This window comes from Coregonus clupeaformis, chromosome 29, assembly GCF_020615455.1.
Source record: "Coregonus clupeaformis isolate EN_2021a chromosome 29, ASM2061545v1, whole genome shotgun sequence".
NCBI classification, from domain to species: domain Eukaryota; kingdom Metazoa; phylum Chordata; class Actinopteri; order Salmoniformes; family Salmonidae; genus Coregonus; species Coregonus clupeaformis.
In genome coordinates this window covers 32,662,838-32,778,587 of record NC_059220.1, presented here as the reverse complement: position 1 = coordinate 32,778,587, position 115,750 = coordinate 32,662,838, and the positions used below count along the sequence as shown (strand labels likewise).

General features: G+C 43.0%; 3 protein-coding genes across 4 annotated transcripts; 1 reads left to right on the top strand and 2 right to left on the bottom strand.

Moving 5' to 3' along the window:
- The first annotated feature begins 36,137 nt into the window (after positions 1-36,137).
- Positions 36,138-37,735, top strand: LOC121544482 (gap junction alpha-8 protein-like). Its single transcript, XM_041854408.2, has one exon. It carries the CDS (start codon positions 36,179-36,181, stop codon positions 37,733-37,735), a length of 1,557 nt encoding a protein of 518 aa, XP_041710342.2. The 5' UTR covers positions 36,138-36,178.
- Positions 37,736-45,421: 7,686 nt separating this feature from the next.
- LOC121545054 (transcription regulator protein BACH2) lies at positions 45,422-84,324 on the bottom strand. 2 transcript variants are annotated; one of them, XM_041855412.1, is made up of 5 exons: positions 84,062-84,324; positions 58,954-59,235; positions 50,466-52,001; positions 46,769-46,975; positions 45,422-46,525 (listed from the first exon to the last, which is right to left on the bottom strand). In XM_041855412.1, the coding sequence occupies exons 2-5, from the start codon at positions 59,221-59,223 to the stop codon at positions 46,022-46,024; spliced, it is 2,517 nt and encodes an 838-aa protein (XP_041711346.1). In that variant the 5' UTR covers positions 59,224-59,235; positions 84,062-84,324; the 3' UTR covers positions 45,422-46,021. The 2 variants fall into 2 exon arrangements, with proteins under 2 accessions (XP_041711346.1, XP_041711348.1); XM_041855414.1 differs by lacking the exon at positions 84,062-84,324 and adding an exon at positions 64,754-64,973.
- A 14,191-nt stretch (positions 84,325-98,515) lies between these two features.
- LOC121545052 (mitogen-activated protein kinase kinase kinase 7) lies at positions 98,516-112,290 on the bottom strand. Its single transcript, XM_041855411.2, has 15 exons — positions 111,961-112,290; positions 111,724-111,818; positions 111,212-111,322; positions 110,891-110,956; positions 110,614-110,659; positions 107,357-107,495; positions 106,959-107,083; positions 106,664-106,792; positions 106,334-106,464; positions 100,736-100,823; positions 100,456-100,589; positions 100,219-100,375; positions 99,993-100,054; positions 99,641-99,756; positions 98,516-99,321 (listed from the first exon to the last, which is right to left on the bottom strand). Exons 2-15 carry the CDS (start codon positions 111,787-111,789, stop codon positions 99,150-99,152), a joined length of 1,542 nt encoding a protein of 513 aa, XP_041711345.1. The 5' UTR covers positions 111,790-111,818; positions 111,961-112,290; the 3' UTR covers positions 98,516-99,149.
- Between the last annotated feature and the right edge of the window lie 3,460 nt (positions 112,291-115,750).

The following is a 115,750-nucleotide window of genomic DNA, read 5'->3' as shown; positions in this document are numbered from 1 at the left end:
AAATATCCTAAGGTCAACATCCCCATAGTGTTCACATTACTCTCATGTAAATGTTGTAGCTGCATAAAAATATTAAATAATTTACATTCACATTTACATTTACGTCATTTAGCAGACGCTCTTATCCAGAGCAACTTACAAATTGGTGCATTCACCTTATAGCCAGTGGAATAACCACTTTACAATTATTATTATTATTATTTTATTTTTTGGGGGGGTGGGGTGGGGTAAGGGGGGGGTTAGAAGGATTACTTTATCCTATCCCAGGTGTTCCTTAAAGAGGTGGGGTTTCAAATGTCTCCGGAAGGTGGTGAGTGACTCCGCTGTCCTGGCGTCGTGAGGGAGCTTGTTCCTCCATTGGGGTGCCAGAGCAGCGAACAGTTTTGACTGGGCTGAGCGGGAACTGTGCTTCAGCAGAGGTAGGGGAGCCAGCAGGCCAAGGGGGATGAACGCAATGCCCTCGTTTGGGTGTAGGGACTGATCAGAGCCTGAAGGTACGGAGGTGCCGTTCCCCTCACAGCTCCGTAGGCAAGCACCATGGTCTTGTAGCAGATGCGAGCTTCAACTGGAAGCCAGTGTAGTGTGCGGAGGAGCGGGGTGACGTGAGAGAACTTGGGAAGGTTGAACACCAGACGGGCTGCGGCATTCTGGATGAGTTGTAGGGGTTTAATGGCACAGGCAGGGAGCCCAGCCAACAGCGAGTTGCAGTAATCCAGACGGGAGATGACAAGTGCCTGGATTAGGACCTGTGCCGCTTCCTGTGTAAGGCAGGGTCGTACTCTCAGAATGTTGTAGAGCATGAACCTACAGGATCGGGTCACCGCCTTGATGTTAGCGGAGAACGACAGGGTGTTGTCCAGGGTCACGCCAAGGCTCTTCGCACTCTGGGAGGAGGACACAACGGAGTTGTCAACTGTGATGGCGAGATCATGGAACGGGCAGTCCTTCCCCGGGAGGAAGAGCAGCTCCGTCTTGCCAAGGTTCAGCTTGAGGTGGTGATCCGTCATCCATACTGATATATCTGCCAGACATGCAGAGATGCGATTCGCCACCTGGTTATCAGAAGGGGGAAAGGAGAAGATTAGTTGTGTGTCGTCTGCGTAGCAATGATAGGAGAGGCCATGTGAGGATATGACAGAGCCAAGTGACTTGGTGTATAGCGAGAATAGGAGAGGGCCTAGAACTGAGCCCTGGGGGACACCAGTGGTGAGAGCACGTGGTGCGGAGACAGCTTCTCGCCACGTCACTTGGTTGGAGCGACCGGTCAGGTAGGACGCAATCCAAGAGTGAACCGCGCCGGAGATGCCCAGCTCGGAGAGGGTGGAGAGGAGGATCTGATGGTTCACAGTGTCAAAGGCAGCAGACAGGTCTAGAAGGACAAGAGCAGAGGAGAGAGAGTTAGCTTTAGCAGTGCGGAGAGCCTCCGTGACACAGAGAAGAGCAGTCTCAGTTGAATGACCAGTCTTGGAACCTGACTGGTTTGGATCAAGAAGGTCATTCTGAGAGAGATAGCAAGAGAGTTGGCCAAAGACGGCACGCTCAATAGTTTTGGAGAGAAAAGAAAGAAGGGATACTGGTCTGTAGTTGTTGACATCAGAGGGATCGAGTGTTGGTTTTTTGAGAAGGGGTGCAACTCTCGCTCTCTTGAAGACGGAAGGGACATAGCCAGCGGTCAAGGATGAGTTGATCAGCGAGGTGAGGTAAGGGAGAAGGTCACCGGAGATGGTCTGGAGAAGAGAGGAGGGGATAGGGTCAAGCGGGCAGGTTGTTGGGCGGCCGGCCGTCACAAGTCGCAAGATTTTATCTGGAGAGAGAGGGAGAAAGAAGTCAAAGCATAGGGTAGGGCAGTGTGAGCAGGACCCAGCAGTGTCATTTGACTTAACAAACGAGGATCGGATGTCGTCAACCTTCTTTTCAAAATGGTTGCGAAGTCATCCACAGAGAGGGAGGGGGGATTCAGCAGGGTAGAGAAGGTGGCAAAGAGCTTCCTAGGGTTAGAGGCAGATGCTTGGAATTTAGAGTGGTAGAAAGTGGCCTTAGCAGCAGAAACAGATGAAGAAAATGTAGAGAGGAGGGAGTGAAAAGATGCCAGGTCCGCAGGGAGTCTAGTTTTCCTCCATTTCCGCTCGGCTGCCCGGAGCCCTGTTCTGTGAGCTCGCAATGAGTCATCAAGCCACGGAGCTGGAGGGGAGGACCGAGCCGGCCGGGAGGATAGGGGACATAGAGAGTCAAAGGATGCAGAAAGGGAGGAGAGGAGGGTTGAGGAGGCAGAATCAGGAGATTGGAGGCAGAAGGTTTGAGCAGAGGGAAGAGATGATAGGATGGAAGAGGAGAGAGTAGCGGGAGAGAGAGAGCGAAGGTTGCGACGGCGCATTACCATCTGAGTAGGGGCAGAGTGAGTAGTGTTGGAGGAGAGCAAGAGAGAAAAGGATACAAAGTAGTGGTCGGAGACATGGAGGGGAGTTTCAGTGAGATTAGTAGAAGAACAACATCTAGTAAAGATGAGGTCAAGCGTATTGCCTGCCTTGTGAGTGGGGGGGATGGTGAGAGGGTGAGGTCAAAAGAGGAGAGGAGTGGAAAGAAGGAGGCAGAGAGAAATGAGTAAAAGGTAGACGTAGGGAGGTTGAAGTCCCCCAGAACTGTGAGGGGTGAGCCATCCTCAGGAAAGGAACTTATCAAGGCGTCAAGCTCATTGATGAACTCTCCAAGGGAACCTGGAGGGCGATAGATGACAAGGATATTAAGCCTCGTCTGACCATGTGTTCTCGCATACCCCGAGAGCATCTGGTCAGCGCGGCGGTGGCACAGGAATCCTCATCTCTCCCAAGTGGACATTCTCTCTTTTTCCCCTGACCCATCTGTCTATCTCCTCATTTGAATTCCATGCTGTCACAGTCACTAGCCCATTCAAGCTTAACATCCTTATCATTTATCACCCTCCAAGTTCCCTTGGAGAGTTCATCAATGAGCTTGACGCCTTGATAAGTTCCTTTCCTAAGGATGGTTCACCCCTCACAGTTCTGGGTGACTTTAACCTCCTTACGTCTGCCTTTGACTCATTTCTCTCTGCCTCCTTCTTTCCACTCCTTTCCTCTTTTACATTTACATTTTACATTTACATCATTTAGCAGACACTCTTATCCAGAGCGACTTACAAATTGGTGCATTCAACTTATGATAGCCAGTGGGACAACCACCTTTTTAAAATTTATTTTTTATGGGGGGTGCGGGAAGAAGGATTACTTTATACTATTCCAGGTATTCCTTAAAGAGGTAGGGTTTCAAGTGTCTCCGGAAGGTGGTCAGTGACTCCGCTGTCCTGGCGTCGTGGGGGAGCTTGTTCCACCATTGGGGTGCCAGAGCAGCGAATAGCTTTGACTGGGCTGAGCGGGAACTGGGCTTCCGTAGAGGTAGGGGAGCTAGCAGGCCAGAGGTGTATGAACGTAGTGCCCTCGTTTGGGTGTAGGGTCTGATCAGAGCCTGATGGTAAGGAGGTGCCGTTCCCCTCACAGCTCTGTAGGCAAGCACCATGGTCTTGTAGTAGATGCGAGCCTCAACTGGAAGCCAGTGGAGTGTGTGGAGGAGCGGGGTGACATGAGAGAACTTGGGAAGGTTGAACACCAGACGGGCTGCAGCGTTCTGGATGAGTTGTAGGGGTTTAATGGCACAGGCAGGGAGCCCAGCCTTTTGACCTCACCCTCTCACCGTCCCCCTCTACTCACAAGGCAGGCAATACGCTTGACCTCATCTTTACTAGATGCTGTTCTTCTACTAATCTCACTGCAACTCCCCTCCAAGTCTCCAACCACTACTTTGTATCCTTTTCTCTCTCGCTCTCCTCCAACACTACTCACTCTGCCCCTACTCAGATGGTAATGTGCCTTCGCAACCTTCGCTCTCTCTCTCTCTCTCCCGCTACTCTCTCCTCTTCCATCCTATCATCGCTTCCCTCTGCTAAATCCTTCTCCCTCCAATCTCCTGATTCTGCCTCCTGAACCCTTCTCTCCTCCCTCTCTGCATCTTTTGACACTCTATGTCCCCTATCCTCCCGGCCGGCTCGGTCCTCCCCTCCTGCTCCGTGGCTTGACGACTCATTGCGAGCTCACAGAAGAGGGCTCCGGGCAGCCGAGCGGAAATGGAGGAAAACTAGACTCCCTGCGGACCTGTAATCTTTTCACTCCCTCCTCTCTACATTCTCTTCCTCTGTTTCTGCTGCTAAAGCCACTTTCTACCACTCTAAATTTCAAGCCTCTGCCTCTAACCCTAGGAAGCTCTTTGCCACCTACTCTTCCCTGCTGAATCCTCCTCCTCCTCCCCCTCCCTCCTCCCTCTCTGTGGATGACTTTGTCAACCATTTTGAAAAGAAGGCTGACGACATCCGATAATCATTTATTAAGTCAAATGACACCGCTGGTCCTGCTCACACTGCCCTACCCTATGCTTTGACTTCTTTCTCCCCTCTCTCTCCAGATGAAATCTTGCGACTTATGACGGCCGGCCGCCCAACAACCTGCCCGCTTGACCCTATCCCCTCCTCTCTTCTCCAGGCCATCTCCGGAGACCTTCTCCCTTACCTCACCTCGCTCATCAACTCATCCTTGACCGCTGGCCAAGTCCCTTCCGTCTTCAAGAGAGCGAGAGTTGCAGCCCTCCTCAAAAAACCTACACTCGATCCCTCCGATGTCAACAACTACAGACCAGTATCCCTTCTTTCTTTTCTCTCCAAAACTCTTGAGCGTGCCGTCTCTAGCCAACTCTCCTGCTATCTCTTGCAGAATTACCTTCTTGATCCAAACCAGTCAGGTTTCAAGACTGGTCATTCAACTGAGACTGCTCTTCTCTGTGTCACGGAGGCTCTCCGCACTGCTAAAGCAAACTCTCTCTCCTATGCTCTTATCCTTCTAGACCTATCCGCTGCCTTTGATACTGTGAACCATCAGATCCTCCTCTGCACCCTCTCCGAGTTGGGCATTTCCAGCGCGGCTCACTCTTGGATTGCATCCTACCTGAAAGGTTGCTCCTACCAGGTGGCGTGGCGAGAATCTGTCTCCGCATCACGTGCTCTCACCACTGGTGTCCCCCAGGGCTCAGTTCTAGGCCCTCTCCTATTATCTCTATACACCAAGTCACTTGGCTCTGTCATATCCTCACATGGTCTCTCCTATCATCGCTACGCAGACGACACACAATTAATCTTCTCCTTTCCCCCTTCTGATAACCAGGTGGTGAATCGCATCTCTGCATGTCTGGCAGACATATCAGTGTGGATGTCGGATCACCACCTCAAGCTGAACCTCGGGCAAGACAGAGCTGCTCTTCCTCCCGGGGAAGGACTGTCCGCTCCATGATCTCGCCATCACGGTTGACAACTCTGTTGTGTCCTCCTCCCAGAGTGCAAAGAACCTTGGCGTGACCCTGGACAACACCCTGTCGTTCTCCGCTAACATCAAAGCGGTGACCCGATCCTGTAGGTCCATGCTCTACAACATTCGCAGAGTACGACCCTACCTTACACAGAAAGCGGCACAGGTCCTAATCCAGGCACTTGTCATCTCCCGTCTTGATATATATATATATAACAAATGCTAATTAAAAATATACTCTAGAAATAAAACATTTAAATTATTTAAAAAAATACAAAATTGAAAAGTGGTTGTCCCACTGGCTATCATAAGGAGAATGCACTTGTCATCTCCCGTCTTGATTACTGCAACTCGCTGTTGGCTGGGCTCCCTGCCTGTGCCATTAAACCCCTACAACTTATCCAGAACACTGCAGCCCGTCTGGTGTTCAACCTTTACAAGTTCTCTCACGTCACCCCGCTCCTCCGCACACTCCACTGGCTTCCAGTTGAAGCTCACATCTACTACAAGACCATGGTGCTTGCCTACGGAGCTGTGAGGGGAACGGCACCTCCTTACCTTCAGGCTCTGATCAGTCCCTACACCCAAACGAGGGCATTGCGTTCTTCCACCTCTGGTCTGCTGGTACCCTTACCTCTGCGGAAGCACAGTTCCCGCTCAGCCCAGTCAAAACTGTTCGCTGCTCTGGCACCCCAATGGTGGAACAAGCTCCCTCACGACGCCAGGACAGCGGAGTCACTGACCACCTTCCGGAGACACTTGAAACCCTACCTCTTTAAGGAATACCTGGGAAAGTATAAAAGTAATCCTTCTACCCCCCCACCCTACCCCCCCACCCCCCCAAAAAAATTATATATATATATATATATATATATAATGATAATTAAAAATATACTCTGGAAATAAAAAAAATGTTTTATAAAAAAATATACTAAATTGTAAAGTGGTTGTCCCACTGGCTATCATAATGAATACACCAATTTGTAAGTCGCTCTGGATAAGAGCGTCTGCTAAATGACGTAAATGTAATGTAAATGTGTTCTCGGGGTGATGAGAGGTGTTGGGTTTGCGCCAGACATAGCATTTCCTTGATGGCCAAAAAGCTCAATTTTAGTCTCATCTGACCAGAGTACCTTCTTCCATATGTTTGGGGAGTCTCCCACATGGCTTTTGGCGAACACCAAACGTGTTTGCTTATTTATTTTTTTAAGCAATGGCTTTTTTCTGGCCACTCCAATCTCTGCTGTGGAGCTTTGCAGCTCCTTCAGGGTTATCTTTGGTCTCTTTGTTGCCTCTCTGATTAATGCCCTCTTTGCATGGTCTGTGAGTTTTGGTGGGCGGCCCTCTCTTGGCAGGTTTGTTGTGGTGCCATATTCTTTCAATTTTTTAAATAATGGATTTAATAGTGCTCCGTGGGATGTTCAAAGTTTTAGATATTTTTTTATAACCCAACCCTGATCTGTACTTCTCCACAACTCTGTCCCTGACCTGTTTGGAGATCTCCTTGGTCTTCATGGTGCCGCTTGCTTGGTGGTGCCCCTTGCTTAGTGGTGTTACAGACTCTGGGGCTTTTCAGAACAGGTGTATATACATACTGAGATCATGTGACAGATCATATGACACTTAGATTGCACACAGGTGGACTTTATTTAACTAATTATGTGACTTCTGAAGGTAATTGGTTGCACCAGATCTTATTTAGGGGCTTCATAGCAAAGGGGGTGAATACATATGCACGCACCACTTTTCCGTTATTAATCTTTTTCAGAATCACTTTCATTTTCATTATTTTGTGTATGTCCATTACATGAAATCCAAATAAAAATCCATTTAAATTACAGGTTGTAATGCAACAAAATAGGAACAATGCCAAGGGGGATGAATTATTTTGCAAGGCACTAATATTAGAAGAGAGTCCTGAAGGCCCTCATCATCTACCTGGGAGAAGATGAGAAGGATCTGATCAAGGAATACTTGGTACTTAGTTTCTGTCAGCATGTCCTGTACTGATTATATATTTTAGACTACAGAAAAGTGAATGGTGTCCTTTTAACATTTTATTTTGTCTTTGCGTTCAGGCTGATGAGGCTCCGAGGGAGTTGGAGCAGCTCACCATAGCAGTGTTTGTCATTCCTAAGGAAGGTGAAGGACTACTGAATCCACCAGAAGACATCGGCATAGTCATCGAAGGAGTGGAGGTGGTGAATGAACTGAGTTCAGTCGCATCTGCTTGTGCCTTACTTTTGGGTTTGATGTATGTACTCAACTTGGTTTATCCAAAGCCACTCCGTTTCACTTTTGAAGTGTTACAGAGAGTCCTAATGCAGCTTGATCGACAGAAGATGTCTCCAAAAGTGCAGAATCTATGTTGCAAACTGCAAGGCTCACAGTAACCAACACCAAGGTGTTGATAGTGTTTCTCTTATGGTTTATGTTCTTTACAGATTTGATACTCAACTTGATTTTGGTTACAGATGTGAGTTCATTTGAGTGTGTGCAAGGAAGTTCCAGGTATCTCCTAACATAAACAAACCATTCAAAGTTCAAATATACCTTTAAATAGTTTGGTTTATTCATACAGGTTGCCAGAAAAAACACTTAGATTTTATACTATGGGGGAAAAGTTGTTTACATAAGGAGTTGTCTTTCTTGAGCTTTCACTTATAGGCCAAGTTCATCAAAACATTTTCGAAGTGTTAATTTAAATTCTAATGCAGTTTGATCAACACAATGTCTGCCAAAGTGCAGAATCTTTGTTGCAAACTGCAAAGCTCACAATAACCAAGACTGATGTTATTGCTTTGGTTACAGATTTGAGCTCATTTGAGTGTGTGTACAAGGAAGCTCCAGGTAGCTCTTAACAAAAAGCAACCATCATGACCCTAAGCTGAACATGAAATGGAATGGAGCATTTTCTTGCTGTGCTGTTGGTTAGAGAAGACTTCATATCGTCGCTGTCGGGTGAAGGTATTGTATCTTCAAATATCAGGAAATTGAATGTAGCATTTTTTTTCAATGTTAATGAATGGTCAAATTTTAATTAGGTTATATTTTAGATAAGTGTCTTTACTCCTAGCACTGTGACATTTTACGAGGTTAAAAAAGGGTTGTCCTGCCTTTCAATTTATATGTAAAAAAATAAATCTTCACATTTGGAGTTACAAGGGTTTCACCCGACAGCAACGATATGCTCTGTCTTGGAAAATATTGTTAAATGTACAACAGCACTCTACTTACCATGTGTATGGTAGCTTCTACAGTTTTATTGAAGTTCAGATACCGTGCCTGGAAACAATTCTGTTTATTAATGCAGGTTGCAAATGCACTTATTTTAAAAGGAATTCTGTGGCAAATATTGAACATTTAATAAGAGGAAGTGTTACATTTGTTTATGTACTGTATATGTATTTTTGCTGTGTTCAAACACACTTTATTGGTCTAATAATTGTGAGACTTGAAGAAATTCTATGTTTTGAGTCATACTTAGGTGTTTGTAAACCAACATAATATCTTGTTTAGCAGGAAATTGGTTCTATTACACGTTACCAATTGAAGTAACACAGTTGGGTTCCTCCATCCAGGGATTTGCTTTCATCCAAGTTGATTGTTTTGGTTGGAATTGAATAGTATTTTAGTTTTTGGTAAAGTAAATAATCAAGTTTTTTTAATTTGTTGAGTTACAGAATAATTAGGTTGCACTGAGGTAAATTATTGACTTCATTGTAATTAAATTATACTTTTTTTATTTATTTTATTTTATTTAACCTTTATTTAACCAGGTAAGCCAGTTGAGAACAAGTTCTCATTTACAACTGCGACCTGGCCAAGATAAAGCAAAGTAGTGCGATAAAAACAACAATACAGAGTTACTTGTGGGGTAAAAAAAACATAGTCCAAAAAAATACAACAGAAAATATATATACAGTGTGTGCAAATGTAGCAAGTTATGGAGGTAAGGCAATAAATAGACTATAGTGCAAAAATAATTACAATTAGTATTAACACTGGAATGCTAGATGTGCAAGAGATGATGTGCAAATAGAGATACTGGGGTGCAAAATAAATAACAATATAGGGATGAGGTAGTTGGGTAGGCTAATTTCAGATGGGCTGTGTACAGGTGCAGTGATCGGTAAGGTGCTCTGACAACTGATACAAGTACCATTGACCTAATAATTTACTTCATTCCAAAGAAACATATAAAACCGTTTTACAGCTGACTTATTACTATGCCATACTCTCCAACTAGTGTCCAGAGTTTTACCTGGTTAGCTTAGTCCAGTGGTTCTCAAACCTCTCCTCAGGGTCCCCCAGACATTTCACAATTTTGTTTTAGTCCTGAAGTAGTTCACCTGATACATCTAATCAAGGGTTAGGTGACAAGTTGAATCAGGTGTGCTAGTTCTGGAATAGATCAAATACATGAACCGGCTGGGGGTCCCCGAGGAGAGGTTTGAGAACCACTGGGTTAGCTTACCAGATCAGGAACAATTCTGGCCCCTGTTGACTCCAATGCTTCCCACAGTTGTGTCAAGTTGGCTGCATGTCCTTTGGATGGTGGACCACGGGAAACTGTTGAGTGTGAAAAACCCAGCAGCGTTGCAGTTCTTGACACTCAAACCGGTGCGCCTGGCACATACTACCATACCCCTTTCAAAGGCACTTAAAATATTTTGTCTTGCCCATTCACCCTCAGTGTATATGTCCCATTATGGCGTCTGTAAGTGCATAGGCAGCGCCATTGAGGTCATCTCCATTTTGAAGTAGTCAATTGTCTTATTCTACTACTTCTATGAGTTAGCAAACACACTGAAATGGTGGATACTGCCATCTAGAGTGTGTTGTTTGAACGGGTATAAAGCCAAGGATGGCGATTTACTGCCACCTACAGTTATGGAATGTTTGTTCAGAAGTATAATTCATTAGCTGATCCCTCATGTGATCTTTCCTTCACCCATAAGAAGTCCAACCCAGTTGACTGCTTTTATATGGTGAAGCCCTCAATGGTAATGTCCATTCCAAAGGTGAAATAGGGGGTGCTACTTAGATTGTAACTCTAAATATTATATTGCTGATAGTTGTGTCATTGATTAATCTAACAGTACATTTAATGATCTGATTGTTCAGTGGGCCAGGTGTAAATGTTCCGCCCTACCTATTCATCCAGCCAGTTTGAATACAAAAAAAGCCATCCACCCTTCATGGGTGAAGTCTTGAGGGTGCCGACAGCATTGCTGACAACATTTTCCTAATGATATTAGATTAAGTAATCCAAAATGTAATCAGCTGTTTTTAAGGATGTAACTGTAATCCGATTGCATTTTTAAAAAAAGTAATCAGGGTTGATTCAAGGCTACTTAATCAGATTACGTCATCCCTGTTACATGTAATCTATTACTACCCAGACTTGACTGTGCATGAGCGGTAGAGAGCCAGAACCAGTTCCAGCTGTTGTAGTTGTAAACTGAACAAGCTCATCATTTCTGTTATGATGAACAAAATCAAGAGTGGTTCAAACCTCTCACTTAATGGCCCAATGCAGCTGTTTTGATCTCAATATCAAATCATTTCTGGGTAACAATTAATTACCTAACTGTGATTGTTTTCAATTTAACTGATTTAAAAAAATATATATCTTAGCGAAGAGCAATTTCTCAAGCAATAATTTTGCTAGGACTGTCTGGGAGTGGTCTGAGTAGGAAGGGGAAAACGGAAATCTAGCTGTTATTGGCAGAGAGGTTTGGAACTCTCTTTCTTATTGGTCTATTAACTCATTTACCGCCTGGTGATGTCTTCAGCAGTGGCGATTTTAGCATTTAAATCTTGGTGGGGCAAACTCTTTTTTATGCATGCCAGCAAAGCCACTACACAACATAACACTAAACAATACATTAATTGCACTAGAACGGTGACAAACGGTGCCCACAAACTGTTAGGGCCTACATAAAGCTGTGCCAACAGCAGAGCTTTCCTTTCAGCACCATGGAGTGAATCCTTACCACCGCTACACCTGGCTATCATCGGAGCCTTGTCTGGCAGGGAAACAGTTAATCCAGCCTCATTTACTGCCTTTTTAAAAACCATAGCTGATATGGCTGACTTGCTTAAACAAATGTGGTTACTACTGACTCCTTGTGGATTTGTGTAAGTCGATAAGAACCGCATTCTCCTTCAATAATAACGATTGTCAAAATGAGTTTTGACTTTTGAACCATACACAAACATTATTACATTTATGTTCAGTAAATTCATAATGTTTATTCTTAAATCATTAACACTTACAGTGGGGAAAAAAAGTATTTAGTCAGCCACCAATTGTGCAAGTTCTCCCACTTAAAAAGATGAGAGAGGCCTGTAATTTTTATCATAGGTACACGTCAACTATGACAGACAAAATGAGGAAAAAAAATCCAGAAAATCACATTGTAGGATTTTTAATGAATTTATTTGCAAATTATGGTGGAAAATAAGTATTTGGTCAATAACAAAAGTTTCTCAATACTTTGTTATATACCCTTTATTAGCAATGACACAGGTCAAACGTTTTCTGTAAGTCTTCACAAGGTTTCCACACACTGTTGCTGGTATTTTGGCCCATTCCTCCATGCAGATCTCCTCTAGAGCAGTGATGTTTTGGGGCTGTCGCTGGACAACACGGACTTTCAACTCCCTCCAAAGATTTTTTATGGGGTTGAGATCTGGAGACTGGCTAGGCCACTCCAGGACCTTGAAATGCTTCTTACGAAGCCACTCCTTAGTTGCCCGGACGGTGTGTTTGGGATCATTGTCATGCTGAAAGACCCAGCCACGTTTCATCTTCAATGCCCTTGCTGATGGAAGGAGGTTTTCACTCAAAATCTCACGATACATGGCCCCATTCATTCTTTCCTTTACACGGATCAGTCATCCTGGTCCCTTTGCAGAAAAACAGCCCCAAAGCATGATGTTTCCACCCCCATGCTTCACAGTAGGTATGGTGTTCTTTGGATGCAACTCAGCATTCTTTGTCCTCCAAACACAACGAGTTGAGTTTACACCAAAAAGTTATATTTTGGTTTCATCTGACCATATGGCATTCTCCCAATCCTCTTCTGGATCATCCAAATGCACTCTAGCAAACTTCAGACGGGCCTGGACATGTACTGGCTTAAGCAGGGGGACACGTCTTGCACTGCAGGATTTGAGTCCCTGGCGGCGTAGTGTGTTACTGATGGTAGGCTTTGTTACTTTGGTCCCAGCTCTCTGCAGGTCATTCACTAGGTCCCCCCGTGTGGTTCTGGGATTTTTGCTCACCGTTCTTGTGATCATTTTGACCCCACGGGGTGAGATCTTGCGTGGAGCCCCAGATCGAGGGGAGATTATCAGTGGTCTTGTATGTCTTCCATTTCCTAATAATTGCTCCCACAGTTGATTTCTTCAAACCAAGCTGCTTACCTATTGCAGATTCAGTCTTCCCAGCCTGGTGCAGGTCTACAATTTTGTTTCTGGTGTCCTTTGACAGCTCTTTGGTCTTGGCCATAGTGGAGTTTGGAGTGTGACTGTTTGAGGTTGTGGACAGGTGTCTTTTATACTGATAACAAGTTCAAACAGGTGCCATTAATACAGGTAACAAGTGGAGGACAGAGGAGCCTCTTAAAGAAGAAGTTACAGGTCTGTGAGAGCCAGAAATCTTGCTTGTTTGTAGGTGACCAAATACTTATTTTCCACCATAATTTGCTAATAAATTCATGTGATTTTCTGGATTTTTTTTTCTCAATTTGTCTTTCATAGTTGACGTGTACCTATGATGAAAAATACAGGCCTCTCTCATCTTTTTAAGTGGGAGAACTTGCACAATTGGTGGCTGACTAAATACTTTTTTTCCCCACTGTAGCTCTAAGTATAAGCAAGTGCAAGCAAACGAGATGTGACAAGTTCTCATTTACAACTGCGACCTGGCCAAGATAAAGCAAAGCAGTGCGATAAAAACAACAACACAGAGTTACATATGGGGTAAAACAAAACATAAAGTCAAAAATACAACAGAAAATATATATACAGTGTGTGCAAATGTAGCAAGTTATGGAGGTAAGGCAATAAATAGGCCATAGTGCAAAATAATTACAATTAGTATTAACACTGGAATGATAGATGTGCAAGAGATGATGTGCAAATAGAGATACTGGGGTGCAAATTAGCAAAATAAATAACAATATGGGGATGAGGTAGTTGGGTGGGCTAATTTCAGATGGGCTGTGAACAGGTACAGTGATCGGTAAGTGTCACGATCGTCGGTAAGAGATGAGGACCAAGGCGCAGCGTTGCAGACGAACATACTCTTTATTAGTGATAAACGACAAAAACAACAAAAACGATAACGTGACAGTCAACGGTCTAACACAAACCAACTAGAACAAGATCCCACAACCACTGTGGGCAAACAGCCTGTTTAAATGTGGTTCCCAATCAGAGACAACCAGCCACAGCTGACACTCGTTGCCTCTGATTGAGAACCACACTGGCCAACATAGAAATTGAATACATAGATCTACAAACCCTGGCTCAACATAACAGTGTCCCCAGAGCCAGGGCGTGACAGTAAGGTGCTCTGACAACTGATGCTTAAAGTTAGTGAGGGAGATAAGAGTCTCCAGCTTCAGAGATTTTTGCAGTTCGTTCCAGTCATTGGCAGCAGAGAACTGGAAGGAATGGCGGCCAAAGGAGGTGTTGGCTTTGGGGATGACCAGTGAGATATACCTGCTGGTGCACATTCTATGGGTGGGTGTCGCTATGGTGACCAATGAGCTAAGATAAGGCGGGGATTTGCCTAGCAGTGATTTATAGATGGCCTGGAGCCAGTGGGTTTGGCGACAAATATGTAGTTAGGACCAACCAACAAGAGTGTACAGGTAACAGTGGAGGGTAGTATATGGGGCTTTGGTGACAAAACGGATGGCACTGTTATAGACTACATCCAATTTGCTGAGTAGAGTGTTGGAGGCTATTTTGTAAATGACATCGCCAAAGTCAAGGATCGGTAGGATAGTCAGTTTTACGAGGGCATGTTTGGCAGCATGAGTGAAGGAGGCTTTGTTGCGAAATAGGAAGCCGATTCTAGATTTAACTTTGGATTGGAGATGCTTAATGTGAGTCTGGAAGGAGAGTTCACAGTCTAACCAGACACCTATGTATTTGAAGTTGTCCACATACTCTAGGTCAGACCCGTCGAGAGTACTGATTCTAGTCGGGTGGGCAGGTGCCAGCAGCGTTCAATTGAAGAGCATGCATTTAGTTTGACTAGTGTTTAAGAGCAGTTGGAGGCTACGGAAGGAGTGTTGTATGGCATTGAAGCTCGTTTGGAGGTTTGTTAACACAGTGTCCAATGAAGGGCCAGATGTATACAAAATGGTGTCGTCTGCGTAGAGGTGGATCTGAGAGTCACCAGCAGCAAGAGCGACATCATTGATATACACAGAGAAAAGAGTCGGCCCAAGAATTGAACCCTGTGGCACCCCGATAGAGACTGCCATAGGTCCAGACAACAGGCCCTCCGATTTGACACATTGAACTCTATCTGAGAAGTAGTTGGTGAACCAGGTGAGGCAGTCATTTGAGAAACCAAGGCTATTTAGTCTGCCAATAAGAATGCAGTGGTTGACAGAGTCGAAAGCCTTGGCCAGGTCGATGAAGATGGCTGCACAGTACTGTCTATTATCGATCGCGGTTATAATATCGTTTAGGACCTTGAGCGTGGCTGAGGTGCACCCATGACCAGCTCGGAAACCGGATTGCATAGCAGAGAATGTACTGTGTGATTCGAAATGGTCGTGATCTGTTTGTTAACTTGGCTTTCAAACATTTTCGAAAGGCAGGGCAGGATGGATATAGGTCTGTAACAGTTTGGATCTAGAGTGTCACCCCCTTTGAAGAGGGGGATGACCGTGGCAGCTTTCCAATCTCTGGGGATCTCAGACGTTAACGAAAGAGAGATTGAACAGGCTAGTAATAGGGATTGCGACAATTTCTGCGACTATTTTTAGAAAGAAAGGGTCCAGATTGTCTAGCCCAGATGATTTGTAGGGGTCCAGATTTTGCAGCTCTTTCAGAACATCAGCTGTCTGAATTTGTGTGAAGGAGAAGCGGGGGGGGGGCATGGGCAAGTTGCAGCGGAGGGTGCAGAGCTGGTGGCCGGGGTAGTGGTAGCCAGGTGGAAAGCATGGCCAGCCGTAGCAAAATGCTTGTTGAAATTCTTGATTATTGTAGATTTATCGGAGGGGATTGTGTTTCCTAGCCTCAGTGCAGTGGGCAGCTGGGAGGAGGTGCTCTTATTCTCCATGGACTTTACAGTGTCCCAAACCTTCTAGAGTTAGTGCTACAGGATGCACATTTCTGTTTGAAAAAGCTAGCCTTTGCTTTCCTAACTGCTTGTGTATATTGGTTCCTAACTTCCCTGAAAAGTTGCATATCTCGGGGGCTATTCAATGCTAATGCAGTACGCCACAGGATGTTTTTGTGCTGGTCAAGGGCAGTCAAGTCTGAGGAGAACCAGGGGCTATATCTGTTTTTTGAATGGGGCATGCTTATTTAAGATTGAGAGGAAAGCACTTTTAAAGAAGAACCAGGCATCCTCTACTGACGGAATGAGATCGATATCCATCCAGGATACCTGGGCCAGGTTAATTAGGAAGGCCTGCTCGCTAAAGTGTTTTAGGGAGCGTTTGACAGTGATGAGGGGTGGTCGTTTGACTGCGGACCCGTTACGGACGCAGGCTATAAGGCAGTGATCACTGAGATCCTGGTTGAAGACAGCGGAGGTGTATTTAGAGGGTAAGTTAGTCAGGATGATATCTATGAGGGTGCCCATGTTTACAGATTTAGGGTTGTACCTGGTAGGTTCCTTGATAATTTGTGTGAGATTGAGGGCATCTAGTTTGGATTGTAGGATGGCCGGGGTGTTAAGCATATCCCATTTTAGGTCACCAAGCAGTACGAACTCTGAGGATAGATGGGGGGCAATCAATTCACATATGGTGTCCAGAGCACAGCTGGGGGCCTTTGGCAGTTCTATCTAGACAGAAAATGTTGTAGTTGGGGTTTTTGGTGGCCTTCCTAAGCCAGGACTCAGACACTGCTAGAACATCAGGGTTGGCGGCGTGTGCTAATGCAGTGAATAACTCAAACTTAGGAAGGAGGCTTCTGACGTTAACGTGCAGAAAACCAAGGCTTTTACGGTTACAGAAGTCAACAAATGATAGCTCCTGGAGAGTAGGAGTGGCACTGGGAGCTGCAGGGCCTGGGTTAGCCTCTACATCACCAGAGGAACAGAGGAGGACTAGAATAAGGATACAGCTAAAGGATTTAAGAACTGGTCTTCTAGTGCGTTGGGTACAGAGAATAAAGGGGGCAGATTTCCGGGCGTTGTAGAATAGATTCAGGGCATTATGTACAGACAAGGATATGGAAGGATATGAGTACAGTGGAGGTAAACCTAAGCGTTGGGTAACAATGAAAGAGATAGCATCACTGGAGGCACCGATTGAGCCGGTCTCGGCGTGTATGGGGGGGTGGAACAAAGGAGCTATTTGAGACAGTTTGAGAGGGACTTGGGGTTCTACAGTGAAATTGTATAATAAGAACTAACTGGAACAGCAATAGGCAAGGCGTATTGACATGGGAGAGAGGCATAAAGCAATCACAGGTGTTATTAGAGAGAGCTAAGACAACAACTGGTAATGGCGATGAATGTTTGGGCTGAGGCTAAACAGATAAACAGGACAGGGTACCGTGTAAAGGAACAGTCCAGCAGGCATCAGCTGTGCAGCTGAGTGATCATAAGGTCCAGTGAACAGCAATATGTGAGTCCGAGAGCAGTTCGAATTGGTGCTACATCACAGCGAGCAGGAAGCACGGCTGTTGTTTGTGTGTGCTAGCGGGCCGGGGCTAGCAGATGGATCTTCATGGTCGTAGCAACGGGAAGCCTGTTGAAACCACAGACGATTACGTCGGCAGACCAGTCGTGATGGATCGGCGGGGCTCCGTGTAGACTCTAGGAGGTCCCGTCCGGTTGACAGAGAGGTAAATAGCCGGGAGATGTGCCTGACTCGAGGCTAGCTCAAGGCTGATTAGCCAACAACAACATCCATTTGGTTTCAGCTAGCTAGTTGCGATGATCCTGTGTTAAAGGTCCAGTGATTCAGTGATTCCGGCAGAAAAACCCGATATGTTCTGGGTTGATAACGCTCTGTGCAGACAGTGCAGACTGGCCGATAATAGTCCAGTCTAGAGCTGGCTGGTAGGTAGTGCAGGCCACGGACAATGGTGAAAAACCGCTAATGGTGGCTAATAGCAAGTAGCTAGTTAGCTGGCTACTCCTGTCCGGTAGACAAAGAGGTAGATAGACGGGATATGGGCCTGGCTCGAGGCTAGCTCAAGGCTAACTGGTGCTTGCTTCGGGGGCAGTGGTGATTAGCCTACAGCAACATCCATTCAGTTGCGGCTAGCTAGTTGTGATCCGGTGTTAAGGTCCAGTGTTTCAGTTATTCCGGCAGAAAATCCGATGTTCTGGGTGAAAACCGCTAACGGTGGCTAATAGCAAGTAGCTAGTTAGCTAGTTAGCTGGCTAGCTAGTTTCAACTGGAGATTCTAGATAAAGGTGAGTAAATAATAGAATCCGTTCCACATTGAGTGAGGCGGGTTGCAGGAAAGTATATTTAGTAGAAGGATGAAAAGTGTGATAGGGAAAAATATACGTAAAATACAAAAAAAATACAAAAAACAGGCTATTTACACGGACACACAACAGAGAACACGACCGCACTGCTACGCCATCTTGGATAACCAGATGGCCTTGGTGGTCTAAAAAGGAAGGAAAATACAATCATGAAGATCCACTTTTATATACAATCATGAAGATCCACTTTTATATACAATATACCAATGCACAGACAGCGAATTGTGCAAACAAAACAACCCTTGCAATATCAACGGGAATTACATGGGACCATTACTGAACTTTTTGTTGAAAACAAATATTTGAATGGGAAGAGACTGTCACTGGCATACATGGTTACAGACCCAACAACATTATATAGAGTGAGGGAAAAAAGTATTTGATCCCCTGCTGATTTTGTACGTTTGCCCACTGACAAAGACATGATCAGTCTATAATTTTAATGGTAGGTTTATTTGAACAGTGAGTGACAGAATAACAACAACAAAATCCAGAAAAACGCATGTCAAAAATGTTATAAATTGATTTGCATTTTAATGAGGGAAATAAGTATTTGACCCCCTCTCAATCAGAAAGATTTCTGGCTCCCAGGTGTCTTTTATACAGGTAACGAGCTGAGATTAGGAGCACACTCTTAAAGGGAGTGCTCCTAATCTCAGTTTGTTACCTGTATAAAAGACACCTGTCCGCAGAAGCAATCAATCAATCAGATTCCAAACTCTCCACCATGGCCAAGACCAAAGAGCTCTCCAAGGATGTCAGGGACAAGATTGTAGACCTACACAAGGCTGGAATGGGCTACAAGACCATCGCCAAGCAGCTTGGTGAGAAGGTGACAACAGTGGGTGCGATTATTCGCAAATGGAAGAAACACAAAAGACCTGTCAATCTCCCTCGGCCTGGGGCTCCATGCAAGATCTCACCTCGTGGAGTTGCAATGATCATGAGAACGGTGAGGAATCAGCCCAGAACTACACGGTAGGATCTTGTCAATGATCTCAAGGCATCTGGGACCATAGTCACCAAGAAAACAATTGGTAAAACACTACGCCGTGAAGGACTGAAATCCTGCAGCGCCCGCAAGGTCCCCCTGATCAAGAAAGCACATATACAGGCCCGTCTGAAGTTGGCCAATGAACATCTGAAGGATTCAGAGGAGAACTGGGTGAAAGTGTTGTGGTCAGATGAGACCAAAATCGAGCTCTTTGCCATCAACTCAACTCGCCGTGTTTGGAGGAGGAGGAATGCTGCCTATGACCTCAAGAACACCATCCCCACCGTCAAACTCTGAGGTGGAAACATTATGCTTTGGGGGTGTTTTTCTGCTAAGGGGACAGGACAACTTCACTGCATCAAAGGGACGATGGACAGGGCCATGTACCATCAAATTTTGGGTGAGAACCTCCTTCCCTCAGCCAGGGTGTTGAAAATGGGTTGTGGATGTGTATTCCAGCATGACAATGATCCAAAACACACGGCCAAGGCAACAAAGGAGTGTCTCAAGAAGAAGCACATTAAGGTCCTGGAGTGGCCTAGCCAGTCTCCAGACCTTAATCCCATAGAAAATCTGTGGAGGGAGCTGAAGGGTCGAGTTGCCAAATGTCAGCCTCGAAACCTTAATGACTTGGAGAAGATCTGCAAAGAGGAGTTGGACAAAATCCCTCCTGAGATGTGTGCAAACCTGGTGGCCAACTACAAGAAACATCTGATCTCTGTGATTGCCAACAAGGGTTTTGCCACCAAGTAGTAAGTCATGTTTTGCAGAGGGGTCAAATACTTATTTCCCTCATTAAAATGCAAATCAATTTATAACATTTTTGAAATGCGTTTTTCTGTTTGTTTTTTTGTTGTTATTCTGTCTCTCACTGTTCAAATAAACCTACCATTAAAATTATAGACTGATCATGTCTTTGTCAGTGGGCAAACGTACAAAATCAACAGGGGATCAAATACTTTTTTCCCTCACTGTAGTATCCCCCCCTTGTGAAGAAAAGCACATGAGCTAATTATATAATACACAAAGTAAGCAAAACAATGAAATCATTCTAACATTGCCTAAAATGATGAATAAGATACTAATGAGATAGACCTATATCAGAAATAGGTCTATAACAATTGACATGTGCAAACTATGGCATAAGGGAACGATGAGCGGATAAGAGGCATCCGTAATTTAGATTGTTGTGCTCACTTGAACAGTAAGGTGGCGCGGCGTTCTTGTGGGCAAACTTTGTCATCAAACTTTGTCATCAAAGTCTGGCATTCTCTGAGTTTATGGTGCTTTCAAGGTAACTGGGACTCTGAAAAACACATGGTTGATTCATGAAGTCAGTGATCTTCAGGTCGGAGCTCTAGAAGGAGACCCGTGGTGTTGCGTGTAAATGTTTATCCTTTTAAGCTTGGAGAAGAGACCCTTTCAGACAGATGTTTTAAATCCTTAAACCCAATCATCAATCAATCAATTTTATTTTATATAGCCCTTCTTACATCAGCTAATATCTCGAAGTGCTGTACAGAAACCCAGCCTAAAACCCCAAACAGCTAGTAATGCAGGTGTAGAAGCACGGTGGCTAGGAAAAACTCCCTAGAAAGGTGAAAACCTAGGAAGAAACCTAGAGAGGAACCAGGCTATGAGGGGTGGCCAGTCCTCTTCTGGCTGTGCCGGGTGAAGATTATAACAGAACCATGCCAAGATGTTCAAAAATGTTCATAAGTGACAAGCATGGTCAAATAATAATCAGGAATAAATCTCAGTTGGCTTTTCATAGCCGATCATTAAGAGTTGAAAACAGCAGGTCTGGGACAGGTAGGGGTTCCATAACCGCAGGCAGAACAGTTGAAACTGGAATAGCAGCAAGGCCAGGCGGACTGGGGACAGCAAGGAGTCACCACGGCCGGTAGTCCCGACGTATGGTCCTAGGTGCTCAGGTCTCTCAGTTGGCTTTTCTAGCCGATCATTAAGAGTTGAAAACAGCAGGTCTGGGACAGGTAGGGGTTTCGTAACCGCAGGCAGAACAGTTGAAACTGGAATAGCAGCAAGGCCAGGCGGACTGGGGACAGCAAGGTGTCATCATGCCCGGTAGTCCTGACGTATGGTCCTAGGGCTCAGGTTCTCAGAGAGAAAGAGAGAACGAGAGAATTAGAGAGAGCATACTTAAATTCACACAGGACACTGGATAAGACAGGAGAAGTACTCCAGGTATAACCAACTAACCCCAGCCCCCGACACATAAACTACTTCAGCATAAATACTGGAGGCTGAGACAGGAGCGGTCCCGGAGACACTGTGGCCCCATCCGAAGAAACCCCCGGACAGGGCCAAACAGGAAGGATATAACCCCACCCACTCTGCCAAAGCACAGCCCCCGCACCACTAGAGGGATATCCTCAACCACCAACTTACAATCCTGAGACAAGGCCGAGTATAGCCCACAGAGGTCTCCACCACAGCACAAACCAAGGGGGGCGCCAACCCAGACAGGAAGATCACGTCAGTAACTCAACCCACTCAAGTGACGCACCCCTCCCAGGGACGGCATGAAAGAGCACCAGCAAGCCAGTGACTCAGCCCCTGCAACAGGGTTAGAGGCAGAGAACCCCAGTGGAGAGGGGAACCGGCCCGGCAGAGACAGCAAGGGCTGTTCGTTGCTCCAGAGCCTTTCCGTTCACCTTCACACTCCTGGGCCAGACTACACTCAATCATATGACCCACTGAAGAGATAAGTCTTCAGTAAAGACTTAAAGGTTGAGACCGAGTCTGCGTCTCTCACATGGGTAGGCAGACTGTTCCATAAAAATGGAGATCTATAGGAGAAAGCCCTGCCTCCCGCTGTTTGCTTAGAAATTCTAGGGACAATTAGGAGGCCTGCGTCTTGTGACCGTAGCGTACAGTGGGGAAAAAAAGTATTTAGTCAGCCACCAATTGTGCAAGTTCTCCCACTTAAAAAGATGAGAGAGGCCTGTAATTTTCATCATAGGTACACGTCAACTATGACAGACAAAATGACAAAAGAAAATCCAGAAAATCACATTGTAGGATTTTTAATGAATTTATTTGCAAATTATGGTGGAAAATAAGTATTTGGTCAATAACAAAAGTGTCTCAATACTTTGTTATATACCCTTTGTTGGCAATGACACAGGTCAAACGTTTTCTGTAAGCCTTCACAAGGTTTTCACACACTGTTGCTGGTATTTTGGCCCATTCCTCCATGCAGATCTCCTCTAGAGCAGTGATGTTTTGGGGCTGTCGCTGGGCAACATGGACTTTCAACTCCCTCCAAAGATTTTCTATGGGGTTGAGATCTGGAGACTGGTTAGGCCACTCCAGGACCTTGAAATGCTTCTTACGAAGCCACTCCTTCGTTGCCCGGGCGGTGTGTTTGGGATCATTGTCATGCTGAAAGACCCAGCCACGTTTCATCTTCAATGCCCTTGCTGAAGGAAGGAGGTTTTCACTCAAAATCTCACGATACATGGCCCCATTCATTCTTTCCTTTACACGGATCAGTCGTCCTGGTCCCTTTGCAGAAAAACAGCCCCAAAGCATGATGTTTCCACCCCCATGCTTCACAGTAGGTATGGTGTTCTTTGGATGCAACTCAGCATTCTTTGTCCTCCAAACACGACGAGTTGAGTTTTTACCAAAAAGTTATATTTTGGTTTCATCTGACCATATGACATTCTCCCAATCCTCTTCTGGATCATCCAAATGCACTCTAGCAAACTTCAGACGGGCCTGGACATGTACTGGCTTAAGCAGGGGGACACGTCTCGCACTGCAGGATTTGAGTCCCTGGCGGCGTAGTGTGTTACTGATGGTAGGCTTTGTTACTTTGGTCCCTGCTCTCTGCAGGTCATTCACTAGGTCCCCCCGTGTGGTTCTGGGATTTTGCTCACCGTTCTTGTGATCATTTTGACCCCACGGGGGTGAGATCTTGCGTGGAGCCCCAGATCGAGGGAGATTATCAGTGGTCTTGTATGTCTTCCATTTCCTAATAATTGCTCCCACAGTTGATTTCTTCAAACCAAGCTGCTTACATATTGCAGATTCAGTCTTCCCAGCCTGGTGCAGGTCTACAATTTTGTTTCTGGTGTCCTTTGACAGCTCTTTGGTCTTGACCATAGTGGAGTTTGGAGTGTGACTGTTTGAGGTTGTGGACAGGTGTCTTTTATACTGATAACAAGTTCAAACAGGTGCCATTAATACAGGTAACGAGTGGAGGACAGAGGAGCCTCTTAAAGAAGAAGTTACAGGTCTGTGAGAGCCATAAATCTTGCTTGTTTGTAGGTGACCAAATACTTATTTTCCACCATAATTTGCAAATAAATTCATTAAAAATCCTACAATGTGATTTTCTGGATTTTCTTTTCTCAATTTGTCTGTCATAGTTGACGTGTACCTATGATGAAAATTACAGGCCTCTCTCATCTTTTTAAGTGGGAGAACTTGCACAATTGGTGGCTGACTAAATACTTTTTTCCCCCACTGTACGTATTGGTATGTACGGCAGGACCAACTCGGAAAGATAGGTAGGAGCAAGCCCATGTAACGCTTTATAGGTTAACAGTAAAACCTTGAAATCAGCCCTTGCCTTAACAGGAAGCCAGTGTAGGGAAGCTAGCACTGGAGTAATATGATCAAATTTATTGGTTCTAGTCAGGATTCTAGCAGCCGTATTTAGCACTAACTGAAGTTTATTTAGTGCTTTATCCGGGTAGCCGGAAAATAGAGCATTGCAGTAGTCTAACCTAGAAGTAACAAATGCATGGATTAATTTTTCTGCATCATTTTTGGACAGAAAATTTCTGATTTTTGCAATGTTACGTAGATGGAAAAAAGCTGTCCTTGAAACAGTCTTGATATGTTCGTCAAAAGAGAGATCACAGTTTTATTTGAGATGACTTTACAACCATCAAGATGAATTGTCAGATTTAACAGAAGATCTCTTTGTTTCTTGGGACCTAGAACAAGCATCTCTGTTTTGTCCGAGTTTAAAAGTAAAAAGTTTTCAGCCATCCACTTCCTTATGTCTGAAACACAGGCTTCTAGCGAGGGCAATTTTGGGGCTTCACCATGTTTCATTGAAATGTACAGCTGTGTGTCATCCGCATAGCAGTGAAAGTTAACATTATGTTTTCGAATAACATCCCCAAGAGGTAAAATATATAGTGAAAACAATAGTGGTCCTAAAACGGAACCTTGAGGAACACCGAAATGTACAGTTGATTTGTCGGAGGACAGACCATTCACAGAGACAAACTGATATCTTTCCGACAGGTAAGATCTAAACCAGGCCAGAACTTGTCCGTGTAGACCAATTTGGGTTTCCAGTCTCTCCAAAAGAATGTGGTGAGACTGGAAACCCAAATTGGTCTACACGGACTTAGACCACACACCCTCTCCACCGAATAGCAGGCAGGGGAGCAAAATATTGATTGCTTTGCAACGCTTGCAGTTAGCCACTGATTCCTTCCAAACCACTCATTGTTGATTCCGACTTGTTATGTAATGTTTATGTCCAATGGCCGATGAGCGCCGATACGTTTTATCTATAATGTCTCTTCATATGACAAGGTTTGAAAAGGATGCGCCAGTAGATTGTCGACGTGATTAATGATGATGACTGCTTGACTAGCTTGCTAGCTAAAATGTTGAAAGTATGATGTTGACATGATCAGTCCAATCAAAGTTACAGTAGATACAGTGTATTCGGAAAGTATTCAGACCCTTTGACGTTTTCCACATTTTGTTACTTTACAGCCTTATTCTAAAAAGGATTACATCGTTTTTTCCCCTCATCAATCTACACACAATACCCCATAATGACAAAACAAAAACAGGTTTTTAGAAATTATTGCACATTTATTAAAAATAAAAAACAGAAATATCACATTTACATAAGTATTCAGACCCTTTACTCAGTACTTTGTTGAAGCACCTTTGGCAGCGATTACAGCCTCGAGTCTTATTGGGTATGACGCTACAAGCTTGGTACACCTGTATTTGGGGAGTTTCTCCCATTCTTCTCTGCAGATCCTCTCAAGCTCTGTCAGGTTTGTTGGGGAGCATCGCTGCACAGCTATTTTCAAGTCTCTCCAGAGATGTTCGATCAGGTTAAAGTCCGGGCTCTGGCTGGGCCACTCAAGGACATTCAGAGACTTGTCCAGAAGACACTCCTGTGTTGTCTTGGCTGTGTGCTTGGGGTCATTGTCCAGTTGGAAGGTGAACCTTCGCCCCAGTCTGAGGTTCTGAGTGCTCTGGAGCAGGTTTTCATCAAGGATCTCTCTGTACTTTGCTCCGTTCAGAGTGACCATCAGGTTCTTGGTCACCTCCCTGACCAAGGCCCTTCACCCCTGACTGCTCAGTTTGGCCGGTCGGCCAGCTCTAGGAAGAGTCTTGGTGGTTCCAAACTTCTTCCATGTAAGAATGATGGAGGCCACTGTGTTCTTGGGGACCTTCAATGCTGCGGAAATGTTTTGGTACCCTTCCCCAGATCTGTGCCTCAACACAATCCTGTCTCGGAGCTCTACGGACAATTCCTTCGACCTCATGGCTTGGTTTTTGCTCTGACATGACCTATCAACTGTGGGACCTTATATAGAGAGGTGTGTGCCTTTCCAAATCATGCTCAATTAATTGAATTTACCACAGGTGGACGCCAATCAAGTTGTAGGAACATCTCAAGGATGATCAATGGGAGCAGGATGCGCTTGAGCTCAATTTCGAGTCTCATAGCAAAGGGTCTGAATACTTATGTAAATAAGGTATTTCTGTTTTGTTTTTAATATATTTTGCAAAAATTTCTGAAAACCTGTTTTCGCTTTGTCATTATGGGATATTGTGTGTAGATTGCCTAGGATTTATTTTTATTTAATACATTTTAGAATAAGGCTGTAACGTAACAAAATGTGGAAAAAGTCAAGGGGTCTGAATACTTTCCTATATACATTTTACAGACACGGTATATTTTACATTAGTTATCTTTTAGTTTTGTTTTTACTCCCATCCTCAACCCAGTTTTGATTTCTATTTGCCTTATTTTTTTTCATCTGTGCTGTTATGTTTCCCAAAGGTTCTGAACCTTTCTATTATCATAGTTTCTACAGATCGTAAATTAAGATGAAAAAATAGTAGTATTATTAATCGATTGACTATGGCTTTTCAAGTCACCTTGCGGTGCTATTTGCAGAGTTAACTCCAGGTAAATGTTGCAATTCTTCAGACATTCCTGAACCTGCGACCAGAAACAAGCTATGTACAGTGAGGGAAAAAAGTATTTGATCCCCTGCTGATTTTGTACGTTTGCCCACTGACAAAGAAATTATCAGTCTATAATTTTAATGGTAGGTTTATTTGAACAGTGAGAGACAGAATAACAACAACAAAATCCAGAAAAACGCATGTCAAAAATGTTATAAATTGATTTGCATTTTAATGAGAGAAATACGTTTTTGACCCCCTCTCAATCAGAAAGATTTCTGGCTCCAGGTGTCTTTTATACAGGTAACGAGCTGAGATTAGGAGCACACTCTTAAAGGGAGTGCTCCCAATCTCAGCTTGTTGCCTGTATAAAAGACACCTGTCCACAGAAGCAATTAATCAATCAGATTCCAAACTCTCCACCATGGCCAAGACCAAAGAGCTCTCCAAGGATGTCAGGGACAAGATTGTAGACCTACACAAAGCTGGAATGGGCTACAAGACCATCGCCAAGCAGCTTGGTGAGAAGGTGACAACAGTTGGTGCGATTATTCGCAAATGGAAGAAACACAAAAGAACTGTCAATCTCCCTCGGCCTGGGGCTCCATGCAAGATCTCTCCTCGTGGAGTTGCAATGATCATGAGAACGGTGAGGAATCAGCCCAGAACTACACGGGAGGATCTTGTCAATGATCTCAAGGCAGCTGGGACAATAGTCACCAAGAAAACAATTGGTAACACACTACGCCGTGAAGGACTGAAATCCTGCAGCGCCCACAAGGTCCCCCTGCTCAAGAAAGCACATATACAGGCCCATCTGAAGTTTGCCAATGAACATCTGAATGATTCAGAGGAGAACTGGGTGAAAGTGTTGTGGTCAGATGAGACCAAAATCGAGCTCTTTGGCATCAACTCAACTCGCCGTGTTTGGAGGAGGAGGAATGCTGCTTGTGACCCCAAGAACACCATCCCCACCGTCAAACATGGAGGTGGAAACATTATGCTTTGGGGGTGTTTTTCTGCTAAGGGGACAGGACAACTTCACCGCATCAAAGGGACGATGGACGGGGCCATGTACCGTCAAATCTTGGGTGAGAACCTCCTTCCCTCAGCCAGGGCATTGAAAATGGGTCGTGGATGGGTATTCCAGCATGACAATGACCCAAAACACACGGCCAAGGCAACAAAGGAGTGTCTCAAGAAGAAGCACATTAAGGTCCTGGAGTGGCCTAGCCAGTCTCCAGACCTTAATCCCATAGAAAATCTGTGGAGGGAGCTGAAGGTTCGAGTTGCCAAACGTCAGCCTCAAAACCTTAATGACTTGGAGAAGATCTGCAAAGAGGAGTGGGACAAAATCCCTCCTGAGATGTGTGCAAACCTGGTGGCCAACTACAAGAAACGTCTGACCTCTGTGATTGCCAACAAGGGTTTTGCCACCAAGTACTAAGTCATGTTTTGCAGAGGGGTCAAATACTTATTTCCCACATTAAAATGCAAATCAATTCATAACAATTTTTGTTGTTGTTATTCTGTCTCTCACTGTTCAAATAAACCTACCATTAAAATTATAGACTGATCATGTCTTTGTCAGTGGGCAAACGTACAAAATCAGCAGGGGATCAAATACTTTTTTCCCTCACTGTATGGGCAGTACCAAACAAGTGATCAAATGATTCTGTCTCTTCGCAGCAAAATCTGCAGAGCTGGGATGGTTGTATCCCCCATATGCATAACATTCTATTGGTTGCAAGAATTTTATATAATAATTTACATTGAAAAAGTATACGTTTTGAATCCAGTGTTGTTTTGTGTATCAGTTCATAAATCATGTGCCATGGAATTGGCACATCAAAAATCTCTTCCCAACTATTTTGCAACCTGTACTTCGTGGTGACTAATGATTTCCACCCAGCAGGAGTGCTGGTACTGGATGAAAGACCCAGGGGGCCAAGCGGCATGCAGACGGGGCTCAGTGCACAGCAGGACAGGGCCAAACTACTGCAGATAATCACTAGCCTGGAGGAGGGGTTGGAACTGCTCAGGACCAATTGGAGCACAGAGAGTTGATGCCAACCATGGTTGACAACATGAGTTCTGACATTGAGGGAGTTCTATTAACCTGAGCCGCGGTGCACCAGATAAAGCGTTTTTATCAAAAGCAATTACATTTGCATGTGAAAACAAAGAATCCGACTCATTACTCCACATGCTTAATCTAGCCTAGGCTATGTCACTTTTGTTTTGAGCCGACTTCACCAGTGGGCTTTGAACGGGGCACCTGGCTCATGCCTGGGAGGCAGCCCGTTTCCAAAACGAATGCAATCACTGTTCACCTGGTGCAAATGTAGTGTGGATGTGTGAAACATACTCCTCAGTCTGAAGTGTCCCCACTTGTACCAGTGAATAGCTAGCTTTTCATGTGGCGCGACTGTTAAGACGCTTCGGGAGGGTGGTCATGTGTGCTAGTAAAGCAGAGGTCCTGGGTTCGAGCCTCGGTGTGAGCCAAATCAGAAGGAAGTGGTATTCGCTAACCAAGCAGTGTGACATCCTTTACACAAACTCCTCCCACCAGGTTTACCCGGGCCTGATAATCTAATCCCCTCAGTTACTATGGGAACAGCCCCTGCCACCCAGCCATCTCGTGCCAGAGCACAGGGCACACGTGCTAAATTAGATCTTACTGTACAGTGTGGTATGGATCTAGAATGATCTGTCTATATCTGTAATGATTTAATGTGCAGTGAATGCACTGTGGGCCCTCTCTTGCTCTCTCACTTATTTTCACTATACCCTGCAATCACACCTGTACATTTGACTATTAAACACTCTGAATCGCTCTCTCTCTCTCTCTCACACTTTCTTTCTTTCTTTCTCTCTCTCTCTTTGAATTGTGTTTGCTTTCTACACCTTGTGTGATATACTGTAAGTATGGGTGTGAAAAGTACCGGTAATCAATTGGTAATTAATGTGTATTGCTTATAGCTATTCCTCTTTGATATGTGTTCCTGTACAGTACATACACTATATATACAAAAGTATGGTCACCCCTTCATATTAGTGGATTCAGCTATTTCAGCCACACCCGTTGCTGACAGGTGTATTAAATCAAGCACACACCCATGCAATCTCCATAGACAAACATTGCCAATAGAATGGCCTTACTGAAGAGCTCAGTGACTTTCAACGTGGCACCGTCATAGGATGCCACCTTTCCAACAAGTCAGTTTGTCAAATTTATGCCCTGCTAGAGCTGCCCCAGTCACCTGTAAGTGCTGTTATTGTGAAGTGGAAACGTCTAGGAGCAACAACGGCTCAGCTGCAAAGTGGTAGGCCACACAAGCTCACAGAACAGGATCGGCGAGTGCTGAAGCGCATAGCACGTCAAAATTGTCTGTCCTCGGTTGCAACACTCACTACCGAGTTCCAAACTGCATCTGGAAGCATCATCAGCACAAAAACTGTTTGTCGGGAGCTTCATGAAATGGGTTTCCATGGCCGAACAGCCGCACACAAGCCTAAGATCACCATGCACAATACCAAGCGTCGGCTGGAGTGATGTAAAGCTCGTCGCTATTGGACTCTGGAGCAGTGGAAACACGTTCTCTGGAGTGATGAATCACGCATCACCATCTGGCAGTCCGCCGGACGAATCTGGGTTTGGCGGATGCCAGGAGAACGCCCGACCTCACTAATGCTCTTGTGGCTGAATGGAAGCAAGTCCACGTAGCAATGTTCCAACATCTAGTGGAAAGCCTTTCCAGAAGAGTGGAGGCTGTTATAGCAGCAAAGGGGGGACCAACTCCATATTAATGCCCATGATTTGGGAATGAGATGTGTCCACATACATTTGATCATGTAGTGTATCCTGTAGAGTTCCTGCTGTATCTATGAGTGCTGCCTGCCTGTGTGTTTTCTTTATTGATCTTGTCTTTGATCACAGGGTTTAATGAGGGCTGCTATGGCCCTCGGTATTGTTCACTTTTTATAAACCACTCTCTGATCCCACAGTACATGATGTGTTCTCTACAAGTATTGACGGATTGCTACGGCACAACATAGAACATCCTCACATGACCTCAACCTTTTGGAATGCCACCGTCAGAGATAGTATGTACAATCAGGGTCTACCCTATGTGAAAATCCTGAAGGTAGTAAAATGGTAGTGGACTGTTTAGTAACATTTTGTATGGTATGGCCACGTAATCAAGACTTTGACCCAGAACCTATAAGAATTAAGATTTAAAGCATAACACTATTATACACAATTCTATTAGAAAGGCCCATATCCTGTGTGTGACTACAAAAGTTGCAGACTACAGTATGGAGATTGTAAGTACAAAAGAGGTCTGTCTATCACAATAACATTTACTAGGGGCAGAGATGTAAGAGTTAAGTTAATATATTGAGTGGCACTAACAGGCATTAGTATGGATGTTGTTTCTAAGTATTATCACTACAATGTGCTTAAAGGGCCAACCAGCAGTTGAAACAATAACAAAGCGGCTTCCCCACCACTGTTTTGGTAAAAAGCTGAGGGATGGGGCTGGAGAAATGTAATCACTCTAAAATGTATAGACCTAGCTATGGATGCAAGGACTGACCATACATGATATCAAAATGATAGTTTTCAAATGAAATCAAATTTTATTTGTCACATGCGCCGAATACAACAAGTGTAGACTTTACTGTGAAATGCTTGCTTACGAGCCCCTTCCCAACAATGCAGTTACAAAGTAAGAAAATGAACAAATAGATAAAAATAAAATAGTAACACAATAAAATAACACAATAAAATAACAAGTAACGAGGCTACAGTATATAAAGGCTATAAACCAGGAGTACCGGTACCGAGTCAGAGTACTGGAGTACGAGGTAATTGGGATGATTGATTGAGATAATATGTACATGTAGGTTTGGTTAGGTGATTGATTGATTGAAGTACTATGTACATGTAGGTAGGGGGTGAAAAGCAGAAAGTCCGGGTAGCCATTTAATTAACTGTTCAGCAGTCTTATGGCTTTGGGGTAGAAGCTGTTAAGGAGCCTTTTGGTCCCAAACTTGACTATGACTTGGGTAGCTGGAGTCTTTGACAATTTGTAGGGCCTTCCTCTGACACCGCCTGGTATAGAGGTCCTGGATGACAGGGAGCTCGGCCCCAGTGAGGTACTGTGCTGTACACACTACTCTCCGTAGCGCCTTGCAGTCGGATGCTGAGCAGTTGCCATACCAGGCGGTGATGCAACAGGTCAGGATGCTCTCAATGGTGCAGCTGTAGAACATTTAGAGGATCTGAGGGCCCATGCCAAATATTTTCAGCCTCCTGAGGGGTAAGAGGCATTGTCGTGCCCTCTTCACGACTGTTGGTGTGTTTGGACCATGATAGGTCCTTAGTGATGTGGACACCGAGGAACTTGAAGCTCTCGACCGTCTCCACCACAGCCCGATGTGAATGGGGGCGTGCTCGACCCTCCGTTTCCTGTAGTCCACGATCAGATCCTTTGTCTTGCTGAAGTTGAGGGAGAGGTTGTTGTCCTGGCACCACACTGCCAGATCTTTGACCTCCTCCCTGTAGGCTGTCTCATTGTCGTTGGTGATCAGGCCTAAATCCGTCGTCTCGTCAGCAAACGTAATGATGGTATTGGAGTCGTGTGCGGCCACGCAGTAGTACAGTAGTTGTTTACTTTCTTTCTAAACATTGGAGTAAGACAAGCTTATATTTGGGGTTCTGATGGGGTAGTACATTTGAACTAAGCTCATGAGGCATTTTTAAGTTATATTCTTCAAGAATCAATGGGTACATATTTTTTATTTATTTTTTTATTTCACCTTTATTTAACCAGGTAGGCCAGTTGAGAACAAGTTCTCATTTACAACTGCGACCTGGCCAAGATTAAGCAAAGCAGTGCAATAAAAACAACAACAACACAGAATTACACATGGGATAAACAAAACATACAGTCAATAACACAATAGAAAATCTATATACAGTGTGTGCAAATGTAGTAAGTTATGGAGGTAAGGCAATAAATAGGCCATAGTGCAAAATAATTACAATTTAGTATTAACACTGGAGTGATAGATGTGCAGAAGATGATGTGCAAATAGAAATACTGGGGTGCAAATGAGCAAAATAAATAACAATATGGGGATGAGGTAGTTGGGTGGGCTAATTACAGATGGGCTGTGTACAGGTGCAGTGATCGGTAAGCTGCTCTGACAACTGATGCTTAAAGTTAGTGAGGGAGATAAGAGTCTCCAGCTTCAGAGATTTTTGCAGTTCGTTCCAGTCATTAGCAGCAGAGAACTGGAAGGAATGGCGGCCAAAGGAGGTGTTGGCTTTGGGGATGACCAATGAGATATACTTGCTGGAGCGCATACTACGGGTGGGTGTTGCTAAGGTGACCAATGAGCTAAGATAAGGCTGGGATTTGCCTAGCAGAGATTTATAGATGACCTGGAGCCAGTGGGATTGGCGACGAATATGTAGTGAGGGCCAGCCAACGAGAGCGTACAGGTCACAACGGTGGGTAGTATATGGGGCTTTGGTGACAAAACAGATGGCACTGTGATAGACTACATCCAATTTGCTGAGTAGAGTGTTGGAGGCTATTTTGTAAATGACATCGCCGAAGTCAAGAATCGGTAGGATAGTCAGTTTTACGAGGGCATGTTTGGCAGCATGAGTGAAGGAGGCTTTGTTGCGAAATAGGAAGCCAATTCTAGATTTAACTTTGGATTGGAGATGCTTAATGTGAGTCTGGAAGGAGAGTTTACGGTCTAACCAGACACCTAGGTATTTGTAGTTGTCCACATATTCTAAGTCAGACCCGCCGAGAGTAGTGACTCTAGTCAGGTGAGCGGGTGCAGGCAGCATTCGATTGAAGAGCATGCATATCATTATTTTACAAGTCCAAAAATCGATGTAGCAACTGCTGATGTAAAATATTGTATGTGACCATCCAAATGTATGACCTTGTTGAAGTTTAACCTGTACCTGTGAACTGTAGCAATCATATCATATGCTCAATGGCCAAATACCCTTGTCTAATAATTTTTGATGAACGCATGTTATTGACATCTCTGTTGGGTCAATAACATTAACAGTGAGCAATAGAACAAATGTCTAACTGCATGTCGTTCAGTCAGAACAAAAAAAGGAGAAGCTAATCAGATCAAAACATATGGGTGCAGGTCTTTGCATCGGTAACACAGATAGACAACAACAGATTCAGGCCCAGCCCCTATGGATCGCTAGCTAAGTACTAGATGAACTCGTTATGTAATGCAACATCCCAATGTGACATCTGGCATTTGCTGTTGAAGCTTCTGCAAGGGAAAATCAAATCAATCCTCCATTGACTCTGTCAGTGTGCAATGGAAAGCTAATTAAAGCCCTGAGGCTTGGCTGGTCTTTTTATGCAGTTGCAGCAACTCAACTACTATTGTGTACTATTACTTAGCATGGGTATGGCTTGGTATGGGGGGTTTGGGTTGTGTAGAATAACTTCAGAACCACACAATTCAACTTCACAACAAGGGTATGTGATTATCTGCTTATCTTCATGGTTATGCTGTGTGGTATGCCTTTAGTCCCAAACAGATAAAAGGGGAGTTCAATATATACATTTTCAGTGGATAAAACCAGTTCAGGAATATTGCACTGCAACCCAAAGTGAGAATACAATTCAGTTTGCATTGTGTGTTGTTTTTGATAGACAACACTCAACACCACATAACCAATACTTTGAAATGCAAAACAAAATAGAGATCACACCAACCAACTCACACCAAATTTCACTAACTCATTATATAACCTAACCCTATAGTATTCAGGTGTTGGATTGGATAGATTGAGTATCTTTTGCACTATGGTGTTCTCTTTCGGCAGACAAACCATCATGGGGGGTAGAACACACGCACTCCAAAGAACAATAACTCCCCATGCAGCTAACTATGAAACCGGACATGACTCATTGAACCGGTGTGTCTGGCGTTATAGATTATGCATTACATTAATCAGATATGAGGGACAGCTGCTCCTACATACCTTTGCCTCAAAAATGTTATATCTGAAGCTCCTAATTAGGAGGGTTACTATTAAACCTAAAGGGCCGAAATGGGAGCATTGTGGGAACAAAAAACAATACACAAATATACCCTCTCTTCCAGCGAGCGGGGTATTCATGGGGGTCAGAGGGCACTAGCTGGGTTGGCACTGTTGGTTGGTGTGGGAACAGGCCGGGGAGGGGGGTGGAGTTGCAGGCAGGACTCAACAATTGCCTGGCAAGATGTGCCATGGGCCATTGTCCCTCCCGTGGGTTGCAGATCAATCCTCACATCCTGTGAACCCTGTGTGCAACAGCAGCACGGTGGAACACAGAACAGTCACTCTGTGTCGCGGACTGACTGACTAAGGGAGAGATGTGCTTTTGGAAAGGAAACCAACATCTCCATGGGGTAACCATACCAAGCATGTGATTTTGGCGAGTGGGAAACATGATTTGCATCGAGAGGCAAAGAAAGTACCCATATCATTGACATGTAAGTGCTTGTTTTTCTTCGCATTGAAATTATGAAATTATGTTTAAAAAATGTGAGTAGGATAAGTTGAGCCAAAGGGGTGAGTTGAGCCACCCTTGTTTCTAGGAAACCATTTGACTCAATATTTAGGAAGAGGTTATAATTTCATTGTCTGTGAAGGAAGAAACCACATGGAAAGAGTGGTAAGCAAGTTAGGTTCAGAAAACGGATTTTCACCAAATCAAATGAATGTATTGTGTTAGAGGTTTCATGATGCTTGTATCTAAACCAAAGTAGATCATTTTAATATTGTTCTATACATCAGTGGGGGTCTCTATGAGATTCAGTATGAGGTCCTAAACCTAGCATGAAAGTGCATCCTTGTAGCTGTATGGGCTAATACAGTCAAAATGTTTGCCTTGGGGTAAGTTGAGCCAATGGCAAGTTGAACAAATTGAAGTGTTGTCTTCCCAGGCGTAATGCAGGGCATTATTGCTGGGATATGAGCTAACACCAGGGCCTGGCCTATGTTAAAAGTGTTAGAAAGACATGGTTTTAAAAAGGTAGTGGTAATATTTCATTCAGTACAGAAATTTGTAGGCAGCTTAACTTACCCTGTCGCGCGGCTCAACTTACCCCACACCTGGGGTAAGTTATGTCAAGAGAACACTTTTTTTGGACAAGCTATGTTTTCAAAACGAATGTTTACATGACCTCTGATTATTTCCAGGGATACACAACATCCTGAAATATATGTAGATATATTTGTTAGAAAGAATAATATATGTCCCTTGACAGAGTAATGCTGAATGTAAAAAATGGCTCATATTACCTCACTCTCCCCTACTGCTCTTACTGTCTGCATCATGATGCTGATTTGTAATGCAGTTGTCTTACCAAAATAAAAGTTAAAGCGAGGAAAACAAGAAATGCATGTCTGAAATGACAAGAACTAAGTGAAATTCTTAGGTGAAATTCTTCAACGCGTTTCGAGTACAAAAGTCTTCAATGATGCCTGAAGAAGACTTTTGTAGTCGAAACATGTTGCAGTGATGCGTCCTGAAGTAAACTATAGACCGATCTGCTCCTACTATATGTATTATTTTTGTATATTTTCTGTAAGTTCACTAAACTTTTCTGCATCGTACTGGCCACCTACTTGTTTTCTTTCTTGGATTATCTTCCATTTAGGTGGCTACCTTCCACTGCCCTTGTCTCAATTACTAACTCCATTCATTGCATAATGATTATAAACATTGCATGTTTTAAACTGTAGTTACGATCTAACTGTTAAAATAAAATAGATGGGATATCCCTCTGGTCTCTCTCTCTCCAGTGTGAGGACATATGGCAGTAGAGACCAGTGAGCCTTGAGGAGAGACCATGGGGGACTGGAACCTGCTGGGCAGCATCCTAGAGGAGGTGCACGTCCACTCCACCATCGTAGGAAAGATCTGGCTCACCGTCCTTTTCATCTTTCGCATGCTGGTGCTGGGCGTGGCCGCCGAGGACGTGTGGGACGATGAGCAGAGCGAGTTCATCTGCAACACAGACCAGCCGGGCTGCAAGACCGTCTGCTACGACAAGGCCTTCCCCATCTCCCTCATCCGCTTCTGGGTCCTGCAGGTAATCTTTGTGTCCTCGCCTTCCCTCGTCTACATGGGCCACGCGCTCTACCGCCTGCGCGCCCTGGAGAAGGAGAGGCACCGGAGGAGGGTCCAGCTGAAGGCAGAGCTGGGGGAGACGGAGGCGCTGGTGGAGCAACACAAGCGCATTGAGAAGGAGTTGAAGAAGCTGGAGGAGCAGAGGAAGGTGAAGAAGGCTCCATTGAGAGGGTCCCTGCTGCGGACGTACGTCATCCATATCCTAACACGCTCCGTAGTGGAGGTGGGCTTCATCATGGGCCAATATATCCTGTATGGCATCGGACTGGAGCCTCTATATAAATGTGAGAGGATGCCTTGCCCCAACAGCGTGGACTGTTACGTGTCCAGGCCCACAGAGAAAACAGTGTTCATGGTGTTCATGATCGTCATCGCCGGGGTGTCTCTCTTCCTGAACCTCCTGGAGATATCCCACCTGGGCATCAAGAAAATCAAACAGACTCTGAAGGGAGACAAGTACCCAGCAGACAACGACAGTTTGATTTACAAGCCGAAGAAGAAAGCGATGATACAGCAACTGTGTGTGATGAGGAAACTGTCTTCTCACAATGGGCCGCTGACTCAGACCATCTTCAAAGTCATTCCTGAGGAGGATCTGAACCCAATGGACCCACCTCCCCACTACATACCTAACCACGAAGTGCCCAGGCACAACAGCGTGGCTCCAGGCCAGTACCTGGCCAACTGCACTGGCCTCCAGCCCCATCAGCACTACCAGCAGCAGCAGCTCCAGCAATGTCAGCCCAGCCAGGGGATGATCCAGACCCTGCACCTCCAGGGAGCCCCAGAGAACCACAAAGCCACCATGGTTGACCAGCAACCTCCAGCCTACAGAGGAGTTTTCTTGAATGGAGACAGTGGGCCCAGGAACCTGCAGGGTCAGCTGAACCATAAGGACCCCAATTTACACCCTCAAGACCACTACCAGCCCAGCCACATGGAAGTAGTACCTGTGCCTATTGCAACACACAGACCCAGCATCATGACAACACACAGACCCAGCTTGGCTCTGAGGGACATAGACCTGGAGGAGGAGAGGAGGAACTCAATGGGCAGCGAATTCCTCTTGCCTAACCCAGGACGGAAGCAAAGCTTCATGACACGTATGCCCTCTGAGAGCATGTCCACCATCAGTGACTGCAGCAGCAACTCTCTACGGACGTCCGACTCTGAATTGGGTGACATGGGGGACATGCCCACGATGCCACCCCCTGGAAGGAGAATGTCAATGGCAAGTAGAGCCAAGAGACAGGCAGCCTCTGACCTGGTGGTTTAGAGAGCCATAAACACTCTGTAATGTGAGCTTATTACAACAAAGCATGATAACAACAGAGCATGAGAGCATGACTGAAAGCATAAGATGGGAAGGTAGAGGGACAGAGTGAGAGAGAGAGAGAGAGAGAGAGAGAGAGAGAGAGAGAGAGAGAGAGAGAGAGAGAGAGAGAGAGAGAGAGAGAGAGAGAGAGAGAGAGAGAGAGAGATATGTCTAGATTTTACTGGTAAAGCTGCAATAGATAACTGTTTGTAATGTTGTAAGAAAACATTTTTTAAATCTTACAGAAAGTAAGTCATGATGACTAGTGTCAATGTGTTATTTAGCCTCTCTCAATCCCAAATGTTCTCTCTCTTTCAGAGTGTATTCTTGGATATCTCCTCTATCATGAAAAAGTGAAGAGGGACAAGAGCAAAAATAGGACCCAGGAGTTGCCTACGAGTGAAACAACGCACAGGAGATATCAATAACACTGCGCTCATCATTGATTGGGCCAAAAACAGACACCAACACATGCCAAGCCATGTGTGGGCGTGGGCATTTCCCAATGTGTTTCCAATTCAAAGCACCTTAAAAAGCTCACTACCTCCAAATGAGTTACTTTTTACAGTGGCTTGCGAAAGTATTCACCCCCCTTGGCATTTTTCCTATTTTGTTGCCTTACAACCTGGAATTAAAATGGATTTTTTGGGGGGTTGTATCATTTGATTAACACAACATGCCTACCACTTTGAAGATGCAAAATATTATTTGGGGTGAAACAAACAAGAAATAAGACAAAGAAACTGAAAACTTGAGCGTGCATTGCTATTCACCCCCCCCCCTTTGCAGCAATTACAGCTGCAAGTCTCTTGGGGTATGTCTCTATAAGCTTGGCACGTCTAGCAACTGGGATTTCTGCCCATTCTTAAAGGCAAAACTGCTCCAGCTCCTTCAAGTTGGATGGGTTCCGCTGGTGTACAGCAATCTTTAAGTCATACCACAGATTCTCAATTAGATTGAGGTCTGGGCTTTGACTAGGCCATTCCAAGACATTTAAATGTTTCCCCTTAAATCACTCGAGTGTTGCTTTAGCAGTATGCTTAGCGTCATTGTCCTGCTGGAAGGTGAACCTCCGTCCCAGTCTCAAATCTCTGGAAGACTGAAACAGGTTTCCATCAACAATTTCCCTGTATTTAGCGCCATCCATCATTCCTTCAATTCTGACCAGTTTCCCAGTCCCTGCCGATGAAACGCTTCACTGTGGGGATGGTGTTCTCGGGGTGATGAGAGGTGTTGGGTTTGCGCCAGACATAGCGTTTTCCTTGATGGCCAAAAAGCTCAATTTTAGTCTCATCTGACCAGAGTACCTTCTTCCATATGTTTGGGGAGTCTCCCACATGCCTTTTGGCGAACATCAAACGTGTTTGCTTATTTTTTTCTTTATGCAATGGCTTTTTTCTGGCCACTCTTCCGTAAAGCCCAGCTCTGTGGAGTGTATGGCTTAAAGTGGTCCTATGGACAGATACTCCAATCTCCCCTGTGGAGCTTTGCAGCTCCTTCAGGGTTATCTTTGGTCTCTTTGTTGCCTCTCTGATTAATGCCCTCCTTGCCTGGTCCGTGAGCTTTGATGGGCGGCCCTCTCTTGGCAGGTTTGTTGTGGTACCATATTCTTTCAATTTTTTAATAATGGATTTAATGGTGCTCCGTGGGATGTTCAAAGTTTCGGATATTTTTTTATAACCCAACCCTGATCTGTACTTCTCCACAACTTTGTCCCTGACCTGTTTGGAGAGCTCCTTGGTCTTCATGGTGCCGCTTGCTTGGTGGTGCCCCTTGCTTAGTGGTGTTGCAGACTCTGGGGCCTTTCAGTACAGGTGTATATATACTGAGATCATGTGACAGATCATGTGACACTTAGATTGCACACAGGTGGACTTTATTTAATTAATTATGTGACTTCTGAAGGTAATTGGTTGCACCAGGTCTTATTTAGGGGCTTCATAACAAAGGGGGTGAATACATATGCACGCACCACTTTTCCATTATTTATTATTTAGAATTTTTTGAAACAAGTTGTTTTTTTCATTTCACTTTACCAATTTGGACTATTTTGTGTATGTCCATTACATGAAATCCAAATAAAAATCAATTTAAATTACAGGTTGTAATGCAACAAAATAGGAAAAACGCCAAGGGGGATGAATAATTTTGCAAGGCACTGTATGTGGTTGATTGTGGCAGAAAGGGAAAAGGATTGTGCACATCAACAGAAATTATTGTGATAAATGAATGTTGGTGAGCATGCAAAAGCATGGAAAATGTAATGATGTCCCATGAAAAACATTTACAGTTGAAGTCGGAAATACACCTTAGCCAAATACATATAAACTCAGTTTTTCACAATTCCTGACATTTAATCCTAGTAAAAATGAACTGTCTTAGGTCAGTTAGGATCACCACTTTATTTTAAGAATGTGAAATAATAGTAGAGAGAATTATTTATTTCAGCTTTTATTTCCTTCATCACATTCCCAGTGGGTGAGAAGTTTACATACACTCAATTAGGATTTGGTAGCATTGCCTTTAAATTGTTTAACTTGGGTCAAACGTTTCGGGTAGCCTTCCACAAGCTTCCCACAATAAGTTGGGTGAATTTTGGCCCATTCCTCCTGACAGAGCTGGTGTAACTGAGTCAGGTTTGTAGGCCTCCTTGCTCGCACACGCTTTTTCAGTTCTGCCCACAAATGTTCTATAGGATTGAGGTCAGGGCTTTGTGATGGCCACTCCAATACCTTGACTTTGTTGTCCTTAAGCCATTTTGCCATAACTTTGGAAGTATGCTTGGGGTCATTGTCCATTTGGAAGACCCATTTGCGACCAAGCTTTAACTTCTTGACTGATGTCTTGAGATGTTGCTTCAATATATCCACATTATTTTCCTTCCTCATGATGCCATCTATTTTGTGAAGTGCACCAGTCCCTCCTGCAGCAAAGCACCCCCACAGCATGATGCTGCCACCCCTGTGCTTCACGGTTGGGATGGTGTTCTTCGGCTTGTAAGTACCCCCTTTTTCCTCCAAACATAACAATGGTCATTATGGCCAGACAGTTCTATTTTTGTTTCATCAGACCAGAGACATTTCTCCAAAACGTGCGATCTTTGTCCCCATGTGCAGTTGCAAACCGTAGTCTGGCTTTTTTAGGGCGGTTTTGGAGCAGTGGCTTCTTCCTTGCTGAGCGGCCTTTCAGGTTATGTCGATATAGTACACGTTTTACTGTGGATATAGATACTTTTGTACCTGTTTCCTCCAGCATCTTCACAGGGTCCTTTGCTGTTGTTCTGGGATTTATTTGCACCAAAGTACGTTAATCTCTAGGAGACATAACGCGTCTCCTTCCTGAGCGGTATGACAGCTGCGTGGTCCCATGGTGTTTATACTTGCGTACTATTGTTTGTATAGATGAACGTGGTACCTTCAGGCGTTTGGAAATTGCTCCCAAGGATGAACCAGACTTGTGGAGGTCTACAATTTTTTTTCTGAGGTCTTGGCTGATTTCTTTTGATTTTCCCTTGATGTCAAGCAAAGAGGCACTGAGTTTGAAGGTAGGCCTTGAAATACATCCACAGGTACACCTCCAACTGACTCAAATGATGTCAATTAGCCTTTCAGAACTTTCTAAAGCCATGACATCATTTTCTGGAATTTTCCAAGCTGTTTAAAGGCACCGTCAACTTAGTGTATGTAAAATTCTGACCCACTGGAATTGTGATACAGTGAATTATAAATGAAATAATCTGTCTGTAAACAATTGTTGGAAATATTACTTGTGTCATGCACAAAGTAGATGTCCTAACCGACTTGCCAAAACTATAGTTTGTTAACAAGAAATTTGTGGAGTCGTTGAAAAACTAGTTTTAATGACTCCAACCTAAGTGTATGTAAACTTCCGACTTCAACTGTATATGCTTATATAGAGCATTCACTTTTATAAACGTATTATTTAGCTTGGGATTCAATCCGATCGCCCATTTTCAGCTATGTACATATTAAAAGCAATGTTCCCACGTTAGTGGAGACTGCATTCATGATAAATGCTGCATATGCCGGCTCAATCGGAAATGGCACTATAAAGTGGATCTTTCAAGGCCCACATTGAATCCAGGCCTCAAACATTCAACAAGCGACTGTTATGCTAGGGAATGTGTCTTTAGTTGTTTGATTACAGTCTTAATTCATGACATTAAATGCTTATTTACTAAAACTGAAAATAATTTTTGGATGGGTTAAAAGTATTATTTGAGATATATCATCATTTCACAGAAGAAGAAAACAAACAAAGAATTGACACATGCTATTTGTTTTAATCCATAAACAGAAATTGTCTTTACAAAACTTTGTTTCTTCTTCCAAAACAATTGGATATCAAATTAACAAAAAACACAGTTACACACTATTTACAATATAATAAACTCAGGCAATTTGAACATTCAAAGATAAAAAGGTAAAAGCTAAATAGCTGAATCTGCACTTTTGCAGATTACTCAAATTACACATTAAAAATGGATCACCAAAAATCTACAAATACAATAATAACCACTGTGTGTAAAAATAGAAACAACACCAAATACAACTTATTCCTACAATACAGTCCTAGACCCAAAATGAGAGGTATGCCGAATTTTACAGGTAGATAAGTGTGAGAGTCCATAATGTTCAAACGAGGCATGACCTCTGCATACACTCAGGCTGGGATTCAATCAAACCTTCACTGTGGAAAAAAATAACATTATTAATGCACATTAAAAAATAAAATGCAATTATGTTTTTCCCCAACAAGTAAACAATTTATTTGTACTCAAATCAATCATTGTTCATGGTACGGACAGAACGTTATTTTCCCACAGTATGGTTTTAAATTGACACCTTCCGTTCCCTTTAACATGAGTTTGGCCTCTGAAACCTCTAAGGCAAGACTTGGAGCTGCAATTGTCAAACATCTACTTTAAAAATCTTGTGTGAACACATCATCCACTTACAATTTTATGTTCAATTTTAAAAACAGTTTAAAAAATCTAACTTATCGAACCAATTATGCAAAGTCTCTTGTCATGGAAAAATCCTTAAAAAACTAAAACATGTAACACAGACCTTTGTAAACACTTTCACCTCTTTTAAACCATCGCTTAATTTGTACTAAATAAGGACATTGTGAATCATACAACACACAAAAGACTTGTCTTTCATCCAAATTGTCAGTAAAAACAACAACCATTAAAAATCACTAGACTCAATGTTAGGAAGTTTACATTTTGTGCCAACAAATAATCCCCATAGAAACATTGTTAAAATAAATTAATTTAACAACATGTTCATATTTGTTTTCTAAATTCAAAAATATCAAAATGGGGTAAGTATATTCAATGTAGTCAGAGTAACAGTACATTCTGTGGAGCTCTGTCATTGGTACTTTATACTGTGAGGAAAACTAACGGATGTCTATGAAATTCCCAGAATGTGACATTTGAAAGTTCCTAGAGAAAACAACAAACAATCCACTAAGCTAACCCTGACACATGCTACAGAACAATCTTCCACAATGGAAGAATTTGTAATTACCATGGATCAACAACTATCTAAGCATCTCTTTGAATTAGTTTTCAACATTTCACTTGATAATACACCATTAGGAATACTGGACAAGTTTAGAGGATAAATTGCACTCTTATATTTAGGAATTATTATTATCAAACAAGGAATATGTGGTGTCTTCCACTTACATTCCAATACTTTAATACATCTGATTTACACTAAATGTAAGGGGAAATACCTCAGAACTAAATACTACATTTTCACTACATGTGGGAAGGTACATTTCTACCCCTAAAAGCGCAATATGGTTCAGATAAGTATGATAGTCTTTGACACCATTTATATTTGTTGAATATAAGTTAAGTAAGTACTTGGCTTGGGAGTTTTCATTTCTAAGTGCCAATGTCAATGCATTTGGTAGGGATATGTTACCTCTGGGAGGTGCTGAATGGTGCAGTAAGTTTTTTTACTCCCATTTCCCTCTTTAGCTACAGTATGTTGATTCCTGCATTTCTTTCTTTCTTTCTTTCTTTCTTTCTTTCTTTCTTTCTTTCTTTCTTTCTTTCTTTCTTTCTTTCTTTCTTTCTTTCTTTCTTTCTTTCTTAACAGATGCTACTGTGTGTCAAAGGCAAAATAGGAATGTACATTAAAAACATCTATGCAGGGGAAAGAAAGTGAGAAATAAGAACTGAAGGAAACTTTGCATATGAGAGTTAATTCTACTCTCAGCTGTACAGAAGAACTCTTCAGATGTACAATTTATAATGAAATAGCTTTTTACAGAGACATTATTGAACATTCAGAGGAATTCCTGAGTTGAACCTCCCATGATGAGAGCCAGGGAGGGAGCGAGGGAGAGGGAGAGAGAGAGAGAGAGAAATAGATACCCAGCTAGCACATAAAGTTCTGAGAACCATATGTTTCATAGAGCTTGGTGAGAGCGTGGTTGTCCTATGGTTATTTTGCATACAACCTTTACACAACTTTATGGGAATGGTGCAGGATAGATGCTTGGCTTTGGAAGATTCTCAGCATATTTAAGGAATTTGACAAGAAAAGTTTTTTTTTTTGTATCCCTTTTTCGTGGTATCCAATTGGTAGTTACAGTTTTGTCCCATCGCTGCAACTCCCGTATGGACTCGGGACGCGCGTCCTCCGAAACACAACCCAGCCGCATTGCTTCTTGACACAATGCCCGCTTAACCTGGAAGCCAGCCGCACCAATGTGTCGGAGGAAACACTGTACACCTGGCGAGCTTGTCAGCATGCACTGTGCTCGGCCTGCCACAGGAGTCGCTAGTGCGCGATGGGACAAGAATATCCCTGCCGGCCAAACCCTCCCCTAACCTGGACAACGCTGGGCCCAGTCGCGGCCGGCTACGACAGAGCCTGGACTCGAACCAGGATCTCTAGTGGCACAGCTAGCACTGCGATGCAGTGCCTTAGACCACAGCACCACTCAGTAGGCCCCTAAGAAAAGTTATTTTATTGGTATTTCATTACTTTAACAGAACGTTTCCTAAAAATTCAAACATGGTTATATTTCATTTCAATTTTGGTAATGTTCTAGAAACATTCTCCAACTAGTTTGACATTGAGAATGTTCTCAAATTGTTCATAGAACGTTAAGAAACAACGTTCCTCTGTGGGAATTTCAGGACTTCAGCATAATGTCTCCTACAGGTTTCCTCATGGTTCTATTTAAAGTCATGATCTCAAATTGTTCAGAGAACATTAAGAAAACTTTCCATAAAAAATTGGGAAAAGAAGAAAACTTTAGTACCGTTCTAAGAATGTTATTTAAAAACATTTACATTCCGTTCTCAGCATCAACAAAACTCTATCCTCTATCTTGTTAAGTGTGTTCAGGTGTGTTGACCGCACCCACTAATCGGCCACACCTGATCTTAATGAGTGCTTGTTTTCCTTGAAATGTGGTCTGTTTGAATAGACAAAAATTAACAGCTTTGTATGCGTAAAAAACATGGCATGCTAGCTGGTGCAGTGGACTAATTCCATGGATAGAGAAAATAAGCCTATAGGTTTGAATCTCAATGATGCCGTGTCACAATAAAATATAAATGTGTTTGCATGATTAATGTCTAAGGAAATTAATTTCCATGTGTCCTATCTGTGCTTGTAGTTCAAAGAAGTGAACCCAAAATAAGCTAGCAGTGTTATTAAAAGTCTTAATGAAAGTTTTATGGAAGTTATTCAAACACCTCCAAATAACCTATAATTTCCATTCTCAGAGCGTTAATAAAACCTCCCAGGAAAACTTTAAAGGAACCAGAGTAAAACGTTCTCAGAACCTCTCTGCAACCTAAAAATAAATGTTCGCAGAACAGGCAAAAATGTTCCCTTCTGTTCTCAGAACGTTTAACAAACGTTCAGTTTTACCGGTCAGGAAACGTATGGCTTCATTCCCACAACGAATGTGAAACCACAAACATACGTTCCCACAACTTCCAAGGAACTAAATGTGCTGGCTGGGTGGAGAGATAAATAGATAAAGAGAGAGGGGGAAGCTGCCAGTGCTATGTCATAACTGTTTGATACCTGTTTTAACAGTATTGCTGATAAGACAACTGTAGTGTCATCCTTTAAAAAACACAGATAACAAATGTATTTCAAACTTTATACATATCAAGGTAGAGATGTGTGTCATAATAACAATAAAAAAACAAATGGTTGCTAGCTATTCAGTCATTGCTAACTAGGTACAGTCCTGTCTGGGCTGTTCTTCTGTTGTGCATTTCTCAGTCATCTCCTGACAAAAATCCACCGAAACAGTGGGGCTACACACACCCGGAGACGCTCCAGGCTCCAGGGAAGACTCAGGGTCCTCCTGTCCCAGGACAGACACCTCTGTGTCCCCACCGCCCTGCCCCTTCCTAAGCCTCTGCCCAGAGCCAACATCTCTCTCCACAGGGCTTTCAGAGGGGTAGGGTGACTTGGCCAGGCTGCCCTCTGAGGTTGGGGAGCCTGGGTTGGAGGTGAGGTCGATACTGGCCATGATGGAGATGCTGTTGGTGGCAGCGGTGGGATCGTTGGGCTTGTGTGTAGGGTGCAGGGCTTTGGTCTTCTCGGGGTTCCCCTGCACCTCCCTGCATACCTCCTGGGACACAGCTTGGGACAGGTAGGAGAGGTTCTGCCACAGCTCGCCCATACACACCTTCAGCTGGTTCCTCTCACTCAGTAGCTTCTCCTTCTCATGCACCTGCAAGAAAACACACATACAGTACAGTACATGTATGTTATGTGTACACAGAGAATAGACACACAGCTTACACTCATAGAATACAAACATATAGAAAATCCATACATATACAGTGCATAACCAGTATACCAAAACCTGCTCTCAAAATATGAAAACAACGGACAGTCCTACAAATGCTAACAGTAAAGATTCACCTTTTTATTGTATGATAAATAGACCTTCATGTTAAAACAATGTACATACCAGTTTGCGTATCTCCACCTCCAGGTTCTGGATGCAGTCCAGCTTTCTCTTGCGGCAGCGCTGGGCGGCGATGCGGTTCTTACTGCGCCGCCGGATGTCATGGATGAACTCCAGCTGCTCTGAGGTCAGTTTGTGCATCTTTATCATGATCTGGAAGTCATTACGCGGAAGATTGGTGATCTGATCCACCGGGAAGGGAAGTTTGACCTGGCAGACAAATAACAAAATACAAAGAGGAATGCATTTGGGATCTACAGCAGTTTCTATCTTCTCTGGTGTACATACAATACAACTTTTACAGCGAACAACTGAAATTTGTCCTCTGCTCTAATTACTCAACTCCCCAAGATAGCACACATCTCACACACACACACACACACACACACACACACACACACACACACACACACACACAGTTGAAAGGAGCACAGAGTGTACCCACCCAGTCCACTAGGTGACACTGTTATTCTACCAATGGTTGTAGCCTGTACATGGTACTCCACTTACACTACATTACCAAAAGTATGTGGACAGCTCCTCGTCAAACATCTCATTCCAAAATCATGGGCATTAATATGGAGTTGGTCCCCCCTTTGCTGTTATAACAGCCTCCACTCTTCTAGGAAGGCTTTCCACGAGATGTTGGAAGCTTGCTGCAGGGACTTGCTTCCATTCAGCCACAAGACCATTAATGAGGTCGGGCACTGATGTTGGGCGATTAGGCCTGGCTCGCAGTCGGCGTTCCAATTCATCCCAAAGGTGTTTGATGGGGTTGAGGTCAGGGCTCTGTGCAGGCCAGTCAAGTTCTTCCACACCGATCTCGACAAACCATTTCTGTATGGACCTCGCTTTGTGCACAGGGGCATTGTCATGCTGAAACAGGAAAGGGCCTTCCCCAATCTGTTTCTACAAAGTTGGAAGCACAGAATCATCTAGAATGTCATTGTATGCTGTAGCGTTACGATTTCCCTTCACTGGAATTAAGGAGCCTGAACCATGAAAAACAGCCCCAGACCATTATTCGTCCTCCACCAAACTTTACAGTTGACACTATGCATTCGGACTGGTAGCGTTCTCCTGGCATCTGCCAAACCCTGATTCGTCCATCGGACTGCTAGATGGTGAAGCACGATTCATCACTCCAGAGAACGCGTTTCCAGTACTCCAGAGTCCAATGGCGGAGAGCTTTACACCACTCCAGCCGACACTTGGCATTGCGCATGGTGAACTTAGGCTTGTGTGCGGCTGCTTGGCCATGGAAACCCATTTCATGAAGCTCCCAACGAACAGTTATTGTGCTGATGTTGCTTCCAGAGGCAGTTTGGAACTCGGTAGTGAGTGTTGCAACCGAGGACAGACGATTTTTACGCGCTTCAGTACTCAGCGGTCCCGTTCTGTGAGCTTGTGTGGCCTACCACTTCGTAGCTGAGCCGTTGTTGCTCCTAGACTTTTCCAATTCACAATAACATCACTTACAGTTGACCGGGGCAGCTCTAGCAGGTCAGAAATTTGACGAACTGACTTGTTGGAAAGGTGGCATCCTATGACGGTGCCACGTTGAAAGTCACTGAGCTCTTCAGTAAGGCCATTCTACTGTTTACGTCATAAGGAACTCCTCCAACGTAAATAGTTGTCTCCATGATGTTCCCAATTGAAAGTGCTAGCATTCAGTGTTTAATGGGTCAGTATATGCTGTGTGACGTTCTGTCAGGTCTCAGAGAGAGCTGAGGAGAGGCAGAGGACTTAGGGAGTGCTCTGTTTCAGCTGTGACCTTGGGGGAGGGGTCTCTCTCTCTCTCTCAGAGCTGGATAGACATCTATATATAGCCCCTCCACTCACAAGAGTCCCATAACAAGGTTAGGATGACAGAGTGAGCTTCAGACACAGCCGTAAATCCTGTCCTTCTCTCTCTCTTGTTCTGGTTTCCCTTTTTAACTCTGCCTCCCTCTATTCAGTTCATTACTCCGATCTGTGAGTGGGTCAGAACTAAGAAGTAGGCCTCTTCTGTATGAACTGGTGTGTGTGTGTATTATATGGGCCAGGTTCTGGCCCTGGTGCTCTGTCTCCAGGCAGGGGGCTCGCATAGTGGAGTGTCCTAGTTAGGAGTGTCTAAACTGGGGGAGGGTGCCAGATGGTGGAGGGTACCTGGCCACTGTGGATCCTGGGGTGTGTGTGTCTGTTCTGTCTGAGCTAAGTGTGTCAGCGCTGAGAACTGGTATGAGCATATGGACACACACACACACACACACACTCCTCACCTCCCTTTCAGACTTGAGTGAGAAAAATCGCTAAAGCATCAACCCTCATTATGAACAGAATTTCATTTTATTAACCTACTTACACTATTTAAAAAATGAAACCTCTACGGAGCTATGTGACTGAGCGTTATTTCAATTTCCTTCCGTTCATCTAAAAAACCAGTGCCTAGAAAGTTGAATGATTCTAGCCCTGTTTGTGTAGTTTCAGCAGACATTCATTGTATTACATAAATCTCTTTCCCACACACACCCGTTCCACCAGCCTCTGACTGACTGACTCATCATTGGTCCTGAAATAGGGACTTGAATCAAACGAGGACGCTGATACATATGAGTTAATAGAAGAAGCTGCTGATTGTGTGTGTATCTCAGAGAGCAGCTGAATGACAGGCTTCAGCCCACAGTGCAGCACAGGAGGAATCATCACATTTCTCTCCACACAGCAACACGAGAGACTGAGTGTGAGCTTAAACATTGCCATGGCAACTCCTGTGGTTCTCTTGAAGTCAAGGCAGTGTGTGAAATCAAGGTCTTATCCTCAAGAGGCTATGTGGATGGATTTTGTGTATCAGTATGGATGGTGTGTATCAGTATGGATGGTGTGTATCAGTATGGATGGTGTGTATCAGTATGGATGGTGTGTATCAGTATGGATGGTGTGTATCAGTATGGATGGTGTGTATCAGTATGGATGGCGTGTGTCAGTATGGATGGTGTGTATCAGTATGGATGGTGTGTATCAGTATGGATGGCGTGTGTATGGATGGGCCACGACTATAGCTTTAGAGATGAATAGCATCCATTACACTCTATCAAACAGTAATCTCACAGATGACTAGTACTGTTCTAAACTCTCCAGGCTCTTCTTCCCCAGAACAATGGTTGTCATACCACTATAAAGTCCATTCATTTACCTGTGTCTCTCTGTCGCTTTCTGTGTCTTTTGTCTCCACCACTGCATTTATAGCAGTTCATAAAGAGGAGTGATCGTAGCAATTTGTACAGAAATGTTGCCCTTTTGGTTTAAAGAAGTATATCAACCATCAGAACATAATTACCACAACATACCGTCTTAGAAAAAAGGTGCTATCTAGAACCTTAAAGGGTTCTTTGGCTGTCCACATAGGAGAACCGTTTGAAGAACCCTTTTGGGTTCCATGTAGAACCTTTTCTACAGAGGGTTCTACATGGAACCCAAAATGGTTCTACCTGGAACCAAAATTGGTACTACCTGGAACCAAAACGGGTTCTCCTATGTGGCCAGCCGAATAACCCTTTTGGAACCCTTTTTTGTAAAGGTGTAGTTCATCATTTCAGCCATAACACTAACCTTGTGGTCTCTCTCTGACAGATAGTAATATCTTGTCAGAGCAAACCTATTTCGAAACCCATCGCACAGATCGCATTTGTAATATAGAGTGTAGATAAAGTATTCTGACCTCAGGACCTGGCTCTCTGGCAGGGCCGGACTCACTGTCTCCCTCTGAGAAGGATCCAGATTCATCACTGGAGTTGGCCCCGTACGAGCGTTCACACTTGATCTTGGTGCGGCCCTGAGAGAAGATGGCTTCCCCCACTACCATCCCACCGCGCTCCCTCTGCTCCACCACCAGGCCAGAGCCCGACACAGAGCATGGGGAGGAGGAGAAGTCAAACTGGGGCATGTTGGAGGGCGAGTCCCCGCTGCCCCCGTCCTCCATGTAGGAGAAAGATGAGCAGGAGCTGGAGGTTCGTGTGTGGGGCTCGCATGGAGGGGAGCGGGGGGAAATCTTTATTGGCAGAGGGCAGCTGGTGGTGGGCAGGGGGTCCTGGTGGGCCGTGGTGAGGATGGTGGAGGGTAGGGGAGAGTAAGTCTGGCGGGAGGGGAGGGACTTACTAACACCTGTCCACAGGGATTTCGAGGTGATCTCCAACAGATCTTTTTCCAGAGACTTCCGGTCGGAGTAGGATTGAGACGGTGTTCCCAGGCGGTCGCACGCTCCGGAGGAGAAGATGACACTGCTGCGGCGATCCAACTCTACTTCCTGTTTGCTGACTCCATCTGATGGGAGGGGTTTCATGGTCACGCCCTCCATGTCTCCGACAGATGAACCCACTGTCCCTGCAGACACCGCCCTGAGGTCCCTTCCACCCTCCCCTTGAAATGCCCCCCTGTCCCTATCCCTGTTATGGGCTAATGAGAGTCTGTTGGTCAGTAGCTGCTGGGTGAGAGGAGTGGTAGGTAGAGTTATGGCTGGGTTGCTGAGATCCAGGAGGCCCCTCTGGAGGTAGGAGCTCAGGCAGGATGGAGAGCCTCTGCTGGGGGGACGCTCTGAGGGCTCCGGCCCCCCCTCCAGCTCCATCTCCAGGACATCCTGGCTATCCTCTGACAGTCCTGGGGGACTATCCTCTCCCTCACCCCAGGAGCGGGGCTCCTCTTTGATTCTGGAGGGGGAGAGGGGGTGAGGTTGTCCCCCTTGGCGGGTGCTGCTGGTCTCTGAGAAAGGGCCTGGGGAGGCTGAGGTATGGCAGTGTGACAAGGCGGCTGAGGTGACACTGTCATCGTCGTCATTCTCTCCGCTGTGCTTGGCGCAGGCCCGCTGGTACTTCCTGTATTTGGGGCATCGTGGGAGGTCAGAGGTCAGGCTGCTGGTGAGGGACGTGATGGTCGAGTGATTGGGCCGCCGCCTCGTCGCCGAGGATGACGTCACCCTGGGGTTCTCCGACGACGCGGAACCACCACCACCGTCCTCCTCCGTGATGAGGTCATCTGTGTTCACTGACGGCGGCAGCTCCTTGCGGCAGAGAAGGCCATTGTTGTGATCAGTGGTGTCGCTGTGCAGCTGGGCCTGCAGGAAGCGGAAGCAGGAGTCCTCTAGGTTGTGAACGCCCAGGAAGTCAGCACAGCGGATCACCTCATGGATGTTCTCTCTGCTCAGAACCAGCTTGGCTGTGTAGGCAAACTGTAGCAGCGGGGCAAACCCCCTGGCTGTGACCTGGTGAGGAAAGGAGGAAATGCAGTGTTAGCATCTATTGTGTTGTTATTGGTCCTGGGGATTTTGCGTGGGGAGAAAGCAGCTGCTTACACTGCTTACACACAGGCAAACAAACCCTGCAGTGTGGACTACCCATTCATGTTTTATTTTGCCATTTTAACAAACAATTGAGAGAGGGAGAGAGAGAGAGAGAGAGAGAGAGAGAGAGAGAGAGAGAGAGAGAGAGAGAGAGAGAGAGAGAGAGAGAGAGAGAGAGAGAGAGAGAGAGAGAGAGAGAGAGAGAGAGGGAGGAGAGAGAGAGGGGGAGAGAGAGGGGGAGAGAGAGAGAGAGAGAGAGAGAGAGAGAGAGAGAGAACAAATGAACTGGAGCACATCACCTCCACACCTCCCCACTACCCCACCATCATCCCAATAAGTACCTGGGGGCTCGTCCGTCTCTCCCTCCCTTGTCGTCTTCTCCCCCTTCAGCTCGCCATCTCTCCCCTCCTCTTTAGCCTCCTAGCACCTTCCTCTTCCCCTCCTTTTCCCCCTCCTAGCCCCCCTATCCTCTCCTGTCCCTCATCATCTCTCCTGTTCTCTCTCATAGTGGCTGATAGGCAGCAGGCCTGGTGTGTGTGTGTGTGCATGCAGCGTGTGCGTGCCTGTGTATGTGTGTGTGTCTGAGTGTGCCTTTGTGTGTCTGTGTGTGTGTGTATGTGCCTGTTTATGTATGTGTGTGTGCCTGTGCATGTGTGTGCTGAGTGTTCTGAGGCTCTATTTTCAGCTAGCATCAGCAGCTGCCTCCTGTGCCTGCAGAAGCATGTCTTTATGAACACACAGAAACATGTCTTTATGAACACACAGAAGCATGTCTTTATGAACACACAGAAACATGTCTTTATGAACACACAGAAACATGTCTTTATGAACACACAGAAGCATGTCTTTATGAACACACAGAAACATGTCTTTATGAACACACAGAAGCATGTCTTTATGAACACATTGAAGCATGTCTTTATGAACACACAGAAGCATGTCTTTATGAACACACAGAAGCATGTCTTTATGAACACACAGAAGCATGTCTTTATGAACACACAGAAGCATGTCTTTATGAACACACAGAAGCATGTCTTTATGAACACATTGAAGCATGTCTTTATGAACACACAGAAGCATGTCTTTATGAACACACAGAAGCATGTCTTTATGAACACACAGAAGCATGTCTTTATGAACACATTGAAGCATGTCTTTATGAACACACAGAAGCATGTCTTTATGAACACACAGAAGCATGTCTTTATGAACACACAGAAACATGTCTTTATGAACACACAGAAGCATGTCTTTATGAACACACAGAAGCCAGACGAGCCTCCTTTAATGTTACTACCAGCCTTCCTAATGAATGCAGGGAAGGAAAGAGAGGGAAAACAGAATGAGAGACAACATAGAGAGAGAGAGAGAGAGAGAGAGAGAGAGGAAGAGATAGAGAGAGACACTACAAAGCAAAAAGGAGGCAAGCGAAAGGATGGATAGAGAGAAAATTAGTGTGAGTGAGAAAAATAGAAAATTCACACTACAAAGGATAAAGGAGGTGAGAGAGGAAGAGGGAGAGGGAGAGAGAGGATGTCTGGCGAGAAAGAGAAGAGAGAGATGTGGAAAAGAAGCCATTCAGTCGCTTGAACTCAGCTAGTGAGCACACGATGTCTGGCCGACCTCGCGGTTGTCCATGAGGAACCAAAGTATATATAAATTAACTCCAATAATAATAATAATAGTCCAATAATTGCACTATTTCACAACCTGCATTGAAACATGTGCATAAGTTGGGGATATGGTTTGGAGTATGCAAGTACAAAGTGCACATGTGCACTTTGTACTTGCATAAAAAGTAATTTCCTCTCAATCTTAAATAGACATGCCCCATTCAAAAAATACAGAACTAAGAACAGATATAGCCCCTGGTTCTCCTCAGACTTGACTGCCCTTGACCAGCACAAAAACATCCTGTGGCGTACTGCATTAGCATCAAATAGCCCCCGCGATATGCAACTTTTCAGGGAAGTTAGGAACCAATACACACAAGCAGTTAGGAAAGCAAAGGCTAACTTTTTCAAACAGAAATTTGCATCCTGTAGCACTAACTCCAAAAAGTTTTGGGACACTGTAAAGTCCATGGAAAATAAGAGCACTTCCTCCCAGCTGCCCACTGCACTGAGGCTAGGAAACACTATCACCACCGATAAATCTACAATAATCGAGAATTTCAACAAGCATTTTGCTACGGCTGGCCATGCTTTCCACCTGGCTACCACTACCCCGGCCACCAGCTCTGCACCCTCCACTGCAACTTGCCCATGCCCCCCCCGCTTCTCCTTCACACAAATCCAGACAGCTGATGTTCTAAAAGAGCTGCAAAATCTGGACCCCTACAAATCATCTGGGCTAGACAATCTGGACCCTTTCTTTCTAAAACTAGTCGCGAAATTGTCGCAACCCCTATTACTAGCCTGTTCAACCTCTCTTTCGTAACGTCTGAGATCCCCAGAGACTGGAAAGCTGCCGCGGTCATCCCCCTCTTCAAAGGGGGTGACACTCTAGACCCAAACTGTTACAGACCCATATCCATCCTGCCCTGCCTTTCAAAAGTTTTTGAAAGCCAAGTCAACAAACAGATCACCGACCATTTCGAATCCCACCGTACCTTCTCCGCTATGCAATCCGGTTTCCGAGCTGGTCATGGGTGCACTTCAGCCACGCTCAAGGTCCTAAACGATATTATAACCGCGATCGATAATAGACAGTACTGTGCAGCCGTTTTCATTGACCTGGCCAAGGCTTTCGACTCTGTCAACCACCGCATTCTTATTGGCAGACTAAATAGCCTTGGTTTCTCAAATGACTGCCTCGCCTGGTTCACCAACTACTTCTCAGATAGAGTTCAATGTGTCAAATCGGAGGGCCTGTTGTCTGGACCTATGGCAGTCTCTATGGGGGTGCCACAGGGTTCAATTCTTGGGCCAACTCTTTTCTCTGTGTATATCAATGACGTCGCTCTTGCTGCTGGTGACTCTCAGATCCACCTCTACGCAGACGACACCATTTTGTATACATCTGGCCCTTCATTGGACACTGTGTTAACAAACCTCCAAACGAGCTTCAATTCCATACAACACTCCTTCAGTAGCCTCCAACTGCTCTTAAACACTAGTAAAACTAAATGCATGCTCTTCAACCGAACGCTGCTTGCACCCGCCCACCCGACTAGAATCACTACTCTAGACGGGTCTGACCTAGAGTATGTGGACAACTACAAATATCTAGGTGTCTGGTTAGACTGTAAACTCTCCTTCCAGACTCACATTAAGAATCTCCAATCCAAAGTTAAATCTAGAATCGGTTTCCTATTTCGCAACAAAGCCTCCTTCACTCATGCTGCCAAACATGCCCTCGTAAAACTGACTATCCTACCGATCCTTGACTTCGGCGATGTCATTTACAAAATAGCCTCCAACACTCTACTCAGCAAATTGGATGTTGTCTATCACAGTGCCATCCGTTTTGTCTCCAAAGCCCCATATAATACCCACCACTGTGACCTGTACGCTCTTGTTGGCTGGTCCTCACTACATATTCGTCGCCAAACCCACTGGCTCCAGGCCATCTATAAATCACTGCTAGGCAAATCCCCGCCTTATCTTAGCTCATTGGTCACCATAGCAACACCCACCCGTAGTCTGCGCTCCAGCGGGTATATCTCACTGGTCATCCCCAAAGCCAACACCTCCTTTGGCCGCAATTCCTTCCAGTTCTCTGCTGCCAATGACTGGAACAAATTGCAAAAATCTCTGAAGCTGGAGACACTTATCTCCTTCACTAACTTTAAGCATCAGTTGTCAGAGCACCTTACCGATCACTGCACCTGTACACAGCCCATCTGAAATTAGCCCGCCCAACTACCTCATCCCTATATTGTTATTTATTTTGCTCATTTGTACCCCAGTATCTCTATTTGCACATCATCTCTTGCACATCATTCCAGTGTTAATACTAAATTGTAATTATTTTGCACTATAGCCTATTTTATTGCCTTACCTCCATAACTTGCTAAATTTGCACACTGTATATTATATGTATTTCTGTTGTATTTTTGACTTTGTTTTGTTTTACCCCATATGTAACTCTGTGTTGTTGTTTTTTATTGCACTGCTTTGCTTAATCTTGGCCAGGTCGCAGTTGTAAATGAGAACTTGTTCTCAACTGGTTTACCTGGTTAAATAAAGGTGAAATAAAAAAAAATAAAAAAAACACAAGTGGGCAGTCGATAATAATCCCTAACTCAATCTTCCTGGGCCCGTACAACGGGAAGATCTCCTACCCTGGACAGACCCCTCGGTGTTACATCTGCCAGGGGCTGGATCACCAGGTCAAGGATTGCCCAGAAGTGTTGGAGATGTGGAGACCTTGGACACAAATCCAGTGACTGTGAGTCTCCAAGCAAGTGTGCAAAAGAGGGCACAACTTCTTCAAGTGTCCCCAGTCTTATTTTTACATTTTAGTCATTTAGCAGACGCTCTTATCCAGAGCGACTTACAGTTAGGGAGTGCATACATTTTTCATACTGGCCCCCCGTGGGAAACGAACCCACAACCCTGACGTTGCAAGCGCCATGCTCTACCAACTGAGCTACAGGAGGCTATGCCTACAAAGAGAGGACTTGTCCCCAATCCAGCCCAGGGGAAGTGCCGGAAGAGGAGAGAGAGCGAGAGACAGAGCCACCGACCCCGACAGTGAGTTCCATCCCCCGTGCCACGACAGAGCGCGGGGTCAAACCTACAGGTCCAAGCGCAGCTTAGCGGCAGATGCTAGTGAATGAGAGAGAAGCAGAGGGAGCTGAATCCAAAAGTTAGGGCGACCAGATCTCAGAGGAAGGTGTAGATGAGAGTATCCAATCCTCCATCCTCCAGGTCCAGCTGCAGTGAGGAAGAAGAGTCCTTTGAGGACACGAGCGAGTCAGACTTCAGTATTAATTCCCCTACCCCCAAAAGAGAGAGATGACAATGAATCCCTTCCCCCCTGCCCCCATTCCCCGCCAGAGTTAGTTCCCCCCACCACTCAAGCAGGTGGATTGAAACGCCGTTCACACTTCCCAATCCAAAGCAAAGTTCAAAAGAAAGATGACAAACCAAGTAAATAATCGAAAAGAATAACAGACTTTGCAGACATCAATTATTTGATTTTGGACTGCTACTTTACAGGAATGAAAATAAGAGTGATAAATGTATACACAGCATCTGATGCAAATAAGAACAAAATATTATTTATGAAACTAGGGGCTATTTATGTGTGAGATATTCAGTAATTACATGTAGGGATTTTAATACTGTGACGGAACCTAATGATGGGGTATCAATATTCGTTATTTATTTGGTAGGCTGCTATTCTACTTGAAATAAAATCATGGGAGGTGCCAGAGTTAGGAATAGTGTGTGTTGAGCGTTTGTTTGTGTGTTGTGTGTGCACATGTTAATTTGCATGTGTGCATACATGGACCTGTGTGTCAACATTTTGATTGTATAACTTAATTAGCCCTTTTTTTCTTCAAAACAATTACCAGTGTGTGCTGTAGTGGAATTGTTTTGTCAAAAGTAAATAGTGTCCTATGCCTAATTGTCATGATGATGAGAATTTAGAACACCTTTTAGTGAAATACTACAGAAGTAAAGAAATATGGGATCTGATGAGAATTATCGGGTTTGATGTATGTATAAATCCCAAGTCTGTCTTTCACAGTGTCTTCGATACTTACATGGATGACATTACTAAAGAGGTATGGTGGACAATATTATGCATTGACATTACTAAACAAATATTGTGGACAATAATACGCATTATGAACAGTAAAATGTGGAAGACAAGATGTCTATAAGACTATAAAACAACATTTTTGTTCAAACACTATTTATTTATTTTACAAACCAAAATGAAACTGAAAACAAGAAGAAAAAAAACTTTTATGGAAACTATTAAATCTGTAAATCATGTTATGTAATTATGAACTTAAATGTATTGATGTGAAAGTTGATTTGTATTTATGTGAATTATTTATGATTGTAAAATGTTAAAAACTTAAATATATATATATATATTTTTTAAACAAACAAAAAATGAAATAAGCCATGCTTTCTAGTCACTAGAGGATGGATTTTGACCTGTGAAGTGGTTCAGGCATTGATAGTGATTACTATATGAGGTAGAGTCAAAGAGAATCAAATTGACAGATCTAGGACATTATATGCTAATGGCAGCCACTGGGATGTGGGCCGGGGCTGTTCCGACCGCGATTAGATATAGCAGTCGGAAACGGCGGAAATATAACGTATCACTGATTCTGAAAATTCACACAGGGTTTTCAGGAATCCTGCCAACACTAGGTAAACAAGCTATTGGAATGTTTCAGTGTGACAACTGAGCAAGCTACCCGGCCGCCTCCCTCTCTCTAGCTCTCTCTCTCTAGCTCTCTCTCTCTAGCTCTCTCTCTCTCTAGCTCTCCCTCTCTCTAGCTCTCTCTCTCTAGCTCTCCCTCTGTCTAGCTCTCCCTCTCTCTCTCTGACTCACACAGACACAAAAGATAATGAATTTTGAGGACTCAATAAGATTCTCTCTCTCTCTCTCTCTCTCTCTCTCTCTCTCTCTCTCTCTCTCTCTCTCTCTCTCTCTCTCTCTCTCTCTCTCTCTCTCTGACTGACACATCCTATTTACCACACTATGGCAGGTATCTGAATGTAATGGAAGGGCTGTGTAATAAGGTATCTGAATGTAATGGAAGGGCTGTGTAATAATACATCATAACAGTATAAAACGGCCACGCCCAGGGGTGCATAAAGTCTGTCAAGTCAAGTTATTAGCGCTTTCTAAGGGTTTTATACATACATATACATGTACATGATTGGTCATTACCCACCTTGTCAGACAGGCTGATGATTGGCTCCTGCTCGGGGTGTGTGTGTCCCAGCAGCACCTGTAGGAAGTATCTGCTGCTGGCTGCCAGGACGGCCCTGTGGGCCCTGATCTCCGTCCCCTCCACCACCACCGTCACATCACACAGGATGTCCTGCCGCCGCTGGTCCTCCAGACTCAGCAGCACGTTGGCACAGTGCACCGTCGACTCATACACGTACATGGGCGCGTCCCCGGACCTGACGTGGGCATGGGCCCTCTCATCTGCAGACATCCTGCTCCCGTCCTGCAGAACACACACACACAGACAAGACGTTAGTTGGATACACAGTCAATGGACCCAAAGGATGCAAAGGACCTAATTGCTTGGAGGTTTATTTTTTCTTTACTTTTTTTTTACAAATATGGAGAAAAGAAAACGCTGTCTCTTTCCTCCATACACGTACAAACGTGCCCACATGTATGCACGCACAAGCGCACAAAATGGTATTCTGTTGGAGTGTTCAGTTAGACAGGGGACATACCACAGTAATGACATACCAAAAAATATGTTTTTATCACCTCTTCGCCACTAGCTTCAACAGAGAATCCTAGATTCAACACCTCTGCAAGACAACCTGACATACATCCCCTGATCATTTCCTAATAGGATACACATGTAGTCTCTGGACCGTCTCTCTTGACCCACATTCATAGCTCAGACGTTCATGGAGATTTGGAAGCAGGCTTGTGAGATTACTAGCCTACAGCACAAACAGCATTATCTTGTTGTGCTGATACCTAGAAAAGGACAACGATGACATTAGTTAAGGGCTCTAGCGCACTACAGACAACAATGATTAAGCGTTAATTGTTTCTTTTTTTTAGAGCACATTGGAAATCATATGATGTGACAATAGAAGCATCGAAAATAAATATATTATGTGCAGGAAGTCTAAGGTAGTGTCACTCAATATGGTTCCACATTGATTCAAAGCGGTTCAATGCAGAGGCATTTCATTGTGCTCATCTCAACACTGGAGCACTTAAAGCTCCTGTAGCTTACAGACAGCTGAGGCTGCAGTCTGTCTATCTGAGCCCAGGAGTGTGTGATGTGTGTGTGTGTGTGTGTGTGTGTGTGTTTGTGTGTGTGTGTAAGTGTGTGTGCACTCGTGTGTGTGTGTGTGTGTGTGTGTGTGTGTGTGTGTGTGTGTGTGTGTGTGTGTGTGTGTGTGTGTGTGGACTCATCAGGCTTGGAGGGGTTTATTTCTGCTGAGTCACGGTGTTTTAATGTGCAAAGCCTGGAGCCAGGGGCCTGCTGCAGAGGAACAGACTCCAGGGGGGAATCTTCTCAGAATTCTAAATCATCTACTATTTGCCCTCAGGTTACCTTTATGACTAGGGGAGAAAAGGCTCACAGTAGCATCATAATATTCCCTTTCTTTGTATCTCAATAAATAAACTGTGATGCTTGCAAATATTATTAATAAGCCACTTTGGTGTCCCTCTCCTCATAATATTTTAGGTATTACAGAACTAAGTTGAATGCACCAATTTGTAAGTCGCTCTGGATAAGAGCGTCTGCTAAATGACTTAAATGTAAATGTAAAAATATATATTTCAGCATTGATATTTTTCCCGTTGTCAACATACTGTATTTGACTAGTACTATTACAGTAATACACCTGATGCCATTATTTAGTCTTGATTGAACAGATTGATTGCTCTAGTCCATAGATTATTTCATTCGTGGTCTCTGTGAGCTAAGCAGCCCAGCAGTAGAACAGAACAATTGTCTCTTTATCAGTTTGATAAATGAAGAGGACAAAACGTTTGGACAAAACCACAAATCAGCCACAGACAAAGAGCTTGTTTCCTTTCCATTACCTATTGAATCTTCTACACATTCTGTCTCTCTCTGCTCATTTACAGGACAACCACAAACTTCCCTCATTATCTTTAATACACTGATATATCAATGGAAATTTGCCATAACTTCAAAACAGTGACAATACCTTTACAATACCTTTGTGAATTAGAGTAGCTATCAATCTTATGTTTGACACTTGATCTTAGAAGTCGAATTCATTAACTCACCACAAACACCGGATGAATATTTAAAAAAAAAGTATGTTTCTGTAAACAAGCCATTGCAGGTTGTTTCATCATGTTGTCTGCTGTGTGTAGATGACATATTTCAACATCATATTTGTCTGCCAGACAGACAGCTTCTAGACAGACAGGCAGCAAACTGTATAATCATTACTCCAGGCTTCTGGGAGTCTAACTGTTAATACTTAATGAGATCCAGGGGAGGAGAGCGTATCCCCCTCCTCACCCCCTCCTTCTCATCCGATCTCGTTCCACTCCCAGCATGTCACAGTTCTGGGATCATATTGGAGGTAATTGAGCTTTGGCTGGTTCAGACTGAGGGTAGAGCTAGTTGGGTGAAATAAATAGGGTGTGAATTGAGGTTGGCAGGGTATACACAGTACATAAAGTGTTGTAGGATTGTTTTGCCTTGGTGTGCCTGTAGGTGACTGTATTGTAATAGGCTACAGTGTACACTGAGGTTGCAAAATCAAACATCAACTTAGAGATAAATATCAATCGTCATTTTTAAAGTACAACAGACTGACAAACCGGAAGATAATTCGTCTTTCAGATGATGTGAGAAATAATAAGCTGGTGATACAACACTATTATTATGAGCAACAACTCAGTGAGGAACTGTGTGTGTGTGTGACATCACAAAGGCAATAAACAAACACATTAAACAAAGGGCACAGTGGGAGGGTCCCCCCAAGTCCCCTTTGTAGATGACTTATGAAGCTGTTTCAGCAACAACAATCAATAATTAAATATTGAACAGCTCCTCTGGGCCTCACTGTCTCTGCCTTCGGTTCAAATGAACAAGCTCAGCACTAAATAGCACAGCTGTGATAGCCGCTTAGCTAACTTTATTGTTGAAGTATAAAAACATGAGTTACCAAACCCGTTCACAGTGTTGGTTAACTCTTAATTTTCCTCGGGAGTCCACCGAATTAGGCAAATCCGCTTTTAGTTTTAATGCACCTCACTGCTGGAACAATTTACAAAACTCTTTACAATTGGATGAATTGATAAAGTATTGACTGAGATCCTTGTAGCTGAGGAATGTAATTGTTTTTCTTAAATGTTGTGTTGTGCTGTATTTTATAAATAAAATTGTACATTGTATTGATCGCTGTTTTGTTTCATATCGTAGTTTTGATTGTTACGTTACTGTGATCAGGGCACCCTTGTGAATGAGACCCTGGTCTCAATGGGTTAGCCTCGGAAGCTCAACTCAAAGGAATGCCACATAGATCCACATCATCTTCCATAGTTAGGGTTGCAAAGGGAGGGTATATTACTGGAAACTTTCTACGTTTACTAGTAAACTACCAGAGCTTTGGTATCTTTCATGGATTTTATGTAATCTTTCACAAGACATTTACTGGCCCTTTTGGGTACTTCAGATTATTACAGGTGTCTGTAATTAACTCTGGCCCTCTCTGTGGCCTTATCACATGAAATGATTAAATAAGATAATTTTTTAAATAAAAAATGTAATGACAAAGCTGTAAAACATTATCCTAAATATAAACCATTAACTTAGTGAATACCATTGGTGTTTAAATGAGTGTTTCAGCATGAAATATCCTTTATATTTTTTTTACACACTTTTATTTATTTGACTATGTCAATATGTATTTGTTGTCAATGTTTTGGCATCAAACTGGTGGGAGTTGTGAAAAGAGTCAATAGTTGGAAGAGTTGCAAAGTTCATTGAAAATAATACCATTGTTGATTAGATGCTATTTTCTCTTGAACCATTTGGTCTATCTACTAGAAACTCATGGACAATATGGACACTGATATAAAAAATGAATACTATATATTAATATATATTTTAAAAGTTATTCAAGTATAAATTACCAAAGTTACGATAGATTGCCATAGATTTTCTGTTAATTACCAAAATTACTGAAGATTCCATTAACTTTGGTAAATTACCGGTAGCTTTGCAACCCTACCCATAATACCAAATCTAAAGAAATAAAAACGACACCAGTTTTTACAGTGCAATTATTTTTCTAGGATAACTTACAAAACAAAAAATGTTGATTATCTAGTATCCCTTTTTCAACCTGGAGTTTCCACAGGGAATGCACATAAACCTTTGAGTAATTTAGTGCAATATTATAACACGGCATTCGTAGTTTAAAGTGAGGCTAGCCTATATTTAATCCATCTGCATCTATCAAAACACCCACACATCCAAGGCTGCCCCCTGAGTGAGAAGAAGGAAGAAAACAACCTCATGGCCATCGGCAGATCTGATCGAAAGTAAACCAGCAGTATTATCAGCAACTAGCTCTAAATTATTTATCACAGAGCACAGAGAGTGGGGCCCCAGTCTTCCTCTGGGCTGGCAGAGAAATATGAATTAACAAACAGTAATAATTCAGGGCTACCCACTTGAAGGCCGATGTTGGTGGTGGTGTACACTATACAGAACTGACAACTGCTATGCCCTACATCCCTCCACCCTGTGTTCTTCCTGCCCTGATTATGTCTTATTTTCAACTCACGACAATGTGTGTGTGCATGTGTGTGGTGTGTGTCCATTGGGAGTGTGTGTGAGAGAGAATAAGAAAAGGAGGGTGATGAAAGTGGGTTTTATGTGAGGTGATCTCGACCAAAACACACATAGCCCAGCTCGACGGCTATGTGTGAAATCAATGTCTGACTTCTTTCTTCCAACACATATTGGGGAAGAAATCGAACACATTTGTTTTTATAATTAGTCATCAAAAGGGGCATTAGGTTGGATGAAACATCATAAAACCAGTGGCATTGAGAAAGCAAAAGGAGTTGGGCAACAGGGTCCATTACCAGGGGCCGGAAATGCACCAGTGACATCATCATCTGCGTTTAACAAAACCTCTGTTCCAGAATCAGGGTTAGGAGATTTCACTTTCAGAGGGTCAGTGAAACCCATGATATAATGTCATCTGAGGTCATAACTAACACTGTTTGTGCAAGTCTCAATCTTCTTTAATGCTATAAGTCACCCAGGCATTGTCAAGTGAAATTGGATTTACTGCAAACAAGCTCCACACTGGCCCTCCAGACAGGAAAATTGCATATTCAAGGGTTACTCGAGACGCAACTGAAGGGCGAGTCGACCTGTGCACGGCCAGCTTGTTTAATAAAGGGCCTGATTAATTTCAGATGGACTAGGTTAGAGCATACATCATCTGAAATGCATTCATCATGGAGAGGAGAGATCCTTTATTATGAGTAGGTCATGATTTAACTACAGAATAGAGAGAAAGAACCAGCGAGACATAAGGAAAAATAGGGAGACTGTGTGTGTGTGTGTGTATGTAGTAGTAGTAGTAGTAGTAGTAGTAGTAGTAGTAGTAGTAGTGGTGTAAGTTACAATCTACTCCCCTCTAGACGGACGCTGACATGATACAGTGGCTCCCATCTCTGGCCATTGACTATCAATACTCACTTCCCCCTTGTTCTCTACTTCAGCACACAGACATGCACACGCACACATTTTCAGAGGGAAAGTCATGCACAAACAATAGACCCACAATGTGGGTCACAAACTTAGTCAGACCAAGATAGCTGGGTCTCCACTCCACAGCTATATTCTACTAAAGTTGCCCATACTCTTTCTCCCCTAAAAAAAACGTATTTTGTTGCATAGATGGATACTCCAAGAAAGGAAAAAACACACTCACTAAACAGTTAACATCCACCACAACCATGAGTCATGCAGTGCATACCTCAGAAATGTCAGGGTCAGTGACTCCAGTTAAATGCACCCTAGGACTAGTAAACCTTTTCTCTCAGTGGGCCAGAGCAGATATTCCCCATAGGTAACAGCAGAAATGCATGGTGGTGCAGGAGAGAAGCAGTCTGTCCATGCTAACCAGCCAGTCAGTGGAGAGCCCTGTCATAGCGTAGTAGGCTGTAGAGTATTTTGGGTGTGTGGTGGTAACTAAACTAAAGTGAACTAAATGGAGGGAGCAGGAGGAGTGAATCATAACTTCCCACAGCTCAGCGTTGTGTTGGTCGGAGCCCAGCCAGCCCAGGGTGAGTCACCACCACAGCCCAGTTTAGAATGGTAACAGACAGTTTAGCTAGCCGAGCAGCCATGTGACAGAAACATACACTGTTGCTCTGGCCAGGAATAACCCCCAGCAGTCCGTCAGTGTGTGTAGAGAACTAACACGCCTGCCCAGCATTCATTCATGGTCAAACATGGACAGGCTGCAGAATAGATGAGTGTGTGTGTGTATGTGTGTGTGTGTGTGTGGGGGGGGGGGGGTCTGCATGGCTGCTTAATGCTTGACAAAAGCCATGTCAGTACAAAAATACCTTTCTCAGAATGTATCAGTAACCACACAAGGAGTTCAGTAAAAAAAATCTGCAAATACAGTATGTAGATACATGACAAAGCACAGAAAAAAAAACATGAAAGCTAATGGAGAAAAAAATGCCTAATCTCAGATTCAATGGTTCCTAAAACATAAAAGTTGCTTAAATGACCATCCAGGAGTGATTGTAAAGGCTTTGTGTGAGCCCTAAGAGCTACGTCTCCTCAGGGTCTGTATCAAGGCTGACCCCCTGCCATGTGATACCCCTGGTGGTACTTTGGCAGCAGCCTCAGCACACGCCATACCGTCTCTGACCAGTAATGACTGGATGGATCCTCAGATACAGAGGCTTGATTAGGAGAAAGAGAGCGAGAGAGCCACATTCACCCTCTGGGAAGTGTGTTGTCCCTGGCTGGTGCTGGCGGCACACCAGGAGAACTGTGGCTGATCACGTTTCACCCCAGAGCTGGGTGACGACCTCACAACAGCCGGTGTGTGTGTGGGAGAGAGAGAGAGCGAAATAGAGAGGGGAGTGGGGAAGTGGGGGGATGTAACTTACAAATATGAAAACATCAAATACCAAATATCTGTAAATTTCCCAAAATAATCTAAATGCCATCAGGGGTCCACTCATATCTGCAATGTCCTGTGGTTAACAAGTTCAAAACAGTACAGGTCAGGAACAACAGTGACATGCTTTCACAGTTTATTACGCCTCCATAGTATACCATTCGTTTTCAGATCAAGTGGAAATAGTCTGGGGGAGGAAATGAGGTTTGGGCTGTGACACGGAACGATACCCTAATGTCAATGTGAGGGAGGACCTAGCGAAATATCACAGCAGTGAAAGTCATGAGGAAATGAAGGGCCAAAAGTGTGAAGGAAGTGAGAGAACATGTGAGACAAGACCACAGGGTGACTTTCTGTTAAATACATTCTGGTTTTGAGGTACTTTCATAGAGGATGAAGAAACACAGGGAATTTGACTCTCCGGCAACTCTGAGCAATAGACAAGCATGGAGACGGCCAACAGCCACCGTTTCCACTTTCTCTAAAACATACATGGAAAACATAACATCACTCAAACAATCAGCTTTAATCAATAATCAATACATCAAAAAAATATATCCTTGAAGACTAGTTATGGCAAAATGTCTATGGCTATTTAATCAATTTACTTACAAGGAAATTATAATAACTGATATTGATGTATGGGGACAAAATCCACATACATTTAAAAAGAGGTTGACTGATAACCATGAGGGTGTGAAATCTCTCTGTTGACAAATGAGTCACAAAGAGAGGAAAATTGTGCCAACCACTTTCATGTGGGATATTTCATTCACTGGCTAACACTAACATCCTCTGCAGCTGAAAAACGAAAGTATGTGTGGGTCGTTCCACACCTACAGTGTTTCCATATAGGAAAATCTACCTGTTTAATGTATTAAAGCAAGATAATACAGTACACAATGATATGATCTGAATTGTATTCAGAAAGTTTGCTATCACAGCGCAGCAGATTCTGGAAATGTATTCTGTAAGGACCAAATCCTAACTCAGATATTTGTGTAAAATCATGCATTGACATCAAGGTTACACATATGAACTCAAGACATTTCAGCCCTAAAAAGAGAAAATGTATTGATGAAATCAGAGCGTAATCCATTGGTGTATTTCATCCAGAGACTGAGTCACTGTGACCTGGTTATTGAATGACAGGATGATATTCAGTGGCATCTTGGATTATTGGTTTATTGGGACCCCATTAGCTTTTGCAGAAGCTGCAGCTATTCTTCCTAGGGTCCACAAACAAAAATATAAAACACACCAAGTAACAAAACACTGATAGACAAGAACAGTCACACAATTTTACAATTAAACAACACACAAACAATAGAACTAAAAGCATCTCTGTGGAAGCATCTCCCCCCTCTTAGTCTCATCCTCCCTTCTCACAGGAACACAGTGATGATGACAACTGACCCTAATAAAAACTGAGCAGCTTCTGTGACAAGGTGTGTGTATACATTACACCTGTCCTAAACCAAGCAGGTGAGTTTCCATCTGTGGGGACCTTTTCTTGGCTATCAGTCCATTTCCTGATTGAAGTAATGCACTCTCATCTTCTTTCAGCTCTGTGGCTGACATCATTTATGGCCTGGGGTCTTTTGCTTCAGTCTCCATATCTTGCACACTCTAGGGTTTCTGATAAACTCAGGTGTTACACAACAATGATTGGATTTCTCACATCTGTAGAGTCATGCAATGGTAGAGCATCTGTATCATTTGATTTGCCTACTACTTTGAAGATGCAAAATATTTTTTCTTGTGAAACAAACAAGAAATAAGACAAAAAAACTGAAAACTTGAGCGTGCATACCTATTCACCCCCCCACCCCCAAAGTCAACACTTTGTAGAGCCACCTTTTGCGACAATTACAGCTGCAAGTCTCTTGGGGTATGTCTCTATAAGCTTGGCACATCTAGCCACTGAGATTTTTGCCCATTCTTCAAGGCAAAACTGCTCCAGCTCCTTCAAGTTGGATGGGTTCCACTGGTGTACAGCAATCTTTAAGTCATACCACAGATTCTCAATTGGATTGAGGTCTGGGCTTTGACTAGGCCATTCCAAGACATTTAAGTGTTTCCCCTTAAACCACTCGAGTGTTGCTTTAGTAGTATGCTTAGGGTCATTGTCCTGCTGGAAGGTGAACCTCCGTCCCAGTCTCAAATCTCTGGAAGACTGATTTCCTTCAAGAATTTCCCTGTATTTAGCGCCATCCATCATTCCTTCAATTCTGACCAGTTTCCCAGTCCCTGTCGATGAAAAACATCATCACAGCATGATGCTGCCACCACCACGCTACACTGTGGGGATGGTGTTCTCGGGGTGATGAGAGGTGTTCGGTTTGCGCCAGACATAGCGTTTTCCTTGATGGCCAAAAAGCTCAATTTTAGTCTCATCTGACCAGAGTACCTTCTTCCATATGTTTGGGGAGTCTCCCACATGCCTTTTGGCGAACATCAAACGTGTTTGCTTATTTTTTTCTTTAAGCAATGGCTTTTTTCTGGCCACTCTTCCGTAAAGCCCAGCTCTGTGGAGTGTATGGCTTAAAGTGGTCCTATGGACAGATACTCCAATCTCCCCAGTGGAGCTTTGCAGCTCCTTCAGGGTTATCTTTGGTCTCTTTGTTGCCTCTCTGATTAATGCCCTCCTTGCCTGGTCCGTGAGCTTTGGTGGGCGGCCCTCTCTTGGCAGGTTTGTTGTGGTACCATATTCTTTCAATTTTTTAATAATGGATTTAATGGTGCTCCGTGGGATGTTCAAAGTTTCAGATATTCTTTTATAACCCAACCCTGATCTGTACTTCTCCACAACTTTGTCCCTGACCTGTTTGGAGAGCTCCTTTGTCTTCATGGTGCCGCTTGCTGGGTTGTGCGCCTTGCTTAGTGGTGTTGCAGACTCTGGGGCCTTTCAGAACAGGTGTATATATACACTGAGATCATGTGACACTTAGATTGCACACAGGTGGACTTCATTTAACTAATTATGTGACTTCTGAAGGTAATTGGTTGCACCAGATCTTATTTAGGGGCTTCATATCAAAGGGGGTGAATACATATGCACGCACCACTTTTCATTATTTATTTTTTAGCATTTTTTGAAACAAGTTATTTTTTTCATTTCACTTCACTAATTTGGACTATTTTATGTATGTCCATTACATGAAATCCTAATAAAAATCAATTTAAATTACAGGTTGTAATGCAACAAAATAAGAAAAATGCCAAGGGGGATGAATACTTTTGCAAGGCACTGTAACAACTCTATCTTCTCCATCTCTCTCCCTCTACTCTATGCATCAAAATATGGGACTGTCCCTATGATCGCTGTCCCTATCAAAGTCATTAATTTACACCCAAAGAAGCTCATCTCAGGGCCTTCACAGCTCCATCAGTGTTAATGGAACATGATGAGGAATATTAACACAAGCCCCAAAGACCACTGTCTCGTGCCATCGCAAAATGAGCAGATTGTGCCCCTCTCGCATCGTAATTAGCATGACACAGCAGCCATTTCTGCATCCTTATCTGTAATACATTCACAGCTACCTAAAAGATTTCAGACATTTCATAGAGAGACGTGTAATGGCAATCTCTATGGGGCCTCTCAAATTTGATAATCTGTCATATTGGATGTGTATGACAGTGCTGCAGGGGTTGTAAGAGTTCTAACTTGACCAAGAAACTAGAAAGATAATGTTTTGTTGCTGTGAACATTACAAGTAAAGGATGAAAAAGATGACTTGAAATTCCTATTTCAGTCATGTTGTAGAAGGATGTAGCATTCTAAACCTAAGCTTGTTTTCATATTGGAGGGTAAAAGCAAGGTGGTGTGTCACTGCCTGCGAGCATGACCAAGTGGTTGTTAATTTACCTCCTACTGTACTATATAATCTGTCCCAGGACCGTCGAGGCTCACAAACACTAATCCCCTAACATCAAAGACCAAACCATGTCTTCTTTCAGCCACAAACATGGAAATGAATGTGGAAGCATAATAATGTAACAAGACAGGTGTAACCTCCACCACAGGGTACAGTCTCACATCCAATGTTGTATTGTATTGCACTGTATTAACATGAGGTTATTTAAGCAATAAGGCCCGAGGGGGTGTGGTATATTGGCCATATATCACAAACCCCCGAGCTGCCTTATTGCTATTATAAACTGGTTACCAACTTAATTAGAGCAGTAAAAATAAATGTTTTGTCATACCTGTGGTATACGGTCTGATATACCATGGCTTTCAGCCAATCAGCATTCAGGGCTCGAACCACCCAGTTTATAATACTCAATAACTTATCAACATTTACAGTTGATGTCGGAAGTTTACATACACTTCGGTTGGAGTCATTAAAACTCGTTTTTCAACCACTCCACAAATGTCTTGTTAACAAACTATAGTTTTGGCAAGTCGGTTAGGACATCTACTTTGTGCATGACACAAGTAACCTTTCCAACAATTGTTTACAGACAGATTATTTCAATTATAGTTCAATTACAGCTTGGACAATTCCAAAAAATTATGTCATGCTTTAGAAGCTTCTGATAGGCTAATTGACATCATTTGAGTCAATTGGAGGTGTACCTGTGGATGTATTTCAGGGCCTACCTTCAAACTCAGTGCCTCTTTGCTTGATATCATGGGAAAATCTAAAGAAATCAGCCAAGACCTCAGAAAAAAAATGGTAGACCTCCACAAGTCTGGTTCATCCTTGGGAGCAATTTCCAAACGCCTGAAGGTACCACGTTCATCTGTACAAACAATAGTACGCAAGTATAAACACCATGGGACCACGCAGCTGTCATACCGCTCAGGAAGGAGACGCGTTCTGTCTCCTAGAGATGAACGTACTTCGGTGCGAAAAGTGCAAATCAATCCCAGAACAACAGCAAAGGACATTGTGAAGATGCTGGAGGAAACAGGTACAAAAGTATCTATATCCACAGTGAAACGAGTCCTAAATCGACATAACCTGAAAGGCCGCTCAGCAAGGAAGAAGCCACTGCTCCAAAACCGCCATAAAAAGGCCAGACTACGGTTTGCAACTGCACATGGGGACAAAGATTGTACTTTTTGGAGAAATGTCCTCTGGTCTGATGAAACAAAAATAGAACTGTTTGCCCATAATGACCATTGTTATGTTTGGAGGAAAAAGGGGGATGCTTGCAAGCCAAAGAACACCATCCCAACCGTGAAGCACGGGGGTGGCAGCATCATGCTGTGGGGGTGCTTTGCTGCAGGAGAGACTGGTGCACTTCACAAAATACAGTGGGGAAAAAAAGTATTTAGTCAGCCACCAATTGTGCAAGTTCTCCCACTTAAAAAGATGAGAGAGGCCTGTAATTTTCATCATAGGTACACGTCAACTATGACAGACAAAATGAGGGAAAAAAATCCAGAAAATCACATTGTAGGATTTTTTATGAATTTATTTGCAAATTATGGTGGAAAATAAGTATTTGGTCACCTACAAACAAGCAAGATTTCTGGCTCTCACAGACCTGTAACTTCTTCTTTAAGAGGCTCCTCTGTCCTCCACTCGTTAACTGTATTAATGGCACCTGTTTGAACTTGTTATCAGTATAAAAGACACCTGTCCACAACCTCAAACAGTCACACTCCAAACTCCACTATGGCCAAGACCAAAGAGCTGTCAAAGGACACCAGAAACAAAATTGTAGACCTGCACCAGGCTGGGAAGACTGAATCTGCAATAGTTATGCAGCTTGGTTTGAAGAAATCAACTGTGGGAGCAATTATTAGGAAATGGAAGACATACAACACCACTGATAATCTCCCTTGATCTGGGGCTCCATGCAAGATCTCACCCCGTGGGGTCAAAATGATCACAAGAACGGTGAGCAAAAATTCCAGAGCCACACGGGGGGACCTAGTGAATGACCTGTAGAGAGCTGGGACCAAAGTAACAAAGCCTACCATCAGTAACACACTACGCCGCCAGGGACTCAAATCCTGCAGTGCCATACGTGTCCCCCTGCTTAAGCCAGTACATGTCCAGGCCCGTCTGAAGTTTGCTAGAGTGCATTTGGATGATCCAGAAGAGGCTTGGGGGAATGTCATATGGTCAGATGAAACCAAAATATAACTTTTTGGTAAAAACTCAACTCGTCGTGTTTGGAGGACAAAGAATGCTGAGTTGCATCCAAAGAACACCATACCTACTGTGAATTATGGGGGTGGAAACATCATGCTTTGGGGCTGTTTTTCTGCAAAGGGACCAGGACGACTGATCCGTGTAAAGGAAAGAATGAATGGGGCCATGTATCGTGAGATTTTGAGTGAAAACCTCCTTCCATCAGCAAGGGCATTGAAGATGAAACGTGGCTGGGTCTTTCAGCATGACAATGATCCCAAACACACCGCCCGGGCAACGAAGGAGTGGCTTCGTAAGAAGCATTTCAAGGTCCTGGAGTGGCCTAGCCAGTCTCCAGATCTCAACCCCATAGAAAATCTTTGGAGGGAGTTGAAAGTCTGTGTTGCCCAGCGACAGCCCCAAAACATCACTGCTCTAGAGGAGATCTGCATGGAGGAATGGGCCAAAATACCAGCAACAGTGTGTGAAAACCTTGTGAAGACTTAAAGAAAACGTTTGACCTGTCATTGCCAACAAAGGGTATACAACAAAGTATTGAGAAACTTTTGTTATTGACCAAATACTTATTTTCCACCATAATTTGCAAATAAATTCATTAAAAATCCTACAATGTGATTTTCTGGATTTTTTTTTCTCATTTTGTCTGTCATAGTTGACGTGTACCCATGATGAAAATTACAGGCCTCTCTCATCTTTTTAAGTGGGAGACCTTGCACAATTGGTGGCTGACTAAATACTTTTTCCCCCCACTGTAGATGGCATCATGAGGAAGGAAAATTATGTGGATATATTGAAGCAACATCTCAAGACATCAGTCAGGAAGTTAAAGCTTGGTCGCAAATGGGTCTTCCAAATGGACAATGATCCCAAGCATACTTCCAAAGTTGTGGCAAAATGGCTTAAGGACAACAAAGTCAAGGTATTGGAGTGGCCATCACAAAGCCCTGACCTCAATACTATAGAAATTTTGTGGGCAGAACTGAAAAAGCGTGTGCGAGCAAGGAGGCCTACAAACCTGACTCAGTTACACCAGCTCTGTCAGGAGGAATGGGCCAAAATTCACCCAACTTATTGTGGGAAGGTTGTGGAAGGCTACCCGAAACGTTTGACCCAAGTTAAACAATTTAAAGGCAATGCTACCAAATCCTAATTGAGTGTATGTAAACTTCTGACCCACTGGGAATGTGATGAAAGAAATAAAAGCTGAAATAAATCATTCTCTCTACTATTATTCTGACATTTCACATTCTTAAAATAAAGTGGTGATCCTAACTGACCTAAAACAGGGAATTTTTGCTAGGATTAAATGTCAGGAATTGTGAAAAACTGAGTTTAAATATATTTGGCTAAGGTGTATGTAAACTTCCGACTTCAACTGTACCACAACTGCTGCAATAATATTATTTTTAGAATAAGAATGCGTGAGGAGAAATGCACAACCCTGTTCTTTCCACATTAAAATGAAAGAGGTGGAACCGCTGACTAAGTGATCAAACATAACAAACAGACCAGAGCGATGACCTGTGTTTGTTTTTGTTCCCTTGATTGGAGTGGTTTTCCCCCTCAATGACCTCTCATTCCTCGTGGAGCACATGACTCTGTCATAGAGTCAGACTGGCCGGCTGGTCGGGGTAGCTTAGCTCCCAGGAAGAACCTTAAAGCCCCACTCAGGTTCACCGGGTTCAGCTGGTTAATGACTGACAGCCTGTAGAATGTAGCCACTGCTAAAGTGCATTCCAAGAATCCAGCTCATTCTCTCTAGCCCTGCCTATGTTTCTTCCTGTGGTTCCGGCGGATTCCATGCCTGCCTTCCTGTCTAACTCCTCTCTCTGCATGAAGCTTCTCAGGGTTTCCTCTCTCTCTCTCTCTCTCTCTCTCTCTCTCTCGCTCTCTCTCTCGCTCACACACACTCTCACACACACACTCTCACACAGAGCTTGATGAGTTCTACAGGCCTTTTTCCTACCGACTTGTTCACTGGCTTCACACTGGCTCTTCGACAGCAAGGCCTTTGCCATTGTCTTGCCCAGTGATGCCATGACTCATTTTAAATATGGCCTATATGTATCTGGAGGCCTATAAACAAGCAAGAGAGAATGGGAATAAACAACCTGGGCTTTGGCTTATCTGGTGGGCCCACCCATGGAATGCATGGATTAATGCACCCCCCAAAACAACAAAGACCCAGGGTATGATCTTCTCACCATCTGCCACGGCTCCACTAATCATGCCCTGCCATGCCAGATGGATTGCCAGATATATGGCAAGGTTATCCAACACCAACCCAGCAGCCATGAGCTGTGCCAATACTGGGCCAGAATGCCCGGACTGGGGACATTCTAGTTTCTATAAAGCTGACTGGTATTGGGTTAGTTGATGTGCAATCAAGAGGGCTTTTCTGTTAAATCAATGCATACACATAGAGCATATACATATAGCCTCTGGACTGTATGAAATATATGACAATGTTGGTCTGTGTCAAACTATGCTGCCAAAACGTATTAGCATCGCCTACTATGCTGTCAAAAATCTACACTCCGGTGAACACAATTCTTGCCAGCGGTTGGTCCGGATGAATACATGAATGTGGAATGATGTGTCAAGAAACGCAATAATTCAACCACAATGTGAAAAGAACTGTCATGCTGTGAACATGAATTGTCAATTCAATGCCTATTAAACGTCATGTACTTGTAGCACAGATACGAACACAGCCCACTGGGCACACCATGTCATTTCAACGTGGATAATTGGGTAATATTTGATTGAGATTAAAACCTATATTCACCCACTCAAAAAGACAGCCAAAAGTTTGTTGAATTTCCAATGTGTTATCACTATGCTTTCTAGTGATGTGCGGTTCACGAACAATTTGTTATTTTTGAACAACTACTTTTACTGACTCGCGAGTCATGATTTGTTTTTCTGAGCGACTCGTTCATTTTAGTTGTTCGTTTGACCTGCTAGTGCAGGCCGCAATGAGTCTTACAGCAGGATTAATACACGCTACTCCGGCTCAGCGGCTCCAGAGATGTGCTCCGGCCACCAACTGTCTGTCATATGTGCGCAGGACAATAGATCATGGGAAAATACATGTTTAGAACTGATAATTGATCAGGCGTGGTGCAAGAGTGAATGCAATTAATTGATTATTGAATATTATGATGGACAGAGCTTTCTAGAACCTTAACACACACAGCCACTGCTCAACAAACTCGAACTCGAGAAATAATCGTTGGCGGTCTGCAGTTTGCGAACGACATCGCGCTTATCACCCTCACGGCAGTCAAGCAATGCATTCCGCCAAGAGTAGTTCACAATCTAGTCCGGTTGCGGCCCCAACCAGACCTTGTTTCAAATGTATCAACACATTTGTATGCCTAGCAATCAACAAATGTACATTGTTTAAAGCACACGTTTACAAGTCTCAGTCACTAATGACAGCTCCAACAAGAGGCTTGTAGAATCATGACTCTTTCGAGTTTTCAGTTCATCGTTCACTGGTAGGGGGTCCTGTGTGCTCTGGGCATGACTGACTCAAATGAACAAAATGAGTCGAAAGATTTGTTCTTTTGACTGAACGAGCCGAAAAGATCCGAGTCGGTAAAGAGCTGAACTTCCCATCACTAATGCTTTCAACAATCTAAAAGCACAGCAAAGTTCAAATGAGAATACATTGTCAGATATTTTGTTTATTTATACAACAGATTAATGGGTTATCAATGTGCTTAATCTAATAACAGACACAAATGGCCTGGATTGCAGTTGAGATTACATTAAAAGTACATGGTGCAATGCCGTTCGAGATTCTGCGCAGATTATTACAGCAATTGTGAAGATCTCCACAGACCTGCGAAGACCTATGCATGCTATGCTGAACATGCACGCCTTATATGATTATATAAGAAGAAATGTATAGTTACAGTAACCTCAAAATGTGGCCATGGATGTGTTACTCATTTTAAGGTTGAATGTTACATTTGTTTGTAAAATAGCCTTAACTTTAGGTTATTTGCTGTATTAGAAAAGTAATATTGAATTGTGTTTGGTCGACCTCGCAACCAAATATCAACATTTAAAGGAGAAGTATCTACTGCTTGGATAGTTCCATCTGAGCCACTGGCTTAATCCCAACTTGTATTTGTGTTTGAGTTGGAGATGTGAATCCAACATATAATTTGTTAACTTGTCGGCAACTTAATACGCTATTTATTGCATTTCAAAAGTGATATTGAATTGTGTTTGGTTGTCAACGCAACCAAATATCAACATTTGAAGGAGATTTATCTTCTGCTTAGATAGTTCCATCTGTCCCACTGACTTAGTCTGGCTTTAATTCCAGTTTGTCTACAAATTAATAATTGATATGTTGATGACTTTTTCAAATCCAATGTATTTTCCACGTAGATTCCACGTCACAATACGTTGACAAATTACATTGAAACAATGTTGATTCAACCAGTTTGTACCCAGTGGGAGGAAACGGCATGCATCAGGACGTAGGAGGTACACATCCTTTCACACTTTGATAAAAATACACATTTCTGCTGTGCTAGTAGGGCTGGGTGATATGGCCTAAAAATCATATCTCGATTTTTTCAAACTTATGGGCGATTCACGTTTCATGAGATATAGCACAAAAGGCCAATACGTTTTTATCAATGTGTGCACTTCCATACATTTTGCATTAAAAAAAATGTATTTTATGTAATACAGGAATTTGATGGAATATAGGTTTCGATGCAGGTTTGCTGACAGTCATGATGAAAAATCACGGGATCCAGCTGTGAAATAGACAGAATCACATGACAGACACCGCTGCTTGAGCACCATTAAACCCTCTCCTGCATTCACAGGCAGAATGTTAATGGAGGAGAAAGAGAGAGATAGAGAGAGAGAGAGAGAGAGAGAGAGAGAGAGAGAGAGAGAGAGAGAGAGAGAGAGAGAGAGAGAGAGAGAGAGAGAGAGAGAGAGAGAGAGAGAGAGAGAGAGAGAGAGAGAGAGAGAGAGAGAGAGGGACAGAGACAGAGACAGAGACAGACAGACAGACAGAGAGAGACAGACAGACAGAGAGAGACAGCGATATGAAGCATAATAAAGGTACATAAAGGAGGGAAAGCTAAAGATAGAGAATACAGAAAGAGAAAGACAATGAAAGCAATAGACAGAAAGAGAGGGATATTCATCTACAGCTTCACTCCACAGTTTGGTCTGTCTGCCCTGGAGTGCTCTGGCACTCAGGCGTCCCCAGAGACAGTCTGTCCTTATCACCTTGGACGGATTGATGGGAGTGATAATGGGGAAAGGAGAGGAGGTGGTGAGGCGTCGCTCCGACTGCTTTTCCTGCACCTCAGCAAACCTCTCAAAGAGACGGGAATCCTGATCCACTCAGTCATACCCACACTTGACTTTCACTATGCTGTACACTGTAAATTATACATGTACCTCACAGTACTGTCTGTACTATGTACATACTAGGAGGCTGTGCTTCAATACTGCCTGACAGACAGTGTGTGGAAGAATAACATATGAGGTGATGTCTCGTATGGATAGATTCCGCATGGGTAACGGTAGATTCTGTACTATGTACTTCTGTACTATGTCTTTCTCCGGTGGTGTTCAATCCAACGCATTGGTTCCACTGTCTGTCTATCATACAGACGTTGTCCCTCTGTGTGACAGCACCGAGAAATGCCTCACAGTGCTTCACCATACATAATGTAATTGTCTATTTCCATGTAAAAGGACCAATGACCACCAACATGTGAAGTTCATAGGAGCATGTCAAATTGGCTGTCAAATGCAAGCTAAGAGTCTATATTTTTTGAAAATTAAGACAGATACTGTATACATTTTTCAGCAATTTTCCATCCTAAAAATTAGGAATAAGCAAAGGGTTTGATTCTGGTCAAACATAAGGAAAAGGGGTCTTAGAAAACATCTACCAGAAAAAGTGTTAAAAGGTATTAGAAATACATCAAAACACAATAATGTTTAAGTAAAGACCCCTGCCAACTAATATCAACACTTATATTTAGTTTTTGAGAAATGTTTCTGCCTTCTATAAGTTTAAGAAACATTGCCTTGTGCCTTGAAATTACGTTACCAAAAACCCATATATCTTTAAGATATTTTCTAATTTCTCTCCCTCATGAGGAGAGAGGATAATGAAAATTCACAAAAGTAACAAGTAATGGTAGACCTCTCAATTAGTTATCGTGTTTTTACTGATAGTAATTTGTTAACTAATTATTAAGTGATTAAAACTAAATTTGCCACCGCTGTGGAAATAAATCCTAGGGGAAACACTGACTATGAATGGAATATGACAGGCTCACACACAAAGACGCAGCAGACACACACACACAAGCGGACACAGACACACAGGCGTATACAGACACAGGCGGACAAAACACCCTCTGGCAATGTCCTCACATGACGACGCTAAGATGAAAATAGACAAAATACGGGTCGGCAGCCGGCAGATAGCATAGCGGTTAGAGAAGCAACCGGAAGGTTGCCAGTTCGAATGCCAGGTCTGACGAGGAAAATCTGTCGGGAAGTGAGCTGGCAACCGGAGGGTTGCTGGTATCAAATCCTAGATACCATCGCCTGCTGTTGTGGACTTGAGCAAGGCACTTAACCCCCCACAACAACTGCTCTATGGGCCCCGTAGTAAAGAGGCACCCCGCTCCATCCTCTCCAACCTTCATGTGTATGTGTGTCTTTCTGAGGGGCTGGGATAAAGCGGAAGTGAAATTTCTGTGACCTTGATACAATTACACAAATAAAGTAATCTTAATCTTAAAGCTGCAATATGTAATTTTTTGGGTGACCCGACCACATTCACATAGAAATGTGAGTTACAGATCTGTCATTCTCATTGAAAGCAAGTCTAAGACGCGGTAGATCTGTTCTATGTGCGCTATTTCTATGCTTCCCGTTCTTAAGTTTTGTTTTTGCATCTTTTACTTTCGGTTTGGTACGTCAGCTTCAAACAGCTGAAAATACAATATTGTTGGTGATGGAAAATATATTTCACATCGGTTTAGATCATACAATGATTCTCTACACTATACTTGCTTGTTTTGTCACATAAACTGAATTTTAGCAACCAGGAAATCGCGGAGTGATTTCTGCATAGTGCATCTTTAATCATAATATAGACACAATCTAGAATTTACACTATAAATGTGACTGTCAAAACGCTACTGATTTTGCTTTTCTGTACATGTCCACATATCTTGGGTGTGTTACTGATATGACAAGGCAGTGAGAAGTTACCACAAGTGAATCCTGTTATTTAAGCGAGTGACAGTGACAATACGCCTCCGTCAAATCAAAATCAAACTTTATTTGTCACATGCGCCGAATACAATAGGTGTAGTCCTTACCGTGAAATGCTTATTTACAAGCCCTTAACCAACAATGCAGTTCAAGAAAGAGTTAAGAAAATATTTACAAAATAAACTAGAAATTATAAAAAGTTACACAATAAAATAACAATAACGAGGCTATATACTGGTACCGAGTCAATGTGCGGGTGTACAGGTTAGTCGAGGTAATTTGTACATGTAGGTAGGGGTAAAGTGACTATGCATGAATAATAGACAGCGGGTAGCAGCAGTGTAAAAACAAATGGAAGGGGGGGGTCAATGTAACTAGTCCAGGTGGCTATTTGATTAATTGTTCAGAAGTCTTATGGCTTGGGGGTAGAAGCTGTTAAGGAGCCTTTTGGTCCTAGACTTGGCGCTCCGGTACCGCTTGCCGTGCGGTAGCAGAGAGAACAGTCTATGACTAGGGTGGCTGGAGTCTTTGACAATTTTTGGGGCTTTCTCTGACACCGCCTAGTATATAGGTCCTGGATGGCAGGAAGCTTGGCCCCAGTGATGTACTGGGCCGTACGCACTACCCTCTGTAGCGCCTTTCACTCTCCTTCCAACCACGTGTCTGTCACAGGATGCAAATCGCCAACCTGAACCTGCCCACCACACACTCACTCACTCACTCATTCAAAGTTACTGAAGTAGAAGACACGCCACACTTGCAGTGGTGTGTATTTTACCAAAACGTGTCTTTCGTCTCTCTGTGTTTTAATAATTTTCCTTCAATTCGCTGAATCTATCTCACCGGAGAAATCATCAGAGCGAGGGAAACAGCACCCCTTCTGTCTCAGTATGTTTAGCCCATGTATCTGATGTTGTCTGGACAAAAATAGTATGACATGTTGCCACCGTAGCCTTTGATTGATTGATGCCAGCAAGCATTTGGCTTCCCTTGATAAAAAAATAAAAAAAATAATTAGACAATCAGCGTTGAGCTGAGCTCAACTGAAGTTCAATATGTAGCCCTAACCTAGATGTTGCCTAGTAGGCTCAGTTTAAAGCTGATATATGTAACTTTTGGGGCGACCCGACCAAATTCTCATAGAAATGTGAGTTATAGATCTGTAATTGAAAGCAAGTCTAAGAAGCGGTAGATCCGTTTTATGTGCACTAGTTCTATGCTTCCCGTTCTTAAGTTTTGTTTTTGCGTCTTTTACTTTCGGTTTTGTATACCAGCTTCAACCGGCTGAAAATACAATATTTTTAGTTATTGAAAATATATTTCACAGCGGTTTAGATGGTACAATGATTCTCTACACATTGCTTATTCTGTCACATAAACTGAAATTAGGCGAACTATTAGAATTTTAGCAACCAGGAAATGGCGGAGCGATTTCTGCATATTGCACCTTTAAGTAGCTTGTTCATTGTTGCTCATGCAAGGAGTTAGGCTACCATGGACAGCCACATGTTATTTAGCAACATTGATTGCACTAAATTGTTTTTGGTATCTTTAAGTTTGTTTTAATTGTATTAGGTCTAGTTGATTTAATGATGTTTACATTTTTGGGGGTGAAATGGTGCTGGAATAGCGGAGGCAGTGCTCCTGTTTACTTTTTGCTGACTTGAGGTAACTCTCTGTGGTTCTAAATCAGTAGTTGTTTAGTAAACTGTCGGAAACATGAACTTGCTTGACCATGATGTAGGTCATGTAACTGTTTGTTACATGCAATATTTGCCTTGTGGACATCACCGGACAGATGTTGCTCTCCGGTTTTGTGATGAAAAAATGTATGTGTGGTTGAATTTATTCCGCCTCTGTGTGACTGTTGTTGTCTCTGCCTTATTGTATATCACAGTGGTGTATGAACGAATGGGTCATAGAGCAAACAACACAATTATTACAACATATGTTGTAATATAGATTTTTTGTCTTCCCCAGTGATTATACCTACGCACCACTACTGCACACTTGACACGATTATATCCTCCTCAACTATCATAACTGCTATTTTAACAACCTTACATTTTACAGTACTATTTGTGGTTATATAGTTAAATATTGTTTTTAAAAAAGTGAAGTAATATAAAACAGGTAGGTTACTTTAGGTTAGGTTCAGACTTGTTTTGATGTATTCATAAAATGCTGTAGCAGCTATGCTGAATATTTCATTTTCACAAGCAGTAGCGGTACGTGGGTAAAATCACAGGGGGAAAAAACAGGAAAAAAAGCCATATTACAACCTGTGTTGTGATAATTGCGTTATTTTCTCTATAACCTGTTAGTTCATATGCCTTGCCACCGTGATATATAGGTCTAAGGCCGAGACAATAAGAAGACACAATGGCAGAATAAATTCAACCACACCTTTGTTTCATCACAAAACTGGAGAGCAACCTCTGTCCGGTGAAGTCCACAAAGCATATTGCATGTAACAAATGACCTACAGCATGGTTAAATGACCAACAGCATGGTCAAGCAAGTTAATGGTTTCGACATTTTCGGACTACTAAACAACTATTGATTTAGAACCACGGAGAGTTACTGCAAGTCGCAAAGAAAACCACTATTCCAGCACCATGGGTGGGTGTATAACGCGAACGTCTAGCAACCTAAAGGTTGCAAGCATTTTGCTACACCCGCAATAACATCTGCTAAATATGTATATGTGACCAATAAAATTTGATTTTGATTTGAAGTTCGAATCTCATCACAGACAACTTTAGCTAATTAGCAGCTTTTCAAATACTTACTACTTTTTAGATACTTTTCCAACTACTTAGCATGTTAGCTAACCCTTCCCCTAACCCTTTTAGCTAACCCTTCACATAACCCTAACTTTAATCCTTTTAGCTAACCCTTCCCCTAACCTTAACCTAACTCCTAAACTTAACCCTAACTCCTAGCTAACGTTAGCGAGCTAGCTAACGTTAGCCACCTAGCTAGAATTTGTAACATATCATACATTTGCAAAAATCGTTACATATCATACGTTTTTGCATTTTGAAACGTATTGTATGCTTTACAAATTCCTAACATATAATACTAATTGTAATTCGTAACATATCATACGAAATGGGTGATGGAAACCACAAATTAATACATACCATTCAAAACGTAACATATCATACTATATAGAGTAACAGAGACTCTCGGATTTATGTACAGAATAATACGAAATTCTCTGAGACCAGGTTGTTTGACCAGACAGCATCAGATAGATGGGCTGATACACATACAAAGACCGAGGGGCGCTGTTTCGCTCACTCGAATGCTTTCTCCGGTGAGATACATTCAGCCTCTTGCGAATTGATGGGAAATTATGAAACACAGTGAGACGAAAGATACATTATTTTATTGGTCATTTTTGGGGGGAAGCCTGGCTTCCCTTGGCATCCATGAATACACGCCACTGTTCACAAGTCATCTCTCACTTGCCATGTTCTACTCAATTTAGGACATTATCCTGGTGCGTGGTTGTGTGCATGTAGCTAGCTTCCCATGCATGGTTGAATGTGTTCATTGACTGGCTCTGGCAGACTGACAACAACTCAGGGTCGTCCAAGTCCCACCTCCTCATTTCCCCCTCTCCCTCACTCTCTTCCTTTCATTTAAAATCAATGATGTAAATCCGCTTCATCGGAATCCGGTGCTGTGCTAAAAATGTTCCACTCTCAAGTGCTTGAGTTGCTGTTGCACCCAATCCGCCTTTCCCCGTCATGTGAGACCATAAACAAAGAAAGATAAGGGCGCCCAAATGATCTTAGTAAGATTAGATTAAAACAAAGAGGCAGCTGTGCAAAGACCTCTCAAGCAACAGGGCAGGGAGTGCGAGTGACACCACATTTCAGATTGAAAGATTAAAATGTTATTAAACGGCCAGAAGGGGTAGACCTATGAGGAACACTGAGGTTCATGCATGGCACTGAAACGAAATCCATTATATTAAATCAAATTAATCAATCAATGCAATACATCCATAAAATAAGATTAGGACATTCAATCAGTGATAATAATAATACAATAATTTAAGGTATTAATCTGCATATGTTAAGATTTATTGTCAGTTGTAATTGGTGTGTGTAGCCTAACACGTGCGGAGCAGAGTGACATCTTGCCGTTAAACAAAAATTGTCAATGTGCAATTTATTTCCAGTTTTTCGTGGGTATAAATCTATATTGCATGATTGCAAGTCACTAATTCGTTGAAAAACGTTAATAAAATGTCCTTCTAGAGTGGCCAAGGGCGGGAATAGTAGCTACGAGATGTGATCCTTTGTCCCTCTCTGCCCCCCTTTCCGCAAAATGACAGTGCCCTTAACGTTATGGAAGCTCGAGTCATGTTGACCATAAAGCGACCACCCAGCCTCTGCGCTTTGACGGTTCGAAAACATGCCCCCCACGACAAAGCGCACTGTCACCGCTCTGCACAATGGGACGACCACTTCAAGGTATAGCCAAATTAAGGATATTTGTGTGCTATGATGATTAACAAAGTAAAAAAATACACGCGTCTCTATGCATTTACGCATGCATATGATTTGATGTCAACAAAGAATTTATGGGAATTGTAATGCAATGCGCGGCAACATCAGCAGAAAACAATAATTGAAAATTGAACAATGCAATCGGGAAAAGGGACGCACTTTAAACCAAAGCCATAATGTAATTAGTTATAGGTAATAAGCAGTAATAAGCTCACCTTAACTTTCCAGTTTTCTTGCACGTCAGCGCTCGGTTGGTCTCTTACAAATTATAATGGTTCCACATGGTGACTTCAGCAGCAGCCCCTACAAACTGCTGAAACCGCGTGTTTTTCAATAGTCATCAATATTTTGTTTAATAACGTGTAAAAGTGTGGTTACACTATTACAATTTCTCTTTAGTGAATGTTACCGTTTCTGTCCTTTTGAAAAACAGCGTACAGCTTCCTCTGCTGTTTGTATCGCTTATGAAACGCCTTCTCCCAAGAGCTACATTGTTGACATTCGAGCGCTGACGTCACCCTGTCCCTCATTCACAACAATGCGCTGTGCAGAAATTACGCTACAGCCCCCGTAGATTTGACATTTTACTCAAAGTAGCGGGACGCACCTAGAGTTGGTGAATTGGCCTTACAATCATGTCACCGTACGTACCATTGGCTATAGAAGTGTTTGATTCAGCGTTGAGCGCGGCACCGGGGGATAGCTAGGAATGAAGACAGCATACAATGATGATGATCCTATGATGAAGCACCATGAATAAAGGACAAAATAACATCCTATCATCATACCAGCCCGAAGCCATAAAAAAGCTATAATAATAATACATTTATTAATAATAATGATACATCTCACTGATGTCTTCGAACACATTTAAACACATTTATGACCAACTGATTATCATCACTCAGAGCAAACAATCCCCTTATTGCACATCATCAGCCTCCCCTTGAGTAGCAGAGATGCTTGTCAGACTCTATTCACATCACTGTTAGACCTCAGGACACAGAAAGCATGATCTCATCCTGCTACAGATCCATAACTGACTGACTGACTGGCTGACTGAACAATAGCCAGCATCAGCAGTGTTCAGAACCCCATTCCCCATGATGCTACTAAAACCCTACACAATCACCATCAAGTGATGATAATATAGGCTATATAATGGTAATGGTACATGATAGTATATTTTTCTAAAATAAATTATATTATGGCCTATGAGTTTCAAGTATCAAAGCATATTTACAGAAGGCATATGACCCTCTATTTGTCTGTTTGAGCATGCAGCTAAAGGTGAGAATGCCACAGGCAGGAAACAGTGGGCTTTGACATGATACAAGCTTGTTAGTCGCCTACACAGACATCCTATTTCAAGATAATTGTTTCAGGCTGTAACACAGAATGTGTGTGAAATATCATGGCAAGTCTCTCCACTGGACAAAAAACCTACCTACATTTCATTTGAATGATCAATTATAGACAATCATAATCAATGGCCATTTGTTACATAATTAGACAAATATGATTTAGAGGTTACAGCAGACATGAGACTCTGTCCTCTCCTCTGCATTATGCAGACACATATTGGTTCAGTACGGAGGCCACTCTAATATAGGTAATATAGAGTGTGATTTCTAATATAGAGGCAGCAGATCCCCAAGGAGCTTGCAAGCTATAACGTTTTATCAGGTTGCCACAGACTTGCTGCTCCTGGAGCCCATTTATTTTCCCTGTGTGGCATGGCCGGGGTGGGACTATAATTCGGCCCAGGCATTTTATCCACACCAGCCCACATCAATGCGCACGCCGCCAACTCATATGCTCAGTATGGTGGAGAGAGGAGTGTCTTTGTAGTGTATTGCTTTGCTTGTATGTGTGTGTGGGAGGGGGGGGCTTAAGGGTAGACCTTGTCAAAGAGGTGGGGCTTTAGAAGGGACTGAAAGATGGTGATGGTCTCAGAGTCACAGATGGCTGGAGGGATGAAGTTCCAGAGCCTAGGGTGGATTTGGTGCCTATGAGGAGGAGTTCCGTTTTATCACTGTTGAGCTTGAGTAACTTTTGTTGCATCCATGTTTTTATTGCAGAGAGGCAGGATTCAATGTGGGTCAGAGGTGGGCTGAGGAGGGATTTGGCACTGATGTAGATCTGGGTGTCATCGGCATAGCAGTGGAAGGCAAGGTTGAAGTGACAGAGGATCTGACCAAAGGGGAGGATGTAGATGATGAAGAGTAAGGGACCCAGCACAGAGCCCTGAAGGACACTCTCTGTACCTGCAGCTGAGTCTGATGGTTTGCAATTGAGGGAGACGTAGTGGGTCCGGTTTGTAAGGTATGATTGTAGCCTGGAGAGTGCGCTGCCCTCAACACCTAGACCCTCAAGCCTGGTGAGGAGAATCTGATCGCTCACTGTGTCAAAAGCGGCACTCAGGTCGAGGAGAATCAGGATGTTGAGGGCACCAGCATCAGCAGAGGTGAGGAGGTCATTGACAACTTTGAGGAGTGCAGTTTCAGTACCGTGGAGGGGGCGGAAACCAGACTGGAGGCACCCTACACACCATACTTAGACACAGGCAGTAGTGCTGACACATAACATCGGCAGTACAGTACAGCGTTTCTCAACCATTTCTGTACCAGTGACTGGCGAGACATGGTCCTCCTCCTCTTGTTTAACCAGCTCATGTTTAAAACCAATGCAATATTTAAAACACACTGGAGATACAACTCATCATTATAACTGTGCCTCTGCTCTAGACATTTTGTTTGCCTCCCTGTTGTGCTTTCTATCAGTCTCAGCATCTTCTCTGCTGTGACCCTGTGCTTCTTTTCTTCTCTGTGTCTGTCTGCTTAAGACTTATACGTTATAAAACGCAAGCTACTGACTTAGGCTATATTGCAAATGAGTGCCTGTCGTGTGTGTTCCCCTGAATCAACACCTACCTTCAATTAGCCGCCGAAATTGTCGCAACCCCTATTAGCCTGTTCAACCTCTCTTTCGTAACGTCTGAGATCCCCAGACATTGGAAAGCTGCCGCAGTCATCCCCCTCTTCAAAGGGGTTGACACTCTAGATCCAAACTGTTACAGACCTATATCCATCCTGCCCTGCCTTTCGAACGTTTTTGAAAGCCAAGTTAACAAACAGATCACCGACCATTTCGAATCCCACCGTACCTTCTCCGCTATGCAATCCGGTTTCCGAGCTGGTCATGGGTGCACCTCAGCCACGCTCAAGGTCCTAAACGATATTATAAACGCGATCGATAAAATACAGTACTGCGCAGCAGTCTTCATCGACCTTGCCAAGGCTTTCGACTCTGTCAACCACTGCATTCTTATTGGCAGACTAAATAGCCTTGGTTTCTCAAATGACTGCCTCGCCTGGTTCACCAACTTTTTTTTTTTTTTTTTTCACCTTTATTTAACCAGGTAAGCCAGTTGAGAACAGGTTCTCATTTACAACTGCGACCTGGCCAAGATAAAGCAAAGCAGTGCAATAAAAACAACACAGAGTTACATATGGGGTAAAAAACATAAAGTCAAAAATACAACAGAAAATATATATACAGTGTGTGCAAATGTAGCAAGTTATGGAGGTAAGGCAATAAATAGGCTATAGTGCAAAATAATTACAATAGTATTAACACTGGAATGCTAGATGTGCAAGATATTATGTGCAAATAGAGATACTGGGGTGCAAAGGAGCAAAATAAATAACAATATAGGGATGAGGTAGTTGGGTGGGCTAATTTCAGATGGGCTATGTACAGGTGCAGTGATCAGTAAGGTGCTCTGACAACTGATGCTTAAAGTTATTGAGGGAGATAAGTCTCCAGCTTCAGAGATTTTTGCAATTCGTTCCAGTCATTGGCAGCAGATAACTGGAAGGAATGGCGGCCAAAGGAGGTGTTGGCTTTGGGAATGACCAGTGAGATATACCTGCTGGAGCGCAGACTACGGGTGGGTGCTGCTATGGTGACCAATGAGCTAAGATAAGGCGGGGATTTGCCTAGCAGTGATTTATAGATGGCCTGGAGCCAGTGGGTTTGACGACGAACATGTAGTGAGGACCAGCCAACAAGAGCGTACAGGTCACAGTGGTGGGTAGTGTATGGGGCTTTGGAGACAAAACGGATGGCACTGTGATAGACTACATCCAATTTGCTGAGTAGAGTGTTGGAGGCTATTTTGTAAATGACATCGCCGAAGTCAAGGGATCGGTAGGATAGTCAGTTTTACGAGGGCATGTTTGGCAGCATGAGTGAAGGAGGCTTTGTTGCGAAATAGGAAGCCGATTCTAGATTTAACTTTGGATTGGAGATTATTTACGTGAGTCTGGAAGTTGAGTTTACAGTCTAACCAGACACCTAGGTATTTGTAGTTGTCCACATACTCTAGGTCAGACCCGTCGAGAGTGGTGATTCTAGTCGGGTGGGCGGGTGCCAGCAGCGTTCGATTGAAAAGCATGCATTTAGTTTTACTAGTGTTTAAGAGCAGTTGGAGGCTACTGAAGGAGTGTTGTATGGCATTGAAGCTCGTTTGGAGGTTTGTTAACACAGTGTCCAATGAAGGGCCAGATGTATACAAAATGGTGTCGTCTGCGTAGAGGTGGATCTGAGAGTCACCAGCAGCAAGAGCGACATCATTGATATACACAGAGAAAAGTGTCGGCCCAAGAATTGAACCCTGTGGCACCCCATAGAGACTGCCATAGGTCCAGACAACAGGCCCTCCGATTTGACACACTGAACTCTATCTGAGAAGTAGTTGGTGAACCAGGCGAGGCAGTCATTTGAGAAACCAAGGCTATTTAGTCTGCCAATAAGAATGCGGTGGTTGACAGAGTCGAAAGCCTTGGCCAGGTCGATGAAGACGGCTGCACAGTACTGTCTATTATCAATCGCGGTTATAATATCGTTTAGGACCTTGAGCGTGGCTGAAGTGCACCCATGACCAGCTCGAAACCGGATTGCATAGCGGAGAAGGTACGGTGGTATTCGAAATGGTCGGTGATCTGTTTGTTAACTTGGCTTTCAAATACTTTCGAAAGGCAGGGCAGGATGGATATAGGTCTGTAGCAGTTTGGATCTAGAGTGTCACCCCCTTTGAAGAGGGGGGATGACCGCGGCAGCTTTCAATCTCTGGGGATCTCAGACGTTATGAAAGAGAGGTTGAACAGACTAGTAATAGGGGTTGCGACAATTTCGGTGGCTAGTTTTAGAAAGAAAGGGTCCAGATTGTCTAGCCCAGCTGATTTGTAGGGGTCCAGATTTTGCAGCGCTTTCAAAACATCAGCTGTCTGAATTTGTGTGAAGGAGAAGCGGGGGGGGCATGGGCAAGTTGCAGCGGAGGGTGCAGAGTTGGTGGCCGGGGTAGTGGTAGCTAGATGGAAAGCATGGCCAGCTGTAGCAAAATGCTTGTTGAAATTCTCGATTATTGTAGATTTATCGGTGGTGATAGTGTTTCCTAGCCTCAGTGCAGTGGGCAGCTGGGAGGAAGTGCTCTTATTCTCCATGGACTTTACAGTGTCCCAAAACTTTTTGGAGTTAGTGCTACAGGATGCAAATTTCTGTTTGAAAAAGTTAGCCTTTGCTTTCCTGACTGCTTGTGTATATTGGTTCCTAACTTCCCTGAAAAGTTGCATATCGCGGGGGCTATTTGATGCTAATGCTGTACGCCACAGGATGTTTTTGTGCTGGTCAAGGGCAGTCAAGTCTGAGGAGAACCAGGGGCTATATCGGTTCTTAGTTCTGTATTTTTGAATGGGGCATGTTTATTTAAGATTGAGAGGAAATTACTTTTAAGGAACAACCAGGCATCCTCTACTGACGGAATGAGATCTATATCCATCCAGGATACCTGGGCCAGGTCAATTAGGAAGGCCTGCTCGCTAAAGTGTTTTAGGGAGCGTTTGACAGTGATGAGGGGTGGTCGTTTGACCGCGGACCCGTTACGGACGCAGGCAATAAGGCAGTGATCGCTGAGATCCTGGTTGAAGACAGCTGAGGTGTATTTAGAGGGTATGTTAGTCAGGATGATATCTATGAGGGTACCCATGTTTACGGATTTAGGGTTGTACCTGGTAGGTTCGTTGATAATTTGCGTGAGGTTTAGGGCATCTAGTTTGGATTGTAGGATGGCTGGGGTATTAAGCATATCCCAATTTAGGTCACCAAGCAGTACGAACTCTGAGGATAAATGGGGGGCAATCAATTCACATATGGTGTCCAGTGCACAGCTGGGGGCTGAGGGGGGTCTGTAGCAAGCGGCAACAGTGAGAGACTTATTTCTGGAAAGGTGGATTTTTAGAAGTAGAAGCTCAAACTGTTTGGGCACAGACCTGGATAGTATGATAACTACTTCTCAGATAGTGTTCAATGTGTCAAATCGGAGGGCCTGTTGTCTGGACCTCTGGCAGTCTCTATGGGTGCCACAGGGTTCAATTCTCGGGCCGACTCTATTCTCTGTGTATATCAATGATGTCGCTCTTGCTGCTGGTGACGCTCGGATCCACCTCTATGCGGACGATACCATTTTGTATACATCTGGCCCTTCATTGGACACCTCCAAACGAGCTTCAACGCCATACAACACTCCTTCCGTAGCCTCCAACTGCTCTTAAACACTAGTAAAACTAAATGCATGCTCTTCAACCGAACGCTGCTTGCACCCGCCCACCCGACTAGAATCACTACTCTCGGCGGGTCTGACCTAGAGTATGTGGACAACTACAAATACCTAGGTGTCTGGTTAGACTGTAAACTCTCCTTCTAGACTCACATTAAGCATCTCCAATCAAAAGTTAGATCTAGAATCGTCTTCCTATTTCGCAACAAAGCCTCCTTCACTCATGCTGCCAAACATGCCCTCGTAAAACTGACTATCCTACCGATCCTTGACTTCGGCAATGTCATTTACAAAATAGCCTCCAACACTCTACTCAGCAAATTGGATGTAGTCTATCACAGTGCCATCCGTTTTGTCACCAAAGCCCCATATACTACCCACCATTGTGACCTGTATGCTCTTGTTGGCTGGCCCTCACTACATATTCGTCGCCAAACCCACTGGCTCCAGGTCATCTATAAATCACTGCTAGGCAAATCCCTGTCTTATCTTAGCTCACTGGTCACCATAGCAACACCCACCCGTAGTCTGCGCTCCAGCAGGTATATCTCACTGGTCATCCCCAAAGCCAACACCTCCTTTGGCCGCCATTCCTTCCAGTTCTCTGCTGCCAATGACTGGAACGAATTGCAAAAATCTCTGAAGCTGGAGACTCTTATCTCCCTCACTAACTTTAAGCATCAGTTGTCAGAGCACCTTACCGATCACTGCACCTATAATATAATAATAATAATATGCCATTTAGCAGACGCTTTTATCCAAAGCGTGCATACATTTTTGTGTATGGGTGGTCCCGGGGATCGAACCCACTACCTTGGTGTTACAAGCGCCGTGCTCTACCAGCTGAGCTACAGACCTGTACACAGCCTATCTGCAATTAGCCCATCCAACTACCTCATCCCCATATTGTTATTTATTTTGCTAATTTGCACCCCAGTATCTATATTTGCACATCATCTTTTGCACATCTATCATTCCAGTGTTAATACGAAATTGTAACTATTTTGCACTATGGCCTATTTATTGCCTTACCTCCATAATTTACTACATTCACACACACTGTATATATATTTTCTGTTGTATTTTTGATTTTATGTTTTGTTTACCCCATATGTAATTCTGTGTTGTTGTTTTTATCGCACTGCTTTGCTTTATCTTGGCCAGGTCGCAGTTGTAAATGAGAACTTGTTCTCAACTGGCTTACCTGGTTAAATAAAGGTGAAATAAAAATAAATAAATAAAAGTGTTAATTACTATTACAGGGCTCCAGACTAATATTTTCCCCTGGTATCACTGGTGCCACTTACCTTTACAGTTGGTGGCACAAGCCCAGGATTTGGTTGAACCAAAATCATGAGTAATCATCTTATAAAGTCATTCACAGTTCAAATGGCCGGTACCCATTTGGTGCGCACGCCGCTCCATATCTCAAAGCCTTATCAAATATCTTGATTGTAAAATAGTTGCTATTGATGAATTATTATACCTACAGAAAGCGGAGGCACTCCTCTCTTCATCAGGGACAAGTGAACAAAGCTTCCAAAGCTGTATTTTTCCCGCAATTGCATTTTGAAATGTTATACGATCAGAACACATGTATCTCTCGAGCGCATTGGGGGAGAGGAGAGTGGCTCGCTCATTACAGCAGCAGGCCCCACGAAACAGGCACAGGGGCAGGGCACACACTTTCATTACAGAAATCATGAGAATAATGCTTTACTATTTGACCAAATCATGGTTTTAGTGATCCAAAAATAGGACGTTTTGAGTGAGGTGACAATGTAGAATGTACTTTTTCTATGTTTATTCATAGGTTGCACCTCCGGCACTCGTTCGCGTCATGCCATCGTTATGAACGTTCTCAAGCCGCCCTCTATCGGCGGCACCATAGTGGTGCCCTAAAGTGGTGATAAGACGGAGGCTAACTAGCTACTATAGTGTTTCGAAAATACGATGACATTTCTAAAGTAGTCAAATATTTAGTAGTAAACAGCTTTGCCAGCGTTATCATGTCGTCAAATTTACTTTAGACAGATGGCAATGTTGTCATTAACTAGCAATGCTAACGTTAGCTAGCTAAAATCCGGTGGCCTCCCGTCAATCTTAGCTAGCTAGCAAACGTTATAGTGCACCTAAAGTCAATCTGGTGATATCACAATGTTCTCCTACTAATTAATTGCCAACTTTTGAATGCCATTGTATTTCCAAGCCACTGTAAAGCACTTTTGATGAAATCTTCATCAGTGCTCATTGACGATGCATTGAGTAGAATGCTCATTCGGCATCAATCCAAAACTAACGTTCAAAACAATATTGTGAGGAAACATGCAACCCATGAATAGGCACCGTTTCAGTTTTTTTACGATCCCATGATCTTGGCTGTCTAGCAGATGAGAGCCGGACCAGGTCTCTTTGCTGATATTTTTGTAAATATTTTTTCCACAATGTATCTGTTATACTGATCTCTAATGTTGATCAGAGGGCAACGCCCCCCACCCCCCATACCAAGTCACCTTGTCCTTTATTTATTTGTATATAAAAATATATATGTTTTCACTGTGTGTCAATTTAGACCAGCCCACCCAACAAAAAATTGTCCAGCCCATCTGGCATTTGCCAGAATTGCCAGATGGCCAATCCGCCCCTACTGTGTGGTATTCAGATTGGCCCACATTCTCAATGTCAAGTGGTATAAATAACCAAAGCTGATTCTCACTGCAGATCTATCTGCTCAACAGCTGGACATGGTGTACTAAGTGGTAATGCAATGAGCCAGTGATGTGGATAATCACACATTTTACACTTGCTTCAAATGCAGTGTAAAATTGACAATGAAGACACATTAGAAAATTATCAGATGTTGCTTTGCTAGTCATATCCCATATAAGCGACTGTCAAAAATGCCTTTCTCCGATGCAGGTCTAAGGCACTGCATCGCAGTGCTTGAGGTGTCACTACAGACCCGGGTTCAATCCCAGGCTGTGTCACAGCCGGCCGTGACCGGGAGACCCATGAGGCTGCGCACAATTGGCCCAGCGTCGTCCGGGTGAGGGGAGGGTTTGGCCGGCTGGGATGTCCTTGTCCCATTGCGCTCTAGCGACTCCTTGTGGCGGGCCGGGAGCCTGCAGGCTGACTTCGGTCGCCAGTTGTACAGTGTTTCCGCCGACATGTGTCGGGTTAAGCGAGCAGTGTGTCAAGAAGTAGTGCGGCTTGGCAGGGTCGTGTTTCGGAGGACGCATGGCTCTCGACCTTCGCCTCTTCCGAGTCCGTACGGGAGTTGCAGCGATGGGACAAGACTGTAACTACCAACTGGGGAGAAAAAAGGTGTAAAAGTTCAAAAATAATACTAATACTTTTTTCTTTTTTTTAATCATTTCTGCAACAGGTACTGGAGACACAATTACACACAGTCAAATTGACAAGTCCCTCAGAGCACTAAACAACAGGAGGCCGTGGCCTACACTTTAACATGACCTGAAATTGAACAAGACTCTGCTGTCAATTCTCTCGTTTCCTCTCCTCTCTTTTTAAAGGAGAGATTAAAGATGACACAGCAGCGTCTTATTTTTCTTGATGGAAACATGTAGGCTACATTCCTGCGTAGGCAGGTTGGTGGGTGGGTAACTGGGTTCAAACTCAGTCCAAATGTTTTGTTTAAGACTGAGGGTTGTATAGGAAGCATTCATACACAAAATGTGAAATCGAATAACCATATCAAATTGCCAGTAGTCAGTCTTATTGCATGAAAGATTATCATACTCCTTTTGACCTAATTAAGCTACTGAAATAGCCTACTTTGGTAACTATGGAAACACTTTCAAGTAAATTGGTTTCACAAACATTATGAACACAATATCTATCATACATACAGTACAGATGTAGGATCTTAATTTGATCACCCTGTTGCAGGAGAACTTTCCATTTTAAACTTGTAGCGTATTTGAGGTTTAAAAAGGCTTCTAAAGGTTGTAATTTCCACTTTGAAATTTGACTTGATTTTCCCTTACGAAAAATGTATCAACCTCTACAAAAAAAAAATATATATATTTTCCTGTTGCTGCAGGATTATTTTCCTGCTGTAGCAAACTGGCTCAAATTAAGATCCTACCTTTCTACTGTGAAAAATAACATGTTAATTTTAGAACTTCATCCTCAAAACAAGTCAATGTAAGGGCCAAAGACAAAGCATACTCACCATGCAGGGCAAACGACTCTATGAAGACCAGCATTTTCACATTAGCTGAGCAGCTTGTAACAGGAATGGTAGAGAGAGTGAGATCATCAGTCTTCTTCGCCAACACAAGCCAGTCATGTTAGTCACTAGCCAGTGATTTAGCCATCATATCCTCACTGCACTACAGACAAAGCAAACCTCCTCTGTCAGGACTGAGCAAGTCCTTTGTCATCACAATGTTTCATCTGGGAGACAAAACATACTTCAGAAACATAAAAATGGTTTAGGATTTGTTCCATACCTTACTCAAATACTTAATTTACAGTGCATTCGGAAAGTTTTCAGACCCCTTGTCTTTTTCCACATTTTGTTACGTTACAGCCTTATTCTAAAATTGATTAAATACTTTTTCCCTCATCAATCTACACACAATACCCCATAATAACAAAGAGAAATCTGGTTTTTATAGATTTTTGCAAATTTATTAAAAATAAAAAACAGAAATACCTTACCGTATTCAGACCCTTTGCTATGAGACTCGAAATTGAGATCAGGTGCATTCTGTTTCCATTGATCATCCTTGAGATGTTTCTACAACTTAATTGGAGTCCACCTGTGGTAAATTCAATTGATTGGACATGATTTGGAAAGGCACACACCTGTCTATATAAGGTCCCACAGTTGACAGTGCATGTCAGAGCAAAAACCAAGCCATGAGGTCGAAGGAATTGTCCGTAGAGCTCCGAGACAGGATTGTGTCGAGGCACAGATCTGGGGAAGGGCACCAAAAGATTTCTGCAGCATTGAAGGTCCCCAAGAACAACACAGTGGCCTCCATCATTCTTAAAAATAATTTAAGAAGAAGTTTGGAACCACCAAGACTCTTCCTAGAGCTAGCCTCCCGGCCAAACTGAGCAATCGGGGGAGAAGGGCCTTGGTCAGGGAGGTGACCAAAAACCTGATGGTCACTCTGGTAGAGCAGAGTTCCTCTGTGGAGATGGGAGAACCTTCCAGAAGGACAACCATCTCTGCAGCACCCCACCAGTCAGGCCTTTATGGTAGAGTGGCCAGAGGGAGGCCACTCCTCAGTAAAAGGCACATGACAGCCCGCTTGGAGTTTGCCAAAAGGCATCTAAAGACTCTCAGACCATGAGAAACAAGATTCTCTGGTCTGATGAAAGCAAGATTGAACTCTTTGGCCTGAATGCCAAGCGTCACGTCTGGAGGAAACCTGGCACCATCCCTACTGTGAAGCATGGTGGTAGCAGCATCATGCTGTGGGGATGTTTTTCAGCAGCAGGGACTGGGAGACTAGTCAAGATTGAGGGAAAGATGAACGGAGCAAAGTACAGAGAGATACTTAATGAAAACCTGCTCCAGTGCACTCAGGACCTCAGAATGGGGCGAAGGTTCACCTTCCAATAGGACAATGACCCTAAGCACAGAGCTAAGACAACGCAGGAGTGACTTCGGGACAAGTCTCTGAATGTCCTTGAGTGGCCCAGCCAGAGCCCGGACTTGAACCCGATCGAACATCTCTGGAGAGACCTGAAAATAGCTGTGCAGCTTGAGAGGATCTTGAGAGCTTGAGAGGATCTGCAGAGAAGAATGGGAGAAGCTCCCCAAATATAGGTCCGCCAAGCTTGTAGCGTCATACCCAAGACTCAAGGCTGTAATCGCTGCCAAATGTCCTTCAACAAAGTAGAGTGAAGGGTCTGAATACTTATGTAAATGCACTGTAGATGTAAAGGAGCTCATGACTTTCTTCAGTACGTTTGATGAGCACGCAAATGGCACATACGTTTATCTTGAAGAGGGGCTACCAAAATTATTTGGTATGCATCAAACGCATGACCAAGCACCACAGTTAAATAAAGGATATTAAAAAACTGTGCTCAAAGGGTGTCACCAACTTACAAAAAGTAGGGAACAAGTCAATTGAAATAAAGGACATTGATATTATTCTACCTTCCCAAAGTGAAATTGGTGCATTCACCTTATAGCCAGTGGGATAACCACTTTACAATATGTTTTTTTTCTTTGGGGTGGGGTAAGGGGGGGTAGAAGGATTACTTTATCCTATCCCAGGTATTCCTTAGAGGTGGGGTTTCAAGTGTCTCCGGAAGGTGGTGAGTGACTCCGCTGTCCTGGCGTCGTGAGGGAGCTTGTTCCACCATTGGGGTGCCAGAGCAGCGAACAGTTTTTCTAAGAATATATCAAAACCACTGAAACCGTAGATAGTAGGAAATGTCTTATGCACTCAAGCATACAGGCATTTCAGAACTGCCAAGTGATACACAAAGTGCAGACAAAATCCAAAAGATATGCTAGGGAAACAGATTACATTATATTCAATCATGATGTCTTTTATACAAAGAATGTAAAAGCAGCCTTTTCTTGTGTGCATTAACTTTTTTAATGCAGTACTTTTGAAGTTCTTAAGATATACATTCAAAAGTGCATTGACAACCTTTCTGGTTTTGCAAGTCAAAACGCTATTTAGAAAAATACAGTACACAGAGTGAGATACAGCCTAAGGCAACTTGTGAATACGCACACAGAGGGCAAATCAAGCAAACAAAAGTGTATAACACATTTGTGGAAGTGCTGGAACAAGACCAAACTCCAAGTCCACAACCAGCACATACACATTTACGGGTGAATACAAAAGTGAAATATTTGACAAAATTAACAAAATATAAAACACTAATACTGAGTGGACTACGTCGTGGTGGCATTCTACATTTAGAGGATGTGTCAATGAGAAAACATATCTAAAACATCTAAGGCAGATAGACTGAGAAAGATCTCAAACTGAATGTTAAACTTTGCTAATTCTCCAAACATGTTAAAATATAGGCTACATAAAATTAATAAAAACAAAGATCCTTTTGAAATATTGTCATTACTTTTCAAGGAGCCATTGCATATACATTGAGTGTACAAAACATTAGGAACACCTGCTCTTTCCATGACATAGACTGACTTGGTGAATCCAGGTGAAAGCTACGATCCCTTATTGGTGTCACCTGTTAAATCCACTTCAATCAGTGTAGATGAAGGGATGGAAACAGGTTAAAGAAGGATTTTTAAGCCTTGAGACAATTGAGACATGGATTGTGTATGTGTACCATTTAGCGGGTGAATGGACAAGACAAAATATTTAAGTGCCATTGAACGGGGTGTGGTAGTAGGTGCCAGGTGCACCGGTTTGTGTATGTCAAGAACTGTAACGCTGCTGGGGTTTTCACGCTCAACAGATTCCTGTGTGTTAAGAATGGTCCACCACTCAAAGGACATCCAGCCAACATTGGAATCAACATGGGCCAGCATCCGTGTGGAATGCTTTCGACACCTTGTAGAGTCCATGCCCTGACGAACTGAGGCTGTTCTGAGGGCAAAAGGGGGTACAATGCAATATTAGGAAGGTGTTCCTAATGTTTTGTATACTTGGTGTACGTAAAAAAGGGAATACAAATATAAGAATGAGCATAAACATTTAAAAACACAAAAATATGTATGAAATAACAGCCCTTTGAGTATAACTTAGTGATCTATTTGTCATCTCCATACCAAGCTAGCTGTCACAGAGAGGCCAGAGTCAGAGAGGGAAAACAAGCTTAGCCACTTATTTTACTACTAGCATCTCTAGAACAGCCCTGGGGAGGGTTCAGTGCCAGTCATCTGCCACAAGACAGGAAACACCTCAAGTCATCTGAGGTGTTACTGCAAGTCACCCCCTTTCACAACATCAATAATTCTCTACAAAGCCTTTCTGATACTTCCTGGATGTCGAGCAATGGGCAGAAGTTGCCCTTAGGCACAAATCTAGGATCAACTTGTTCTCCTCAAATCCTAACTTCAAACATTGGGCGGGGGGATACTAAACAGACCCAAGATCAGTCTCTAGGGGCAACTGCATTTTACTCTGGATGTCAACAGCTACAGTAGGAGATGGCGTTACAGGGCCTCCAGGCTTTCCTTGTTCAATGTTCCTCTGGCAGACTAGAATGACGTCTTTCCGAAACATGCATTTAAATGAACTGAGCTGTTCTTAATATGTCTTGCACAACATTTCACAACATTGTTGTACTGAACACAGCTCTGGATTGAGACAGGTGGAATATGTCGTTACTGTACAGTGCATTGGGGAGCAAGAACCTGAGGGGAGACCTGCTTTGTGCAGTCTGCTGCGGACTGTGGATCAGTTGAGGATCTACAAAGCATTCACAATGACATGGCCGTCATCTTTGGCCACTGATCCAAGAACAGTTTAAGAGCAGCAGGAAAGAGTTCACTAAATGGCCAGTCTCTTGGGCTGCTCATCCGAAAACAGTTGATGAGCAATATGAAGCATTCATCACAAATATGGCAGGTATATTTGGCTGCCGATCCCAAAACAGTTGAGGGTCGACAGAGGAGACATCACAAAATGGCCCCTTGACAGTCTCTTTGACTGCTGCTGATCTGAGGACAGTTCAGAGGCAACAGGCACACATCAAGAGGCATTCTAACTCTTCTGTTGCTGCTGACTCTGGATCCGCTCCAGCTTGTTCTTACAAATGTGGAAGTAGGTGGAGAGGCTCTTGTTCTCGTCCAACAATTTGTTGTGCTCCTGAACTAGACGGGATGTATTTTGCTGCTCCCTTTCATCCTGGTCCAGCTCAGAGATTAACTCCTTCCTACACATCACCACGACAACGGGAGAGAGAACATGTTTAGCATTTTGGTATCCTTCATTCACTGTCACTCTACAACTAATTACTACATACAGTAAAATACTATAATATTCTGTTTTGGAAACAAAGTTATTAGATTTAATTCTAATGAATTTATTCATGTTAAGAGTAACTGGTATCACAACAGATAGAAGTTAGTAAACCCTCTTCAACAGTAATTAATTAGACACAACACCAGATTACAGTGCCATCTGCAGTACAGTTTGTACACATTGGACGAACATCTTCTGCATAGGGAATGCTTGGCTCATATGTGACTTACTTTCTCTGGGTGAGCAGGGCGATTTCAGTCTGCACTTTCAGGTACTCCTGGGCCATTCTGCAGTGCTGTTCAAACACAGCCATGGACTCTTTGGAGTTTGAGAATGGGGCCAGGGGCTAAACCCAACCCAGAAATACACACATCACCATCATGCACTTACAATTTACACATCAATTCTGATAATGAACAGTACTTCACTTATTAAACATATTTAATATTTCAAGTGGAGGACACTTAAAATCCAAACAGGGTAGGCTATTGAGATGTAAGTCTGTAAATCATTGCTGGTTGGTTATCAGTATAAGGATTTAGTATCAGTCACGATTGACAATGAATGGAGAAAGAACAGTACCTGAAGCTGGTGATCTAGTGTCAGATAAGCCATGGGGATGGAGCTGTCCAAACCATTCATCTCTGAGGACATAGAAAACATATTGGTAAGCATATATTGTATGTTATACGGTACTGCCCCCTGGTGAACACTGCAGTGAGTGTCAGAAATACAGTAGGTTCCATGCATATAAAATCTTCGGTAAACTAGTTCTAATGCTACAACCAATACTAAATAGGGCCCATACCTGTGGGACTGAAAGGCACTCTCAGCTCTGGCCCTGATTGGCCAGCACATTGCCCTTTGACCTCAGTGGGGGCAGGGCTCTGGGTACGCTCACGCTCAGGCAGGCTCTCCACACTAGGCCCTCTGGACAGGGGCAGGCTGGGGCGTAATGTACCCCCCTGAAAAGGAACATGAACAGCATGAACATGGATGGGGTGAGTTATTACTTGAGCTTTAGTGACAACTATAACTGCATCACCTTTGATGGTTTGAACTGAAGTGGAAATCTAGCTTCAATGCTTTTCAGGGTGTCATCTCTCCCTTGAGAGTTTGTTCCATGTTCCATGTTGCTTTCGGTTCTGTAGCTGTTGATAGTGTTGTCTGCACAGGAACCTACAGAAGAGAAGATTGCTTTTTTAATCAGTTTTTCCAGAAACTTCTGTAATAACAGGAACTTCTGAACTTCAAAGTGGTACTTGTCTCCAACTGTTTATATAATCCGTACACTTTCATAGCGTATCTAAATCTATGGAACTCACCTGTGCTTGTGGCTGAGGAGGAGCCACTCCTGCTGTTGCCTGGACACTGGTGGGGGTACTGGAGAGGCTCATCAGACCCTGGGAAGTACTGCACACATGGAGGAAGAGTGCAGTGCACAATGCTTACAAGAATTGTATACTGAACAAAAATATAAACGCAACATGCAACAATTTCAACGATTTTACTGAGGTACAGTTCATATAAGGAAATCAGACAACTGAAATAAATTCATTAGGCCCTAATCTATGGGTTTCACATGACTGGGAATACAGCTATGCATTGGTTGTTCAAAGATACCTTAAAAAAAAAAAATTGGGGCGTGGATCAGAAAACTAGTCTATCTGGTGTGACCACCATTTACCTTAATGCAGAGTGACACATCTCCTTCGCATAAAGTTGATCAGGCTGTGGATTGTGGCGTGTGGAGTGTTGTCCAACTCCTCTTCAATGGCTGTGCGAAGTTGCTGGATATTGTCGGGAACTGGAACAAGCTGTCGTACACGTCGATCCAGAGCATCCCAAACATGCTCAATGGGTGACATGTCTGGTGACTATGCAGGCCATGGAAGAACTGGGACATTTTCAGCTTCCAGGAATTGTGTACAGATCCTTAAGAAATGGGGCCGTGCATTATCATGGTGAAACATGAGGTGATGGCGGCAGATGAATTGTGTTCATTATCCATAGCTTTTGCCTGCCCATACAATAACCCCACCGCCACCATGGGGCACTCTGTTCACAACGTTGACATCAGCAAACCGCTCGCCCACACGACGCCGTACACGCTGTCTGCCATCTGCCCGGTACAGTTGAAACCGGGATTCATCCGTGAAGAGCACACTTGTCCAGCGTGCCAGTGGCCATCGAAGGTGAGCATTTGCCCACTGAAGTCGGTTACGACGCCGAACTGCAGTCAGGTGAAGACCCTGGTGAGGACGACGAGCACGCAGATGAGCTACCCTGAGACAGTTTCTGACAGTTTGTGCAGAAATTATTCGGTTGTGTTTTCAAACGATCCCGCAGGTGAAGAAGCTGGATGTGTAGGTCCTGGGCTGGTGTGGTTACACGTGGTCTGAGGTTGAGGCCAGTTGGATGTACTGCCAAGTTCTTCAAAACAACGTTGGAGGCGGCTTATGGTAGAGAAATTAACATTCAATTCTCTGGCAACAGCTCTGGTGTACATTCCTGCAGTCAGCATGCCAATTGCACCCCCCCTCAAAACTTGAGACATCTGTGGCATTGTGTTGTGTGACAAAATTGCAGATTTTAGAGTGGTCTTTTATTGTCCCCAGCACAAGGTGCACCTGTGTAAATATCATGCCGTTTAATCAGCTTCTTGATATGCCACACCTGTCAGGTGGATAGATTATCTTGGCAAAGGAGAACTGCTCACTAACAGGGATGTAAACAAATTTGTGCACATAATTTGAGAGAAATAAGCTTTTTGTGCGTATGGAAAATTTCGGGCATCTTTTATTTCAGCTCATAAAACATATTTTTGTTCAGTGTAGATATAAAATCAAACACTAAAACTGTGGAATAAAGACACCATTTATTAATAACTAAGGGCCCGATTCAGACAGAAATGTATGAGCCTTTCCTATGCGTTTTGATTTAAGCACTTCTCAGTATTTGGTATTCAGACTTACCTTATGCAGGTGCGCAACGAGCTCTTTGGGAGAGACTCCCTTATGTGCACTGAATACATTTAATTAAATCGCTGAAAAACCCTCCCAATTGCTAACCAACAGATTTCCTCATGGAGTTTTCATTCAATTAGGTTTCCATTTATCTAAAGCCATCCCTTTAAATACGGTGTCCCTTTAATTAGAATTTTCTCGACAGACTCAATATAATATATTGAGAAAACGGGTTCAGAATATTAGGGATCAATTAAAGAAAGCCATCTAAATACAGTCACACCCCTTGACTTTTTCCACATTTTGTTGTGTTACATTTGTAATTTTTTGTCAACGATCTACACAAAATACTCTAATGCCAAAGTGGAAGAAAAATTCTAACATTTGTAAAAAAATATATATAAAGAAATAAAACACTAATATACAGTGGGGGAAAAAAGTATTTAGTCAGCCACCAATTGTGCAAGTTCTCCCACTTAAAAAGATGAGAGAGGCCTGTAATTTTCATCATAGGTACACGTCAACTATGACAGACAAATTGAGGAAAAAAAATCCAGAAAATCACATTGTAGGATTTTTTATGAATTTATTTGCAAATTATGGTGGAAAATAAGTATTTGGTCACCTACAAACAAGCAAGATTTCTGGCTCTCACAGACCTGTAACTTCTTCTTTAAGAGGCACCTCTGTCCTCCACTCGTTACCTGTATTAATGGCACCTGTTTGAACTTGTTATCAGTACAAAATTGTAGACCTGCATCAGGCTGGGAAGACTGAATCTGCAATAGGTAAGCAGCTTGGTTTGAAGAAATCAACTGTGGGAGCAATTATTAGGAAATGGAAGACATACAAGACCACTGATACTCTCCCTCGATCTGGGGCTCCACGCAAGATCTCACCCTGTGGGGTCAAAATGATCACAAGATCGGTGAGCAAAAATCCCAGAACCACACGGGGGGACCTAGTGAATGACCTGCAGAGAGCTGGGACCAAAGTAACAAAGCCTACCATAAGTAACACACTACGCCGCCAGGGACTCAAATCCTACAGTGCCAGACGTGTCCCCCTGCTTAAGCCAGTACATGTCCAGGCCCGTCTGAAGTTTGCTAGAGTGCATTTGGATGATCCAGAAGAGGATTGGGAGAATGGCATATGGTCAGATGAAACCAAAATAGAACTTTTTGGTAAAAACTCAACTCGTCGTGTTTGGAGGACAAAGAATGCTGAGTTGCATCCAAAGAACACCATACCTACTGTGAAGCATGGGGGACCAGGACGACTGATCCGTGTAAAGGAAAGAATGAATGGGGCCATGTATTGTGAGATTTTGAGTGAAAACCTCCTTCCATCAGCAAGGGCATTGAAGATGAAACGTGGCTGGGTCTTTCAGCATGACAATGATCCCAAACACACCGCCCGGGCAACGAAGGAGTTGCTTCGTAAGAAGCATTTCAAGGTCCTGGAGTGGCCTAGCCGGTCTCCAGATCTCAACCCCATAGAAAATCTTTGGAGGGAGTTGAAAGTCCGTGTTGCCCAGCGACAGCCCCAAAACATCACTGCTCTAGAGGAGATCTGCATGGAGGAATGGGCCAAAATACCAGCAACAGTGTGTGAAAACCTTGTGAAGACTTACAGAAAACGTTTGACCTGTGTCATTGCCAACAAAGGGTATATAACAAAGTATTGAGAAACTTTTGTTATTGACCAAATACTTATTTTCCACCATAATTTGCAAATAAATTCATAAAAAATCGTACAATGTGATTTTCTGGATTTTTTTTCCTCATTTTGTCTGTCATAGTTGACGTGTACCTATGATGAAAATTACAGGCCTCTCTCATCTTTTTAAGTGGGAGAACTTGCACAATTGGTGGCTGACTAAATACTTTTTTCCCCCACTGTATCTTGATTAGATAAGTATTCAACCCCCTGAGTCAATACGTTACAATCACCTTTGGCAGCGATTACAGTTGGGAGTCTTTCTGGGTAAGGCTCTAAGAACTTTCCACATCTGGATTGTGTTGTGCAACATTTGCCCATTATTCTTTTCAAAATTCTTAAAGTTCTGTGAAATTGGTTGTAGATCATTGCTAGACAACCATTTTCCCGTCTTGTCATAGATTTTCAAGCAGATTTAAGTCAAAAACTGTAACTCGGCCACTCAGGAACATTCACTGTCTTCTTGCTAAGCAACTCCAGTGTAGATTTGGCCTGTTTTTTTAGGGTGAATTCATCTCCAGTGTCTGGTGAAAATCACTTCTCGACTGAGGGACCTTACAGATAATTGTATGTGTGGGGTACAGAGATGAGGTAGTTATTCAAAAATCACGTTAAACACTATTATTGCACACATTGCAACTTATTATGTGACTTAAGAAAAGTTTTACTCCTGAACTTATTTCAGCTTGCCATAACAAAGGGGTTAAATACTTATTGACTCAAGACATTTCAGCTTTTCATTTTTAATGAATTTGTAAACATAAAAAAAAACATAATTCTGAACTGAGGCTGTTCTGAGGGCAAAAGGGGGTGCAATGCAATATTAGGAAGGTGTTCTCGGTGGATGTAAATATAAGAATGAGCATAAACATTTAAAAACACGGAACTATGTATGAAATAACAGCCCTTTGTGTATAACTTAGTCATCTATTTGTCATCTCCATACCAAGCTAGCTGTCACAGAGAGGCCAGAGTCAGAGAGGGAAAACAAGCTTAGCCACTTATTTTACTACTAGCATCTCTAGAACAGCCCTGGGGAGGGTTCAGTGCCAGTCATCTGCCACAAGACAGGAAACACCTCAAGTCATCTGAGGTGTTACTGCAAGTCACCCTCTTTCACAACATCAATAATTCTCTACAAAGCCTTTCTGATACTTCCTGGATGTCGAGCTATGGGCAGAAGTTGCCCTTAGGCACAAATCTAGGATCAACTTGTTCTCCTCAAATCCTAACTTCAAACATTGAGGGGGGGAAGGGGGGGGGGATACTAAACAGACCCAAGATCAGTCTCTAGGGGCAACTGCATTTTCCAAATGATGCCAAATGTAGGCTACAAATTGAAGGAAACTAACACTAAAGTGACAGTTATAAATGTATGTGGGTAATTACTGACGGTGGCTATCGATAGTGGCTAATATTTAATATGATACAAATTGTAAAACACAGAGAAAAGCCCGGGCATATAATTACAACATTCTAGAGCACATAAATCTACTCGGAAGGGTAGGCGCTAAAGAAGCCTATAGATTGGGTCTCCAAATTTCATCCCCGCAAATTATGAGGACATACAATAAAAATGTGGAAAAGCGGCACAGCTATTTATAGCCTACTTCACTGCGGAAAAGGGGCCGAAATATGTCTTGTTGAAATTATTTTCAGTTTGCTCCCATATGACTGGTTTCACATTCGTCTCCAGCAATCATAAGGAAAAATCATTTAAAACAATTGCCATTTGTAGGCCTAATTATAATCCCCTTCTCGAAACAGATAAATCATTTACCAAGCTCTTATCAATTTATACATTTCAGTGCATGGAGAATGGTGTCATTTCTATTGAAAATAGTCAATGTTTTTCCACTTGGAACCGACAGGTATTTGACCTTATTCATGATTTCCTCGCACGTCAAGGTGTTGAAAGTATGAGGGGAATTAAGTCAAGGTCAGAATACGTCGTATCTGAAGACACACCTCTGCCACATCTACATTTCTATGATCTCCACCCCAAACGAATAGCTGGCTGCGTTTCCTCGTACTTAAGTTCAAGGTCAGAATACTCAGAGAGAAAAGTGCATGAAAAGGGAATAAAGTTCCATTTACGCATGCGTAGCTTGGGTCTGAATTCCCCCCTAAGAGATAAGTCATTAAATTGCAGGTATTACTAACATCTATGGGTTATCATTAGTGTTGTGAATGTGAAGTTCTGAGAACATGGGTCTGTGGGGTTTTCCAGTACTGTACCTTCATGAGGTTTGCCATGGTGTTTCTGACCTCCTCCATGGAGGGCCTCTGGGCAGGGTCTTTGTCCCAACAGTGTGTCATCAGGCCCTCAATGGGCTCCGGGAGGTCCTTTATCAGGGGTGGGCGAGTACCTGAGAACCCATACAGGAGACTTGCATCTCAGTCTAAAGAGGCTTCTTCTACTCACCTTCTTTCCTTCATCTAACAAATAGGTGAGGTTTTCTTTCAAACCTATATTCCACCTCACTACACATATATTTTTCTCTTTCGGTTTTATTCCTCTGTGTGTATGTAACTTCACTAAGCGTCTATGGCTCTGTGACCTCTCACCTCTGTGCACGGCCCACATGATGCAGAAGGCCGATCCTCCGATCTCGTCAAAGGGCTTCCTGCGAGTGATCACCTCCCACAGGATGATACCCCAGCTGAACACATCACACTTTTCACTGTAGTTACTGCCTGGACAACAGAGTCACAGAGAAAGATACAGGTGAGTGAAGGAATACAGGTTACACTGAGATCATAGATTGTTCTATTGGTGATACAGAGAGAATTGGTGCTCAGTCCATTTTGGTCTTCTGCTTTTGAATGAAAGGCGGAAAGCCCCTTGCTAAAGGCTACTTGCCTTCAAACACTTCTGGTGCCATCCAGGCTGCACTTCCTTTGTTGTTGGTCATGTGTGTCTGGATGTCACAGGCTGTCCCAAAGTCACAGATCTTCAACACTGTGCCACCCTGTACAAGCAGCAGACTGAAACACATTGCTATGGTTTAGGTTCCGAGAGTGCAACAACTTCATTAAATATGTAAGTACTGTAAACAGACTAGTGTTGCCAAATTCTGGTAACTTTCCCACAATTCCCCCATTTTCCAGAAATCCTGGTTGAAGGATTCCCAAATGTCCTGCTTATTCCCTCGTAATTCTAGGAATCTTCTGGAAAACGGGGAAAATTTGGGAAGGTTACAGGCATTTTGGAACCCTAAAACAGACAGTTTAGGAACAGCACAAACAAAATGGCCATACTTGGGTGGTTTGAGGTCTCTGTGAATGAGGGCCTTGGGTTTCATGCCATGGAGATAAGAGACCCCCTGAGCACACTGCAGACACCAGCTCATAGCGTGGGATGCACTGTACTGGGGCAGGGGCTCAGCTCCATGCAGCACTGGGAATGGACAGACACAACACAGTCAAGACAGACAGACAGACAGAGAAAGAAAGAGAAAGAAAGAAAGAAAGAGAGAGGAGGGCACACAGAACAGACAGAGAGAGAACATCAACATGGTAACTGGCACAGACCCTCACAGATCATGGCTGAACAATGACATTCAGTAAGAATCACTTGTACAAGACAACTCACTCAACTACACAGAAATATAGTGGGAGATTGATATACAGATAATTGCACTCCGATTAAGATTAAGAATTCACTATGGATTGGTAAATAGAATTACGAACAATATACTTATTGAAATAGCTTAGAATTTACATTTGAAATGTAGCTGAAAGAGTATTTCTTTCATAATTTTATTTTTTGCCCATCCATCACCCCCCAGAGGACATAAATAAACATTGTTTTACAACTTTTTATTTTACATTTACATTTTAGTCATTTAGCAGACGTTCTTATCCAGAGCGACTTACAGTTAGTGAGTGCATACATTATTATTATATATATTTTTTTTTATACTGGCCCCCCGTGGGAATCGAACCCACAACCCTGGCGTTGCAAACGCCATGCTCTACCAACTGAGCTACATCCCTGCCGGCCATTCCCTCCCCTACCCTGGACGACGCTGGGCCAATTGTGCGCCACCCCATGGGTCTCCCGGTCACGGCCAGCTACGACAGAGCCTGGATTCGAACCAGGATCTCTAGTGGCACAGCTAGCACTGCGATGCAGTGCCTTAGACCACTGCGCCACTCGGGAGATTTTGTTGTTCATGCATATTCTATACACATTTTACATACATGCCACTTCTTATTTCTTTTACAGAAGTTACATAGCAAGAATTAACAAATTTGAAATACATTACATCTAGATAGATAGTACTTATACATTATAAATCGGGTTCAGTCAATACTATTATAGAACATGAGCTTTTAAACCCACCCCTCAGCTACTCTCAGTCCATCCCACCTATCTCTGTAAACCGCCCTCTTATGATTTCCATGTGCCATATATTTTTCAACTGTGCTGTGATGTTTCACATAAATTCTGAACCTGTCTAATTGTATAGTATCTACAGATTGTAAGTTAAAGATACATATTTTTACTAAAATTATTATTATATTATTATTATTATTGATTAATTGACTATGGTTTTCCAACTCTCCCAACAGTGCTATTTGTAGGGTTAACTTTAGATACATTTTGTGATTTTTCAGCCATTCCTGAAGCTGTGACCAGAAACAAGCTACATAGGGGCAATACCAAAATAAGTGACCTAATGATTCTGTCTCTTCATAGCAAAATCTGCAGAGCTGAGATGGTTGTATGCCCCATATACATAACATTCTGTTTGTGGCAACTATTTTGCAACCTTTAAAAGGCACAACAGTCAACATTTTGGTACTCAAGTAAAATGTATATATTTAAGATTTTATTGGGTGCCAATTTTGGTCTTTAATATAGGGCATAACTCCACCTTTCCTATTCATAATATCATTAACAAATAATTCATTTTAAAAACATTTTTTCCATAACGAATGTTTTATTTTATCAATTAGTATATTAGAATTTAACCATATTATTTGTTGTAATATTTGTTCTGTCTTTTCTGGAGAATAAAACTGTAATTGCAACATAGCTTTGTATGGCTTGTTTTAGAAAGGGTGATATTTTCAAAGAGTTCATTTTCATTTAACTGAAAGTGAGATGTTGTAATCTGGATAAAGGGAAAAACACAATTTTTGAACAAGGGATGAAACATTCATACTAATCTACTGGAGATCCAGTTGAAGTATAACTTTTGTATGACTGATGCTTTTAGTGAGAGATTTAATGCTTTAATAGTTAATAATTTTAGCCCCCCAAACTCATATTCATTATATAAATAAGCCTGTTTTATTTTGTCTGGCTTGCCATTCCAAATAAAGTGAAATATTTTTTGCTCAAATAATTCCAAAGACAAATTGCTTGGCGTAGGCAGGGCCATAAGAAAATAGACAGTGGTGTAAAGTACTCAAGTAAAAATACTTGAAAGTACTACTTAAGTAGTTTTTTAGGGTATCTGTACTTTACTTTACTATTGATATTTTGGACACATTTTACTTCACTACATTCCTAAAGAAAATAATGTTATTTTTACTCCATACATTTTCCCTGACACCCAAAAGTCCTCATTACATTTCGAATGCTTAGCAGGACAGGAAAATGGTCTAATTCACACACTTATCAAGATAACATCCCTGGTCATCCCTACTGCCTCTGATCCGGCGGACTCACTAAACACATGCTTCTTTTGTAAATGATGTCTGAGTGTTGGAGTGTGCCCATGGCTATCCGTAAATAAATAAAAAACAAGAAAATGGTGCCATCTGGTTTGCTTAATAAGGAATTTGAAATGATTTATACTTTTACTTTTGATACTTAAGTATATTTGAGCAATTACATTTACTTTTCATACTTAAGTATATTTAAAACCAAATACTTGTAATCCTTTACTCAAGTAGTATTTTACTGGGTGACTTTCACTTTTACTTGAGTCATTTTCTATTAAGTATATCTTTACTTTTACTCAAGTATGTCAATTGGGTACTTTTTCCACTACTGTAAATAGGTAAACTGGGATATGACTAAATCATTAATCAGGGTGATTTTTCCACAAGTAGGTATTTACCATTCCATGGTAGCAAGATCGTATCTATGTTTGCTAACTTTCTGTTAAAATGTGTTGTAGTAAGTTCCTTTATTTCTTTAGGGATATGAATACTGAGTATGTCCACTTCACCGTCAGACCATTTTATTGGTAAACTATACAGTAATGTAAAAGTTGTATTTTTTAGCAATCCAATATGTAATATGGTACACTTATCATAGTTCGGTTGTAATCCCAAGAGGTTAGAAAAATTATCTAGATCCTCTATGAGGCTGTGCAGGGATACAGATTGTGGATTTATGAGGAAATTTGAGTCGTCAGCGTACAATAACACCTTTGTTTTTAAGCCCTGGATTTCTAGCCCCTCTATATTATTGTTGGGTCTGATTTTAATAGCTAACATTTCAATGGCAATAATAAATATATATGCCGACAGAGGAGAGTCAAAGAGTAATTTCTTACCATTGTATAAAGAGCCACCTTCAGCGTATTCCATAACAAGACAGACCTGTGTGTGAATGTTACAATCATTGTGATCAAATGGAGAAAACACTAAGGTATGGGATTGCAAATCTGGTGTCAAATTAATATAGATGAAAAACTGTAGACCTAATAAATGAATAATAACTAATAATAATAATAACTAATAAATGAATAATGATAGTCACACTACACTACAGTATTTCGTTGAACACTAGGCAAATCATACTAAGAAAACAACTCTTCTGAATGTACTTACTGGATTATCACATGAGCCATAGAGCTTCACAATATTTGGGTGATTTACTCTGGAAAGCTGGCGGAGCTGGATGAAGAAGAGACATGGATAAGTGAAATGGATCTCGCCATCTAAACATATATGTATTGTTTCATTTCCATTGTAATTGGATATCATTTGACTGCTGCTACCTAATTTCAAAAGTGTCAATAAATGTTAGTGGGGGTTTTAAATGATGGACATTGTTGGGATAACAAGACAAACTCATTTCAACATACACTACACCCAAAACCAGGGTTAAACAAAAAACGTGTTTTTCAGAAGGAAAGGATGTTCCTGTACCTCTACTACAAAAGCTTTCCTCTCATTTTCACTCTCTATGGTCTTGATGGCCACATCTTTGCCTTTCCATTTGGCCTTGAAGACAACTCCAAATGTCCCTCTGCCAACAACCTGGAGAAACAAATGTCACACATCTATAAAAACACTGCAACTCTAGTCTTGTAGCATGATTTCAATGAAGATGTTGCGTTTTCATTTCTGTCCCTTCTGTGAGTCCTGGACAGACAGGCTCCCCCTCTAGGCTATGATTTGACATGTTGCTGAGTGGTGGTCTGTCTCGTTCTTTTCTGTATAAATCTACAAATCATTCTAGATACTGTAGCTGGTGTTTTGAAATAAGTATCTTGGCTCCATAGTTGAAATGGGCATTCAGAAGTTACATGGATGAACACAAAACTAAACTTCTCTACTATCCAACTAGGCTAGCTAGTGTGATTTCTCTCACCCCTGCCTGTTTGTTCACTCACTGAAGGCTGATGGTTTGGTATGTGTAGCTATCATACGACACCTACCTCTTCAACTTCTATATCCTCATATTCTATCTCTTCAAATGGATATCCTGGAGGTGTCTCAAGCATCTTGAAGGCCGTAGACTCCTTAGAGCAAGCTAGAAAACAACAACAGACTGTATTAGCCTACTGTCTGTCGTTAAACTGGCCACTTTTAGGCAGTATTTCTTTTCATTGCAGCCCTCGTTAATTCATGCCACAACCCCTCCGTAATCGTTTCCATTCGCTGTTGAAACCTACATCGGGGCAGGAAGTATGAGGTCGGTTGTCCGTTCCTAGAGCAAGCCGCTGTTTCGAACACTCAGGACGAAGAGTTACATTGTATCAAAAGCGATAAACTATGAACAGCTGTTTATCTGCATTATGTATGAGTATATTTGTTACATCCAACGTGGAAAATCCAATGGAGTGAAGAGCAAATTAGTACGAGTTTTATAGGTTTAATGTCAGAGAAGAGTCCAAACAAATCCCGTTTGTTCCATGGTTTGCGCAGTGAAATGTTCGCAGCCTTGGGGTGCATTCAAGAACAGTAAACTGTTACATATTAGCAACAGTCCGTGCGGGACTCTCAAGATACATCCCAGGCTCAACCCCAGTGTGAAAAGAGGAACACCTACAACAAAGGCCTGATAGATATCACAAATTATTATTTTGCTGCCACCAATGTAGTGATCGAGCCGAGGGGTGGGCGTTTTTGTTGGATTGGGTTGTCAACCTTTGCTGATCTTGAACAAAGCTCACTTTTATTGTTGCATCTGCCTTCCGGGGCGATAGAGGGCGACATACACGAGAGCGCCCCTGTATACGTGCCTCTTTTTTATGGTAGTGATGTGTCATACCGCTAAAAAGTAAGCAAGAATAAGCTAGACCTAGCAATAATAAGGACGTGACCTCGGCGATTTCCCTTCAAAATAAAAGTCCCGGGAAAAGACGATTAAAGAAAATTATACAAATCGTCAAAATTCGTAACATTTTATAAGGGAATGTTAGCAGTCTTCGAATTTATCAAAACAAAGTAAATGGTTAATAGCCTTAAAAGTACAAATAATATAACATTGACAATATTCTTAACAGCATTAAAAGTAATGATTACTAGATAGTTATGATGGTAACAACAGTAATACAAATAATTTATTGTACCCTTATTTTACCAGGTAAGCTGACTGAGAAAACGTATTTGATCCCTTGCTGATTTTGTACGTTTGCCCACCGACAAAGACATGATCAGTCTATAATTTTAATGGTAGGTTTATTTGAACAGTAAGAGACAGAATAACAACAACAAAAATCCAGAAAAACGCATGTCAAAAATGTTATAAATTGATTTGCATTTTAATGAGCTAAATAAGTATTTGACCCCCTCTCAATCAGAAAGATTTCTGGCTCCCGGTGTCTTTTATACAGGTAACGAGCTGAGATTAGGAGCACACTCTTAAAGGGAGTGCTCCTAATCTCATCTTGTTACCTGTATAACAGACACCTGTCCACAGAAGCAATCAATCAATCAGATTCCAAACTCTCCACCATGGCCAAGACCAAAGAGCTCTCCAAGGATGTCAGGGACAAGATTGTAGACCTACACAAGGCTGGAATGGGCTACAAGACCATCGCCAAGCAGCTTCGTGAGAAGGTGACAACAGTTGGTGCGATTATTCGCAAATGGAAGAAAAACAAAATAACTGTAAATCTCCCTCGGCCCTGGGCTCCATGCAAGATCTCACCTCGTGGAGTTGCAATGATCATGAGAACGGTCAGGAATCAGCCCAGAACACAGGAAGATCTTGTCAATGATCTCAAGGAGGCTGGGACCATAGTCACCATGAAAACAATTGGTAACACACTACGCCGTGAAGGACTGAAATCCTGCAGCACCGTGTATAAAATGTATCGATATCCACACACCCAACTCTCTTACACTTTCCCAGTCCTTGCAGGTATCTAACAACATTTTACAACACAATACAATGCAACAGAGCAACAAACAATATATTCAGAAAGTTAAATATGCAAACTTGACTGCATTTCAACTGATTTGCCACTCTAAGGGCCACAAAATTATCAGCGATAAGTAAATTGTTGTACTAGTCAATTGAAAATGTGCTTAAAGTTTTGAAAAATTTGCCATTTTGATGATCTGTTTAGATTTCTGTGCTTAGAGTTGTGAAAATGTACCACATACTTGAGAAAATGGTGGCACATGTATTTATGTAAATATAACCTATCGGTCTAATATGAAAAAACGATTTTGATTGGGCTCCTGAGTAGAATGGACCCCCCCATTTACTGCAACACAATGTACAGGAAATTGTCTATGGCGCAATAGGCCTATGTACAGTTGAAGACGGAAGTTTACATACAGTTAGGTTGGAGTCATTAAAACTCGTTTTTCAACCACTCCACAAATGTCTTGTTAACAAACTATAGTTTTGGCAAGTCGGTTAGGACATCTACTTTGTGCATGACACAAGTAACTTTTCCAACAATTGTTTACAGACAGATTTTTTAACTTATAGTTCACTGTATCACAATTCCAGTGGGTCAGAAGTTTACATACACTAAGTTGACTGTGCCTTTAAACAGCTTGGAAAATTCCAGAAAATGATGTCATGGCTTTAGAAGATTCTGATAGGCTAATTGACATAATTTGAGTCAATTGGAGGTGTACCTGTGGATGTATTTCAAGGCCTACCTTCAAACTCAGTGCCTCTTTGCTTGATATCATGGGAAAATCAAAAGAAATCAGCCAAATCCTCAGAAAAAAATTTGTAGACCTCCACAAGTCTGGTTCATCCTTGGGAGCAATTTCCAAATGCCTGAAGGTACCACGTTCATCTGTACAAACAATAGTACAAAAGTATAAACACCATGGGACCACGCAGCCGTCATACAGCTCAGGAAGGAGATGCGTTCTGTCTCCTAGAGATTAACGTACATTGGTGCGAAAAGTGCAAATCAATCCCAGAACAACAGCAAAGGACCTTGTGAAGATGCTGGAGGAAACGGGTACAAAAGTATCTATATCCACAGTAAAACTAATCCTATATCGACATAATCTGAAAGGCCGCTCAGCAAGGAAGAAGCCACTGCTCCAAAACGGCCATAAAAAAGCCAGACTATGGTTTGCAACTGCACATGGGGACAAAAGTGTCCTCTGGTCTGATGAAACAAAAATATAACTGTTTGGCCATAATGACCATCGTTATGTTTGGAGGAAAAAGGGGGTTGCTTGCAAGCCGAAGAACACCATCCCAACCATGAAGCACGGGGGTGGCAGCATCATGCTGTGGGGGTGCTTTGCTGCAGGAGGGACTGGTGCACTTCACAAAATAGATGGCATCATGAGGAAGGAAAATGATGTGGATATATTGAAGCAACATCTCAAGACATCAGTCAGGAAGTTAAAGCTTGGTCACAAATGGGTCTTCCAAATGGACAATGACCCCAAGCATACTTCCAAAGTTGTGGTAAAATGGCATAAGGACAATAAAGTCAAGGTATTGGAGCGTGTGGGAGCAAGGAGGCCTACAAACCTGACTCAGTTACACCAGCTCTGTCAGGAGGAATGGGCCAAAATTCACCCAACTTATTGTGGGAAGCTTGTGGAAGGCTACCCGAAACGTTTGACCCAAGTTAAACAATTTAAAGGCAATGCTACCAAATCCTAATTGTCTGTATGTAAACTTCTGACCCACTGGGAATGTGATGAAAGAAATAAAAGCTGAAATAAATCATTCTCTCTACTATTATTCTGACATTTCACATTCTTAAAATAAAGTGGTGATCCTAACTGACCTAAAACGGGGAATTTTTTACTAGGATTAAATGTCAGGAATTGTGAAAAACTGAGTTTAAATGTATTTGGCTAAGGTGTATGTAAACTTCAGACTTCAACTGTATGTCCAATATGAAAAACGTACTGCATTTTTTGTAAGGGATTGGCCATTCTTTAAGGGCCGCAAAATGAGCAGGGACGCTCCCCCCTTTTACTGCAACACAACATACAGGCAATTAATTATGTATAACCCTTACG

Excerpts from the sequence above, each read along its gene's own strand:
- LOC121544482 (XM_041854408.2), top strand. The coding sequence starts at position 36,179 with ATGGGGGACTGGAACCTGCTGGGCAGCATCCTAGAGGAGGTGCACGTC.
- LOC121545054 (XM_041855412.1), bottom strand. The coding sequence starts at position 59,223 with ATGTCTGCAGATGAGAGGGCCCATGCCCACGTCAGGTCCGGGGACGCG. Across the intron at positions 46,976-50,465 it reads CCAGAGAGCCAGGTCCTGAG|GTCAAACTTCCCTTCCCGGT; the intron begins GTCAGAATACTT and ends TTTGTCTGCCAG. Across the intron at positions 46,526-46,768 it reads AGGTGGAGATACGCAAACTG|GTGCATGAGAAGGAGAAGCT; the intron begins GTATGTACATTG and ends GTTTTCTTGCAG.
- LOC121545052 (XM_041855411.2), bottom strand. The coding sequence starts at position 111,789 with ATGCTTGAGACACCTCCAGGATATCCATTTGAAGAGATAGAATATGAG. Across the intron at positions 107,084-107,356 it reads AGAGACCTCAAACCACCCAA|TCTGCTGCTTGTACAGGGTG; the intron begins GTATGGCCATTT and ends AATGTGTTTCAG. Across the intron at positions 106,465-106,663 it reads CATGTGGGCCGTGCACAGAG|GTACTCGCCCACCCCTGATA; the intron begins GTGAGAGGTCAC and ends ATGGGTTCTCAG.